The 144,179-nt window shown below is 38.1% G+C and overlaps 5 protein-coding genes across 7 annotated transcripts in view; 4 read left to right on the plus strand and 1 right to left on the minus strand.

Moving 5' to 3' along the window:
* Positions 1-32,602, plus strand: part of arhgap36 (Rho GTPase activating protein 36) — an 82,571-nt gene extending 49,969 nt beyond the window's left edge. Inside the window, exons 3-12 of the mRNA XM_062444953.1 lie at positions 5,507-5,575; positions 19,151-19,434; positions 24,699-24,918; positions 25,094-25,149; positions 25,987-26,137; positions 26,913-27,061; positions 28,782-28,952; positions 29,649-29,737; positions 29,848-30,074; positions 32,286-32,602. Of these exons, the coding sequence (XP_062300937.1) occupies positions 5,507-5,575; positions 19,151-19,434; positions 24,699-24,918; positions 25,094-25,149; positions 25,987-26,137; positions 26,913-27,061; positions 28,782-28,952; positions 29,649-29,737; positions 29,848-30,074; positions 32,286-32,602 (1,733 nt within the window). The remainder of the gene's footprint in view (positions 1-5,506; positions 5,576-19,150; positions 19,435-24,698; positions 24,919-25,093; positions 25,150-25,986; positions 26,138-26,912; positions 27,062-28,781; positions 28,953-29,648; positions 29,738-29,847; positions 30,075-32,285) is intronic.
* Positions 32,603-43,380: 10,778 nt separating this feature from the next.
* usp12b (ubiquitin specific peptidase 12b) lies at positions 43,381-70,138 on the minus strand. The gene is made up of 10 exons (XM_062444966.1): positions 70,013-70,138; positions 62,799-62,879; positions 62,049-62,132; positions 60,018-60,147; positions 59,174-59,451; positions 57,481-57,557; positions 57,224-57,307; positions 54,072-54,269; positions 52,254-52,332; positions 43,381-44,501 (listed from the first exon to the last, which is right to left on the minus strand). The coding sequence occupies exons 1-10, from the start codon at positions 70,058-70,060 to the stop codon at positions 44,400-44,402; spliced, it is 1,161 nt and encodes a 386-aa protein (XP_062300950.1). The 5' UTR covers positions 70,061-70,138; the 3' UTR covers positions 43,381-44,399.
* A 3,773-nt stretch (positions 70,139-73,911) lies between these two features.
* On the plus strand, positions 73,912-88,261 carry rasl11a (RAS-like, family 11, member A). The gene is made up of 8 exons (XM_062444971.1): positions 73,912-74,475; positions 79,094-79,150; positions 79,333-79,415; positions 83,089-83,129; positions 83,215-83,344; positions 83,601-83,676; positions 85,697-85,773; positions 87,531-88,261. Exons 1-8 carry the CDS (start codon positions 74,328-74,330, stop codon positions 87,675-87,677), a joined length of 759 nt encoding a protein of 252 aa, XP_062300955.1. The 5' UTR covers positions 73,912-74,327; the 3' UTR covers positions 87,678-88,261.
* An 18,634-nt stretch (positions 88,262-106,895) lies between these two features.
* Positions 106,896-121,111, plus strand: gc2 (guanylyl cyclase 2). The gene is given in 21 exon segments (XM_062444379.1): positions 106,896-106,970; positions 107,151-107,268; positions 107,465-107,766; positions 107,862-107,993; positions 108,410-108,513; positions 108,810-108,957; positions 109,591-109,788; positions 110,044-110,166; positions 110,403-110,483; positions 111,168-111,344; positions 111,902-112,058; positions 112,141-112,290; positions 113,915-114,063; positions 114,774-114,937; positions 115,751-115,943; positions 116,046-116,220; positions 117,667-117,765; positions 118,236-118,330; positions 118,421-118,506; positions 118,739-118,839; positions 121,013-121,111. Coding segments are annotated over 20 exon segments (2,826 nt in total). The 3' UTR covers position 118,839; positions 121,013-121,111.
* A 12,463-nt stretch (positions 121,112-133,574) lies between these two features.
* Positions 133,575-144,179, plus strand: part of LOC134005910 (insulin receptor substrate 2-A) — a 24,401-nt gene continuing 13,796 nt past the window's right edge. Inside the window, exons 1-2 of one of the 3 annotated variants that reach the window (XM_062444942.1) lie at positions 133,575-135,282; positions 135,426-139,704. In XM_062444942.1, the coding sequence (XP_062300926.1) occupies positions 135,441-139,704 (4,264 nt within the window). In that variant the 5' untranslated portion in view covers positions 133,575-135,282; positions 135,426-135,440. Of the gene's footprint in view, positions 139,705-144,179 lie in introns of all 3 variants that reach the window. The other 2 variants (XM_062444939.1, XM_062444940.1) reach the window with 2 other exon arrangements.

A 144,179-nucleotide genomic window follows, 5' to 3' on the forward strand; every position in this document is an offset into this window, starting at 1 on the left:
CATGAAATCAAACCTTTCTGCTTTCAATTTTTTCTTAAATGGGTACATAGGACAGATAATTTAGAGAGCAGATATACAGTATGCTGTACCAGACATCGGAGGAAAAAAAAGAAAAAAGCGAAGTTTAATTTCAGCTGGATTCCAGCCTGCTATGCCCTCAAGTATAAAGTCTAGCTCCGCTCAACAGAAGATCCTCTAAGAAAGATAAAAGTAAAGATGACAGAGCACGCAGTTAAATTAAGACATTAAACATGAATGCAGGAACCGTCTGGCTTACAGACAAAGCTCTCTGTGAGTAAGTGTGGGAATATTCCTCCTCAGTTTCTCCCCTGGGGTAAAATCTCTCCAGTCCGACACGGCCTCAGCATCCCCACCCGCTGCGTCCCCCTAACCCCCCCCCCCCACCCTACCCCTGTTTGTCTTTTTGGGTCCCTGTGGCCCTTTTTCCACTTGTTTTCATCTTATCTTGATTCCACTCTTCACTGCTTCTGTTTCGTCTCGCTTTTCCACATCATGAAAATATGTTTTTACGTCTTATTTTCGTCTTCTTTCATCACCTGCGTCCTTTTTTTATTCTCTCACTGCCACTTAAAGCTAACATCCATGCCATACTTGCTTACTTTTATTGGCATGGTTCAGTGAATACTTTTTGAAATGTGTCAGCACTTGTGAGTCCAGATTTGCTCTTATTTGGCGTGGTCTGGTCTGGAGTTCATTCTCATGCCCAAATCTCTGAATCTCACCGCTCTGCAGGGACTCAGATTTCCAACTAACTTTTCTCTATCCTAGCACTTAAGGTGCCTTATCTTCTTTTTTTCCTCATTTCTCTTCTCTTCAGCATGTTTTTTTCCCCCCATCTTGTTCCATCTCCCTCCCTTTCCTGCTTTCATTTATACCGTTTTCCACCTTTTTATCTTTTTTATTTCACCAGTATTTATCCAGGAAAGCTTCACTAAGAGAAGAACTTTTTAAGATATTTCCACCGTCCTGGCCAAGATATACAGCGACAATGACTCGGAAACAAACAGACATCACAAAATAACCCACGAAATCAGAGTTTAACTACATGCAATTGCAAACATATTTTAAACATTTTTTTATTTAGCCTTTATTTAACCAGGGAACTCCCAAGGGAGACCTGACCAAGATAGCAGCAAATAAAAACATACTTATATAAAACATTTGCATACAGAGAGCCTTGACTCGAAGTTCAGATTATAGATCATTCCAACCAATAGGTGCCGAAAAACCTTAAAACTATCTTTCCTAATTCTGTTCTTACTTTGGGAAGAACCAGCTGCAAAATGTCCATATAGCGGAGATTGTGAGCTCCATGTTTCTAAATTAAAAGTGAAGATGAGAGTAAGAAGGAATTTTTCCCCCGAATCGTTTTATAGATGAACATATATACCAGCGACTGAGGCGACGAGCACTGACAGTCAGAATTGGAACCATAAAATCATTGCGAACAAATTAAAAAGATAAATAAATAAAACCCAATTATAGTCAAACATACAATGAAAAAAACCCAATTATAACAACAAAACAAAGTACAGAAAAATAGAAAGAGAGAAAGAAAATAAACAGCTAGACTAAAATGGAGCGTAACATATGAGAGTGTGCTGTTGTACTTTAGTGTAGAGAAAATAGAAATAAATAAAATCACATTGTATTCCTCTCAGCTTTCACTAAGAAGCTACATTTACTTCAACTGCTTGAGGAACTTGAAGAAGCCAGCTTGAATATGTTGGATTCAGCTCAGCTTTGGGTCGTTAATCAGAATTATTCTTTATTTTTTTTTAAAAACCTGCTTCTAACAAATAATGATGAAAAACTGCAGGAAAAACATCACAGTCGATCATCGCTGGAAGCACGAGCTGTTTTCCATCTTTTTGCATTCGTCTCGCTCTTTCATCTCCAGCTCCAGTGTTGTGAGAGTGTGTTACGTAATCGTACACCGGACCGAGCGAACACATTGTCACACAGACATCCGAGGGGGCGTCGGGAGGAGATTAGCTTCGGCGGGCGGTTTGCATGTGTTCGATGGGAGGGGGGGGGGGGGGGGGCCGTGCGCTTTGGAAATAAACTTTAATTTCCTGCAGTCATGGGAATTTGACCCCTTTATCCTAAAACACACACACACACACGTTGACATGGACACACTTACTCTGTCTCATTTATCTCTTTCTCTATGCAACCCTAACGTTAACCCTAACCCTTTTTTTAACAATGTGATTCAAGCAGGAAAAGACGACCAGTATTTCCATCTTTTAAGGGTCACAATGTGTGATGTGTGGTAGTGAACAGTGATCGTGCCTTAATAGGAAAGATTCAGACATCCAACTTTTGAATTAGTGGTTTCCAAACAACAGCTTTACTAATCCAAACAGCGGCTTCTTCCACGTAAACCTCAGGCAGAGTGTGGAGGATGCAGAGCTCGTAAAACAGAGGATCCAACTCGAAAGGAAACACACACACTGTAAAAACACACACACACACACACACACACTGCTGCAGCAACAAACGCCTTCTCATATGAACAATGTCAGCCGCTCAGTGCGTAGGCATGGATTTATTCTCTGCTCTGCGGCTGCACTGAAAATATCTTTATGTGAGTGATGTTGGCTCTTTCTATATTTGGCGAGTAATCGACAGGAATTTAAAAAAAAATACTAGACAACAAATGGTATGTGTGTGTGTGCAGAAGCCAAGAACAGCTGCAGTTGCAATTTTCTTTCTTTTTATCTCGAGATCATTAAGTTAATTATTTTGTTATTATGAGAAAACAAAAAGATTGTTTCCTCCTGTTGGTTGTATTGTTATCAGAGGTTAGGAGGACCAGGCCAGCGTTAGATCTCTGAAGGATGAAAGGTATGAAGCAGTTTCACAGTTTAACCCTCCTGTTGTCCTCCAGGGTCAAATTGACCCCGTCTCTTTTGACTGTTCCTTCCTTCCTTCTGTCCTCCTTTCCTTCCTTCCTTCCTTCCTTCCTTCTGTCCTTCCTTTCCTTCCTCCCTTCCTTCTGTCCTTCTTTCCTCCCTCACTCCTTCCTTCCTTTTCTCCCTCCCCCCTTCTCTCTTTCTTTCCTCCTTCCTTCCATCTTTCCTCCCTCCCCCCTACCTCCCTTCCTTCCTCCATTCCTTCCTTCCTCCCACCTTTCCTTCCTTCCTTCTTCCTCCCTTCCTCCTTTCCTTCCTTCTTCCTCCCTTCCTTCCTCCTTTCCTTTGTTATTCCTCCCTTCCATCCTTCCTTCCTTCTTCCTCCCTCCCTCCTTTCCTTCGTTCTTCCTCCCTTCCCTCCTTTCCTTCCTTCTTCCTCTCTTCCATCCTTCCTTCTTCCTCCCTTCCTCCTTTCCTTCCTTCTTCCTCCCTTCCACCCTTCCTTCTTTCTTCCTCCCTTCCTCCTTTCCTTCCATCCTTCCTTCCTTCCTCCCTTCCTACCTTCCCTCCTTCCTTCCTTCCTTCCTTCCTTTCTCCCTTCCTCCCTTCCTTCCTTGACTCGAGGACAACAGGAGGGTTAAAAGCATTTCATAGAGTTAAAAATGGTGAAATCTACTTGGAAACTTTGACATAGATGTTTATATGTAAGGATTCAGGGCAAGACATCATGAAACAGGCAAAATATGTTTAAACTCACCTCGTAAACTGGCTGGGAGTCAGAGATGCTGAAACATGACGCAACACACTTAATTTGACATTGCGCTACTGTCCGATGTTTTTTTTTCACACACACACACACACACACACACACACACACACACACACACACACACACACACACACACACACACACACACACACACACACACACACACACACACACCCCTTTGTCTTTCATGTCGGAGAGGCAGTACAGCCATTAAGCAGAGGGCTATTCAAACAAACAACGCGGCCTCCTGCTCTCTATTGAAACGGTCCGCTCTATTCTTAGAACTGAGGAAGAGGTCCAAGCACTCAGGAGCAAGAAGATAATAAGTGAAAGAGAGAGGAAAAGGAAATGGGTCGTTGAATTGGCCCCTTTTGTGTGTCCTTCAGAGAAAGTCCGAACAATTGAGCTTATTAAGTTAATGTGAGGTTCATATAACGGGACGAGCAAGGTGTGTTTTTACTAGAGCCTGGAAATAAACATAAACACATGCTTACACAACAGAGTACATGAATAACAGATAATACAAAGTCTTCATTGTTCAGACTAAAGTACAAACATATTTGAAGACATACCAGGCAGGGTTTTCCCTACAGAACAATGTAAAGACTGTAAAGACAAACGTAATCCCTCTCAGTCATTACTTATGACTCTGATCTCCGCCTGTAGTTTCTTACTTTCTTATTATCTCGATGTGTTAAAGACATTTCTGGGTGGCAACTTTTGCTCACTGACTCTATAAGAATGCAGCAACCAGGTTATATCGCTGTGTTTTTTTAATGTGCTTCAGTGATTCTACTAAAATGCAGCGAAGGCATTGCTTTGATCGGTTGTAATCACACTAAAGTCAGTGACTTGGGCCCTTGTGGATGTAAGACAGCGACTTAAAGCACATTGTATTTCTTGGTTTCGGCATCTCTACTGCATTGTTTCATCACAAACTGAATAATATATGAATGTAAACGCCCTTGCAGGACTCTTCAGCTCCTCCAGTAAAGTATGTTTATGTGCCTTGCTGGAAATATCGTGCTTAAAGTACAAAGCAATGTCATATGTGTGTCGATACGTCACTAGTGGTATCCTGTTAAATCTACCTGCATTGGGAGCTGCAGTGTGTGGACTTTTTTCTTGCTTTCAATAATGAGAATATAACATTTAGGAGCGCCCTCGTAGTTGAATGGTTACAGTGCATCTCAGATAGCCGTAGGCCTGCATACCGGCCAAGGTGTTGTTGCCAGGTGAAATTCTTTATTTTATTATTAAACTGAGGAAACATAGACACACTCCCTACCTGCAGTTTTCCTCGTTTGAGTCTGGCAAGGGACCTTTTTTGCATGTCATACTCCTTTCTTTCTCTCTCTCTCTCTCTCTCTCTCTCTCTCTCTCTCTCTCTCTCTCTCTCTCTCTCTCTCTCCCCTTGTTTCCTGGAAGCCTCTCTGCAACCAAAATACCCAAAAAAAGCCCCAAAAATATATATTAAAAAAAGGAATATAACATTTAATTTCTCAGATTCACTGCTTTGTTTTGTTCTTGCCACTGTCTTTCGTTCTCTTCATTTAAAATTTAAAATTCAAATAAGCTTTATTTGCACGACAGATCAGATATCTATAATGCCAAAGCAGTACAGAAGGTCAATATTGACAGATTAGCAATAAATATATAATATGCAAATATGAACAATAATATCATAAAAGACAGAAACATGTAACACAGAGCTGGTTTTTCTTAGACTAAGACAATATTGAACATATATCATGCATGTATTACTTCATATATGCTTCTCTCCTCACAGATTTCTGCCAATTTCGGACTATTTTATGTATTCATTGTGATTTCCTTTTCTTTTGTTTCTCTCTCACAGAAACACGCAAACGGAGAAAATCTCTACGCAGGAAGTTTGACTCCTTTTCAAAGGAAAAGAAAGAGCGAGGTGAGTTCAACCCACCAAACATAATCATCTGTGTTTGTCTACATCTGTGTGTGTTTTTCACCGTGAAGCCCCCTCGTCCCCTCGTCTCTCTCTGACCGACACCCCCGCGGACGCAGAGTGTTTGCTCCAGTAAATATTATCCTCAAACACAATGTCCTCCTGTGTTCACTGAAGCCGCGTCACCAGCCGCTGACGTCCGCTGGCTTTTAGCAGCACTAACCACTTGAAATACTGTGTATATAAAGCACATGTGGCTCAGGGCTGCTGCAGACTGACTCATGGGACGATTCAGTGAGTCAAACTTGTGTTTCTTGTTTTTTTTACGTCTCTCAGGTGGTCATCAGCCTGTCAGATACAGTATATTTATGTGCCAACAGTTCTCATTACTGGAAATAACGTTGTGTGTGTGGTTACTCATAGGTTTTTATCTCCAGATTTCATTTTACTTGAAATATCAAACTCATGACTACACCTTTATTATTTAATTAATAAAATAAGGCGAGTTTCTTGAGGTTGCATCTTAAATAACCTGCTATAAGTAATCTGCAAGGCACTGACAGTGTGTTACTTGATACACCTGTCTCAGGAACGTGTTGAAGCACTTATACTCTCGAGGGCTTCTCATTGATCTCCTGTGGCTCGGATTGTAACTTTTTGGGGCATAAATCAAATTAATTAACATGAATATAAAGTGATTAAAGTAAATGTGTCGGTAACTTGTTCTCAGCTCTACTTTAGTCATCTTCTATCATCACAATAAAACAGGTAACTGGTGCATTTATGGCCCCAGATCTTCAGGAACTGTTTCATTTGGTTTGTGATAATCTGATTAATTCAAGACAGAAAAAACATAATTAACAGAAGTTGTCAGGATCGTGGTATCAGCACAATAATGGCCTTGCTTGTTTAATTCTGTGCAGTGTAGTAATGTACTCACAGTGGAGTCACAACATAATATAAAGTGTATAATGGGCTTTAATTCTTCTGCTTTTTCTCACCTAGTTTGAAAGCTCCAATCAATCAATCTTTATTTATAAAGCACCAAATCACAACAAAAGTCATCTCATGGCACTTTACACATAGAGCAGGTCTAGAATTCTAGAACTCTTTAATTTAATTTAAACATAAACACAAAAACTCAGGCAGAACCGGGCTCTAAGTGGGCGAACATCTGCCTCGACTGCTTGGAGGTAAAGTGGAAAGAGAGAGAGAGAAAGGAGAGGAGAGAGAAAGAAAGGAGAGGAGAGAGAAGCACAATGAAAATCAACACTGAAAATGATGTAGAAAATCTTCTACATCATTTTAATGACGTTTCACAACTGTAAAGACACAACGTAAAGCAGTGGAGCAGTGATGATATTGGTTTTGTCTGCTGGAGCAATAAAGTAGATCTCGAGCATCTCAAGACGACGAGCTACGATTGGTCCAACGTGTAGTATCTAACGTCTCTTTGCCAAGTCACAGCAAGACTTTATGACGGTATAATTGCCTAATGTGACACAGAAATGTTGTGTAGTCTGATCCGGACATGAAGTGGCTTCTTCATCTTCATCTTGAGGTCCTCTCTCTGCTGAAGGATCGTGTTTGAAAGTCGAGGTCATCGACCTTTTACTTTCAGTTTAGACATATCAGGCTTACATGGTGCAACTTCCTAAACAGATTTGTGTTTAATAAAACTAAAAAAACTAAGAGAAAACAAAGTAAATCTTGGGCTAGTTCTTATTCCAAGATACTATAAAGCTTTCTTTTGGGTTTTTTTAGTGAATAGTGAGAACTTAATCACACTATTTAAATAAATATTTATCCTCAGACCTTACAACTGGTCATTTACTAATAACTGTATTCAAGTTTAGTTTTAAATTACTGCTTTTTAAGACTTTAATACCTGCTTCTCTGAGGATATGTCTCATGCTTTTTACTCCATGATGTGATATCTGTTTGTGGATAAGTCCACATACTTAATCCAATAAAAGTAAATGCAGCTGATAATGGAGATGCACTAAGACTTGTGTTCTTTGGACAGATAGAAATTACCAAAATTACAAAAAAAATAGAGATGGATTTCATATTAAGCTTTTTTAACCTTTGCATTTTTGAGGTTGTGTCTCTTCTGGTGCAATAATACAAATTCCTCACCAGTTTATCAGGAATCTTTGTCTCATCTTCCTCTAATTTCCTTTTTATACCGTTGTCATCTTCTTCCCATAAAGGATTTTTTTGCTTTAACCACAATCTACCAACCCTGTCATTGTTCTGCAGAAATGGTTCAGGGAGTGTCATACTTTGGTCATCTGTGGTTTTTGGACATGCATAGATAGACTTGGTGTCGTTTTACACAAACAAACACAGCATAAACTTCAGCTGTCACAATCTCTTATAACCCTTACATACCGATCAGGGTCGAATCTGACCCATTTTTACATTTGAGAGCTGTAAAAACACCCTATACACATTTCTGTTAAGGTGGACTTTTCCTAATTTGACCCCAAATAAATATATATTTAAAAAGGGAAACATAATGCATCATTATTTTAATTCTTGTGCAGCTAATTTACATTGTTTATGCAAATGTCCAAATTTGAACTGCCTTTATTAAAAATGACAAAAATCACCATTCTTCCTGGACCATATATAGTCATGTCTTACAGCTTCATTAAGGATTAATGGATCATTTATTAAATAACTCTCTATGGGAATTTATGAATGTGAATTGGTGAAAAGACTAATTATGAGTCAGAATATGAACAGTATGTAAAAGGTTAATTAGCAGTGTTGTTTTTGTTCTGCACCGACAAACATCAAAATGAGAAATTATTACTACAGTAAATTAGGAAATAGTGTTGGCAATGATTTCTTTGCATGGTTTTGCTTCTGTTCTCCGTCCACTCTCGACATTTCATCTCCCTCCTCCTCCTCCTCTGCTTTCTTTACTTCTCTCTTCTTCCTTCTTCTACTCTCTCTCTCTCTTGCAATAAGCCGTGTGGCCGATCATCTGCCAATGTGAACCCAACCTCTCACAAAGAGATGTTCTCTATACTCGGGTGATTATCACAGCAGGGCAACATACGGGCCAAAACACACAAACACACACACACACGCACACATTCCCAGGCAGTCTGTGCAGGTCTTTTAAATCCCGCCTGCAGCCTCTTACACACAGGGACTTAGTTGAAGCTAACCCTGCTAATCAAAACACAGAACATTGGGACCTGGCAGCGCTCCTGCTGGCTCCGCTCCCCCCTACTACTGGAGGCATGACTATGTGGCTTTCAGGGGTCGGGAGGTAGGGGATTAAATGTAACGATATAACGGTGATAGATTCACAGAAATGGTAACGTAATCCGTTTTTGAAATCGCTGTGAGAAAAATAGTAATTTTAATTTTCTTGTTTTTTACTTTTATAGTTATAATAGTTTGCAGCTGTTGGGAATCATGAGAAAAACTGCAGGAATTTAGGATTTAGACATGCAAGCTTGTCTGCAGATAATGGAGGAGAAAGCAAATATGAAGCCCCGTCATCTCAGATCATTAAGAGTAATAAATGAAGGAGGGTTTGAGGTTATTGCCATTGTTTGTTTTTCACATTATTCTGATAAGCGTCGCTACTGTGCGAGTCCTGCTGGACCAATGTGGATTCCTATAAAACGTAATCGAAAGAGTGCAATTACGAGAATAAAAGAAGTAATATTCATCAGACCATAAAATATTTGCATTGCCTAAATCAAAACTTGGAATAGGTGTTGCCGTCATGATTTTTTATTGTTTCTGTTGTTTTCAAATGTAAGATTTCAGATGCCAAACTACTGATCTCTTCTCTGTCAGGATACTCATGTTTCGATTTTAATTATTACCAAGTTAGTTTTATTTATTTGGTGTCAAATCACCATATAAATATCAGGGCACCTTTCAAATAGAGCAGGTCTCTTTTAATATATAAAGATCCAACATTGTAGCTCTGATCAGTTAATGCAGATTGTCCTCAAATCCTCTGTCAGAGCCTGAAATACACAACGTTTAAAAACCATGAACACATGTTTAATGTAAAATACTATAATATGTATATACTGAGAACACCATTGGACCGAGCTGCAACAGAAAGCAACTTACTGCCATTATTTGCAGAAAGCATTTGATGCATATGTGGAAAATCATTTTTTAAAAACCCTGAAAAACATCAAAAATGTACACATAACTAAATGCTAATGGTGTGTTTAGATGTATAGCCTGGGGTTGGCTTTGGCCCATTTTAGCTGGGACCATGCAGAAAGCTCTCCCGACCCATTGTGTGTGCATGAATGTACAGTTTAGTTAGTTAGTTCAACCTCTGTGTCATGGCCAACATCTGGCCCAACCTACATGTGTATGTATAGTACAGTTTGTTTTATGTTGTAAAATATAGGCATTAATAGAGGCAGAGTGGGTTTTTGAAAATAAACAAGCAACAATGCCAGTTTGTGTGCAGCGAAGTCACTCTCATAGATCCTCCACCTCCAATAAATGTTTACGTATCTCTACTTTCTTCACTCTACTTTGGCGTCCATCTTGCTTTTTCTTTAGAAAAGGTAAATAAGAAGTTACTTAACCTCAATCGTATATATGTCGAGCTCTTGTGTTTTTCCAAACATGGGTTCACACAGAGGACATCCAGTGTTAAACTAAACAGAGATTCTTGAATGCACCAAGCGTGATACCCTTGAGGATGAATATTATTGTCCAGCTGACGATGTGGTGAAAGAAAAAACAGCGATGAGAACTCGACAGCATCTAAATATATCCTCCTTCAGTCATGCAGTAACAGATGATGACCTGCGGACCCCAATTACTAAGGAAGGAAAGCAGTGAAATTGCTGAACGACAAAGCGGTAACCAGTCAGACACACACACACATGGCTATCTTCCTGGCTGAGTTTTAGTGTTTAACTCGGGACATGTCCAGAGGCGTGTAATCACTCAAAATGAGTCAGACAAGTTGAGAAATTAACTAATGTTGGCTTGTACAACAGAATAAATCGGAATGTATGTGAAGTTTTGGAGAAAATCGATTAAATTATAGAATTTGGCTCCAAAACTGGTAATATAAGATGATAAAAAGGTAGTTAGATTAGTTTAAATACAGCTAATTACATTGTTATATAAAACAAATCACATATAATGCTTTCCTTGCAGATTTTTGACTAACACCCAAAAGAAGACTGTCATGTATATTCATTTATTTAACTGTGTTTGAATTGTATTTCCCCTACATGAAGGTCTAAATGAGGGTTTAAAGATTCATTCATATTGCCAGGAATGTAATTAGTGTAGAAAAATACTAATATAAATCCCTTTTTATGTAAATGTTTTGGCCTAAAGACAGTCAAGTCTAAAAAATATTGAATTTAATCAGCCTTGAAACAACTCCCAAGTGCAATTTGTGTTTTTTAAGCCAAAAGTTTAACACGGTATCCCAGGGGAAGCACAAGTGTAATTAATAAAAACAGTCATGGCTGCTTTCCATTTACGTGCACCTTTGTAATGTGCGTGCTTGGCACACCGGCTCGGCTTAGTGAGACACCTAAATGGAACGAAGCCATCGTTAATGTTATTAGTAACACCTGTGCTGTGCCTGCTTTGACCAGTCTCCTTGGGAAAATAACTCATGTAGGCCTAATATCAAGTTTATAACATCCACAAATTCCCAGAAACAACCCTGAAGACATGACTTCAGTGCTTCAATGATCTTGAATGTTTCCACCTGTTCTCCTTGTGTGATTTTTATTGGTCAAACTACAAAAAGGAACATTTTATTCACCTTTTTCCTAAGGTGTTTACTTTACACAAGCAAACACCTCAAGAGCAAACACTGTCGTAGTTGGCAAAGGATGCCAGCAAATGTGGCCAAATGTCAGGTGGCAACAGCATGGAGTGGGTCAGCTCGGGCGTGCCTGCCAACAGACGTCAGGACTGAGGAATAAGCACTGGCTTACTGGTCAAACAGGGCCATTAAAGAGTGGTGCGTAAGACACATTAACAGATGACATCTATTCAATGGATAGAGTTCGATCATGCTGGCAGAAGATGTTGTTTGTTTGAAAAGAATTGGACCAGATAAAAGGTGTCCTTAAGCAAGACACGGTGCATAAGGTTGCAAAAGGTGCTTTACTTTGTTCATTGTGCAGAAACAATTACACAAAACCAATTCTTAAGAGTTTAACATAGTCTAAATCGATGTTTATCATGTAAATACCAATCTGCAGATGCTAGAGGTGCCAACTCGGTCAAACTGTGCTTGTTTTCCAGGCTAAGCAATGGTCCATATCCACTGCATGAACTTTTCCATGGCCCTTGGAACCAATTTAGATATTCAGACACCAGGGTCCAACTTGTGTTCCTGTTGTCGTAGTTCCTTGGCCCCAAAAGTCGATGCTCTTGGGAGTATTATTTCCCAATCAACAAGAAGATCAAGATACGTAAACATGCTGCAGATTTCATTCTCCCCTTCCACCCCTGCAAGCATCAGTGTTGGTACATGGTGTGAAAATTGAGTATCAAACAAAACTGTTGTATTTTATTACGATATCTGACTAATTTGCCTGATCTTCACAGCTCATATGTAGTAAAATTCCTGATTTCAGTCCCTGAGGTTAGCGCCTATCTGAAACTCTTTGGCTGATAATGGTTGTTGGGTATTTGGAGCGTAAAAATTTAAACTAAACTAGCCAACAACAGAGTAAATCCCCCATTGTGTTCACTAGTAATCAGCTAGCAAAAGTTCCTAAAAAAGGAGCCATTTTGATGTCATTTTCTGCCAGAACTTCAGCATGTTTGGGTACTTAAGTCTGTTATGTCTGCAAAATGATGTAAGTGAATTCCTCCATGGATTCATTATAGAAAGACTCATAATTGACCAGTTTAAGGTGTCCTGTCAACAGTTTAACAGATGTCACTTTTACAGTTGTAGTCTATGGGGAAAATGCTTTTTTTCGCTGCAATAACACAAGTGGCCTCTGGGGGAAATTGTTTTCAAGGCTGAGCAGTGGAGCCCTATCTAGCTCTCATAATGCATCTATGCTTGTACCTTTGGCTACAAGCTAATGCTAGCTGGCGGTTAGCCAAAAGGCTCCTGCCAAAGAGCTTAACTGTGCACTTGAGCCTGGCATCTGATTGAAGCGCACGTGGGCTGCTCAGATCGAGCCATGAAAGAAACCCAATCAGGTGTTGGTCACTCCCAAATCTTACCTATGACCTCTGGGTCAAAGGTAAGATTTAAAGGACTAAAAAAAGATTTTGAACTGAGATTTTGTGCTAAAAATCACCAAGTTCTGCATTATTATTTTTGGATTATGATAGCATTTTAGAGATATAGGCATAAAGTGTCACTGCTAAAACGTGACAATATAACTTGCCAAAAGAGGACTTGTGTCATAAGTTTACATTTTCACCATAAGTTACAGTAATTAAGTTCATTAAAGTTAAAATAATAATTAAGTAATAATCGTAAACGATCTAATACCTTAAGGCTGAAATTGAATTGTATTGACGGCAACATTTTGATAAAGGTACAACTCAGTAGCACCTTGACTATCAATACAGATAAATATGCTTATCACTGCTCGACACAGCTCGCCTTTACAGTGAGAGAAAGATAACAAATATTCCTTTATTTCAGCTTTGCAAACGTCATTTCTGATCCAACTTTGATCTTCCATACAGAAGACATTTGAGGTATTCTAAATTTCACTTACAAAATCTTTTTTTCATTTTAAAAGAAATGAAGAGTTTGAACGATGCATCTATGATGCTCCAGTGTTATTTCAAGCTGAGTCAATCTTGTGTCTTTAAGTCTTTGCGGGGCACCCTGCCAGTCTGCCCTGCTGTCTGACCTGCTTGGGACTCTTATCAACAGGTGTGACTGTGCACGTGTGTGTGTTTTTTTCTCTTCTGTGAGTGTGCAAGGTATATAAGCGAAGTACTCTGCTCTGTGTTTCTTGTTTCATGCATGTAAATGACACATGCAGAGTGAGACTCTAGCCTCTAGCACTAGCCTTTTAGTTTATTTCTCTATATAGTTTAGGCACTGTATAGCAGTTTTTAGTGTAAGTGGAACAATCACTCCACACTCAATAGTTGGCAGGATGTATCAGTCGTTCCTATCAACTGGATAATTAGAGTTCAGTATTGTAGGGATGAGTATTTGCCGTTTCACAAAATACTTACACAGTGAGATTTTTTAAATAATCAAAAGTAATGTGGATACAAAGACTAAGTGTGGTAACAATAAAAAAATTTGACTTATAGTCCAGCAATCTGTTTCTTTTTCATTCCTAGGAAATTCTCAAAAAGTTGCTATAGTCAATGCATTGAGCCAGCGTATCAACAGGGCTGATGTCTTAAGGTGATAAAGAGATGTACAGCTGTGTATCGTCAGCATATCTATGAAGATTAATCTCCCATTCTCAGTAATTTCCCATTGGCAGCATAAAGTAACCCTAAATTGTATGCTAGTGTTAGATGAGGAGATAATCCTACAATCCCCAGCTCACTGTTAAAGATAATGAAGGCTATACCGTTGTTATGTACGTCAGTGTAGTCGTCTTTGTTATCATCCAGGCCACATTGATCCAATTTTAGATCAATTAAAGGTGATTTTGTTGACTGGGGGCGAGTTGAGTTCATGCTGTTTAACGTTAACCTGCATGGGGTTAAGAGGCTTATTGGTGAAACTCACAGGACAACAAAGGTTTTACTTTTTACTTCTTCAACAAAGAGGAAGCGAAGGCTGCAGAGAAGGTACCTGCTTATTAAGGGTGGGATAGAGAAAACAAAATCCAAGGTGATCTGGGTTATGCAATGGTCTGCTGTTGGCTTTAATTGAGTATGTGTTCATATTTGAGTCCAGGAGTTTCCCTTTCATCTGATAAATGAAAACATTATAGGAAGTTTGTGGGATGTTGGATTGGTGAATTGGCAATATAGCACATCTGTCATGCAGGAGACTGGATTAACCCCATTAACGACCAATAATTAATGTTAACTTTTATATTTATGATCTTTCTGTCACCATAACCAAGCTGCAACAGCTTTTAAATGTCCAAATTCTCTGATTCCAGCTTCTAAAATGTGATTTTTTTGTTCTGGTTTCTTTAGTCTTTTATGACAGTAAACTGAATATATTTGGGTTTGTGGACTGTTGTGGACAAAACGACAAATTTGAAGATATATCTTTGGGCTCTTAACAACTTGATTATTATCTCAGTTAATCAATTAGTTGTCAGACAGTGGTGAAAAATGCCGGTCACTGTTTCCCAAAGCCAAAGGTAACATCTTAAAATGTCCTGTTTTGTCCACAACACCCTAAAGATATGCAGTTTATTAACATAGAAGACTAAAGGTACCAGTCAATATTTATTTTAACATTATTTTCTTTCAAAAAATTACTCAAAATGAACCAAAATACTTAATTTACTTAATTTATTAAGCCTTCGTCACTCTTTCATCCAAGTCATTGTTGTTCTTAGTGCCCTTAATTCACCTCTCTAACTAGATTTTGACTAAGCGCTGTGATAGAGCAGAACGCACTCTCAACTGTTGTGGTCATGTGACGCAGCTGAGCAGTTTTAGCCGAGCTGCTGACCAGGTACACCTGCGATGACGCCGACCACGTTACATTTACCTGCAGCCTGCATGGCTTGTGCTGCAGTAAGCGCGCATCAGTCTGAGTGTGATGTCTGGTTTGTGGCTGTGGCTGCTCTAACAGGATTAGCCGGTTTATCCCTCTCTTACCTGCGCTCTCCGTCCATTCTGTCTATTCTTACACTGCTCGTCCACTTGAACCTCTAATCTCTTGTGTGAGGGGCGTACATGAGTTAACGAGGTTGCACATTCATTTCGTCATTAATTAACAGACATCAGCCTCATCAGCCTCATCAGCTTTCACTGTCGTTATCTGTCCACTACTTTAAGCTCTGTTGTCCTTCTTTCTCTCAGTCTCGCCATGCTCACAGTAGATCCACCAATCTAATCTCTGCTACTCATTTTACCCTGATGATGGCATCTTTATCTCTCTCACCGATGCTTCTCTTTGATAGCTGAACATACATTTTCTCAAGGCAGTTTTTTTCCCCTACAAACTGCATATACACTGCATTTCATACAATGTATCACTGCCTCCTAAAAATTACATCAAACTTTATTTGAAAAGAACAAAAAACAACACACAAAACAAAAACAAACAAAACCAAAAAAAAAGAAATAAGAATGAAACACTATCATGAATTTAATAAAACTAATCAAATGTAAAAATTAATAATACTCAAATTAAATCAAATGTAATAATTTGGTTTTAAATTAAATGAAAGAGTTTGGTCTAGACCAGTTCTATGTTAAAATCAATCAATCTTTATTTGTATAGCGCCAAATCACAAAAAAGTCATCGCAAGGCATTTTACACATAGAGCAGGTCTAGACCGAACTCTTCAGGTTTCATTTTAAAGAGACCCAACATTCCCACATGAGCAAGCACTTGGCGACAGTGGCAATGAAAAACTCCACTTTAACGTGAAGAAACCTCAGACAGAACCAGGCTCAAAGCGGGCGGCCATCTGCCTCGACCGGTTGGGGTAGAGTGCCTTGAGATAACTTTTGTTCTGATTTGGCGCTATATAAATAAAGCTTGACTGACTGATTGAAGCAACATAATGCTGCCCAAATGATATAGTCTCATATTCTACATGCTCATTATATCTACAAAATGTATTTTATTAACCTATCTAACATATGCATGTAGCAACAGAAGCATGCAGATTATTTTAGTAGTTGTATTTATGAAACTCGAAGAGTTTGGAAAAAATCATAGTGTTGGTTAAACACTGAAAAGTCTAAAAAGGTCAAAGCTCCAGCGACATTTGTAGTAGACAGAACACATTTATTGTTAGACCAACGTGTTCTGGCTTGTATCAGCCAATGACCAAGATGAGTTGGGTATATGGTCATGTGGCTTTAGGCCAATCCTTATCCCAGACAGGCAGGCAGGGAGGTCTGTTACTAAACAATGAAAAGTGAAACAAGAAACAGGAGCTTTTTAAAGATCCTCTCCAGACATGTTTTAGCATTTATATACAAATTTGCCACAATATGAGCAACAACAAAGCTGCTTTTAACCTCCATAACACTGCAACATGTTAAAGTTTGGTCATGACATATTCTTTGCACCAAGAAATATTTAAAATGTTTCAGTCCATATCAGATCGCATCAAATAAAAAGAAGAAGACAAACACTGTTTTCATTGAGATCAAATCGTTACTGAATTTTCTACATTATCCATTATTTGTGTTTTATAAACAGTGTTACTGTAGACAATGAAAATCTAATAATAATAATCATCATCATCGTGTTTTGGGTTCAGATGGAATCAACGGAGAGGAATGTGTTCGTAAATAAATCGAGACTTGCTCGGGGCTCCGCTTCGAGTCCAACCGATGATTTACAACATCAGCGTGTCAAGACGGACCTATTTTAACTGCCAAAAATTGATTTATAGGGCAGAAGTGCTCATTCTAATAAGCGATATTTTTATACTTTCCAGACACTTGAGAATTACAAGATCAGCTCTGTCGAAATAAAGATTTATTTCGAGTGAGTAAAAGTAGTTTTCTCCTTGACAGACGTGATAATTTTTCCCACAAAACTGACATCGGTGACATTTAAGCAATATTTAACACTTTAAAAAAAAGGTTACAGATGACTAATGCCGACACTTTTTCCATCTATTTCTTCCATATTCTTGCCCCACAACTTGAACACTCACCCACCTTTTTAAGGGTTTCAAGATGTAACCTCGAATGTGAACTTAAATATTATGATTCTCTCTTATTGTCTTTGTGGTCATAAAAATACGATTGAGACGAACAGATAGTGGGTTTGAAAGCAGTTTTTTTGTTATTCCAAGAAATGTGATGTTTCCTTCCCAACGAGTTAGTTCTCAAAGGTCCTTTGAGTCTCTCCACCACATGAGGCAAGACCTTGCAATCATGTCTCCCTGGACTGTCACATTTAGCCAAACTGATACAAACTCGCCTCTTTTTTTCCCAGAAATCCAGGCCAGATTTCTGCGTAGTTTAATAGCACAAAAGAGCCATTTAAATGACTTTGTACTGGTACATGTTGTCATACAGTAACACACTCTTGTTCTTGTTCTTGAATATGACTCTTCTCTCTACAGTCACCATTTTAACTTGATGTTTAAATGTAACACAAAGAGGTTTTGACACCTCCGTTGTCAGGAAATAGGTTCTGTGTTTAGAGTTTGCATCTCTCACTTCTGACCAGAAGCGCTTCCTGTTTGTCAGTTGTTGTTTTTCCATCATGCTCTTCTTTGAGGTTGAACTATAACATGATGTTGTATGTATTAATTGATGATTCTTAACTCTCAAATTATTAAATTATGAGAGCTGATGAAGTTCAAAAAGCTGGTTAAGATGCATGTTTAGATATAGAGAGGATGCGGGTTCAAAATCCTTGGGGATCTATAAATATATGATGATGTAGCTGCACTTTATAGCCACTTGGGGGCAGCAAAACAAGCTATTATGACGGCGTTGGCATATATATAAACCATCTTTTTTACATTGGCATTCATTTTGAGTCATATTTCTGGCCACCTAATGAATCTGACTCATATTGACTCAGTTTCTAGCTCTGTTTTGGTCTCCACCATCTATTAAGAGAAACTAACACTTTGGTTAACATCACGTTCACCAACACGTCATTAACTTTATCTGTCTGCCGTTTGGTTGTGGTGAGCAGGGAGCAGAGTGTCTGGTTTTTATTGGTGCTTTTTATTTTGCAGAACCGAAACCAAAACGATGAGTTAATTGATGCAAAAAAAACGTGGGAAACCGCAAAGTCTAGCGATAATTCTCTGTGGGTTTGTCACATCGAGCATTATCTTTCATACAGTACACTGTATCTGTTGTCGACATAAAAATACTGATTAGAGCTGCTTTAAATACATAAGTTTTTAATACACAGTCAATACAAATTCAGACCTAACAACTCACCGGTTAACAGTTAGTTCAGTCCAAAATGCTAATCATTATTTTCTGAGAGGGTTAAATATTGGAAGAGACTATTCAGTGTGTCGCTAACGTCCATATCTAAATAAATGCAGCTGTTGAGCCTTTTGGTATGTGGTCCCCAAAAGAAGCCAGAAGCCATGTGTTTGTGTTTTAAGCGTTTTTATTCCTCCGAGTTTATGGTAAATGTTAGGTTAGGTTGGTCACAGGTTATTTAAGTTCATGTTTTAACTCTAAACTTATTGGAAGTGACAGATAATACATATGTAGTAATAACAGGTAGTATGAACACTGGTGAGAAAATAAATGCATTATGATATAAAGTATTGGAAAAAAGACTGAATATTGGTTTTCTGAGCACACGTCTAAACACAGAAGCCTATTAGCAACCAGTGTCAGACTTAATTACTACAGTTTGTATGAAGATTCAACGATAAACCATTGATGAATGTGCGCTTGACTCAAAATCCCTCCAGAACAGAGGATTAATTAATAAAATGCATCGCCTTCTCTGTCCCTCAGAATCGGACCCGAAGGCGTTCGGCATCCCGCTCTCCTTGGCTATCGCAAACGACCAGGCCTACAAACGGCGGCAGGATGCCCTGAAGGAGAGCAGGCGCGACTGCTTGGACCTGGAGGCCAGCATCATGCGCTTCAGGGCCGAGAAGCGGCAGTTCTTCAACGGGAATAATGGAGTTCCTGGCTCGCCGTCCGCAAACTCTGTGGCACCGGCGCCGATTTTTGAGAACCAGAATAAACCGCTGTCACCAACGTTTTTGGATAATACCGGACGAGGACAGAGAAGGGTGAGACATATACTTTATGAAACATCTTTAAAATGTGGGACGAACAGATAAAAACAGCTGTGTTTGTAGCTTAATTTATCCAAAAGGCTTTCAAAAAGGTGATTTAACTCTCCAACTAATAATGTAAATATAATGAAAATATTAGAAAACATCTTTATTTGGGACGAACAGAAAAAGAAGTGTGTATTTCTTTCTTAATTTATCCAAAAGGATTTCAAAAAAGTGGGAAAAAAGTCCAATTGAAACCTTGAAATTAATTTAAAAATACATATTTGTTCATGCACAATTGTATTTCTTGACCATTTCATCATTTATTTTATCATTTTTAAACTTATTTTTTCACACATTTTGTCCTCATCATACAGTATAATTCAAATTCAGAAAAAACAGGAAATTAATTAGTGGTGGAAAAAGGACTAAAATCTGTAACATTGTAAAATTGAACCTAAAAATAATGTAAAATTATTAAAATTATAAACAGCATGTAAATATGATAAGAATATTAGGAAAAAAGTCAAATTGAAACCTTGAAATTAATTTAAAAATACATATTTGTTCATGCACAATTTTATTTCTTGACCATTTCATCATTTATTCACACATTGTGTCCTCATCATACCTTCATATACAGTATAATTCAAATTCAGAGAAAACAGGAAATTAATTAGTAGTGGAAAAAGGACTATAATCTGCAACTTGAAATAAAAAAAACTCAAAATTGAACCTAAAAATAATGTAAAATTCTAAAAGTACTATAGTACAACTATTTTTTTTTTTTTTAAAGAAAAAAAAGCATGTAAATATGATAAGAATATTAGGAAAATAGTCACATTGAAAACCTTGAATTTTATTTCTGGACCATTTTATCATTTATTTATTTATGTAACATTGTTTTACAAATATTGTCCTAATCGTACCTCCATATCCAGTATAATTCAAATTCAAGCTAAACACGAAATTGATTAGTGGTGTAAAAAGGACTAAAATCTGCAACTTTAAAATAAAAAAGACTCTTCAAAATTAAACCTTTAAGTTGTTAAAGTACTTCTAAAGTAAAATCTACACTACTTATAGTTCAGTTACTGATTAATTAAAGCATTAGAGGAACTTTGAGACCTGCGTGGACTATGAAGTGTTAATCTGATAATCTTATCATATGTTTTGTATATAAGAACATAACATAGATAGTGAGTGTTAATTACAGCTGTCAGGTAAATGAATGTTGGGTTAAAAAAGTAAGACGTAACCTTTGAAATAACTCTTTTACTTTACTACTTAGAAGATTTACTATCATATCAGCTTTTTAGCGTCTTCATCAACATGTTTAATATTAAACAGCTGTCTGATGGACTGAAGTGAACTTTGACCTTTTCATTTCTTGCTCCGAGTGCAACAGCAGCTTTGAATTTCACTTCTACTGTTTGCCAGAATTCCTCATTTAATCCAGTTTATTTGTGTGTGTGTGTGTGTGTGTGTGTGTGTGTGTGTGTGTGTGTGTGTGTGTGTGTGTGTGTGTGTGTGTGTGTGTGTGTGTGTTTCTTTCCACGTGTTTGTTGAAAATGTGCGTGTATATTTTTCAATATCTGACTGCGTCTCCCAGCTTGTAAACATTTTCACAACCAACCCTCCTGTTTGTTTCTACAATCGTGTTTCCGTAAAAAAAAAAAATGCTGTGTTGCTTCTCTTTTGTGTGTTTGTTTGCTTTTCTCGGCTGTAATCTAAAACGCTCCCCTTCTTGCCCGAGGCCCTCACACCCTGTAATCCTCAGCACATTGACCTGGACACAGTTGTTATATTAAGCCCGTAATCAGTATCATTACAGCCGCGGAGCACAGTAATCAAACCTGAACCGGTTATCAAGTGCAACCGCTGAGGTAAACACGTCTTCTTCACACGTTTGGGAGAAGACGGACAGAAATAATCATGTGATAAAGCATCGGAAAGCTCCAAATAATAAAGAGTATATTCATTTTTCTTTAATTAATTGAACTATCCATCATTGACTAGTCCTAAAGTTGTCAATTTATGAGCATATAAAGCAGATAAAAGAAAGAAAAAGTCATATTTGAGATGCTTGAACAAGAAAATGTGGCGTTTAATGCTTGAAGAATAACAATAATCACTTAAATGTATAAACTAATGTGTTATATTAAGTATCGATCAATGCACTGAAAGGATTTTGCAAGCAGCCACATGTGTAGTAACTGATTTCATGCAATAAGATGTAATCAGTTCTGGTTCAGCAGCATAAAAAAAATGGTCAATTTATTATAATTGCGAATTGGAAAGTTATTTAACAGGGTTATTAACTTGGTTTGTTTTTGTTTAAAATTCAGATGGTGGTTTTTGAGTTTGAAGCTGAAGATAATCGGATTATTTGCGTCAAATATTGTGCAAAGTTTCCTCAGTAAATACAAAGATGTTGCTCAAGATGTTGATAAATGGGTGTAACGGATCTCTTGAGATTATTGGTTATCTAACGAGTCAAAAATGTGATTAAACGTATTATATTATTATTGTTGTTGTTCCACTTTTGTTAAACATACCTGATTAAGGTTGGACGTAAAGCAATTTAAGGTTCTGTGTCATGCTCCAAAGCAGGAGTTAAAAGGGTAAAATAGTCTCATATTTATCGTCTTTTCTTTATAAACTCAACAAAATGAAACCAACAGATTAGAGCTGCAACGATTAGTTGATCAACAGAAGTTTAATCGCCGACAAATTTTGATAATTGATGATTTGAGTGGGGGGGTTTTTAAAGAAGAAATGTCAAAATTATCTGTTTCTAGCATCTTAAATGTCATAATTTCTGGTTTCTTTAGGGTTATATGACAGTAAATGAATATCTTTAGATTGTTGGAGGGAAAATGAGACATTTAAGGTTTCATCTTTGTCTTTAGGGAACAGAAATTTACATTTTAGAGACCAAACAACTAACTGATTAACCAAAAAATAATAATTTACACCTTAATTAATAATGAAATATATAAATAAAAGACCTGTTTGTAAGATAAGAGCATGACTATTAAGTTTATGTACATTTTTTAAATAGAAATCTAAATTAAATGCATCCACATAAGCACCAAACTGTATAAACTAATGAAACTGCTTTACATTAAGCAGATTACTAAACACGCTGTAACTGGCTGAATGATAGAAAAAGTGAGAAATGGAGGGAAAGAAATAGTTTTCCCATCCGTCTCGAACTAAATGGGACTCTGACTCATCCTCTTACAAGTGTCTGGACTGTAGCAGCTCACTGTTTACATATCTGATGTCACACACACACACACACACACACACACACACACACACACACACACACACACACACACACACACACACACACATACACACACGCCTATATACATGCAGTCGGCTGGAGAGCTTCATCTTGACGGATGAGTCGTTGTCGCTGCATCGTGTCCCGAGCGGTGACGGAAAGCGTACACAGTAGGAGTAAAGGTTGAAATTAATGGGTGGAAGAAGATGAATAGTGGAGGAGTGGGAGACGATGCTGTGAGGACATTCAAAAGTTATTAAAGTTTTTTTTCTTTCTCCATAAACTCAGATTAGGAGCGGAGGAGCAGGCCAGACCGAATAGAGAGAAGTAATGTCCTAAAATGAGAGAGAGAGAGAGAGAGAGAGAGAGAGAGAGAGAGAGAGAGAGAGAGAGAGAGAGAGAGAGAGAGAGAGAGAGAGAGAGAGAGAGAGAGAGAGAGAGAGAGAGAGAGAGAGAGAGAGAGAGAGATACTTACAACTGCAAAAGGATTTTAACAAGTAGCAGATGGAGCTGAAACATCTGCAGCCAAATCTCAGAAAACCAAAGAATATTTATTACGTTTGTTGAAACATTTAGTGGTTCTATGCCACGGCTTTCAGAAGAGATCAGGAGGAGAAATTTGGGGTAAATTTGCTGGATGCTGATTACTGGAGAAATGCAGAGTAACGTGCAGATCATCTTGCATATCATCATACATCAATTATATCCTAATGTTTACGCATGAAACACGATGATGCAGATGTATAAAGATAGATATGCATCAAAAAAAGTAGCTTAATATCAGTATTTTATAGATAATTCATGTTTTTAGGGGAGCTGATGTCTTATTAAGAGGAGCCAAATTCCCCCTGGCTCACCTGTAGTTTGCACCATGGTTCAAAAACCCAAACACGTTAATTTTTAGTGTATTAAAGTTTCATAATAGTATGAAAATAACTTTACTTCATACTATTATGTAGTTTAGATTTAGATTAGATTGCTTAGATTATGGTTTTGGACAGTTATGGGTGAAAAAGAGGTTTTTATCTTTATTATTTGAGCCTTTAAATAGCAGTTTGTGCTAAATTATGTAAAGTTTTTAGTTAAGTTAAATAAAAACAATGTATTATACCCTTATAGTTTCATTTCATTGTACTATATACACAATATCTTTCTATATTTGAGGAGTTTTTTTCGACTTTCAACCTTTTCAAGATTCTCAGTTTATGAGGATTAAAAAAAAGGTAAAACTGCACATTTATAAGAGCAAATACCAAACAATATTTCACCCTTTTTATACAGTTTAAACCTCATATTGGCTCGTGCATCTTATTTGTTTCTAACTGAATAAATACCCTCTAATATCTGAACCGCAGTACTGGTTTGTTGGACCGGTTCGTTGCTGTAAATTCCTTTTTAAGATGCTTGACGTCCCTCCAGAAACCATTTGCAGTCCATCGACAAGTGATTTATATAGTTCTGCAGCTTCCAGCTATCTAAACTATTTATTGGATGGCAACGTCAGGATTAGTGACAAAAATTGACCCCTCGTTCTTTGCTCAGCCTCCTGTCCGGCCATCCATCTTCTGACATTCTTTCCATTTTCTGCTGTCAGAGCTTCTCGGGCTGTTATTTTCTTCCTCCGTCCTCTTGTTGTGTCGTCTTTTCGAAACTGCTTCTCTTCGTTTCTCTGCCTTCACTGAACCTGTCTTTAAACCGTAATTACCATCAAATTGCAGATACAGTTGGCGTCAATGGTGAGAATTTGGGAAGTTTGAGAAGTTGGCATTGCTATATCTAAGTATAAAAATGTGTGTGTATCATCTAAAAGCTGGTATTTTAAGTCTGATAACTGTATTTCCTCTCATATCGTCAGCTTATTGTGTTAAAGATTCATTAATATTCCCCATTTTTTCAGTTTTTGTCACTAAAAATAACAAATATAAAGCAAATATACCAACATTTTTCTTACATCACTCCTTTTAAATCTCTTAACCTGCAGGGCGGACTGTCCGTCGACTCCATTTCCGACCTGGTGGAGAGTCAGTCCCGCCTGTTGGAGGCTCTGCAGCTCTCCCACCCGGCCGAGCTGGAGTTGAAGAAATCACCAGGCGGAAGCTCAGGGGGAGAAGGGAGGACTCAGACCAAGCTCAGCCTCAACCCCATCTACAGACAGGTGCCCCAAGTGCTGGAAAGATGCTGCACTCACATCGAGAACCATGGTGAGGCCACAGAGGCTTGAAGTCACTTAATTCTTCCATTTTGAGTCCTCCAAATAAGCCAAATACTTAAATCTAGAAGCAGCAAATTTCAGAAGTTTGTGTTGACATACATAAACAGAAATTCAAGCTATCCGAAGCTGTTGAGGCTAAACAGTTCTCCATGTTGTGTCCCCAGGTCTTCAGACTGTCGGCATTTTCAGAGTCGGGAGCTCCAAGAAGAGAGTGAGACAGGTGAGGACAACTTCCTGTTACACCTACATCCACTTCTAATCAAGTTTTTATTGTCATTTAAACGATGAAATAGCGAAAATACAGCTGAATGAAACGGACCAGGGTATAAAACCATACTGCAAAATATGACAATATCTAACTATGTATACATTGTCGGACAGTGGATGAAATAAAATCTATACAGTATATCTTCCCAAGTTGTATCTTGACCATGATAATTTAATTTTAAGCTTTCGTTACTCCTATGAAAGCAGAATCTATTTAGAAAAACAACACCTCGGAAAGGAAAGATCACTATTTAAAATCTTTTTTTTTTTTTATATGTGAGGCATTGGTGTGTGTGTACTTTCTTTAGTTGTAAAGCGCTTTTAGCTGCTTTTTTGTATGACAGGTGTTATACAAGCAAAGTTATCATAGAGGAAATGAAAAAGACAAAATCAATAAGACAAAAAAATTAAAACACAAACTCTGTCAACACTGAAAGGACTGCATGTGGAACCAAAAGGCAACACATTGTCCATCTCATATACAGTATACAATATAGATTTATACATACTGTCACTCTCTGATAGTCTTAACAAGACTCAAGCCTTGATATCTTATCTTCAAGAGCAAAAAAAGGATAATTGAAAAGACTTATAGAAACACAAAATAGCCCCCGAGAGAGTATTTTAAACATAAATGGAAAAAATTGGTCTCCAACTAAGCTGAGATATCTGATTCCTGAAGGTTTAATGTTAAGGTAAGCTTAAAGTTATGGTTAAGATTAAGATAAGCTTCCAGGAAATGAATGTAAGTCAATGTAATGTCATGACTGAGTGTGTTTGTGCTCTGTAGCTGCGGGAGGACTTCGACATCGGGGTGGACGTCCAGCTGGATGAGGAGCACAGCGTCCATGACGTGGCGGCGTTGCTCAAAGAGTTTCTCAGAGACATGCCGGATCCTCTGCTGCCCAGAGAGCTTTACCCCGCCTTCCTGCACGCCAACCGTACGCACACACACAACTACAATACAAAACCTTTATAAAAAAATAGTGTGTTTCAGGAAGACTCTGAGCTGGAAGTGTTGGGTGGATAAATGATATTCCTCTTGAGGATGTTTACAGGACATGGAGATGCCATCACTATAAAAAATGGTGTTATATAGAGATCATTGGTATGAGTTTGCTGTCCAATACCAGCGTGTTAGGTGACAAATCATTCCTCGCTCCACTTTTATGGTCCTCATGATCTAACCAGATGGACAGCAAGAGGGTTTTTGGTTTTGCTATTAACACTTTCTGGATTACAGTCACTTTCCACTTTCTCTTCATCAAAGTCATGTAATGCAGTTTGTGTCCAATAGGGGGCAGAGTGACCGAAGATGACTGAAATCTCATTTGTGCTGCTGTGATAGTAACATTTGAAATTAGGAGATCAGAAGTTCCTGATAATCTTTCCAAACTTACCCAGGGTACTTTGCATTTCCAGATGAATCCACTTACGATTGTGCCGTTCATTTCTAAAAAACTACTGTTTGAGAGAGAGGACTTCTAGCTACTTAAACCACCTCTAGAAGTGGTCTGACTGATCCGATCACATTCCTATCACAATCACATTTACACCTCACATTAACATGAGTTTTTCTGTATCTAGATATAGATGTTAATACCATGTGTAAATTGTCTGCAGTGTATTTAGCAGATGCTCCATAAAAACAAACACTTATCTAATTGAACATTTGTGCAAATCAACTGAAACTCTTCCTCTCTGTGTGTCCTGCAGTGTTGAGAGGAACAGACCAGTTGCAGTACCTGCAGCACCTCATCTACCTGCTGCCTCCCTGCAACTGCGACACCCTGCTGCGACTCCTCACCTTGTTACACACCGTGCAGAGCTTCGCCCAGGACAGCATAGGAACCAACAACGAGGAGGTAAGGTCACTGGAGAGTCGTAGCTATATTTACAGTCCAGATCAAACAGCATCTTAAGACTATCTTCTAACTTCTGTATCATGAAGTATTTCCAAGTGAAACAGGATAGACGTAACGTTGGGAGATTTGAACGCTGTAAAGTTGGTGTGTCATAATGATTCTTAGCTCTGCGCCACTTGGTTGAAATTGGTTGGTTTCGTAGGCTCATATTTTACATATAGTTTGTTCTACAGGAATAAAAAAATATTGGATTTTGATGTAAGAATACAAAGAAATTGATTTTTTTGTGAATTTGTTTGTGCATATATTGTTAAATAGGTGCACAGTATGACCAGATATGGGATCTTAAAAGATTTCATTTCATCTTGACTTAAAAAAGCAAATTTTGATAGTTCTGCATGTTTTAAAAAGTCGTACACACTATATGATTTTGGGCTATTTCATATGAAACATGGGGCAATCTTTGGGGGTCGATCCAAAATGGTCATCCTAAATGACACTGAGAGACACATCCACCAACATAGCACAGCTTTGTCAAGTAAAGACATTGCATTGACATGTCTAAAAATTATTGCACATTATTACGCAAATTGCTAAGATTTCAAAGGTTCGGTTTATTTGTTCAACATGCTAAGCAACTTATTCTGATTACTAAAGTGAAGTAAGTAAATACCAACATGCAAATAATACAGAAAAACAAGATAAAAACAATAAATATTTAAATAAAAACTGTTAAAACTAAAACAAAACAAAAATCAATGTAACAGAGTAAAATCTTCCTTACATAATTCTGGTTATACTGATGATAAGGGGTTGTAAGATTACTGTTTCACACAATGTTTCACACAGTTATTATGAGACCACAACCAAGATATGAGTCTTGTTGCAAAAACCACTGCAGGCAAGTTGTGGGAAAATCTAAAACAAGACAAATGCTAAGAAACCATGGACGTTGTGTCATGGACTATTTTGATTTCTTGCATTTCTCACAATGACAGACTGTGTAAAAATAATGCACGTAGCCACAGTGACGTCACCTATCGGTTTGTGGACTCCTGTTTTGAAGCAAAGAGTTTGACATATTTTGAATGTCACAATCTTTTGAGCCAGAAGTGATGTAGAAGTGAACATAATTACATGATAGTGTGGAGCTGAAGAGGAGCTCCCAAGGGTTCAACTAAAGCTCCTCACAAACCACTATGGTGGCACTTAAGCAATGCCCTAAAGCATGCCCTGCTTTATCGTCTATTTACTCAAAATAGGACCATAATTGAAGCTAGACTTGAAATTAGTGTTTGAAACCATAAACTCATCAGGAAACTGTTTACTGAGGTAATAAATCAAGTGAGAAGTAGGGTCATTTTCTCATAGACTCCTATAGAAATAGACTTCTAGAGTCGCCACCTGCTGGCCATTAGAGAGAAAGCAGGTTTAAGGCATTTCTTCTTCCTTTTTAGACCTGGAACTACCTGTCAGATGTTAGTTTCCAGCAAGTCGTTCAATTTCAACAATCTCAAAAAGTCTATCTTAAGGAGTAATACCAGTAATTTGTTTATTTAACCTTTTAAGTGCATCAAAGTTAATGAGGATTGTACTTTAATGATGAGCGACTCCTTTAAATGGCTTTTCCTGTAGAAAACTTGATTTAAAATAACGTAAATCGCTGATACGAAGATTTTGGTCAACATCAGACTCTCCCCTCTCTCTTCCCTCCATCCAGATCAATGGTAACAAGATGACGGCTGCTAACCTGGCGGTGATCTTTGGGCCCAACCTGCTGCAGAAGGAAAGCGGAGGAGACTCAAGTCCTAATGCGATGGGGATCGAGGACAGCACGTCGATCATCAGCGTCACTCTAGTCCTCATACAGAACTACAGGAGGCTCTTCACGGTACGACACAGCTAGAGATAGTTAGATATTCACACACTCAGAGTCTATAAACAGCAGGAAAATCAAGTAGTGTCAAAGGTGTTTTACTGTTTTTGTAGAGGACAACTTTTCTTTTATAGACCAGATAAAGCAAAAAGATCATAACTAAAAGGGTAAGAAGGTGAAAAGGTATTTTTTTGTGTAATTTGAACCACAAAATACAGATTTTAAGACAGAAAATAAAGCACTTTTTACACACTGCACACACAATTTTAAAAACAGTTGTCCTTCACTCAATTTTAGGTATCATTACCCAGGATTGTAGTTAAGATTTCAGAAATGATGGGATCAGAAAATTCAGACCAGATACTAAGAAATAAATCTATGAAGTATTTTAATTGCTGTTATAAATTTAATGATCTTTTCTGTAAGTATAAGGTCTAAATGCAGTTTAAAAGCAGTCACTGCCAGAAGACATGTGCCTGCTGGGGAAATTTCTTGGTCTAAAAGTACCAAAGTCAGCTTATAAAATACCCACCATGTGTTTGAGTTTTTAAATTATAAAATGTAATCTCTCTCCCTCAGGTCTCTAAAACCCACAAATACCCAATAAAGTACAGAGATTATGACGTCAGTGTCCTCTGATAGATAATACGCTGAAATATCAGATATCATTAAAACACGCTTCTGCATTCATGTGTGTGTGTGTTCCTCCAGGTGTCTGCAGAGCTGCAGCAGGAAGTCCTGATGAGTCTAATCCAGACCGACCCGGACATAATCGACTATCTGTTGCGCAGGAAACTCAGGTAACCATGACAACCACTCTGTCAATCGAAATCTACTATGGTCAATGTAATATCAGGGCTTGATGGGGCACTGAGGGCACTGCTGATGATGCAATCGTCTCTCTCTGCAGCGGTTGTCATCTGACGGTGGACAGCAGCAGCGAGACGGGTGGTCGCCGGGATACAGGGGCGTCTCTGGACTCTGTTGGGGCCTCCAGTGGGAGTCTGTCCCCGCTGGAGCCCCCCTCTCCTCTCTTCCCCCCCGACGGGAGCGGAGGCGAGGGCAGCCTGACCAGCGAGATCTTCCTCAACGTGCTCAAACTGAACCAGAACAGGAAGCGGCAGGATACAAGATACGGTATAATACACTTACTGATGTCATGTCAGGTGTCTGTAGCTTTTTTTCAGGGGATTTGGGGACATAAAGTTTATATTTCTTAGATTTTTTACCTTCAAATGTGACTATTTTCAGGCCAAGAGAAATATAGACATGCATAAATATATTAATGAATACAACTATTAAACTCTAATTCCTAATGAAGGATGTAAAGCTCTAATAAAACAGCTTTTAGACCACCATATAGGGAAACTTTGGGACATACAGCTGGTTTTTAAATAAATATAAACAGATAATAAAGAAGTTAAAATAAAACAGCTGAATTAACTTTTAAAATGATATAAAAATGACTATAAAAAGTTAATGTACAAGGGTTTAAAGAGGTTGCTTGAACATTTCTAAACCACTACTATATTGATCACAGGTGCTAATTGTTATTTAATACTTGTTTTGAGACACCGAGCATCAGATTTCATGGATAATCTTATTGGATAGAAGAAAGGAGCTAAATCTTTCAAAGTTTTTGGAGATGTCAGACAAGAGAATTTAAAAACAGTTTCTCCATTTCAGAGAAATAAAATCAAAGACAAACTGTGCAGAAAGCTGTGAAACGTCCTATTTTTTGGAAAACATTGATTCCAACTAAATCTTTATCTACCATTACGATTCAAACACATCATTTTTAAAAACTTATCTCAGCGTTTTTTTAGTACCAGGATTTAGTGAAAACTCTAAAATTCACCATTTCCAGAAATATAATTTTGGCAGCATTCAGATGTTTTTTGAAACCACTTCGACCATAATGTTAGGAAATAAAAACCTGTATTTTTATGAGTCTGTTCCCAATAATCTCCAAGTATCTTTCCTGGAAACAAATGCACAATCTGGTATTAATAAAAGAGAAAAGGGAGACAAAGCTCTCCGACTGATATTTTTACGGCTGTAATTACTTATTTTTTGTATCGATTTAATCTGCAAATTACTCTCTCACTTTTACAGTTAATCATTCAGTCTATAAAATGTTGGCAATTCTTTTTAGCTCTAGATGTTTTTTAGTTACTTTAACTGTGTCGAGTTCATAAACAGTTTATGATTATCAGAGGAATTTCCTTTAAAGAACCATTTAATGTATATAAAACAGTTTATAAAACAATTAAATGGTTTTCAAGACTTAATTTTTTTCACGACTCAAACAGTAAGATGACATATGTAGACGTTCCTGCAGATTCAACACTGCTACAGTGATGTGTGGTTTCACTACAGATCATTAAACATCTTTATGCTACTTTCATATGTTAAATGTGTTATATTAAAACTGAAGTCTCTAAAAAAGCTTTACATGGTTTTTCATTGAGTGTTGAAATGATTGATGCAGCAACAGCACCATCTAGTGGCAAAAATAGGAAGTTTAAGAAGTTTAAACAGTAAAAAATTAAATTCAGTTCTGTTTTTTTGTTTTTTTTAAAATATTTATTTATATTATTTATAAATGGGTCCTGGCTAAAATAATAAGAGTTAATGGAATAATAAAGTATCACATGAATTTTAGCCAATTTTGTCAATTTTTGTGCAAAATTGATCATGCATATACTGAGCATGTTATATGATGTTTTTATATATTTGTTGTTTTTTAGGGGTTTTTCTCCCATTTTTAGAAAAGTCAAAACATTTTGTGGATGTGTAGATTTTCTCCTATTTTAAATTTAATGTAAACACAAATGTCCATTGCTTCCCACTGTCTCAACTCTTTATAAATAATTGTTTATTAAAGGATATAATGAAAGTTCAAATCAGTTTATCCAAACATCATTTCATTCACAATGACAATAATAATATTAGGCTAATGGTAACTGTCAGGGTAACATTTTCATAATTTCACTGTTTAGGTCATACATATACCTTTAAATTAGCAGTAGGTAACAACAATACAACATTTAGATACCCACATTCAATCGTATATTAGAAGGAAAGGAAGATAGGAAAATACATTGAATGTCACAATTGAAATAAAGATAATGTGCAAAGATCATCCAAATGTGCATGTTTGAAGCTTTGCAGAAGTTTTTTCTTCTCTTTCTTGCAGTGTTTGAAATGATAAGTGGTGGTATGAGATCTTTATTTTAGCTCTTGACCTGGTAGCCATTAAGTAGTCTGCTCAAAGGCACTTAAGCAAAGAAAAGTGCAGGTTTGAACTTTCTCTTGATCTCGATCCTCCAGGTGAAGCCCCTTCAGGTAAATCCATCCGACACATGCGTCAGTTCCACTCCCACCACAACCTGCTCAGCCTGTCCCAGTCCTCCTCCTCATCCTCCAACTCCAGACTCAACATTCAAGACTCCGACACCCAGGACCGCAGGGGCCCGTTGGGGTCTGCGCTGAACTATGCGCTGAGCGGCGGGGGAAGCGGTAGCTGCTCCAGTCTGAGCGGCTCCACTGAGAGCAGCATCTGGGTGAGGCAGGTGCCGCAGGAGGAGAGCAAGCCGTCACCCGCCGCCAACTTCTGGGACTTCTTCACCGGGAAAGGGTCGAGCTCGGAGACGATGGTATGATGAAGGGCGAGGATGAACAGGATCAATATAAAGGCGAGAGAGAGATAGTGTGTGTTTGTGTGAGTGTGTGTTGCTGTCAGAGGAAAAAATGTTCCCCTTGTTTTTTGTTGTTTTGGGGTTTTTCTTGAAGATGTTAAAGGTGCAGTATGTAGAATTTAATGGCATCTATTATATTCAGTATGTTGCCATTTTCAACATCACCACTAGATGGCACTAAACTTAACTACACACTGCACCTTTAAAGATTTAATAATGCTAACAATCAACTGTTAAATTTGTATTTCTGGGATTATAAATACAGTAGAATCAACCACATGCAGGACCAGCATGTTTTACAATGACATCAGATTTAAAATCTTTAAGAACCTCTTGTTTGAAACTTTAAATTTCTCACTTTTCTTTGGCACCTCTGGATTACAGCGTGTGTGTGTGTTTGTGTGTGTGTGTGTGTATGTGTGGGTGTGTGTGTTTGTGTTTTGAGAAGTTGGGACACAGAGAGCAAGAACAAAACCGAGAGTTGAAGAAGAAAATGTTTTTTTAAAGACCGTTCGTCGGACCGATGTTGGAAAACAAAAGCACAACTTGCTCAAACAGAGACACGTATATACGTACATGAAGGAAAAGTGATATTATAAATCTATGAGATTATCTGGAAGAAGATGCAGTAATATTTGTAATGTACATAATGTGTAAATAATGTATTGAGAATTTTACACACTCTACTACCTAGAACTAACCGTAGCTGCATGAGCTCGACTAACACATTTTATTCTTATATCATCCATTTCCTCCATGCAATAAGCTTCATCCACTGTAAATGTTATCTATACAATTCAATTTTCAACTATACAGCAATTATGACACCATAATGATCAAGTTTTCAATATTAAATAAATAAAGACGACATGATGAAATAACTAAATGAATGACTACAGACAAAATATGCACCATAGCTATGAAATTTTGATTAAAAATACATTAAACAAGCTAAATATCCTTTAATTTATTCAGTTATTTCAAAATATCGGTTTTATAGCCAATTATACCGTCTCCACATGACTGTTTTATGTCTTTTTATGTATATTTTAATGCTGCTTGCACACTCAGACAGAAGCAACACAGAGACTTTGTGATGATGAATGGCGTTATGGGTAATTTCACAGTTTCATGGTTGTTATGTTTTGTCTGTAATTATTCAGAAGAGAAAGAAAAACGCAACAATTAGAACAAAAGACATTACTTAAATTACTTAATTGGTCCGAAAACAAAACACCAGATTTTTAAACCTTACATCATCTCATTTTTTAGCCTAAAGTGACGCATGAAATAAACTGATTAATTAGAAATAAATATAGAAATGAATTCATGTGTAAATAATTAATAATAATGATTTGCACATTTATTTATGTGATTACAGCACTCTTTTTTTTTTATTAATCAGGTTTATTTAGGCTTTTTATTTCCTGTGTGTAACTTTTGGACCCCCTTATTGACGCTAACCAGTAATACCCAATTATTTAAAAAAGGCCAATTTAGTAAAATATCTGTAATTTTTTGCAGCAGGGCTTTTTTTTATTTCCTTAACCCTTTACATACTGTTCATATTCTGACTTATAATTAGTCTCTACACCAATTCACATTCAAAAATACACTCATATTATTGTCATTGCACAGCAGTACAACGAAATTGTTTAATCTCGGTGGCTAATACACATAAAAACAGCATCAGACAATTAACATAAACATAAACCAGCAACGATGTGACACATAAAATACACTATGGGTTAAACTTTTTTTTTAAAGAATATAAAAATGCGTAATAAATAATATAAATTCGTAATAAATACAGCTCTTAAATGTAAAAATGAACAGTATGTAAGGGTTAAAGAAAACTAAAAAATTGGAATATTGCAACTCCAAAACATCTAATATTTGTCAACTATTGTTTCCAAGTAAAAAATTAATTAATTTCTTTATATTTCCTATCAGACTAATCATCTCATAATCCCCCTACAGATCCTGTTTTCATGTAGTTATATATATATAATACTGAAATAATAAATAAAAAAACAGGAGTGTCATACTTCCCTTTAACCACTAGATGGCAACATTCACCACATCAGCTTCTTTCCATCATGTCAAGTGTGTAGATCAGTGTATTATGTTTGGGAATAGTGCCAAGCAACTAGAAGCACTACTGTACAAATGTTTGTTTCTGGCCTCTTTTTTTTGTAGTAGAAGTCCAAATGTTTTTATTGTTGTACAGAGATTTTCCTACTTCTTCTTTAACGTTGAATTTTCTTCACCACCACACAAATAACACACAGAAGTTGTACAGAATCCGTCCTTCACCTCGGCAGGTGAACGTTCAGTATCATCTTTTCTTTTGGATTCCTTGTAGTAAAACATTTAAAAAAGAAGAAAAAGAAGAAGCTATATTTTGTCTTTTTTTGTTGTTGTTGTCAGTGATGTTTTTTTTCTATTTTGCTGTAAAAACCTGCAGTGGAATCCGTCAAGATGTGTTAAATGTACCTGCAGAAATATTAAAAAAATCAAACTGCCTCTGTGTCTTTGCTTATTGCTGAATCTGCTGGGAGAGAGAGAAGGGGTATAAAAAGGAGGAGGAGGGGGGAGAAGATTCTCTTAAGGGTTTCAGGGAATCTTGGTTGTACTTTTGGCAGCGCAGCAAGCATCTGAAAAGCAATAATGTGAGTCAGAAGACAAAAACGCCCTCTGGGAGAAGATGATCTCACACCAAATACGCAGGCAGAAAACTTCAGTGTCTCCCATTTGTCTAGTTTTTTTTTATACTTACATAAAGCTGAACTTGCCTACAGCCATTTGGCTTCCCTAGTGGACTTGTTAGCCATAAAATATACAATCATACTTACAGTCTACAACATTGGCGCTTTTCCACTTCACAGTTCCAGCACGACTCGCTTCGGTTCTTTTTGCGTTTCCATTAGGGAAAGTACCTGGTACCTGGTACTTTTTTAGTACCTGCTGTGGTGAGGTTCCAAGCGAGCCAAGCTGGTACTAAAATGTGACGTCGACACATTTGCTGCTGGGTAGTTGTCGCTGGAAGAGTTATGAGCCGTCCCACACAAGAATCAAGGTTTGGTGTGGATACAAAACACAAAGCAGGTAAATGTAGATTTTAGCAGTAAGAGTAGCTTTCTTTATTTTTGTTGCATTGTGGGAACATAGTGTCCATTACAACTGAATAAAAAGCAACTTCTGAGAATTTTTAGTTGTTGTATTTATAGTTTTAAAACTCAAAACACCAAAAAGGACGGTTGCTAGTCTGATGTAGATCACATTTATCGAAAAAGCTACAAAATGCTTAAATGAGAACGCCTTTTTCCAATCTGCTAAAACAATGTTAAAGAATGTAAATATGCAATATAACATTAAACAAGCGAGTTTCATGTCAGTCAATCATTATCAGCGCAAACCACAAGTTCCTCTTTTGTTTGTGTCGACTTGACATTTAACGGATGATTTTTCCACAGTAACTCATCAGTGTTTCAAAAGAGCGCGGACCACTGTTATGTGTTACAGCATGAGTTTGCATTCTGTATATACTGAACGTTATTTTGCATCTTTAACAATTTGTTCTTAAATTTAGCTCAAACCACTAAACCACTGACTGACTATTGAAGCTCATCTGCTTTAGATGGTGGAAACTGCTGATTCATACTGGAAGGGAAAAGTATGATTTGAAGTGACTTTAAAATACATTTTAAACATTTCCTCAAAAATCGTATTAAAGCTGCAACAGTTAGTAAAGTACTTGATTAGTTGATTGGCAGAGCATTAATCTGCAGCTAATTTGATAAATGATTAATTGTTTAAGCCAGTTTTCAAGCAAAAATGGCAAAAAGAATTATGGTTCTAGCTTCTCAAATGTAAAAATAACCCTGTAGTTTTTCCTAGTCCTACAGTATATTATAGTATAATGGACTGTCTTTGGGTTTTGGGCTGTTAGTTGGACAAAACATGACATTTGACGACATCACTGCAGGGTCTAGTAAATTGTGATTTTCTGATGTTTTATAGACCCAGTGATTAATCTAGAAAATAATGTAATATAATAATGTTTACACACAATAAAAACCTGATAATGTCCTCACAAATATACATAGAAAATGTGAAATATGCAACAAATAGTCAAGTCATCAATTAGTTGATCTGACAGAACATTAACCTGCAGCTAATTTGATAATTGATTAATTGTTTAAGTTGGTTTTCAAGCAAAAATGGCAAAAAAAAAATGTACTGTTAGCTTCTCAAAAATGTAAAAATAACCCTCAATCTTTCTTAGTATTACAGTATAATGGACTGTCTTTGCGTTTTGGGCTGTTAATGGGATAAAACATGACATTTGATGACATCTCTATGGGCTCCAGAAAACTGTGAAGCACATTTTTCATCATTTTGTGATGTTTTATAGACTCAGTGATCAATCTAGAAAATAATCTAATATATATACACAATAGAAACCAAATGATCTGCTCACCCTGATTCTCCTGGAAATGTAAATTATGAACATCTGCATGCACGAAAAAAAAGAAAACAACACGACGACAGTGCACGTCATTCCATCATCGAAACCAGTTTGTGTTTTTATTTCAAATAGTTTGGACACTATCAGAACCAGCCGTCATTCCCAAACTTCACTGCATCTACATGTATTCAGAATGAACTTCGGACAGCAGAAATGTGCAGCAGCAGCCCAACAAACACAAAAAAGAAAACACAAGAGATGGATTCAATTTTTTAGCAGTTTTGATTAGTTAATCTCTTTGTTGGCTGTCAAACTTTGTAATTTATGGCCTAGAAAATCAAAAAACAACAATTGTGTTTGAGGCAGATGCCAACAAAATAGTAGGACTTTCAGAAAAAGACTGAAGCACCTTGAGTTTTTTTCACCACAGTCTGCAACAAACAAGATTTTCTTACAGTATGAATTCTGAGTCACAAAACTTTCGAAATATGAATAAAATCAAGGTGCTCAAGTATTTTTCTGAATGACCAGGTTAGAGGTGTTTTTTTAGTGTCTGTGAGGCTGCTGCCACTTTACACACAAGTACAATATCGGAGTGTTAATGACACATTCAGTCACTCTTCTTCGCCCGTCACATAACGGGTTCAAAAACATTTACATTCTTGGTGAGTCTGTAAAGGGGGGAGTGATGTGGACAACCGGAGCTCTGAAGGGACATTTTCCGAGATCAGAAGATTAAATTGTTAAAGGAAAAATCCACCTACAGTTATACTTTCAATAGTAACGATTGCCTACATTTCGGTATAATGCCTTTCTACAAACGCTAGGATAAGGGGCTTGAATTTTAATGCTTTGGATCAAGTTCTGAACATATGAGCGCTTAGAGGTATCTTGGTATTGAACATTTAGTTGTTACTATTGTTTAAAGGGTATTTCTGCCTTTTCAGCTGCTGTTAAATCTGAGATTCATGAGCTTGGACCAATCAATCATGCGTGGGCATCCTCCAACGCATGGTAGTAATCGGTTGTGATTGGTCCGTCATGGGGCAGGACAGGTGGAAAATATTGTCTGAATGGGAGGAAGGGGGTAGACACATATGCCAGAGCAAATAAAACATGAGCTCGGCACATTCGTCCAGTTCCCAGGCTACAATTTTAGCTTTCTGTGAAGCCAATAAAGTAATCTTTTAGTGCTCGGCATCATTGTAATTACCAGCATGTCACTGTTAATGTCTCGAGGTGCAGCCATCTATATTTGACCAAGTTATTCAAACTAAAGTCATACACTGAACCATAAAACAGGCTGAGAATCAAAAAAGAAAAACACAATATGTTGATTTATTTAATCCTTCATGTACTTTTTAAAGTGGATTTTTCCTTTAACACAGTAATACACAGGATAGTTTCTTTTTTTGGTCAGTTACTTTCTGCACAGCAGTTTCTGGCAAGGACAACTTGTAGTTTTTCTTCAAGGTATCTTAATGAAATCAGACAAAGATAATTTACTTTGGGCTGTTTGGTTTAAACTGCCTGGGACATAAGTTGGGTGGGGCTTGTTACTTTTAGCACCAGGCATGAATCACTAGTATAATTAAAAGGAGACATAACGTCCACTAACAGTTTTTGATCTAGGTCTTCTGATTATTTCAAGCAAGCAATTATTTATATTCCAATAATAATATCTGTATTTATGTACACATCAACATCTCTCATCACATACTCCCAAAATTTCAACCAAAATAAATCCTCAAATATCCAGAGCTGCCTACTCAACAATGGTAGACTATTGAAATTAGTAAAATATATATCAAAAAAACAAGTGTAACGTCTAAGAAAAATGAGTTAACATAAACATTCATAATAATATTAATAGTATTTAAATTAAAAAAAGGAAAAAAAAGAAAAGAGCCTTGTTTCAACACGGGTTTCCAAAGCTTTGTCTAGCCAATAATTTCACTTAACGTGTTCCCGTTTTGGGGAGTGATGTCACTTCCATGAAAACTGCATTTAATCATAACCAGCTCCAAACTCAATCTGTGGATTTTTATCCCCCCAAATGAGGCGTTTTTTGTGCTTGTTTTAGTTCATTTACACTCCGAATGAGCGTAAATTGTCCTAAAAAAGCTTTAAAAAGGACCAATGTGTAAGATTTAGGGGGTTGTATTGGTGGAAATGGAGTATAATATGCACCAGTATGTTTTAATTAGAGTCACCAGAAACTAACTTCCACAGAGCCTGCCATGTTTTTTTGAGAGTTTCGTAGCCATTGCAGGTTCTCCTACACGCTCGCAAGGGGTATGCAGTTGGTTGCAATCTGTAATCTCACCACTAGATGTCACTAAATCCTACAAATTGGTCCTTTTAACATATAAACTCAACATTTGGTAACTTTTAATGACAACAAGTCCACAGATATACCGTTGATCCCTTCAGAGAACCTGCGTTTCTCTGACGGTCAAAAAAATTGCAGAACTGAAGGAAACAAAGTGGATCGACCCCCCCCCCCCCCCCCCCCCCCCCCCAAAATAAACAAATTAACATTGCGCTAAAACGTCTTCCTTTCGTGTTGATTAGGTCAGTTTAAGAGCAGCACGGACAGGAATAGCAAATAGTGTTGACTTTGAAGCCTTAAAAAAAACAAAAAAACCCCCAGTGAATGAAGTGAAACATTTGGGGGAAGCATCATCATCATCCGAGAAGTCGCTCTCTCTCCTTCTGTCATTTACAGTCACTCGGTTAAGCGACTCATGAAACTTGACCACAAATGTCTGCGATTGCAATAAACATCTAAACCCTCAACTGCTAAATGAAAACTGTTTGTGTTTGGGTTTACTGACAGTGTTTAATCATTTCCTAACCCCGATCCAGGACTTTCATACTTGCTGTTATTACCACAAAGAAAAAAAGGTCTCCATTACAGTCGAAACCATCAAAACCACGTTAAATCAAACCATGGTATGAATCAGTGATACCACTGGTGGCCAGAGACCTTTCTTGGTTAGTGTAAATCATGTTTTTTGTTACCTTTTATACCTACTTAACATCATTTTTCTTTCACTTCATCAGTTGCCAGAGAATTTGTACTTTTAACTTCCTCATAACGGAAAGCTTTACGAGCTATTTGTTGACTGAAATGTCCGATTTGTTTTAATAAAACCGTGATATCTTTCGAAGACTGTATAAAACTTCCTGTTTCCCGGTATTATAATCTGTTGCCGGATGTTATGGAATCTGATAAGGCTTTAAATTCAAACTGGGCTTCCTGGATTTTATATTATTGTCTCACTGTTTGTTAAAGAAAAGCTGTTTTTAGGTGTGACCACCCACCTACAACCACCGTTACCCAAACTGGATCAGGGCTACACATCAACCCTAAACCTCTATTGTTCTAAATAAAAGACGAAGCATGTCATGAGTTTTGTAATTCGTGATGAATGACTGAATGAATGGTTATTAAAAAGTGCTTTTCTTTGTCTGAGCAGGAGAGAGAGCTACTTCAGAGTATTGAGACACCCCCCACCCCCCAAATCTGAATGGTGTTAACAGGTCAAGCAGCAGCAGGAGCAGCAGCCTTATTTGTATTTTTACTGTACATTTTAACATTCAGATAATACTTGACCCACTGCCAGGGGCCACTCATCTACTGTAGGATATAAACACCGTTAAAAGGCTGCAGAGAGCATGTTTCCATTCACTTTCCATCTGCTGCGGCTCCGTTACGAGTCGTGACAGGGACAGAGCTCGTTAATTTGAGACAGAATTTTAAGCCCCCTCACATGTCGTGCACGTTATTTCTCAAATCTCCACATTATCCACGAGTGACGTTACACCAGCAGTGTAAAACATTAAAAAAAAACTAGAAAACAATACTAAACTAAGAATCCTATATTTGGTTTCTTTGTGCGTTTTAACAAAAAACAAACGGAGGTGAAAGAGAAGGCTGTTGCCGATCAGCAGGCTTGAGTTACGGAGACTTGAGTTAAAGGCTTTTGAAATGGCTCTTGTTCCTCCTCAACTCAGTACAGTTAAAACCTGTTTGTGAACATTAATTACACTTTTACTCTGATTATCAATACGTTAGCTGTTGCCATATTGGAGACATTTAATTTCTTGCCTTGTCTAAATCTGGACATTTAAGATCAAGAGTTGTTACCATGAAGTCACGTCACAATCTAGTAAAATGTTATCTTCATATTTATTTGAATTTCTGCTACACTTGCTACTAATTTGTTTTATTAACTGTTAATTTCAACTTCAAGATGTCAAAGTGTTAGGACAAACACCAAAGGCATGTATCTCAATGTTGTTTATGTTGTTTGAACATTAGTTTAAGATGAAACCTACAAATATATAGCATTTTTATTCATAATTATGTAGAATTTGATCTTTTTCCTTGAATTTTATGTCAATCAACCAACCAATTGACTTTCTTGTGTTACCCCAAATTTTTGATCCAGCCACCATGATATGAACACCAAATAATGTGTTACATATTTTAAGAAATTTAGCAGATTGTTTAGAAAACACGATGCTTTTCTAAACAACCTGCCTGATGTTTGAGTCACATAATCCTTTAATATCACCACTAACAGGATAAGGAGTCAAATTCAAATTAGTTAGTAGCTGCTGCCTTAGATTTACGGTGGTAACAAACGATGATCAACTAATTATTCAGTTGTTTTATTAATTAAATTGATTAATTTTTATGTCTATAAAACATCAGAAAACAGTAAATATGTTAATCACAGTATCCTGGAGCTCAAAGAGAGGCGTTTAAATGTCTGATCAACAGTCTACAACCTAAAAAATATCTAACTTATTATCTTGTAAGACCAAGAAAAGCAACAAATTCTCACATTTGAGAACCTGGAGCCGTCAAATATTTGGTGTTTTTGCTTGAAAAAGTGACGATTTTCTTCTGATCAACTTATCGACTAATTCTTGTGTGCTAAATTTATAGATTTTTTTAAAGTACTGAGGAGAGGAGACCATTTATAAACTGCTGAGACAAACTTGGGTGACAGTCTTACTGCATTAAATATACCACACAGACTCATTTCACATCCGTTAGCATCACTCAGCGTTACCGCAGGCGGGCAGCATTTTAAGATTCTGGAGTGAAAAAAACATGTTATGTAAAAATGTGACGGGCTGCCAGAGCTGCAGCTGCACTCGAAAAAAACACTTGAGCCAAAAGTCAAAATTTGTCAGCGTGTGATTGGTGGCTGATATTATGGGTGTACTGAAATAGCTGCAGCAAGGTGTGTGTGTGTGTGTGTGTTTGGAGGTGTTCAAGTGTGCTGCCCTGAAATAATAATAATAATAATAATAATAATAATAATAATAATAATAAGGAACGAAAATGACAAGACACTATATAAACATTCAGGTGGGCTGCATGTAGTGTGACAGTTTGGACGTCAGAACTGAAAATCTCTCTCTCTCTGTGTGTGTTTATGTCACTTTAAAAATTATACAAATGTGCATAAATCTGGCATTTCTTTAACAAAATAAAAAGTCAAAAAATGTTAAAACAACACAAACCTTTGAAAGTAATCTGCAAAGGCAACTGTGCTCACTGTCAAAACCACGAAAAGCCCGCTTTAAAAAAAAAAAAAAAAACTTAGCTTATGTTGTTTAACGTTGAAATACCTGACAACTCTTCGTTATGTCTTCCCTTATTGAGGTCTTTTTTGTTTTTTACCCCACTGTGGCACCAAGTACGACCCGTCATGGCACAACATTTGAAAACCGACTCTCACTGCGTAAACCAGCTGCCTTTCTAAAAGCGAGAACAGGGTTGTTGGTGACTTATAAGGCTTATTATTTTCAATTTTTTACCACTTTTTGACTTAAAGAACCTCCTGATATTTGGGTTAATAAACTGATTTTACCAGTATTTTCTGTTTCTGATTATTAAAAACTTGTTTTCTGCTTCAGGATGCAAACTACTGCAATGACAGAATACTCCAAAAATGGCGGGAAATACTGCAAATAATACATAAAACACAAAATTGGCTAAATTACAGATACTGCAAACTGTATTTGGGGTAAAATTTGACTTTTTAACCCCCAATTGTTCACTTATTTTTCAGATTTTTGACATTACAACAATAAAATACTCCTAAAATAGAAAGTAAACTGAAAAATTGGGGGGAAACCGCGAATGAGCAGCTGAAAAAAAACCCAAAATTGGTTAAATTACAAATACTGCAAACTGTATCTGAGATAAAAATCAGACCTTTACCCAGTTTTTTTTTTTAATTTTCGAATTTAAAACAATAAATTCCCCCAATAGTTTGTGTAAAAACTGAAAATAATGAGCCTTACTCATCTGTCGAAGCCAAATTTAAACAGCTTCTCTAAGTAGCTGGTTTTAATTTTCCCGCCTTGCCAATAAACACTTAATAATGTCGTTAGCACCACTTCATGGCAACTCACCGTATCAATACAAACACTGCAAACTAGCAATGGCGTCGCCGTGCTGCGCTGCGCTCCGAATTCATTCAAACGTCTCATTCATTAAAGGTAGTGTCAGTACTTCGTTGTGTTGACAGGTGGGACATCTGTCATAGCTGTCAGGTATTAGTTTCTCTGTGGAGAATATTTCAAGAGGGGAAGTTTTGTATTTCTTTTTAAAGGTGATCGCATGGTACCCGTGTGTTAGCATGAAGCTAAGGAAACCCTTACGGTCACTGTGGAAAAGCTAATTTAGCACGTTATAATATACACACACACACAAATAAAGGCTAAAGAAGTAGGATGACACCGATGGTTACTCATGAGGAGGAGTAAATACGATCCTCCGTCGCAGCGGACCTTCATCCAAAACAGTTGATTGGTTAAATCTGCATCATCATCATCATCATCATCTCCACAGTCTCAAACTGCTTTGCCCCCTTCCGAAAAAATGGACCGCTGTGCACACGATGATGTCAGCCTCATGGATCGGCGTTACTCGGGTTCTTCCCAGCTGATGCCACAGTGCAAAGCGAGCCGAGTTATGACAGAGTCGGCCATTTAAAAAAAAAAAAAAAGGTGCTTGTTGCAGTGTGGGCTCAGGAGGACGGTAACGGTCGCGATCCAGGAGGCTGGCATTCGAAAAACCTGCACACGACGTCTCAACCGATCCGCTGTGACGCTCCAGTGCAAAGCTCCGCCTACAGGGAATAAAGCCTGGATACTTATGTGAGCGTACTGGGCGGAGTCGGTGGCTGCCGTAAGCCCCTCCTCTTCCTCCTCCCCCCTCTGTTGAGTGACAGTTCTTTGGGGATTTACCACTGGCCCGGCTCAGTCTCTGGACTGGTAGAACAGGATGTATCCCGACTCGGAGTTCTTGGAAATGTCCGACGTCAGACCGTAGAACTCCTCGATCGCCTGGGCGTCAATTTTCTGCAAGAAAAGAAAAAAAGATGGAGTTTAAACTTGAGACGTGTGCAGGATTCCTACTGAAATCACTTTTTTATTTGATAATTTGATGGCAGCTGTGCAGTTTTTTGGGGGGATTATGTTTATTTGCCATCTTGGCATATAAACTCAGACATTACTGGCATCAATTTACTTATTCTCAGAAAGAAAGCAAGAAAAAAAACACATTTTCCGAACCATTTAAACCACTTTAAAGCAGAATTTAGTACATCTTTCTGTCCAGGAACATTAAATTGTTTCTCTCTTTTATTCTTTATGCAGATACACGTCTCAATATCACACATTCAGCAGATCAGATTCAAGTGTTTTTGTGTCTATTCAAGTTAAATCATTCTCAATTCCTGAATTTTACATTTTATTACAAGATAATATAAAAGATAGCCTTCGAAAAGCTGCACAAAAGTAGAGATTTTCCACTTTGTTTGAGGTGCTAATTGTTTAAAATTTGCAGCCTGTTTTCACCATGTGATTAAAGTGAGTGGGTGAGTCAGCATTAGAGCAAATTGACAAGACTTCACATTGATTCATCAAATGTAAAGGAGCCAAGAAAGAATCAACCACATCTCAACATCACTCAGTATGTTTTTTGTGAAGTGACTCGTTTGAGAAACATCTGTTATTTCTGAATTTTGCACATCTTTCTCTTCCAGGAACATTAAATTGTTTCTCTCTCTCTCTTTATTCTTCATGCACGTAAACGTATCAATATCACACAGTCAGCAGATTTCTATAAAGCATGTTCTGTCTACTCAAGTTCAATCATCCTCCACTCCTGATTTTCACATTTTATTATGAGAAAATGTACAAAATAACCTTCGAAAGAGGCACAAAAGTAGAGATTTCACTTAGTTTGATGTGCTAATTGTTTTAAAACTGCAACCTGTGTGATTAAAGTGAATGAGGGAAAATAAAGATGCTGTTACGTTCTTCCTACTCTAGAGTAAATTGACAGACATCACATGGATTTATCATATGTTAAGATTCAACCACGTCTCAACATCACTCAGTATTATTTTTGAAGTTTAAGAGACAACTTTCTTTAACATTCTCGAACCACATCTGTTATTCCTGCAACTTCAGAAATGTTATTCTTAAATCATATCGTGCAAAACATTATTTCCAACTTCCTCTCCTGGCTTCAAAACAAAAAAAACACATTTCAGACTCCAATACATTTTTCTTTTACGTAACCTCGATAAACCTGCGTGTAAAAAAAAAAAAAAGGTGACCTGAAGACATGACGGCGCTTTGAGGAGGTGTTTAGTTGAGACTTCTTTTAGTTGTGTAACTGTTTCATTTCGCTACCAAATCTCCATTTAAAATCGAGTATGTCGACAAGGAGATGGTGAATATCTTGAGACAACTGTTTCTTATTTGGCGTACGAGTTTTTATCCAAAGAGGGAGTGAGAGAGAGAGAGAGAGAAAGAGAGAGAGAAAGAGAGAGGGGTTGAACACAAATTGCAAAAACAATACTTTAGAAGCGGTGGTGGTGAAAGAAAACTGGCTACAACTTTTTTGAAAACTCAGGCAGTTTCGGTGCCAGATGTGAAAGATCCAAACAGAAAGAGATATACAAGACAAAGAAGAAGGAAGATATAAGTTATAAGAAGGAGAGAGAGAGAGAGAGAGAGAGAGAGAGAGAGGGAGAGAGAGAGAGAGAGAGAGAGAGAGAGACAGACAGAGAGAGAGAGACAGAGAAAGAGAGAGAGAGAGAGACAGAGAGAGAGAGAGAGAGAGAGAGGGAGAGAGAGAGAGACAGACAGAGAGAGAGAGACAGAGAGAGAGAGAGAGAGAGACAGAGAGAGAGAGAGAGAGAGAGAGGGAGAGAGAGAGAGACAGACAGAGAGAGAGAGACAGAGAGACAGACAGAGAGAGAGAGACAGAGAGAGAGAGAGAGAGAGAGAGGGGGGAGAGAGGGAGAGAGAGAGAGAGAGAGAGAGAGAGACAAAGCAGCTTGTAAATCTCAGAACAAAACAAATGATAAGTTAAAGAGTTTCTGCTTTTTTTGCAAACTCAGCGGAATCTTCCCCAAAAACACTCGGCCAGTTTCTGTTCGGCCGGACCAGATGTTTTAACGCGGACCTCCTTCCCGTCATAATAGGGAAAAAAACAACAAAAAAAGCAGAGTGTGTGTGTGTGTGTGTGTGTGTGTGTGTGTGTGTGTGTGTGTGTGTTTGTGTGTGTGTGTGTGTGGTGGGATTGGTTTGAAACATCGGGCATTGATGAGTGTGACTGAGCAGTTTCCTCTGTATTCAAAAACAGCAGGATGACTCTTCTGACTGACGGACAGATTTAAAGTTAAATATAAATTGGATTAAACTCGAATCATCACTGAGCTGGAACCATGTTTGGATCAGAAAGGAAGACTGACGTATTTTACTGCACAAAATATTAAGTATATTATATGAAGAATATAAACTATAGCAGCAGTTTTTGATGTTTTACCCCCATTTAGCACAATTCACTGTTATGTAACGAGTGTTTTAGACTTTTAAATGTACTTTTTCAACTGTTCCAAACAATCATTGGTTTTGATTAACTACTATTTGGAGACTCGTGTGGAAGAATCAACATTAAGTTTCTCAACGTTAACCATTGATGATGAGTATTGCAGCGTAGACTTTTCAAATCAATAAGCATTTAAATTACACTTTGACACAACTTTATAATAAATATAACATCTGCAGACTTGATGTACTCTGTAAAGGATTACATCATTGTAGTCTAGCCATAAAAACACATAAGCATGTTTTAAATAACTGTATTAAAAAGTATAAGAACAGGATTTAAAGAGGCAACAACTTGTGAACTCACTGTTTTGGTCCTTTAAGAGGCAACAGTTGAATAGCAGGAGAGTAAAGCAACTTAAAAAGTCTGAAATCCCGAAATCTCTTCGGTCATGTCAACAATATAAATGGATTTAATGGTTCAAAATTGGCCTGCAACTATTAATAATTTTGAATTATTGACTAATCAGTTGAATACTTTCTCAATTATTGGTTTGGTCGATGACATGTTGAAAATATTGTGTCATATACAACAAAATAAAACAGCAAGTTGTTTAATTTAAGAAGCTGGAGTCAATAAATGTTTAAAAACGATTCATGAATCATCACAATTGTCGCCTATTCATTTTGTTCCAATCGATTAATCGACTAATTGTTGCTTCTGTAGTTCAAAACTAAACTGATGCACATTGTTATATGAGAATCTCAGACTGGCTATTATTTCTAATTAAAGCTATCTGTTACCTTAGACGTTAAAAACTGATGTAATTCACTCTGTTAGACGCTGTTAAATCACTCCATGATGTTTGGGGAAAGTTTTACTTTACAGGATTATCATTTTATAGAATTAACTACAGTAATTAAATACAAATTATTAAGTAAAACAGAGACAGTGCTCAATTGGCGGACTTCCAATTAATTAAGTCTGATTAATTGTTAGAAGACAGACGCTTTTAGTCAGTCGAACTTATTTAAAAGCAAGTATAATTCAACGTATTACGACTTAAGTTTGGGTTTATATGGAGCTGTTTACTTTAGAAATAAATTCATAATTTTCTGGTAATTAGTATCAAATTAAATAGTTCTGCTTTCTTGGAAACCCTTAAAGCATTTCCAGTACTTGTTTAATACATTTATGGCATCAAACTAAGACGGATAATTGAGTTTGTCTGGTGACTCTTACGTAATTTATTTAACCATTGCTTCTCCTTCTTTATTACTTTTGAACATAAAGTGTCGAGACGTTTCTACACGAGGCACGAAAAGCCTTAAAAAAAGCGCTGACGTGAAACCGAAAACATTTACACAGCTATGAAAACCTTGTTAGTACATTTGCGACTCTAATACAGACCGAACCTCGACAAGCCCCTGGAAGGTTTTAACCATTATGACTGCACAGTCCGTTAACTGCTGATAGCTTGATTGCTGTGGCATGCCGTACTTTTTGGCTCGGAGAGAGAAAAATAACAAACTGAAAGGTTACTTGGCTGCGGCTCAGACACACAGCAGCATGCCGAGGCTTTTGGTGTTCTACGGTGGTGGACTGCCAACGACTAAAGAGCTTCATCATGTTTTTTGGCTCGGATTTTATACCGGTGATGATATAGTTGTTGGTTTGCAAAGAGAGAGTAAGGTGGGTGGGAGACGCTGGTTAATTTCCCTGTGCGGATTGATAAATCATCATTATGCAAACGGTTGCATCTTTGACTGCTGACATGTTCGGCTGCAGCGTGGATGGCAGCGTGCTGAGAGGGGGGAGCTGGGAAACCGTTCAATAAGAGGGAGGGGTGAAGGGAGGGGTGGGCTGAGCGCTATCACACATGCTAGAAAGATGTCAGACTGCCATGTTTTCTCCTGTGGCAACATCACAGAGGAAAGCAGATGGTTTTATATCGAATCAGACGCTGCAGAAAGGAGGAAGAACAGCAGGCCAGTCAATTTAATTTAATTTATAAAAAAAAGCTAGATTTTGATTCTATTTGAGCACAATATGTTGGGTGTAAAATTTCAAACTCCACGTCGTCACCGTCACCCGCTCACAGACTGTAAATAAAAAGGAGAGGAATGAAGTGAAGGCTGGCGCAGACAGAGCAGACGTCTGTCATATTTCTTGTTTTTGTCACACAATGTGCCGTCTGGGTCTTCCAGCTTCTTCCTCGTCGAAGAAATTTAGAAGCATCTAGCAGAACGGACTCAGAATATAATGTTCATAAGTATATTTTAACCCTTTACATGCTGCTCAGGGTCTAATCTGACCCAGTTTTACGGACAAAAAACACCTTGAAAACTTTCCTTTGAGCCTTAAATTTGATGATTTTTACTGATGCGACCAAGAATATACAAAAATGGAAAGATTTAAACTTTTTAAAAACTTTTTTGTGCAGCTGATACACATCTTTTTTCCAAAAATACTGTTTAATATAATTAAGGGAAATCGTTATGTTCTCCTGTGGTATTATAAATGTTTTTTTTCTCCATCAACAAAAAGCGTAAAAACTAAAGAATAAAGTCTCTCTGCTCTCTGAAAGCTTCATTAAGGATTAATCACCAATGTTTTAAATGTTTGATGAGGTTATTCATGAATGATTTGTGGTTCAGAGATTATGTATAGAGACTAATTATGAGAGGATATTGTGAATATGAACAGCATGTAAAGGGTTAATCACCTGAAAATAACGATTGTTGGGTTTTCATTACCTTCTGAGATCTGAGCTTTTGGTTGGTATGCATTTTTAATTTCTCCTAAATATCTGGGATAAGTAGGATCTGTCTTTGAACAGGAAGTAGTTTTTGAAATAAGGAAATGTGTTTATATTACTGTATAACACATTTAACTCACCAGTGTATAAAACTATTTTCTTATATTTACACGAACGATAATAAAATCCTAACGCCCTCAGACGAGTACTTCCTGATTAGCAGTGTCGTAGCTTGTTGCTGTTGCTAAAATTAGTCAAATTTTTATAGTATATCAAACTACAAACATTATTAAGCATAAAAAAACAAGTTTCAACCATAAAACTTGATAAGGTTTTGTACCTGGTCCACTTTTATCAGGGGATCAGCTGTTTATTGACCTGCCATCTCATTTTTACACTGATTTTTACAATGTAATGTGCTTTTTCTACCACTAGGTGGCACAAAAACGCCTCTACGAACAAGGACAACCAGTCAAAATTAAGCAGAAACAAAAATGTAATGTCCCTATATGAGGACGCCAGGTCTCAGGAGGGTAAAATGAGCTTTTTATATCTACATACGGCGCTGGTCCACTTTTATCTGGGAATCGGCCATTTGGTTTTTACACTGATTTTTACACTGCAATGTGCTTTTTCTACCACTAGATGGCACAAAAACAGTGCATACGGACAAGGAAAACAGGTCAAAGTTAAGCAGAATGAAGTATAAGCTCCAGCAAACCCAAAATTTAATGTCCCAATATGAGGATGCGGGGTCACGGGAGGTTAAAATTACCCCTTTTATATCTACATAAGAAGCTGGTCCCTTTTCATGAAGCTCACCATATTACTCTGCCATGTTTCTACAGTAGCCCAGAAAGGACAAACCAAACACTTGCTCTAAAAGAGGAGCTTTCATCCTTTTCCCCAGACATTATTATTGCTGGTTTAGAAAGACAAGGGGTAATTAATTAGGTGCAATCTGCAACTTCACCACTAGATGTCACTAAATCCTGCTTACGGCACCTTTAAAAAAAAAAAAAAGCATAACTGGGATAAAAAAAATGCTTAAAATAAAAATAAAAATGCCAAATTAGGGAGAACATGAGAAGAATAAGGTAATCCTTCTCCTCTTATGGCTATTTCCATCCACCCTTCTCTTTCTCTAATAGCACTAAACCTTATTTTAACTCCTCATTACTTCGGAGGAGGTTGAGGTATGTAGGTCGGCCTGTCATACGAACTCCAGGCACAACATTTGGAGCGCCAGGATCTTCTACTGGGAGTCTGGAAAGGACGGCTACTTGAAATTCCTCCTGTCTGGTTAGGACGACGAGATGGGAAAAAAACTTCTCCTTCTTAAAAAAGTGAGACCGTGAGGAGACTAAAGAGAGGGGGGGGATTATAATCTCAGTCGGTGTTTGGTCTGATGTGTGTGATCAAAGGCAGATATTCAGAAGATATTTCACAGTACAGCTGTTTTAGGACTCGTTGCACTGAGGCGCCTGCTTGTTTCAGAGGTGGTTTTAAAATGTTATTGCCAAAATTTGCTTCATCTGGCACCTGAAATCTTTTCTATCAGTATCTATTTTCTTGTTATATGCAACATTTCTAACATACTGTATAATTCATCTTGAGTTAAGCTCATTTTTTGCTTGTTTTTGTCTGTTTTAAGTGTTTTTTAAAGCTGATTTTAATGTGTTTCTAACAATATTGTTGCCTGTTTTTCTCTTTTTAAGCACTATTGTAAAGGATTGAATCTTTTATCGTTTTATTGTTTATTATAGGAATTTAATTAGCAGGTGCAAAATGTGTAAAAATAAGGTTTTAATGAAGATATTTCACAGTACAGCTGTTTTAGCCTCTTTGTATTGGGGTGCCTGTTTGTTTCAGAGATGTTATCGCTAAAATTTGCCTTTTCTATCAGTATGTACTTTCTAGTTTTTATAAAACATGTATAACTTACCCTAATTCAAGCTCATTATTAGTTTACTTTGATCAGTTTAAAGTGTTTTTTAAAGCTGATTTTAATGTGTTTCTAACAATATTGTTGCCTGTTACATATGTTTTTCCCTTTTTAAGCACTTTTTCAATTTTATTATAATAGGAATTTAATTAGCAGGTGTAAATGTGTAAAAATAAAAAGTGAGGTTTCTATGTCTCTATGTGTCATTATTATGTCATTTCTTTTCAGACTTTACAACCATTTGACATCATAAAATCAATAAAACAGCTTTTTTCTGCTTGTAAATCTTAATTTTGTGGCAGTGGTTGTTCTTTTGCAACAGTGAGGATGAGTTGCAGCAGAAAAGGGGAAATTTACTCTTTTCTATATAAGTACAAGATGATGATCAGTGAGCTGAAAGCATTTTAGAAGCAGAGACTATATCATTTATACCCTAATGACTCTATTATAGGCAGTTTTAAATAGTTGTATTCAACATCTGAGGCATCTATTTCACCACCAAATGAAACAAATGTCTATATTCTTTTATCAAATACTAAAAGAAGATAATAAAACCTCTCTCACCTCTACGATGTCGTCGTCAAACAGCAGCCAGAAGCCGTGGCTCTTGACGATGGTGATGTAGTGGCCACGGTTTGGACCACTGAGGCGTAGAGAGACAGAGAGAGGAAGAAGAGGAGGGAAAAACACATGAGTGAAAAATAACACCTGAGAGGCTTTTCATACATTTCTAATAGTGTTAAATTGGTTTCTATTATTCCCAAACAAGAGGGTAACAAAGTCAGTGAAGTAGATATTAACCCTCCTGTTGTCCTCAGGTCAAGGAAGGACAGGAGGAAGGAAGGAGGAAGGAAGGAAGGAAGGAAGGAAGGAAGGAAGGAAGGAAGGAAGGAAGGAAGGAAGGAAGGAAAGGAGTAAGGGGGGACGGTGGAAGGAAAGGAGGAAGGAAGGAGAGAAGGAGATAAGGAAGGAAGGAAGGAAGGAAGGAAGGAAAGGAGTAGGGAGGGAGGGAGGAATGAAAGGAGGAAGGAAAGAAGGAAGGAAGGAAGGAAGGAAGGAAAGGAGTAAGGAGGGAGGGAGGAAAAGAGGAAGGAAGTAAGGAGAAATGGAAGGAAGGAAGGTAGGTAGGTAGGAAGGAAGGAAGTAAAGAAGGAAGGAAGGAAGGAAGTGAGGAAAGAAGGACAGTTAAAAGAGATGGGGTCAACAGGAGGGATAAAATTAAATGCTCCAAAACTGAGAATAAAACAGTCCAACACCAGAAAAAGTGATAAACTGAGTGAACTTCGTAACATGTGGGAATAAAACTCTCATCAACACACCACAGCCTCTCTAAGTCTTTATATTTATAATGTTTATCCATGTGAGGAAAACACCGCAGGGCGATTACGTCTAACTCTTGTGCGAGATGAAAACGATCCAGAGGACTAATGAGTCTCATACGCTCGCTCACACATCAGCTGACGTCAGAGAAGCGGCCTCGGAGGACGTTTCACATGCCTGAATCACCTGAATCTCATTGAGCGTGTGGGCGACTGTGACGGAGCTTTATTTATATCTGCAACGAGGCTCATTTAAAGGGCATCTGCACCTGTTATCTCTGTTATCTGTCTGTATATATTATCTTTAATGAGCATTTCTGTGTAGGTTTGTTTTGATAAATTAAGCAATACGTTGAATTTTCAGGTAATTTACACTACTTTACTTTTTAAATTTCTACCAAAATCTTACGAAACATTCATATATTAGTCTTACTCCAAAGATTATAGACTCTATTTTTATGAAACGTCTGGATTTGCAACAAATTTTTGAAATTTTTATTATTACTTAATCAGCTGATTATTTTCCCGAATTAATAAATTGGCCAGTGAAATATTAAAAAATAACAATTTACTTTTAAAATTTATATAAAATACTTTGAATAATAATTTGTGTCTAATGTAGTTTTCTATTAAAAAGAAAAACGCCACACTATAAATTCTGCTCACTACTTAGAGGTTCATACTCTACCATAATAATAATAGCAACGATAATAGTAATTATAAGAATAAGAATGATAAAATTGATAAAAAAAATTAAAAAATCAATAATTAAATAAATAAAATAAGAATAATAAAATTGATTTAAAAATAATAATATCAATAATAAAATTAATTTAAAAATAATAATAATAATAAAATTGATTTAAAAATAATAATATCAATAATTAAATTAATAAAATAAAAATAATAATAATAATATTTATTTATAAAGCACTTCAAAATAAATGTTACAAAGTGCTTCATAGGGTAATAAAAATGAACAGCTTACATTAGAGTCATACTACTACTACTATGAAGACTAAGTAGAACAACAATATTAATAATAATAATAAAAGGAACTCACCTGCCACAGTGTACAACAACAGCCACCAGGTCGTACATGCGGTCCGGGTTGGTGGCGTCTCCGGACGTGTTGAAGAGGCGGAGCTCCAGCGGGAAGACGACGCGATAGGACAGTTTGGTGTAGCGGTGCAGCTGGTCCATGTATTTAAAGCGCTTCAGGTGGAGGGCGAGAATCATCGGCAGCTTCTTTACCCTCATCCTGGCAGAGGGACAAGGGAGAGGTTTTTAAAAAAGGCACAATACAACCTCCGAACTGAACCATACATGTGTGTGTTCGGTCTTGAGGTACATTTGAAAAGTATGAACATTAAAAGAAAGATAAAAAAGATAGAAACTTCAATTTTTCTTGCTGCTTCAGAGGGTTTTTTTCTACCCTGACCAGAATAAAATCCTCTTAAAACACAATGAATTCTTATTATAATCATATTTAAACCTTCATATATTAAACATTGTAGCAGTTTCTGTGCGAAAATAATCTGTAAAAAACTGAGACATAATATTGTTTAAATCATTTTTCTTAAGACATCTCAGGCTGTTCATCTGTTATAAATAGATGGTTTATTATAGGAAAGTTAAAATATATATATTATTAATTATTTGTAGGTTATTATGCTATAAAGATTTTAATGGTTTTGGCCCACTTGAGAACAACTTTATTTTGAATTACATTTTTACTTCTTCTAATACCTGAAAAACTACATAAAAACTAAAACTAATGAACATTTAAGAACTATAATAACCCTGCTCCGAACTGAACTACGTGTCAGTGTTTCCTATTAATTATATAGACTGTGGCGGCCGACCATAGTCTAATTTATGCCACCACAGTTTCATAGTGAGCCGAACAAGTCTACAAGCATCTCTGCCCCTAATGAACTAGTTGAACTTAGATTAGTACTTCTGATTTCTTTTGTTTCAGAGCTGAAATATGAACATTAGACTTTTTTTTATGGTTTGTTTGGAACATTTATGAACTGGTAACATTTATTTCCTCATGCTTTGTGTCTGTGGCATCACCATTCATACCTTTATTAGAACCAGGAGTTAAATTACTAAAGCACAAGATTGTTTAAAGCACTTTTTTATAGATATAACCTTTTAATTTTGCTCTCAGAGTGCACCAGATTAATGCATTTGACTTAAAAATGTGCCCTCAGACCCCCCAATAGTCTGTGAAAAATGTTGCATGTGAGTGTTTAAGTCTTAAAGTAGAGAAGAAAAGCTCTCTAGAAGAACTTTTTTGTGGTAAATGAGTTCTTAAATTACAAAGAAATGTTTAAAAATCAAAGACAAAGAAAATAAAAAGCAAGGCAGCGAGGGCGATTTATCACTCGGAGAACTCGGAGGGTTAAAAGCTTTCCATCCACGTCAACGCCGTTACCCTGACGACCCCCTACGAGGAAAAAGAACTGTGTTTTTTAGATGTTTTTTTTGCTCCTTCTAATCTGACTAAACCTTTGGCTTCACCCTCTGCTCAGTGTTGATGTGAGGCAGAGTCAGTGCGGCTCCGTTTCACACTAATGGATGTTACTCGGTGCACTTAGCAGGCGCCGAAAAATGGCGGCTGGTATGTTTAAAAAACACACGTAGTTGTACTCGTGAGCGGACCAGTTCGTACTCTACCGGTTGGCTTTTATTTGATGAGTCATTCATGTCAAAAAGTGCAGATTAAAGCGACATCCATTCAGTTATTACTCTGTTCAGAGGTTGTTAGATAGAGCATCGCCTCGCTCTGGTCGCCTCGGCCCACCCGTCACTCATAAAACAGCCGTGATGAGCTTCTCAGAAAGTGACAGGAAGGCTCTGACTGGTTGCTATGATAACATCAGATGTGGTTTCGGTGGTACTTTCTAATGGAACAAACTGTGACTGTGTGTTTGTGCGCTTTAGTAGAACATACGATTAGTCATGTGACGCGTTCAGCTACGAGAGCGGCTCATGTTCGAACCACACAGGAGCATCAAACTGTTTTTTTTTTTTTTTAAATGACCAAAAGATGCTTTGTGGTTGAAGCAACACGAAGGTTTAAACAACCCTGTAAAGCTTTATGTCAGAAGGTGAAACAGTACTTTCAATAAACTCTGATTTGTGTCTAAAACCTAAATTTAGCCAAAGCAACCAAAACATTTGATGCCTTAAATACATTTAAACAACTACAACAACTATTCTATCAATGCTTTGTGATAAATAAGTCCCAAAAACACAGAGAAATACTTTGCAAAAATGAAAAAGCCTTGCAGAACCTGATAATGTAATAAAAAAAAAACCTTATAACTCAATAACAAATGTAATAACTTCCTCATAATGTAATAAAGTTTTATTTATTTACTTACTTATATTTGTGATTTTAACAGGATCTTTCTGCATGTGTCATTGTGATGTTGCTGCTGTGGATGATTGTATGTAAAGCATCATTGGGTTTGTGAAAGGCACTATATAGATTTAACTTATTATTATTAGTTGTTGGTGTTTTTTTAATGTGTCTCTGTGTTGTAAGTCAACGATACGTCCTTAGATCTAAAGAGCAGATGTTTTTTGACACCTGGATTCGTGAAGTAGCTGATAAGTCTGAGCAGAACCGAGACATTCAGATGCTCAATACAAACTTTAAAGGGGATACTTTATGCTTTTTTAGATGTTTTGTTATTTGCATACTGTTATGAAGTCAGATATCGACGTTAAACATCGTTAAAGTTCTAAAACTTGAGGTAAACTTATGTAAAATGCGTCCTGAAAGTCAAAACCCAGGGCTTTAATCTGCTCTGAACACTCTGTTTGCATCTGGGTTAGAGTTAAAAGATCCGGCCGCCGACTGAAAACTGTGAGTCTCGTGATCTGTTGCACCCCTAAAACACAACCTTTGTCATGTGACGTAGAGCCACCGCATCTTACCCTGAAACTTAATTTTATACATTATATTTTATTTGTAATATTTACTCCTGATGTTAGTGAAGGCCGTTCTTCATTTCAAGCAAAGCACCGTCTCTCTAAAACGCTGCAACTGTTGGAAGTGTGAACCGAAATATCTAAATACAACAACACTGTAACGATGTGGTTACATATGCAAAGAAAGAAAGAAAGAAAGAAAGGAAGGAAAGATGAAAGAAAAGAACGAAAGACGACGAGATACTAATGAGCTGAAGTAACACCCACCTTTTCTGAGCTTCCTGTTTGCTGCGACACTGCTCACAGTAGTACTTATATTCACTACATAACGTCTCTGTGTTGCTGAAGCCCCTGTTAAAACACACACACACACACACACACACACACACACACACACACACACACACACACACACACACACACACACACACAATCAGGAACCATTCAAGACTTAACAATAGTTTTTATTATGTTAACTGATCATAACAGTTGATGAAGTGTTGTTTAATTGGAGCGGTGCGTACCTGAGACAGTGTGTGATGGAAGTGTTCTGCTCCACGTCCACCGACAGATCCAGGAAGTCCTCGTCTTTACTGCTCACCTGAAACACAAGCAGTCAAAAATGATTCTCTTATTGGAGGCAACGAAAGAAAGAAAGAAGAATTCATATTTATCTGGTGTTTCATGATAAATATACGAATGGAGAAACAGAAGAAGTAGACATTTTAGTAGATGTATGATAACGATGTGTCTAAGTCTCTTTGATTTGTACACAATAAGGATGATAGAAGAAGAGAGAGAGAGTTTGACAAATATCACATATGCTGACGCTGCCATTATTCTAGCAGGAGATGAGCAGAAACTCCAAGAAATGTTAGAAGCTGTAAATCAAGCTTGCAAGAGATAAAGAACGGCACCGAGCAGCAAAATGACCAAGTCGATGATTACAGGGGAGAAAAAAAGGGAAATTGATAAGACCAAAATTAAACTGGAGGATTCAGAATTAGAGCTAACACATAAATATAAATATAGGAAGTTGTAGCCACGAAGATGACAGGAAATAAAATGCAGAACTGGACGAGCAAAAATAAACTTCACAGAAAAGAAAAAGTGCATGAAGGTGAGAAGTGTCTCAACTTATTGACTGTTTTGAGTGAAACCATAAAAGTTCTCATTGAGCTGCATGTGTCCAAACTTCTCAATGTGAACCGCCAAACTTATGCACTCAATATATGAAGAAGTGTAAGTAAAGAAGTACGAGTTCTGAGACGCTGTATTGGTTTGAACGTCTTCTTTCATGCTGACTACAATCCTGTCTGTAATGTAATAATCCCTTTGTATTTTTTTGGTTTTTAACACTCCTGTTGTCCTCGAGTCAAGGAAGGAAGGATGGAAGGGAGCAAGAAGGAAGGAATGGAGGAAGGAAGGGATGAAGAAGGAAGGAAAGGAGGGAGAGAGGAAGGAAGGAAAGGAGGGAGGAAGGGAGGAACAAGGAAGGAAAGGAGGGAGGGAGGGAGGAAGAAGGAAGGAAAGGAGGGAGGGAGGAAGGAAGGAAAGGAGGGAGGAAGGAGGGAAGAAGGAAGGAAAGGAGGGAGGGAGGGAGGGTGGGAGGAAGGAAGGAAAGGAGGGAAGAAGGGAGGAAGAAGGAAAGAAGGAAGGAAGGAAAGAGGGAAGAAGGAAGGAAGGAAAGGAGGGAGGAAGGGAGGAAAGGAAAGAAGGAAGGGAAGAAGGAAAGGAGGGAAGGACAGAGGAAAGAAGGAAGGGAGGAAGGTAGGGGGGAGGAAAGAAAGAGAGAAGGAGGGAGGGAGGAAGGAAATAAAGGAGGGAGGGAGGGAGGAAGAAGGAAGGAAGGAAGGAAGAAAGGAAGGAAGGAGGGAAGAAGGGAGGGAAGAAGGAAGGAGGGAGGAAGGGAGGAAAGGGAAGAAGGAAGGGAGGAAGGAAAGGAAGGAAGGACAGAGGAAAGAAGGAATGGAGGAAGGTAGGGGGGAGGAAAGAAAGAGAGAAGGAGGGAGGGAGGAAGGAAGGAAAGGAAGAAAGAAAGGAAGGGAGGAAAGAAGGAACAATCAAAACAGACAGGGGCAAATTGACCCGGGAGGACGACACAAGGGTTAAAGTCCAGAGCAAATGAATCTCTCTTTAATTACAGTATTTACTTTAATCTTTATAAAATAAACCAGAGTCTTATTTTCAGGCACCTCAGTGAATAAAACCACTCACAGCTTCACAGTTGAGGCAGCGTGTCTCGTTCGTCAGTGTGCCTTGGAAGATCTCGTGGACCCAAGTCTGTTGCGTCTCCTTTCCGCTTTCCCCGTCTCCTCCTCCTCCTCCGTCTCCTCCTCCTCCACCACCACCTCCTCCTCCTCCTCCATTCTGCACCAGCTTTCCGTTCTGCTGCCGCTCCTGGCTCTTCTCCTCCTGGAGCAGGTCAGCGATGGTGTTGAGGAGGTAGTTGAGGAATTCGTGGGCGTCCTGTTGCATGTAGTTGTCAAACAGCTCTGAAAGAGACAGATGTAGAAAAGATGTAAATACAGTAATAGAAGAAATAATTAAAAAAAAGATATAGGGAAGTGGAAAGAGGAATAGACAGAGACAGATGAGGAAGGAAAAAGGGTTGAAGAAAAAGAGAACAGAAAATAAACATCAGCATGTGTCGGCGAGGAAAAATGGAGCCAATTAAAACTCTCTTCTTCTTTTTCATCTGCTCCTCTTCTCACAGATTTGGCTGACAAATTTATTTCCTCAGCTGTGAGATTGTCTTCTCAGCTGGGATGGCACCCTCCCTCCCTCGCCTCCTTTCTTCCTCTTCTTCACCCCCTTTTTCTACGCTCTCCATGTCATCCTCTCCTCCCTCATCCAATCAGTTAACTCAGCTGTGAAAGGAAGTCAATCTGAACGAGCCGCTGATGAAAGATCATTTTAGATTTTTTAGATTTCTTAACAGCTGGTGTTTCTCCCAGAGAGAGTAAAAAAAAAAAGAAACACCCTGCGGGGGGAAACAGGAAGCTGCAGCTGCACAAAACTTGTCAAGTTTTTAAGTAGCTTTTTCTTTGTGATAAAGTACCATTTTCTTTTCTCAGCCGTGAGATGAATTTCTTGGGAGGGATAACGCCGACTTTCTTCTTCTGCGTGGCGATGCTGTTGAACAGGTCGGACAGACAGGTGAGGAGGGACTCCTTACGACGCGGCTGCACCTGGAGAGAAGAAGAAGAAGAAGAAGAAGAAGAAGAAGAAGAAGAAGAAAGACTTAAAACAAACAAACAACAACACAGCATCACGTCAGGTTGAACCTTGACATGTTACCTCATCTGTGGAAGTTAGATAAGATAAACTTTAATGTCCTAAAGGGTTAGGGTTCGTCTTGGGCAACAGTGATACAATCAAGCAAAACCTGACAATACAAAACATAGTTTATATAATACATGATACACAAGGCAATGCAGAGGTGCACTAGTATAAAAACTTAATATTGAAACATAAGATACTTAATAAAGAGGTTGAGCATCTCGGTGAAGATACTTTGACAATGACTGCAATTACAGGAGGTGCAATATTTGTCAATTATAATAAAAATAATTATAATAACTTGACTTGTATAGCACCTTTCATACAATAAATGCAGCTCAAAGTGCTTTACAGTAAAAAGGCCATAAAAGGAGCATAAAACAATGTTAAAAAAAGAATGGAAAGAAAAAGAAATAGCATTAATGTAGTATAAATGGCAATAATTTTAAAATAGTAAAAAAAAGTACATATTAAAAGTAGCTAAAAGATAGAATACATATAATACAGTAAGAATTTAACATTTGTGTGTAAGAAGACTGTCAAAATATCATTATTGCTAAATTTGATGAATACTGTGGTTTTGGCCTTCAAATTATATTCTACAGACTTAAGAAAACATCGTTGTTTGGTGCAGATCTTTGCAAAATTCCCACCATAATCATTTTAATGTGTTTTTTTTTCAATGAAAATGAGAATAATGATCATACAGTTTAATATCGTAATTACAATATCAGTCAAATAACAATAAGTAGATATGTCTTTAAAATCGTTCAGCACTACAACAGATGAATGAATTCTTTCTCCTCTTAAACGATTAAACTCTTTAAAACAATCCTGATTATAAAGATGAAAATACTCTTTGTTCTAAGTCAAGTTTGTCCAGTTGTGAAAGTTTCTCTGAGATGAAATGAGTCCGAGGTTAAGATAAGATCCCTAAATCCCTGACGCTTTGACTTTTCTTTGGTTAAAAAAAAAGGTGAAACACGAAATACTTTCATCATCAAAGCATTAAAATCCGGTCAAAGTATATCTTCCAATCACGTTTCAAGTCACGTATTTATAAAAACTCTCCAGTGTGATCAGGTCTTGTATCCGGTGTAACAGGCGTGTAGTGTTGACACACTTTAGAGCGTTTAGGTGGCATCTTGGCTGCTGAACTGCTAAGCGCGCTAACTCAAATTCACCACGACTTCACCACCACAGACGGGTCATAGCTGCTGTGGCAGTGGACCAATCACATGATGCATTAAAGAGAAGAACGCTTGTATTGATTGGCTGTGAGCAAGTATCAAGAACCGATACCCAGTCCTACTATTAAATGAATCTCTAATCAATTCATAGTTTTTAAATGTCCAAATTCTCTGATTCCAGCTTCTTAAATGTTAATATTCTGGTTTCTTTGGTGGTTTATGAATATTTTTGGGTTGTTAACAAACATTTTATGGACCAAAACAACTAATTTAAAAGTCAAGAAAATAATTAAACATTACTGATAATGAAAATAATCTTTAGAGGTATTGAGTACCGATACTCAGCCCTAGTCGTGACGTTTTCTACTTACATTCACGGTTCCCAGAGGATTAAACCTATTGATTTTGGTGACCCTCTGACTTTTCATCTAGAGCCATCAGCAGGTCAAAGTTTTCATGTATCCACAAAAATATCTCATATTGTCTCAAATGTCTCATATTTTAGACCAATATAGTATTTTTTTGGGATGTTTCAGTGCATTCTTTCAGCGTGAGAAACCAGCCCACCATGAAACCTTAAGACAACACAATACAGCCTTTGTGTTTCTTTCATCACTTACCTTATACGCCAACACCTTCTCCCTGAACGGTCGACAGAAGTACAGAGCCTGCAGCACTGAGTTACAGTAGCAGGTGTTGCCAAACTAGAACAAAAGACAAAAAAAATTATTAAGAAAAAAAGACCAAATGAGACACACAAAAAGAGAGAAAGACACATGACTTGAGTGGAGGCTTTTAAAAGGACCAGTGTGTTTGTTGGATGTAGTGACCTCTAGTGGTGAGACTGCAGATTGCAACTAACTGAATGAGTAACTACAACAAATTCAACACGCTGCACCTTTAAATTTTAATGTAAAAGCTTTAAATGTCTTATAGAATAGAACAGATCTTTATTGTCATTGCAAGTATACAACGAAACTCAGTTTAAGCAGTCCAATCCAGCATAAAAAAATAAAATAAGATGTAAGATATATACACATAACACTAATACACACATGTAAAACTTTAAAATATGGTCTAAAATATAAGTAAATAAATAAATAATTAAGGGGCAATGAGACACGACAGTATTCACAAGTCATTATTGCACAGTAAAAGCTTTAAATGTCTTATAATAATCGACTTTTAAAAGGACCAGTGTGTTGGAAGTAGTGACCTCTAGTGGTGAAGCTGCAGATTGCAACTAACTGAATAAGTAAGGAAAATACAACAACCTCAAGAGGCCGCTAAATTCTACACGCTGCACCTTTAAATCTTACAGTAAAAGCTTTAAATGTCTCATAATAATCGACTTCTTGAGCGACACTTACGTTAACCAATCCGAAGTAGTGTTCATTAACGGGAAACTGTTCCGGTCCAATCTCCTTTTCCAAGGCAGAGGCATTGGCGCCCTGGAAAAAAAAGAAGCAAAAACCGACACATTTAGTCACAATTTGGGAGTTTTTTTAAACATGTAAAATATCCTCTGTCGTTCCAAACACTGAAAATGATTGATGATGTCATGGTTTATTACATATTTGACGTTAACTTTCAGAAACAGCGGTTAAATGATCAATCAGGCGTCCTCCTTTGTCCTTTGTTTCCTCTTGATTGTTTTCTGTTTTTCCTGCTCTATTTTCCCCTCGGCCCAGCTGGACTGAAGCCATCTGTTTGTTGCCAGCTGTGTTTCCTGCTTCACATCCTCTCTTTCTTTCTCTCTTTCTGTCTTTCTGTGTGTTAGAGGACGATTCTTGGCGATATATATATTTAATTTCACTTGGCATCAATGATTAAAAAAAGGCGAAACCATCATTTTTCTAACCATGTTTCATCAGATGGAGTCAAAATAAATCTTCCATTAAGAGATTATTTGACTTTCTGTGTTTAGTTTGATGTCTAAAGCTTTTTTTTTTTTTTTTTTTTTTTTTACAATTTTGCAACAAAAATTACAAGAAAATTGACACCTAGAGTACATTTTCATCCATGAAATTACAATAAAACATGTTATTTTTTTTATATATATTATATTTTTCTTACATTAAACTTTATATATTGCACCAATTAATGGCAAATACAGATATAAACTGTTTTTCCTTCATGGTTTGGTGTTTAAAGCTTGCTGGATGTTTAGATTTACAGATTTACAGTAGAGATAAGTTATATTTGGGAGCCGACATCCTAAAGCTTACATCATTTTTTTATCCTTAGGGCAATAAACATTTTTTATTTCATCTTATTTCTCTTCCAGCTGCTCTTATTTTTAGCTGACTCATTTGCTGTACATTTGAATTGCTTTATTTATTCCCAAGGGTTTCATATGATAGAATTTTACTCTTCTTTTTTTTTGTAAATCTACATTAGTATCTTATCTGACGGATACAGGATTTTTCTAAAACTTACAATATCAATATATGGGCCTGTAATCTTACATAAACACATTTTTTTTGCAATGATGATTTGCAATAATTGTGGATATCAAACACTTGTGATAAAGATCTGTAATTGTGGCATTATATTTTACAGTTTAACAATAAACTTTAAGGCATAAAATGATATAAGTGCACAGAAACAGTAAACTACAGTGAATTGAATCATTGTAAATTGCTATAAATAAATAAAAACAACACTTAGAACAAAAGAAAAACATATAAAAATAAATATCTATTAAACTTGAATTCAGATAAAGTATGTATACATAAAATGGTACCAATATAACTTTAAAAATATACATGTATATCAGCACATATCAGACAACATATAATAACGTTTACATGTATTTTAGATTAAACGTGTTCATCTCTATTGGCTCAAATTAGACTCAATAAGATTTTGAGTTTGTTAAATGACATTAAGATAACTTTAAAGTTGATTCTTGTATCTTGAAATTGGAGAAAAAGAGGTTTGCTGTTGAATGTCTGAATAAGATATGTGTTAAAATAATTACCGTACAGATTTTAAATGTTTATTTTTGTGGCTGTGATTTGATCTGAGCCTTTTAGAAACGGACTGTTACACTAACAGGAGAAAGAAGAACTGAGAGAGAGACAAAGAGAAAGAGAGAGAGAGAGACAGCGGGGGGAAAATGATGATAACAATGATGCAGCTTTTTCCTTCAGGGGAGAATAACTACACTGTTGTTACTCATCACTCTGCGGAGCGTGTGAAGTCAACAAGAGGCGAGCAGACGAGGTTATTTATCTAACAACACGGCCTCCAAACACGGCAGGGATGTAAACAAACCACACAAACACAACCCTTTTCTATTTTTTAATTACATTTTTTTTAATTATAACGTTGAAAGGCGGACAGAGAGGAAGGCAGATATCTGTGTGATGATGTGTTGTTCTCCTTTCTTCAATCGTCCTCAGCTGTTTTTGTAATTTTTGGGCGTGGAGCCTTTTTAGAAAAATCAATTTCCTGAATTAATGGAAATGAAAATGAACTGAAAGTGACGTCTGCAGCAGCTTGAAAAACAAGCTTCAATTCCAGGCAGCGAGCCTTAAATGACTCATATATTGATAGGTTATTAATCATGAGTATCAGTCTAAACAAGCCTGTCGCAATAATTATCGACTTATCGTACAATAACGTAATTATCGACATCATCAGGTCTATATATCGACTTATAGAGACAGAGATACATGGACATGCCTTTAAAAGGTATCGATGTGTAATGTGTTGTTATTTTCTTGGCTTATCAATTAGCTACTTTATATAAAATGTCTGAAAATGTTGAGAAATGTCAATTAGTGTTTTAGATATTCAGTTAATTGACAAATATTCACATTTAAGACGCTGGAATCAGGGAATTTGGACATTTTCTTCTCATTAAAAGTAACTAAAAACTATGAATGGACTGTAAGATATTCATGCAATAGTATGGCTGGTTGTAGTGTCGATATATAATTGGTATCAAATGAAGTACTCAGTTGGTATCGGTATTATATCAGTGGTGTAAAATGATCTTCAAATGACAATAATATCGTTTATCCTGATAATTTGTCGGACTATATATCGTCCGACAAAAGTAGTGACAGGTGTACAGGTAGATGCTTTCTTACGTAAGCATCTTGACAACCTTATTTTTAACTGGTTCGGTATTAAAAGATGCAGCTAACGATAATTCTCTCAATTAAATCGATATTTATTTGATCAGAAAATAGTGAAAAATGTTGATCAAACTCAAAACAACGTCCTCAAATGTCTCGTTATGTTCAGCTCAGTTTACTATCATAGAAGAAAGAAACCATAAAATATTCACATTTTAAGAAGCTGGAACCAGATCATTTTGGGGCATTTTTGTTTTTTAAAAAAAGACTAAAAACAATGAATTAATTCTCAAAATACTTGTCTAATTTTCTGTTGATTGATGAATCGTCGCAGCTCAACGTCAAATGGTTAAATATTTGTGATACAACTTTTTTTTAATCATGAAATCTTCTTCTTCTCTTAACTTATGATGGTGTGATACAATTGAATGGAGCATATGTAGCATAGAGCTGAGACGATTAGACGAAAGATCGATTAGTTGACAACTATTAAATTCATTTCCATGTTTATAATCTCAGGAACTTCTGCATATTTCACATTTTTATATTACACAGAGATTGTTTACTGTACATAGTATTTTGTTTTATCTTTTTTTACCCTAACCCTACTACTTTTTTCCCACTGTACTGCCGTGTCAATTTGAATTTGGCCCTATGGGGATCAATAAAGACACATCATATTTTATTTTGGTAACCAATTATTCATTTTAAGTGGTTTTAAAGAGAGAGAAAAATGTCCAAATTCTCCACTTTCAGCTTCTTCAATGTGAATATTTCTAGTTTATGACAATAAAGTGAACATCTTTGGTTCGCAGACTGTTCATGACGTTTGAAGAAACAGTATTCCACATTTTTCAACATTTTCAGACATTTTATTTACTACTCTGCCACAAAAAAGGAGGTGATGTAACTTTAATGACGCGAGTGATACATAAATATTGATCAGAGCGATCACTGGGTGTAAACTGTGTACTGGAGCAGAAATCATCAGAACTGTAGTGAGTCAAACGAACAATGAACACATCCAACAGTTCGGTCATAATGTTCAGATTACCAAGAGCTGCTTCCTTCATTTATTCCTCTGAGGACATTATTAATAAGAGAGCTATCATGTGACCTTAACGCTGCCCAGCTCTGGTATGTGCAGCTCTACTTAGTGGCTGTCACGTTTTAAAGCAGCCAATTTACTGACTTTTAAGACCTTTTTAAACCACAAAAGAACACAAATTCGATTATTCTGTGTAAAGCTTTTTGTCCTCTGTCATAACAAAAACATTTTGTTGTATTAAAATTGCTCGGCAAACAGTGGAAGAAGAAGTATTTAGATCCTTTACTCGTGTTAAAATATGAATTAATCGATTTATGAATGTAAATTGGTGTAGAGCCTATTTATGAGTCAGAATATGAACAGTATGGTAACATTTTATGGAACTGTGGTGACCCTGATATGCTGCTGCTGCTTTCACAATTAAAAATAGTTTGCACGCTCTGGTGTGTGTGGTCAACAACACACCGTGCGTGCACCAGCCGCTGTGGATAAGTGAGAGCTTACAGCATCAGCCAACAAACTAAACAGACTGCAGCACACTTCTCTCCGTCGGTGAGCATCTGCCTAACCGTCTGTCGGCTCTGAAAAAAGGTGCAGCGGCTTGAGACGGGATACGGTCAGAAGTTAATCTTCAAGCTTTAAGCTCCCCTGCCTGCCTGCCTGCCTGCCTGCCTGCCTGCCTGCTTGGCTGCAACGTCGCTACGCTGCGAAACAAACAAAGATAGAGCCGTCACCTTATATGAGACGACAGCAAAATAAAAAAGCAGAGTAACAATGTCTGACCTTTTTATGCTTGACCTTTTTTTGTTTAACAACCTGCCGCATAGGTGTTTTAGAGCAAGGCGCTGACCCCGACTGTGCTGAATATCCACAGTATCATGTTATGAGGGCTGCAACTAACCATCATTTTAATTATCAGTGATGTGTTATTATTTTTTTGACTAATTCATTAGTTGTTTGGTTGATAAAAGTCAGAAAATGTTTGTCACAATCCAAAAATACTAATGTAATAATAATTAATAATAATAATGTCATAAACCACAAAAAAACCCTGATTATTTTCATTTTTGGTGATGTGTTATTATTTTCTTGACATATAAGAAGCTGGAATCAGAGAATTTGGAAATGTTCTTCTTTTAAAAAGTAACTAAAAACTATGAATCGATCAGAGATTAATTTAATAGTAGGGCTGGGTATTGGTACTCGATACCTTTTAAAGGCATGGACCGAAATAAATTGATACCAAATAGTATCAAAAAGTCGCCTATCAAACGATGGCGCTAGAGGCCAATCACCAACATCACTAGCATTCATTATGTGGGGAACATGAATGTCTAGACAAAATGTGGTGCCAATCAATCAAGTAGATGTTGAGATATTTTTGTGGATACATGAAAACTTTGACTTGCTGATGGCACCAGATGAAAAATCAGAGGGTCACCAAAATCAATAGGCTTCATCCTCTGAGGACCATGAATGTAAGTAGAAAAACGTCACGACTAGGGCTGAGTATCGGTACTCAATACCTTCGACTGAAATAAATCGATACCAAGTAGTATCGAAACCCGTCAATCGATACCTGCTTTCAATCATTTTTTCAACCAGAGCTAATAAATATGACTATTTGTATGGACTTGCTCACAGCCAATCAACACAAGCGTTCTTCTCTTTAACCCTACATGTGATTGGTCCACTGCCACAGCAGCTACAACCCGTCTGTGGTGGTGAAGTCGTGGTGAATTTGAGTTAGCACGCTTAGCAGTTCAGCAGCCAAGATGCCACCTAAACGCTCTAAAGTGAGTCTACACTACACGCCTGTTACCACGGATACAAGACAGAGACCTAAATGTGTTAATGGGTAACGAATGAAGTACTCAGTTGGTATCAGTATCACTTTAAGGGTACTTGGATTGGTAGTGGTATCGTTTATCGCGATTATTTCTGAGACAATATATCGTCTAGCAAAAGTAGTTATCGTGCCAGGTCTAAATGTTATCATTATTTTCAATGCATGAAGTAAATTTAGCTCATAATACTTCTGTTCTTTCACTTAAATAGGATTTTAAATGCATGAATTTACTTGTAATGTAGTATTTTACATTGCTGCATTAGTATTTTTACTTAATTAAGATCTGAATATTTCTTCCACTGCAGGCTTTACGGTTTGTTGCAAATTTTAAAGAACTCAAAACCCCAAAAACCATTAGCTAATCATCCGTCGAGAGGAAACAAACCAGGGTGTGTCCCATGACAGGAAATGCTATATTCGTCCATCACTTATAGTTCGAAAGACAACTGCAGTCAGCTGTTTGAGGTGTTAACATCTGCTGACTGTAGGAAATAAAACATGTTTGGCTTTTCACTCGAGTTAGAAGTGATAGATATGAAAGAAAAGAAAGTAAGTGAAATAATAGATGGAAATGTAGAAGAAGAGAGTTTAACATCTAATAGATTATTTGATTATTTATTTGCCTTTTTCTTTTTGTGCTTTGCTTTGAATTATATCAGGTTGCTTCTCCCGCTCCCTCTTTTAACTTAACCCTAACCCTAACCCACCTTACTACATTTCAGAGAGAAATACTGTAAAATATCTCACTATAAAATGTAATAAAAACTATCTATCTATACACATCTATCTATCCACCCATCCATCTATCTACCTATCCATCCATCCATCCATCTACCTATCTACCTATCTATCTATCTATCTATCTATCTATCTATCTATCTATCTATCTATCTATCGTACACATCTATCTATCTATCTATCTATCTATCTATCTATCTATCTATCTATCCCTCCTACCTATCTATCTATCCTACACATCTATCTATCTATCTATCTATCTATCTATCTATCTATCTATCTATCTATCTATCTATCTATCTATCTATCCTACCCATCTATCTATCCATCCATCCATCTACCTATCTATTTATCTATTTGTCCATCTGAATATCCACCCATTAAATTACCTACACATCTATCTATCTATCTATCTATCTATCTATCTATCTATCTATCTATCTATCTATCTATCCTAGCCATCTATCCATCTCTAACTTTATCTGTCCATTGCTGTGTATTAGCGGTCTAAGCTAGCTGCTTTTCGCCCTTCTTCTCATAAACAAACAACAAAAACCAGAGAATAAACTATCCCCCCACCCCACACCCCACCTAAAAAAACCTGCATTAACTCTTAATTTCCCCCTCTAATAAACCAAACTATAACATCTATAGAGCTTGAGTAGCTATGTACAACTTTCTGGAAGCACTCCTCTCTCTCTTTCTATGTGTGAGTGTGTTATTATCATGTTAGCAAAACAAGCTAACACAGCAGCTAGCAGCTAGCTCCGAGCTCCACCCCCCCTCCCTAACCCTCCACCTCTCCCCGGACACAGGACACACACACCCGGGCACACAGCAGCAGACTCCCCGCCGACTTACCATCGTACAAATCGAGGCGATCTTTCGGACTGTCATCAGTATTTCCATCCGTAAGCTGCCATGTTGGACCGATCCCCCGATGGTGAAATAGTGAGAGCCGTTGCGGCTGCAGAGTTCCGGGAGAGACCGTTTGCCCCTCTCCGCCAGAGCCGTCAAGTTACAGCGGGGACGGTGCGTCACATCCGGGGACGGGATTTCAAAATAAAATAAAAGGGTATGCTACAAATTAAAAGGCAGGGTTCAGAAGTAGATACAGTTGGTTGATGGTTGGTTGGTTGGTTGGTTGGTTGGTTGGTTGGTTGGATGGATGGATGGATGGATGGATGGATGGATGGATGGATGGATGGATGGATGGATGGATGGATGGATGGATGGATAGATAGATAGATAGATAGATAGATAGATAGATAGATAGATAGATAGATAGATAGATAGATAGATAGATAGATAGATAGATAGATAGATAGATGTGTACGATAGATAGATAGATAGATAGATAGATAGATAGATAGATAGATAGATAGATAGATAGATAGATAGATAGATAGATAGATAGATAGAAATAAATAGTTACATTACTTATTACATTTTATGTAGGGTAACTAGTAATCTGTAACTTATTACATTTCCAAAGTAACCTTCACAACCCTGCCTGTCTAGCTGTGGTGGAAGTATAGTACAAAAAAGAGGCACTAAAAAGACTGTAATGTTGAAACATATGTACTTAATTTAACTCGTTTAGGCTGAAGCTTCATGTTAGCCTCAGATCTCCAAACTTAATAATACCAAAATAATTTGAATAGCGTCTAATGTAGAAACAACTAGTTTAGTCCAGTGGTTCCCAACCTTAGGGGTGTGGCCCCTCCAAAGGGTCAGTAGATAAAAGTGAGGGGTCGTGAGATGATTAATGGGAGAGAAAAGAAGAAAAAACAAAGGTCTGATTCACAAATCTGTTGTCAGGTTTTGAATACTTTTAATTGTATTTTACTTTGAAGGTTGGCTCGTGTAGCTTCCGGTTTTACTCTGTATTTTTCACGCTGACTTTACGCAGCTTCCTGTCGTCCAGCTATTGAGAGGTTGTGATGAACTGTCGCCGACGTACAAACTCGGATGCGCTTGTTTTGGTTCACTGTGGATGCAGGGCTGGAATGGGCGGGCGGTGCTTAGGGCTTTATTATCATCTGTGTGTAATTTCCAGTGTTACACAATAAACTAAAATGACTCAACCTTTACAAAACATGAGTCTGTCTGTGCTGGGTTCAACACAGGGTGGCTCAGCTGTCCTTGGTGGCTCAGAAATGACAATCAAACACCGCCCGGCTGAGTCCCAAAGAGCCAGAGAAGTACATTAACCATCCTTACAACAAGGAGTGTCAGGGATACTTGACAGTCTTTCATTAATTAGGAAGCTAGCCTTAATTAATCACTAATTAATCTCAGGAATACTGAAAAAATACTGTAAAAACAACAAAAACGATCTTATTCCTTCTGAAAAATACAGTAAATGGTGACTTTTAATACAGATATTTAATGATTTTTTTCTATATTTGCTATTAATAATTGATAACTATTATCTATCCCTCCCTTTTCCCCCTTTCTCTCTCAACTATAAATGTATTATAAGAGTTGTATAGAGCTCCTCCACTCTGTTTTACAGCCAATGTTCCCCCAGTGGTCACTCTCAGTATTGCAGCTTAAAGAATCCCTCTTTGGCACCAAAAAGCATTGTTCCCTTAGACCACCTGTTGGAGCTATTAGTTGTTCTTGTTAAATGTAATTATTCAATGTTAATTTATGCATTTTTTGTAGCTTAATTGGTTTAAATATAATATTAGTATCATTTTAGTTAATTTGAGTACTAGTTAATACTAAGGTACAGGGCAGCTTTTGGGGCACAGAGGTGAATTTATATCTATAGGTAGGCAGGTTTGTAAAAATGGTAAAATAGATCAAAAGAAACGTCATACTTGCCTGGAAAATGCACTTTTTAAACAATGTATAAGATTAATTCCTGAAGTGCCTCAAAGGACGTTTGATTTTTAGTTTATTTTTTCTTCATATTTCTTCAAGTTAAGGACACATACACCTCAAGAGACGTCTGTAAAACTGCTGACATAACACCTCGAATGGCAAACAAGGTTTATATTATGAGTTTTTGATCCACTGGAGGTTTTAAATTTGTAAAATGTTCCTCGAGTTGAGAAAAGCAGCTTAAAAATCTCCAACGTCATCACAATGTAAAGTCTGTGGGCTGAGCTCTCATGACGTGGAAGCAAACTTTAAAGTTAGAGATGTTTTTAAGGTTACGCGCCAGCCGAGAAATTCTTAAAGGACTGCATAGGTGTCATTTCTGGTCCGATATCCGGCTCTTATACCCAACCAGTCAAGGCAGATGGTTGCCCCTCTATACCCCTTTTCCACCAAAGCAGCTTCACACACGTCAGATACAACGTATTTGTGCTGCTCGACAGGATTGAGATGGTTATGTTAGCCTTTGTTGTAAGCTAACGTTAGCTGGCAGAGCACAGCAAACTCACAACGCAAATGTGCATGAATTTCACCATCAGTCAAATGTTCAAAGGACTATTCACTCCTTATCTATTCACCACTATGCAGTGGTTGGTCTCAATAACCCCGCCTTCTGCCACCTAACGTAAGCGGTTCGTTCTTCTAGTCCAGCAAAGACTTGGTGCCACTCTGGAACAGGTTTTTCTGGCCGAGAGCCGGTTTTTTTTTCTGTCGAAACTGGAAAACCGGTTCCAGTTTAAGCACTGGCCCAGAACCAGCACTGGAACTGTTTTGGTGGAAAAGGGGTACTAGAGTCCAGTTCTGCTAGAGGTTTCGTCCTTGCCGCTGTCACCAAGTGCTTCCTCATGGAGTAATGTTGGATATCTGTAAAATAAAGAGTACAGTCTATGTAAGAAGTGCCCTGATGTAACTTATTGTGTATATATAAAGGGTAAAAAGATCCTCTTTTCTTTTCTTTTCATTTTTTGGTCCCACTTCTTTAAAAAAATACTTGGGCATGCATGATGGTCATTATTTGTGTATAATTATAATATTTAACATTATTGTGCTGTGGTTACCGTTCCTTACTTTTTTCCACTCTTATTTCCCCTTCAGTCAATCATTCATTTATATTTTCCTCTTTTTTAACTTCTTATTTGGTTCTTTCTTTTTTCTTTTCTTTGTTTTGACAGATTTATGAGCCATAAACTCTGAGGAACATATGACTGTATATCTTTTTTCTTCTTTATCCAAGATAATTGTTTCCCAGCATGTGCTGTATCTGAGTATGATGAAAGCCTGTTAGCGCCAGAAGGGGAAAAGTAATTCTAATTTTAGGAAGTCAAAATGACTTTGTGGAAAACTGATTATCTCGTAATTGTGACAAAAATATCGCCCTAATATCTAAATGAGTCTCAGTATAACCTAGATTTTTTTTACTTTTTAACATTTTAACATTTAACTTTTTATGCATCTTTATTATTTTTGGCAGGAATGGACTTCCATATAAATTGCTTATGCACTAATCTTTTCTGTGCTGTGTCACATTTACCTGTAAATGAGATTACACTGACAGTATAGCGGGCTAAATCAATTTAAATAAGACAGTTTGGGGACTTTTTTTTGGCACACACATCTTTATATAAGTCTAATACGAGTAATTAGTTTTGTGGTTTTATTGGGTATAAACATTCATTTGTTCATTTCCTTGTGTATTAGACGTGGCGAGCTTAATGATGTGTGTCTGAGCCCAATTTTAGCCTGGTCTCATGGGAATAGTAGAGGGGATGGTTCAAAGTCTGCCTCTCCCTCCTCTTCCTCTCTCTCTTTCTCTTTCTCTCTCTCTCTCTCTTTCTCTCTTTCCTCTGCTGCTCACAGTCAAGAAACATCTGGTCTTTCTTTTGTCATTTATAACTTTAAAACAAAGCTGAAAGATCCACTAAAGGAGGGTTTAAAAATCTCCTCTTCTTTTTTTTTTTGGCACTCACTACTCAAACTGGAACTGGGGATACTTGGAAAATATTTGGACGCCCTTATCTCAAAGGACAACTTCTTTTTTTGTGTGTTTCTTTCTATGCAGTGATATTTGTATTAATTTAAAGAGTTTTTTTTGCTCTTGCATAGGACACCTCCCTGCAGGAGTATTATGATAACATTGCATTGATAGTGATTTCTACCTCGGGGTGGAGGAAGAGGGGTGAAAGCTGCTGGTCACAGTGTTATTTTCCCCCCAGACTTGAGCAGAGCTGATCTAAGAGAGAAGAGAGAGGAAAGGTGGGGAGGGGGGGGTTAAAGAGAGGAGAGCTAAATGCGGCAGACTGGCGATCCTGCACCGGGAACCATGAACAGCAGCGGGTCTGGTAACTTTCTGCTGGTCCCCATACCGGAGTATCCCCTGCTGGACAACAAGACGGTGAAGATTGTGGTGCTGGGAGCGAGCAACGTCGGGAAAACCGGTACGGAGAGACGCATGAGTAGATATGCAAAAGGGGGATGAGCAAAGTTTGTCTAATAAGCTGAAAATGTATGGAACATAAAGTAGGAGAAAAGTTAAATTAGCCTCATTATGCAGGAAGGTAATGCTTGAAATATATATGTGATTTAATTGTGTAATAGAGGTAGAAATATAGTCGTGAATCCTGAAGTGTAGTGGCAGGAATTTTGGAAATGGAGTAACTAATCCAGGCCAGCAGGGGGCGACACTTCGCATTTTTCTATATTATTTCATTTGAGTATATTAGTCTATATATCTAATTTTTTAATGATTTTATTCAGTTGGAAGTGGAAGAAGAAGTACTTAAACTCAAATTAAATCAAAATATTACTTGAGTAAATGTTAAGAAATAAGAAAAAGCAGCAAATTAAATTCGAAGTATCTTAAAAAATGTGTTTCAATTCAACTCAAAGTGACTTTTTGGCATCAAAGCAAAGCATCAGCGTACAATTTATCCAGATATATGAACATTAACAATAATATGAGCATTAAAACAACATTATGATGATTTATATTAATTAATTATGGGTGCATTAATGTCTTAGCACTGTTTTAATGTTGTGTAATGTCCAAGTGGAGCTTATTTTAACTGCTTTATATACTTTTGGGGTAGTTTAATGCGTAATTAATCATCTTGTATTTGCATGTTAAATCTTCATATGTTAGAACAGCTCTTTGTTAACAAGCTCTCAGATAAATGTAGTTGAGTGGAGTAGAACTACAGTATAAAGTAGCATAAATGATGATTAATGATAGTTCTGTTGTATAATTCCTGCATGAAATGAAACACAATAAAACAGTAAAAAATGATACTCATGTAACATATATATGTGTGCAAAATCAGAAGTGTATTGAGTAAATGTACAGTTACTTTTCACCACTTAATATTAACCGACAGAAAGGTTAAGATCTTGTTGTGGCATGTCTAAGTGGAGCTAATTTTAACTGTTTTATATACTTTTAGGGTAGTTTAATGTGTGACAAATCATCTTATTGCATGTGAAATCTTAATTTTTAAAGACAGTAACAAGCTGTCGGATCCCTCCTTTCCCTTCCAACATGTAGTGGAGTTGAACTACAGTATAAAGTAGCATTAAAGGGAGATTATAATGATGATTAATGATATTTCTGTCGTATAACTTCTGCATGAAATGAAACACAAAGTGTATTTAACAATAAAACAGTAAAAAGGATATTCGAATAACTTATATATATGCAAAATCTGAGATAATAGCACAAAACTGGTGAAAACTCATGTTAACAGAATACAGAAAGTGACAAAAAATTATTCAATTAAAGGATAAAATATTCAATAATAGCGAGAAAAGATCTGGAAGATTTTGTGAGGTCTTCTGTTTCCAATATATTATAATGCTCAATCTTCAGTGTCTGTGTTTGAAAGAAAAGAAAGCATAGAGATGTCTTAGGGGGGCAGAAAAGCATCGTGGTAGTTACTCTTCTGGAAGATAGACTAAACACATCGGTGAGTGAGTAACGCTGCGAACACGCTCACTACAAAGTGGTTAATTTGTCAGACCTGGTGGCAAAGTGAGGAGATTTATAATTTGTAATAAACCTTTAAAAGAATTATTAATGTGTGTTTAACAGGCGAGGACGTAGATGTATGTTTTTAAAACATCACGACAGTCCAACACACGCTAAGAAAAAAAGAGTTCCCACATGAAGTAGCAGACAATTATAAACAGTTATATCCTCTGTTGCCCCAATGTTGTCATAGTGATGTCATTGGGGAAATCGCAAATTGGGCTCAGGGACTTTTAAATTTATAGATTAAAATAACAAAACCTGCAGGAAGTATGGAGTTAAAACTGCGGAGATACATACAAAATTGGCAAATTTGCTTATTTCTGTCGTCATTTTCAGCCGTAATTGTAATATTTAAAGATATGTGGCTGGAAGGGTCTAATAAATAAAATATGGTATCAAGTTGCATCATGGGAAATGTAGGAGCCAGGTTTTCTTTTTAGAGCAACAACCAGTCACATCCGGATAGACATCTGGCAGTCTGAGTCAGTCACATATCAAGTAGATATCTGACACATTTACAGTGTTTTTAGCATCAGATTCCCTCTTTGTGTTTCCCTGTTGAGCTGTGGTGGAAGTATAGTAACAAAAATAAGGGATTTTTGCTCTAAAAACACTATAACGTTGAAAGATATCTACTTGGATTTGACTCATTTGGATGGCCGAAGCTTCATATTAGCTTCAGATCAACTTTAATAGACATCTGGCAGTTTGATATGGGAAATCGGCACTTTTGGTTATTTCTGTCGTCATTTTCAGCCGTAATTGTAACGTTTAGAGATATCTGATGTTTCTGCTTTGCTTATTTTATATACTGTGTCTTTGCTAGCATCTTTAGATAAACCAAATCTACCCAACAGGGAAATCTCGCCACCAATCGGACTAACAATAGGCTGCCTTTGTCATAGTAGGAAGCCACCTTACCATTGCTTTAATTCATTTATACTTACTTTAACTACTTACTGCTTGTACTTACTTATAAATACACTTTAATACTGGCTTAAACCGACATTTATTTTAAGTTAAATTGTATGTGACGTAGGGTTTCCTATCCAGAAGTAATTGTAAACCAACGCTGTGATTGCTTCTACACTAAGGACTCAAATTGAAGGAATTCCAACCACAAATTGCCTCTTGGAGGAGTTAAAAGTTGGCTAAATCTTTGCTGTTTTTGTATTTGGACCATCCTTTTTAGGGCTGCAAGTAATAATTTTTTCAATTATTGATTGATTTCTACATAACTCATGAATTATTAGTCTATTAAGGTGTCAAAAATGGTTAAAAAATGCCTGTGGAAACTTCCCAGAGACTTAAGTTGACATCTACAAATGTCTTGTTTTGTCCGACCAACAGTCCAAAAAACAGATATTCAGATATCTTGATGATATATGACAAAAGAAAAGCAGCAAATCTTCACATTTGAGGGGTTTGAACTAGAAAATATTTTAAATTCCTTCACTGTTTTTGCTTAAAAAATGATTTAAATGATTCCTAAAATAGTTCCCAGAGTGTAAAATGGGTGTTCTCCTTAAATACTTTGCTATACTTTGATTTTCAGGATGTAAAACTTTCTGCTTTGAACCTAATAGAGGATCCAAATACATAAAAGAAATAAAACTAGGCGCTAAGAGTTAAAACAAAACAGCAGACAGGAATGAGACAATCATTTACTGGTTTTAATGTGACACATGACTGATTGCAACATCAGATTCTCTGTATTGGTGAATCATTGTCTCAGTTCAGACTTTGGGCCTGTTTGTTTGTTTCTCTCTGTGTGTGTGTGTGTTAGAAAAGTCTGTTTAAATGTTTAATGTTCATTTGTCAGAGAGAAAAGTAGAATTCAAGCAACACTCACTGATAGTAAATAAATGTTAAAGGTCAGTATGTTGGTTTTTATTTCAAGTTGAAGATGAAACAGATTTTATATCATTTTCATTTTCTCTTTTGTTTCTTTCTTAGTCATCAGCAGTGTTGAGGAGTAACTAGATACAGTCAGGAGGTTTTTTTCCTCATTTTTTAAATATTTAACATGTAACTGAATACATATATTGCTGTTTTTAATTCTTTAAAATCAATATTTTTTCATATATTTAGTAAATAAATCATGATTTGGGCTTATTAGGAGCACACATGGGCTTAAATGGAGTCACAGTACCAATTAAACTCACTTTATTCATCAAATATCTTTATTTTATATTCCAAAATCTACATGAACTAATGAATACATTTTCAAATGAGAGATAAATGTTGCTTTATAAGAAATGATCTCCCTTATAAATCATGTCAGTATTCATGAAAAACAGCTGAGCTTAGATTTTGGTGCTTAATGGGAACATTTACCCTAACAGCTGGAATTAGGTCTTAGGAAGGAAGGAAGGACAGAAGGAAGGTAGGAAGGTAGGATGAAAGGAAGGAAGATAGGAAGGAAGGACAGAAAGAAGGACGGAAGGAAGGTAGGAAAGAAGGATGGAAGGAAAGAAGGAAGGTAGGATGAAAGGAAGGTAGGAAGGAAGGACAGAAAGAAGGACAGAAGGACGGTAGGACGGAAGGAAGGAAGGAAAGAAGGAAGATAGGAAGGTAGGATGAAAGGAAGGAAGGACAGAATAAAGGACACAAGGAAGGAAGGAAGACAGGGAGGAAGGAAGGAAGGAAGGAAGGAAGGACATATGGAGGGAACATTTACCCTAACAGCTGGACTTAGATCTAAGGAAGGAAGGAAGGGAGGAAGGACAGAAAGAAGGACAGAAGGAAGGTAGGAAGGAAGGACAGACAGAAGGACAGAAGGAAGGTAGGAAAGAAGGATGGAAGGAAGGAAGGAAAGAAGGAAGGACACAAGGAAGGAAGGAAGGAAGGAATGAAGGAAGGAAGGAAGGACAGATGGAGGGAACATTTACCCTAACAGCTGAAAACATTAGAAAAGTCATCAAATGTAATAAGTTACATTACTTTGATGAAGTAATTGAAATAGTTACATTACTTATTACATTTTGTCATCACACTTCACTTCACTTCAGACTTTTCTTGTTTCTTTTCAGCTCTTATCGTCAGGTTCCTGACTAAGAGGTTCATCGGAGACTATGAAGCAAACACTGGTGAGTTCTTATCAAGTCTGCTATAAAGATAAGATACATCCACAAACATAAACAACAAAAGTAAACACACGCCGACTTCCTTTTTCATCCTCTCTCTGCTCTGCTCGGCAAACCCACACTTGCATTATTGATCCTTGTCGTCCATTCATTGGCCCCGCCCGTCTCTGTCTCTCTCTCCACAGGAGCGCTCTACTCCAGAAAGGTCACACTGGATGGGGAGGAAGTGTCGCTTCAGATCCAGGATACACCCTGCGTCTCTCTCCAGGTAGAACTCACCCAGAGACAGTTTCCATCCGAGAGTTTTTGTGTGAATCATGAATAGAAAAAAGCTGGATGTAAACAGGAAAATGTGGTTTAAACACTCTTCTCTATACGTGTTGTTTTGCTTCAGTTTATAAAAAGGTACAAAAACACACTTGTTGCATGACATACGACACATAAAACACCTAATTTACCGATTAAATGAGCAGAATATTCTTATAATGTAGTGCACACATGATCTTTTAATGTTTTTCTCTTTGACGAAGACTGTGAAGAAGTTCAATGAGCTCAGAAAAACTGAGACAGAAGGATAAAAAACAGCTTTTACTGTCATCATCCACTTAAACTTTCACATGATTCTTTGGGGTTTTTTTGGGTTTGTTTGGTGACATCTTCAATGCTGAGTGCACATTGTTAACCTGCACTACCCAAAGATTGAGAAAGGTCTATTTGCAGTGTTGTAGACCTACATGACCTCCAACCCTTTAACCATCTCACAGCTCAGGCCTAAACCCAACTGAGTGAGTGTTTCCTGTAGATCCTGTCAGTCCGCAGATTGACCTACTCTGCAACAGTCACTTTGCAGTTAAATTCTTGTATTCAGAGCCAGGAGAGGCCAAAAAGGAAAGAAAGAACTAATCCGTAGTCTTGATTTAAAGTAATTCAACCTCACTGTAGATAACTTGGTTTTGATCTTGGACATCTGGATATACTTTAAGTTTCGGCTTGTAAGCACAACACTGTGTTATCTCTGAGATCCTTACAGGTTCTCTACAGGCTAACAGACTCTTCCTCTGCACAACTTCCATGCTCCTTGTGATAGATCTTTCTGTATTACTTGTTTATATGTTGTTTGCTTTAAAGTTTAAGTTGCTGCCTTGTCTTGGCCACTTGGTGGACAGTGAGGTTTTACTGGTAAAATAAAGGTAAAATAGTTATTTTAAAAAATGCTCTTGTGGATTTAGCTCATAAAAACTCAGTTTCAGGTTTCAGGGTTGCTTGAAAAGTCAATCCAACAGGTTTTACCCGCTTTTCAGGACCACATCAAGAAGTCATTGATGTTGAAGGAAAGTAGGTCTATCTGCAGATCTCTGTCTACACGGCACACCCATTTGGTTTAGGGACCAGTAGTGAGATGGTTAGGGGTTAGAGGGGTCAGTGGGTGGCATGTAGGTCTGCAAGACTGCAAACAGACCCTTCTTGTTATAGGTGCAATGTCTTCTTCATCACTTATGTCAAACTTCCAGCTGAGTAAACCTGCTTGGTGCCCTCTGCAGGCAGCGAAACAGGCTAAATAGATAAAGTAAAAGCGCTATTTAAGTCATTGCACACAAATGATCAAATTGAGAGCATGCATTTGATTTTTTCCCCCTCTGTAGCCCCCTCCCAGGCTCCGTACTCATGCCAAAATGTGCATTTCCTTTATAAATATCAGTTTTCCTGTTGCTGCACACCCACTTTATTCTGTCTCCCTGCACACAGATATAATCACAGGTGGGAAAAAAAGCTTCACAGGTGATATAATTTGATAATGATAGTCGGTATTCTTGTGGAGTCAGCAGACTGCATCAGGTGTTTAGCTTAGCTTAAGTGATTTAATTTAAACCTACAACGTGTGTGTCATTTGTGTGCATCTTCAGACTGCACAAGATGCATTATAGAAGGTTTGTGCTAGAATCTAGACTAGATGCTATCTTTGAGAACACAGCGAGGCTCAGAACGAGAGGACAGAGTTTAGATTGTAATGAGATCAGTAGAGAATGGTGTCATTAAGGCACGGATATAGTCCAAAACTGCACGTTCGGTTTTATTTATACTACATTGGGAGTCATAAGTGGACATCTTCATACGTGTTTGTCTATGCTGACCCTCGCCAAAGTGTGCAGACGACAAGATTTTTACCACACAGACACTAATACTAACCCAGGTTTTAGTTATTCCAGTTATGTGGTGCTATTGCAACAAACAACACCTTTAATATGTTCTTTTTCCACTGAGATATACTCTATTTCTACTGCTATTGGTTAACTTTTAAGTCAAATCTAAGCTTAATTTGTACATTTATTGAGACTTGCATTTGTATTTTGGGCTGGAAGTTGGTGTAAAGTGCTCAAAAAGTCAAGTTCTCCGTCCAATGTTGCTTAATTTTTTATCAAAAAAATGAGAAGATAAAAGAAACCCCTTGGTCTTTATCTCAAAATAACTTCAGGAATGTATTTGAAGTAAGAGGAAGTGATCTTCTCCTCGCTCATGATGAGTTTAATGAGTGCAACGTGACACACGGCTCACCCCGCTCGACACCGGCAGTCTTTAGTTTACAAAACTGGGCTTCAGAGCCGCTCATTTCCTACACTTGGGGAAGATAACGGAGGGGCTGAGGAAGTCCCTCCTGGCAGGATGGAGGATGATGTCGACCGGCGGCTCCCAGAGATTAGACAGAAATAATTGGTGTGTGTTGGAGGCGGCAGCGGGGGTCGTGTGTGCAGAGCGGAGAAGGTCGAGGAAGTTCCTGAGCTTCTGGAGGATCGTAAAAAAAAAAAGCTCCCGTCTGTAATAATACATTCTTTTACGCCAAAAACCCTAAAATCCAGTATATTAAAAAGCATTTAAAATACTGTTACAGGAAAAAAAGTGTTATGTTTGGTAATGATGTGGATGAAATGAGAATAGCGTGAAGTCTGTACTCCTGAACTGACATCTGGGTGGTCGGCTGGGTCCAAAGGAGTCAAAAGTTCAAAGTCTGAGACAGTCAGACGAAGTGTGTCCATAAACAGACATTTGTCTTGGTAATGTTCCTTCTGGGGAAAATCACCACCTGTGTGCTCGTTTTGTGAGCTTTACCCAGCGTGATGCATTAAATCAAGTGTGGATATCCCTCCTGTTGCCTTCCTGTCGACCGTGCAACTTCGAACCAGTCAGGTTTGACAGTTTAATAAAGCATAAAGTATAAATTATCACCCAGTTTTGTGTTGGACCCTTTTAGCCAACTTTATTCCAACTTATTTCTACAGGTTTTGCACATATTTTTGGAAAAGTGGCCTCATTTAAATGAAAGTATACCTCATTCTTGAGTTAACACCTGTTGTCCTTGGGTCAATTTTGACAATAGGAGGGATATTCAGTACAGTACTTTGGGGAAAATGGCTTCAGAACTACAAATATCTGTATTATCAGGCTAAACAATAAGAACTCATGCTGTAACTAGACAAAAAAGAGTTGTAAGTTCCTTTAAAAATGACATATATATATATAAGTGTTTTGCTGATCTGGGACTCAATGGTCAGAAAAAGACACAACAGAAGTTTAGGCAACTAAAACATATGTTTATTTAAAGGTTTTATCTGAAGGGGAAATGAGTCTTCAGCTGCCTGGGAGGACATCCTCCACATTTACAACATTTTTTAGTGTGAGAAACAGAAAGTTCAAAAGAAAAGGTCAAACTTTTGGCAGCTTCTAGCTTCTGAAATGTGAGGATTACCTTCTTTTTCTCTGTTTGATATCACTTTAAATGGGATATTTTTGGATTGTGGGTTGTTTATTGGACTGAACAAGTCATTTAAAGATATCACATAGAGCTCTGGGCTCATGTGATGGACACTTTTCACTCTTTAGTTGCAATTTGAACCTTAAATTCTGTATTTTATGCTCTAACATGTCTTCTCTGTTCATTTTTGCAGGATGATCCTGAGGGTCTGTACTGCCAGGAGCAGATCAACAGGTCAGATTCACAAACTTACTCACTTTAACATGACTTCAACTTAATATACTGTGACTAAAATCCTTTTTAATGACTAAACCTGCAGGTCCATCTACTGGGCAGACGGTTACGTGTTGGTTTTCTCCATCACGGACCACAACAGCTATCGCACCATCCAGCCGCTGTACCAGCACGTCAGACGCATCCACCCGTCTGGAAATATACCTGTTATACTGGTCAGTGTGTGTGTGTGTGTGTGTGTGTGTGTGTGTGTGTGTGTGTGTGTGTGTGTGTGTGTGTGTGTGTGTGTGTGTGTGTGTGTGTTCATCTAGTCATGTTACCACCTTAAACATCTTCTTCACTCCTTCTTTCAGTCAGAATGATGTAACCTAGACAAAGTCTCTCACTCATATCCAGAACAGATAATAACAGTTACCTACTAGCCTTAATCCCTATAATCTAATCTATTGTGTAATCTGTAATCTGCTGCAGGTTGGCAACAAGAGCGACCTGCTCCGAGCTCGACAGGTGCCTGCGGACGAAGGCGAGACGCTAGCAGCTTCACTAGGTGTGGTCCTCTAGTGGTTTTTCTGTCTTTCTTTGTCCCCATCTTGCTCCGTTTCATGTCATTCTCTCATCTGTTTTTACTTCCTTTACCTGCTTTCAAGTAACTGTGCACGAGTGTTAATATAATAATACTCAATTTTTTTAAATGTGAAAATATATTAGCTTTCCTAATTGTTTTGACGTTTTGACACTGTTGCAGTAATGAGATTTTTAAGGTCTTGTTTTGGAAAATATATTCAAAAAGATGATGTTTTTAAATTAACAATCACAATTACTTCAGACCTTGTTATTCATCCCTGCAAAAAAGGAAATTCTCAGATGAAAGTCTATTTAAAAGTTTCATGTTTGAAATCTTTGAAAGCAAGATTTCATGAGAATCACCCCATTTGTAACAGATTACCATACACGCAAACACATTTAACAGAGTTGAAATTCACTTTTTTGTGGAGTTTTTATGTCAGAGTTCATGCAAAAAATGTTAATAGGTAGGATTGACTACATGTCTTATGAGTAGCAGGGAAAGTCCAGTATGTTGTTAAAAAAGAGCCGACATCAGCAGTTCTGTTTTAGTTGTTCAGACTGAGCACAAAGCCACGTTTAGAGGCGGCTTGATTGCAGAGACAGTCAGCGGGAACACGTAGTAGCAAGATTTGAATCTGAGCGGTGTCCGTGCAGTTTCAAAAATGTTTCAAATCGAGCCAAAACCACTTACTACTCAAACTTAATCAGGACAGCCGATGGGAACACCAGAGCCCTATTTTTTTTAAGCTATTAACAATATTCTGAAACCATCTGATGCTCTACAGCCTCGCTTAGTTTCACAGTGTGATACCTTCATGATCTTCTTCAAATAGTCACTGTAATATCTGATCTCATCCATAAATCTAAATTAACCACCTGCTAGTCAGTTAGTGTCTTGTAAGGTGTCCTTGAGTGTTTTTTTAAAGGCGCCTATAAATAAAATGCATTATTATTATTATTGTTATTTTTTAAAATGTGTGCATATTGCAGAGGAGATTTATGAACCTGCTTTAAAAATATACAAAAAAGGGGAAGAAAAAGAGGAGAAACTGGAAGAAAATAACAGGAATCAACTCACACAAATGACACAAGACAAAAAAAATAAGCTTTCTATTTGAATACAACTTTGTTATTGATGTCTTAGCGTATTTTTTTTGGTTTGTTTCAGCTGTAAAAAATAACATTTTTAAAGTTCCCCTTTTCCTCTCATGAATGAGTTTTGCTTATTGATTCTTCACACGAATGTTTGAGCTTCACTGTGCAGAGTTTGTTTTCACATTCATCTGCTGAAAAGTGGAAAGTTTCTCTGTTTACCTACGAGCAGGATTTGTGACCTCACAGCTCATTTGCAGCCGATATGCACAAACACACTGAGAGGAAAACATCTTGTATACAGCAGCTAAACTTGTGAAATGAAGTTGCATATTCAGAAATGTTGGATTTTTCAATGAGAGAGAAGGAACAGATGCAACTTTAAGAATTTTGACAGAATATTTTAACTTTTTTTTTAGTGTAAAAACATATTCGACACAAATTATCGAGTCATTTTGTCTGGGAAATCTTTAAACGTCTTGCAACATGACTAACATTTTCCTCACTACTCCGCCAATGACCTGCTCACCCTTTTGAACTAAATGATATCTTCCTCACTCCCTTTTTATATCTTTATAACTCCACCCTCAAAGTGTCTCCATTTCCTGTGCTCATCCTGAAAATCGCTCTATGGATTGCCGTTGTGCAGACATTCCCGGTCCCCAGAGAATGAATCCCACTGACTTATTTCGACATAATTTATAATGCATTTGGCAGATGTCGATTCAATCTTTGAACATACCGACTAATTAGAGCAGCAGTTGAAAGTAATTTTCCACCTTGCACACGTTTATCCGCCTTCTCCTGTGTACGAACTATATCCTGCATGCTGCCTAATGAACGAGGAATGCTGAGTTATCTAGTAAGATAAGAGCAGTCCTGATCTGAACGCTGCTCTCTGCTCACAGGAGGAGTTTACTTTGAGGCCTCGGCCAGAGAGAACCACGAGGGAGTCCACGCCGCTTTCCTTCATCTGTGTCAGGAGGTGGGACTTTTTTTTTTTATCCGTTCTTTGCCGTTTATTTGTTTATTGGTTTGCCAGTTAAGCAACGACGGTTTTAGCTCTTTTTTGGCTTGCAGAACTCATGCCAACATAAGATTTTTCCTTACAAAGTTAAGTGAGCACATAGAGAAAAATAACCGATTGTCATGCTTCTGCAAAACAAAATGCTTACATAAGACTTTATGCCAATTACAGTAGCTGTGGTAGTGGATATAAAAATGTTTTCTCAGTGAAAGTCTGTGCTTCAGTTTTCAAAAACATCCAAAGAACTTCTGCTTCTCTGAAATGAATTTCACTGCGTGTATGTGGGAACTATGATTGCAGAGTATTTCCCACCAATGCCCCAAACACAAAAATACCACATTTGGCTTCTTTTTTTGCCAGAGAGAGTTACAACAGCCCTTTTGGAGTATTAAAACTCTTCGCCGGAGGCTCATTGCATTTGTTTAGACTGTTTTCTGATGTGAAAAAGAGAAGATTCCCAACCCTTAGGTCTATTTAAGGTTTATTCAAGTTGATGAAATGCAGTATTTATAGAATAAAGATCATAACCTATATCTATTTGTATTGTAAACGGTGTAGCACAGTGCAAACATGCAGCATTAAAAGAATTATAATATAGTATCGAATAATATATTAGTTTATAGAATAGTAACTTTTATCCTGTTAGAAATCAGATTTTAATAAAAAAGGATAATATGTTGAGGTTGAATACAGGAAATGAGACTTCCTGTTAATGTTTGCCAAAAAATACCTGTGGGAATTGTGTGTCTTTGTGTCACCTCACATGTAGCGAATCAGACACCTTCTCCAAACCTCATTAAAAGCTTCCATGTATCACAGCTATAGCCCAGCATTAACTTACTCTAACTATAGTAATATATCAGTGGCAATTTTGCAGCTGCAGCAGTTTCTCCCAATTTACTTTTTTGTGCTAACTCAGCAGTTTACAGTTTTGGCTGTGTGGCGACATGTTTCCAAGATTAGGTGAACCACAAGGAGTGCAAAATATGTAAACATAAACTCTGCAGACAATTCAGCAAGTGGTTTAATCAGATACTCAAGAACCTCCATCCTCCTGGATCCTGGAAACAGGCTGGGCAAAACAGGCAACTGATTAATCTCCAAGTTGTCATGGAAATCTGGGAAAACTAGGAAATGTTTGCATGAGAGAAGCTGATACAAGTGGATTTTTGGAGCATTTTTGCTTTAAAATGTCTTGCTGTAGGCAGAGCAGCATTAAACAGGTGAAGCACTGAGCGGAGAAGAAAGTCCTAATTTCCAAGAACAATGCTTCACTTCAGCAAAGCACTAACAATTAGGATGAATGAAAGTTTTTATTTAAAATTAAGCTTAATTTATGTCATTAAAGACATGAAATTAGTGAAATATTCCCAGAAAAATCACAGAAAAGTCTTCAACTGGAGTACAGGACTCTTTTTTTCCCCTGAATTGACTCGGTTTAGGATCTTGACTCTTTCACATTTCATCCAAATTTCATCAAGCACTCAATTGGGCATTTAGAAGTCCAAATAACTGGGTACTTCTGTGAATGACTGGGATAACACAACCCAATATCAGCCCCAGAATGACCCAACCCAACCGATGTGGGGTGTAGAAACGAACACGAGCATCTGTCTTCATCCGTGTCAATTTTGAAGAATATCTGGTCCTTGCTTGCCTTTTTCATGACTTGTTTCTGACTTTCGGCTCACGTCTTTGTTCTTTCTACCATCCAGGTGATCCGGGCATTGGGAGGAGGGAACGGTGAGAAGAGGAGAGGAGGCCTCCACCTCGCCCGACCCAAATCTCCCAACATGCAGGAGTTGAAGAGGAGGTTCAGGCAGGTCCTGTCCTCCAAAGTCAAATCATCCACCACTATCTGATCGCAGGATGGTTTACCAAAGACAAAATGCCGCCAGACACCTGGCATGAATAAATAAGAGCTTCCATCTAAAGAAAAAGGTTCTTTTCCGGGATTATCTTTGATGGAACGCTTTAGAAACACGACAAGAGGCCTTGGTATCAAAGACCTGTGACTTTTAAGTTTGGGAATTGAAGCCGTTAATGGCATGAAAACGCTCAACTGCAGTGATCAAAGCATTTTAAGGAGCACCATCCATCTGATGACCGGTCGCCATCAGATGGAGAGATAAAGACAAAAAGACTTGGAACGGGGGGCTTTCTGGAAGCCGAGCTCTTCTCTGTGTTTGGATGAAGCTGCCGCCGGTCAACACGGTCAACACTTTCAACGTGACCTTTTTCCCAGACTTGAGTACGACAAGGATGCTGCTCAAAACCAATATGTCAAAAGACTGCTAAACAAACAGCTTGTGTTGTGTCTTGGCTTGGCCCGTTTACCACGAAGGGCAGTGAATGTGTCGCTACAACTTGACTGACAAGCTCACTGTAACCCTTCCGACAACTAGTGAATTTAATACATCAAATCAATAAAGAATTATTGATTTCACCAAGTTGGTCAGTTTCATGGAAAACAGAAATGTTGCTAATCTCTTGTAACTGTATGATTTAAGTTGGTTTTAATAGAGTTTTTTGCTCCTTTGGGGACCTGAACGATGCTCACAAGACTTTTTCTGATACCAAATAAATCAAATGTGAGTCTACATCCACTCTGTTGCAGACTTGAAGCCTTAATAAGAAAGCAGTCTGAACCATAACAGGAAATGACCCCCGAGCAGAAAACGTTGGAGGCTAAACTGAGACACATGTTGACATTTGACAGACAGAAAGAAAGAAAGTCTAACATAACACAACAAAGAAAGCAAGTCCTTGAAATGATTTATGTAATATATTTGGAAAGCTTTAGGAGGTCGCCAATACGTTTTTAGGGGGGAGAGACTCAGGTCTAGTTTCTTAATCCTAGACTAAAAATGAGATTCTGTCAAAATACCCATTGAGAAACAAGTCTAGTCTTGGATTAGACTCAATCCCTGCTCAGGAATTTGACCCTCAGTCTCCAAAAATGTCCACAATGGAAGAGGCAAGTACAAAGTTAGCATGACCAATAGTAAGAACGCACACAATGAAGAACAAAAAGAGCCAGCCTGACAACAAACAAACATAATTTCTTCTTTTAAATGGCTAGATTTTGGTCTGTTTTAAAAGCATAAAGAGAAATATGGTGAAATCGTTGGTCGCCAATCAAAAACAGTGGGCTTAGTCGTACTGTGAGTCCACCAGAAGCTGATTTAGACTGTTGAGAATCAAAGACAGAAAGCCTAAAATCATCCAAACTTAAGGCATTGCAATGTGACTGCTGCTAGAACCCAGTTTTAGAAAAAGCAACCAGTCAGAATACAACATTAAATGGCGCCAAATTCACTGGCAAGCTAATACTAATAAACATATTTGCCTCACACTCACTGTTCCCTCTCTTATAGCAACATCTATAGCCAAAATCTTGTGTATGGTACGGTGCAGATGGATGACATGTTTCTTCTGCAAATTTCCATTATATAGTTCGTCGCACAATCGGACATACCTCAAAATTGATATTGTACAGTTTGACACAGATTGAGACCAAGACTTAATAGGTTCCTTTAAGGGAGCTGCAAAGTCGTAAAGTTGTCCTAAAACTCCCGATTTCATCACCTAAATCTCTATAATCCGTCAGAGTGACAGGTTGCCAAAACCGTGCAATAATTGACGAGGCTGTAAATCCACTCTTGTTTACGAGCCCTAGTTTGCTTGTAAGTGTGACAAAGTAAACTTTTCCGCTATATCTCAAGCGCAACGAGTCCAAACTCAAGGTGTGATTGCACCTAAAATAGCTCCCAGTCTGGAAAATATTTCATTTCTATTGTTTTAAGAAGAAGGTTTTAGTGTTTTGTGGAGTAAATGTTGCTCTAGAGGCCTTGTTTTACCCCAACAAAGAGGGAGTTTGTTAGCTTCTAGGTACCAAGAGACTACAATGGTTACAAATCGTGTTTACTACTAATGGGTTTAAATCTGTAGCTGAATTTATGGAGCTGGAAAATACAGCCTGTGCTCTCTGTAAGAAGCAGGGAATTGGTTCAAGTATGTTAAAGGAAGTTCATGTGTGTGTTTTCTTCTTCTTCTGCAGAGCTGCTGTTCTCATGACCTCTTCTCACATTGACACACACACACACACACACAAAATTCCCATTAAAAGACAAATTCCTCGGCATCTGGAATTTCTTTCCTGGTCACTGAACTGCCACTCTACCCACACAGAGTTAAAAAATTGTGTACTGACCCCGACTCGTGACATTTTGCCCTTTGACCTTTAAGAGCAGTGGGGCTCCAGCAGAGTCTGGAAAAAGAATATTGATGAAGTCATTCGTCTCGCTCGCTGTGTGTCAAGAGAAAAAGAGACAGAAAAGAAGATTTTTCTCATAGTTTTCAGAAACTTTAAGCTCAATTTGCTCTCATGTTTTTTGCCTCTAGCTTTGCTTCCCACACACTCCATGTCACTCCTAAAGACCTCCTTCCTGTTTGCCACTGGAAAACGTATTCCTACATTCTCAAATGACTACTAAGGAATTCCTCCCTTTTGTTTTTTTTCTTCAGAGGCAGAAATCTTTTCTAACGTGGACGTTTAAATGAGAGTTTCGTAGATAGATGAAGAGTTAATGTGACATTTATGAGGCCGGATTTAGAAAAATTGAGGCTTCCACTAAATGTTCCCTTTTTCGGTAAAAAGACGTAGAGAAGCCGAAGTGAACAACAAACGAAGCTGACATATGTAATAACACAAATGACTCAGAAATCCATTCCTAACTTTTATGTCATTAGGTTCAATCTGTTTGTCTAAATACCCCATGACACAATACTGAGGTGCAAGAAGGCCAAAAACATCAAGTCTTTAAAGGGTGGGAGTTGCATGTTTCCCCATGTGTTTGCTTGCTTAAAAAAACACACACATTTGATGTAATTATAACCTCTCTGATTCCTTAGAAATAGGCCTTAGTGTGTGTGTGTGTGTGTGTGTGTGTGTGTGTGTGTGTGTGTGTGTGTGTGTGTGTGTGTGTGTGTGTGTTTGTGTGTTATGAGCTGGCTCGCATGGCAACAACAAAAAAGAAGTCACACACCATGACACCAAATTAGGCCAAATTAAATGAAGTTAAAGAAAACAACTGCACATTTACAGTGTTGGGTGTGGATGAGTGTAAAATAGGTCGCTCCAATCCATCACCCTCCAGGTAGAGAGGAGACAACGGTTAGTAACAGATCGAAACCTCAGATGACCCCAGAAGATATCGCATTAAACGCAGCCTTTCTTTATCTCAACATGTATGGAAAAGACTGAAAATGATGGAGTAGCAGGCTGTGACCAATGGACTTTGCTATTACTCTTGTCCAGACGTGAATGTCGAAACAGCACACCTTCTTAGCTTTTTTTTCTCCAAATCGCCCAAAGAGGTTACAGATAAAAACAGTATATATCTATCAATCTATCTACCCTGAAAGTGACACTAGTAACTCAAGTTTTGCTTCTCAGCTTTGCTCAAACTGTACAATAATGTGTTTTCACTTGAGGGTTTTCAAGATTTGGGCAAAATGTTTTAACATGAACGTGTGATTCTAGCTCAAATCTGTTAAAAAGCCTGTTGTCATTTGCGTAGACAAGTGAGACAAGACAGTTGCTTTCTTTCATCAATCATCACAGAAGAAGAGAGATGACCTTTTAACCCTCTGAGGCAGCGTTTCTTCGTCATCATGTTCTAGCCCCTCAGGAACAGAGCTGTGAGACGATTTTTGGTGCTCAGGAATCGGAGCGACTCATACGCAATAACTGAGAGAGAAAGAGATAGCTGTGACATGATGAACATTGCTATTTAAACTTTATTAGTTTATTTGCACATTTATAAAATAAAGTCAGAGAAAAATAGTAAAATAAAATAAAACACGTGCGGGTGAGGTAGAAACCATCTCTGGGCTTAATTTAAAACCTCAACTATAAGAGATAATACACAACAATGCAAAGTAAAATAACAAAAATAAACATAAAGATGATACAAAAATAAGATTAACCCTTTCGGACCCTTTGTATTGTTAAAATCTAAGCCAGTAGCTCAGAGTGAAGCCAAATCAGCCCAATAAGAACTATAAATGTGTCTTTTTTCTTATTTTTTAAAGCTTTTTCAAAAGGAAAAGCACCTTTATACCCCCCCAGTCGCCCCTAATATGTGGGTTAGTGGCACTTAAACATGAAATTTTAATTTATAACACACTACAGTAATGTCCAACAAAACATAAAATAATAGTTTCAATGGAAATTAATAAAAAAGTAAATAAAAATGTGATATATAGTGTACATATTCACTCAAAGTATATATGTAGCATACATATTACATGTGTTTATGGATGTCTACATACAAATATGCATGTATGCGGCTATTAAGTATTTTGGGGTCAAAAGCATTGAAGCTGGAAAACCTTTTTAAGTGTTTATGCCCAGTGAGAATGAAAAGGGGGCCATCTTGAAACATGGTACCCACTCCTCTTAGTTAATCTATTATCATATTCCTCTAGCGTCTCTGTTTTAAAATAACTTAAAATAGACTGGCCACAGAAAAATAAAGATTCACAGCAATACTGAAACTGTCAAAGGCAGTTTGGTGGTTTAATAATATTATTGCATTTAAAGTTGAAGAACTAAATGTTCACAATTTTGTTGTTGCTTAGCTGAATGTTCTGCAGAGCTGACAAATGATCAGAAAAAAAAGAAAGTATGGGGCAGACAGACAAATGTTTCCACATTATTGAACACAAAGTCACAACTGACACACAAATCATTTTTTAAACCACTGGACGTCTTTCATCTTTCATTTTGATCCCCCAAAGTTAACTTTTTCCACTCCAGTCTTGGCGCTAATGCCGTTACCTCCCTTTTTTCTCACATTGCAGGTTAAAACTACCTTTAATGAGCCTTTAATGTTGAATATAAAGGCTTTTAATGCCAGTTGTTGGCACATGGACACACTGCTGGATAAAAAAGGAAATGCTTGGAATGAGGGACAATGTGTCAGTATCTGTTCTTGTTGGTGCAATGTTCTCATGAGCTTCCGTCAAGAATCTGTCAAAGCTAAAACTGGATAGCTTTTCCAAAATTGAAGAACGAAAACAAGCAGGAACTATTAAAAATGTCCCGTCAACTTCTTTGACTTGTTTAGTCTGTTTAATCTGTTGACTCTGGACTTAACAGGCTCTACTTTCCTTAATCTGGTGGGCATGATAAGGACAGGCTTGTTTTTGAATAAAATACAAAGTTATGTCATCTGCATAGTATATATATATATATATATATATATATATATATATATATATATATATATATATATATATATATTTATAGACTTTAAGACTGGTGCATTTATTGTTGATTCACTGTGTAATTTCTTGAAGTTGCATCTTGTTGCTTTTGTGGCGGACAATGCCAATGAAGTAGCTCTAAACAAGAACCATGACACAAGTAGTTACCCTGAATTTGCTCTTACATCACAATTGTACATGAGCCAGTGGTGTTTTAATGTGTAATTTCATCACTTTTGTACATATCAAAGATGTTACTTGGTCAGTCGAAGACATTTTTAATTCACCTAGACAGCGAGATTATGTCACAAACACAACGCTGGCGTCTTTGTCGTAATGCAATCATAGTTTAATTTCCCTCATGCCCTCTTGCAAAAGACTGACTCACCATACAAAGCCTTTTTGGACAAATACGCTTAGTACTTTCCTCAAAAAGGGTCAACTTTCTCCTTTGTTTAAAAATAGACACAGTTACAGTAATGGCTCTTACTAACATGTTAAAGATATAGCTGCAGGAAAACAGTGAAAGACAGCAATGGAGATAAAAATAAATGGATGGTCATAATAGTCACACACCCCCCAACAACATAAATACATGGCTGTTCTTGTTCTGGTGACCACTATGGGAAAGCACTTCATCAACAACAGCAGTGTCAAGGACATAAACCAGCTGTGTGTGCATGTTTGTGTGTGTGTTACTGGTCTGCTCTGTTATCTGAAGGAGGCGGCAGGAAGTTCAGGTCCCGTCTGAGATGAAGTCAAGACCCAAAACCCACAGAGAGAGAGAGAGAGAGGGGGAGAGAGAGAGAGAGAGAGAGAGAGAGAGAGAGAGAGAGAGAGAGAGAGAGAGAGAGAGAGAGAGAGAGAGACAGAGAGAGAGAGAGAGAGAGAGAGAGAGAGACAAAGAGAGAGAGAGAGAGAAGGCAAGAGCTAGGACGTGAGGAAGTAACACACAAAAATGATGAAATACATACAAATTAACAAGAAAAAACGACTGTGAAGGAAAACATAAACAAGACAAGACAGTTGACAGAACCAGGGAGGAGATAGCAAGTGTTTAAATCAGAGAGATAAAGATGAGTCAGAAACACGTAGAAACAGGAAGATTATCAGTTTGTTTTTCTAGACATAAAATAATGAATGTGTCAGCTTTCAGCAAAGCTTTCAGCACACGATACTAAAGGTTCGCCTCCCAAACACACTAATACTACTATGAGCGACAGCTAAATGTCGCAGTGAAAGGCCAACTCTGCTTTTTGTACGATACAAATCAAGACATCAATTCTTGTTGATTCTCATCTGCAAAGCAAACTTTTCTTTTTAATAGCTACCTCGAGACTGATAAATGACGACACTAACAGTCGCTGGAAACTTGAGGGAAGAAACTCGTGCTCACAAATCTGAGCAGGTGAGATTTAAATTTAGTGAGATGTGATTTGAGACCTGAAAGCTAAAACATTCAAGTCTCAAGTGTGTTCATACTAGCAGTTAACTGGTTAATTTTTAAGGATGAATTGTAATGTAGCTTTTTGTTTGTAAGAGCTGTCTAGCAGTTGATGTTCAGAGCTAGCTTGTCTGCTTTGGTTAGCTTGACTTTTAGCTCATCTGTCTTCACTTCAAAGTGTTTTAAATGCATTTCAACAGCTCGACAGCATAGCATACCTAGTCTCAGGGCACCAAATTATTTTTTCAGTCTGTCACCCTCTACCTCACGGATTGGCAGCATATCAAGCTCAATCATTCAGCACACCAACTGGGTGATGGCCTAAAAACACAGTAACACCTACATTGCTATTACAGATAAACCCTAGGATTAGCATGCTAGGCTAATAATCTTTCAGCTGTGTAGCTTTGTATCCATGTTGTGAAATCAGAGCATAAAAACACCATAAACACACCAGTAGCCCAGCATGGTGCTATTAAACCAGAGACAACACAGCTAGCTAGGCCTTATTGCTAATGCTATGCTAATAAACTAACTAACTAACCAGCTGCTAGCTACTGTGCAGGCTTGTAAAATGGATCCATCATGTCTCTTTGGCACTGATTGAAGTAACGTGAATGGTGAGAAGTTCAGTACCCAACCTTAATATTCAAATTAACAATCAGACCAACCAGTGTAACTAAATTCAGATTGAAAACTATCGAGTCCCAGTAAGATCCAATTGGTGTCCTACTACATACCACGGTTGGGGCCATGTGGTTTGAGGTAGCATTAAAACAATTTGAGTTTAAAGGCTTATCAGACACCAAATCACTGAACAGAGGTTAATAATGTTATGAGAAAGTATTTTACTGCTTTGGGAAGTTTTTCGACTACAATGATTTTATCTTTTGGCGCCACAATCATGAGGGAAATATTAGAAATACAACGTTCAACTTTCAAAGTAATCTATCAGAAATGTGATCTTGCATGTCTTTATTTCCCAGATGACATTCCTTTGTGTTGTGGCAAAAACATGAGCCAGGTTTTTGCCAGACGAAGTCATTGCCGTGGGCTCATTCAAATAAAGGGGAAGGCTGGGCATGGCCTTATGACTTGACTTGGACTCGCCTTCAAGGATCTGAGAGAGACTTAAAAAGCTTAAAAACAACAAGTCTTCCAAACTAAACAATAACATGTGTAATATGTTTCTCATTGCCTTTTAAAACAACCCATATTAGTGTTTTCTATCACAACCATTATTCGTATAAGTTGCCTTTTAGGGTTAATATGAGACGATTCAGCAGCTTAATACTGCCTTCAACTCCAACCTTTAATTGTTATTTGTGTCTTTTGGCCTCTTCCCCTCTTATTGCTAAAGTGCTGCAAGTATAGAGTTAATGCATGTACAATATCTGAAGTCTGTTGTCTCTATTTTTGGCTTCACATCTCCCAGTGGGCGACCCATTAACCCTCCCATTTCCCCTCTCTCTCTGCCTTCGTTCAGTCTCATTCTTCCCTTCTTCCTACACAGCATTTCACAAGACTTATAGTGACATGAAGTCATTCAAAGCTAGGATTTACATGACCAGTAAAGCTTTGTCCATGGGTATTTCTCCACAATAGCGGTTGGAACGTTTCTATATCGGTACATCTATACAGATTTTGACGTGTTTAAACTGGGATTTCTGGTCCTTCTCTAATCTTGCAGTCTCATATTCATACCTTTATCAGCAGTTTATATTTTCCACCATGTTTCTTCCCCCCTGTTTGCTCTCCTCATTCTCATCCGCTCCTTCATCTTGGCCCGCATCATGTTTTCAAGATAAGCTAATGATTTTTAAAGTGGCCTGATTTATCACAACGGACTCTTGTGTTGCTATGCACTGGAACACTTTCAAGACAAGCAACTCTGACTTTTCTTCCTTGAATGGGACTCGGAGGCTGATTTTGATGAAACGCAACATATAGCTGATGGATTTCTGCTTTTAGAGGCCAATTTAGATTCGGACCACTTATGTCAGAATAATTTTAGATCAACACAAAGGAAATTTGCGCTCTAAGGAAGCTTAACAATTGGCATAAAGGTTTTGGCTTTTCATGGCTTGAAAAGCAGAAAATGGTCTGTTATTATAATATTTAACATCTGGGGCAAAAATAGAACAAACAAATAGAAATGTGACACCACTCTCATGTCTAAACACTAACTATGTTGATTAGCTAAATGTCCAAATACTCTTTTGGGTGTTTTTTTTCTTTTCGCTAACCCTCACCGTTTCTTTTTCTACCTTAAAACATACATTTTAATTTTGTTTAACCCTTCAAATACTGTTCATATTCTTCTCTACACCAATTCACATTCATACATTCTCCATCTTATATTGTTTTATTGTCCAGGAGAACATTTTATAGAATTTTGTAAAATAAATGTTCACATTTGCATATATAAAAATATGTATCAGCTGCACAAAATATTAAAAAAAGTATGCATTTTATTTCCATTTTTGTAAACTGTGGGTCACATTAGCAAAAGTCTGGCTAAAATAAATACGTATAGAGTGTATTTTACAGCTTTCAAATGCAAAAATGGGTCAAATTTGACCCTGAGCAGTATGTAAGGGTTAAATGGTAAGAGCAAGATTCAGTGTTTATTCTATTGTTCAGTGCTTTCTTATCTGTATTTATAAAGACATAGTCAGATCGATCTCATCTCTTTGATTATATTACAGGATATCATGTTTCAGGCTTTAAATTATCTTTATTTCTCAAAGTAAGCCAAAAACATCTATCAGATAACCCCCCTACATTTATGATACCGCGTTGTGCTTTTTGTTCTTTCCATGTGGTAAAGCTTCTTTCAGTGAAGCTCTAAGCGAAGAGCGAGATTAGAGAGACGTTTTAGAGATCCTCCAGTTGCCATAACAAATAAACAGCAACCGCACAGTGACTTTGTGTGTTGCGGCTCACCAGCCACTTAGGCTAGCTGCCTGCTGAACACTATCTGATGGAGTGACATATCTTTAATAAGCAGAAAGAAAGCCAACCATCACAAAATGAAAGCAAAGAGACAGAAACATAACAGCTCTGTTTAATCCTTCAATGTGTTTTGATGCTTACTTGAGAGTTTACCACCAATGAATTCGCCTTTTTTTCTCTCCAGTGAAGACATTTGTCAGATGTAGATACGCCTCTCTGTCTTTCTGTCTCACCAAGATAAACAGGCTGAGATCGGAGGCAGAAAAAAAGAGGATGAGGCATGCTTACTTATCTACAAACTACACTACACTACAAACAGATCTTTCAGGAAGGAGGAAACTCTTTGAAATAGGTGTGCATGAATGTGTGTTTCAAGTGACTGACTGTGAGATGTCCGTCTCAAAACTTGCACTCAAGTTGGGGGGTTGTTTCTGGGTGGCGGGGGTCCCTCTTTATCCCATTCATTCTTATTTTTCAGTCATTTCGGACTTTTCATCATTCCTCCTTTGATGTGTGGTCAAATTACAGACCGCATCAGATAAGGAAAATTTGTAGACTGACTTGAAGTGGAGCCTGCGAATGAAAAAGAAAGGCACTGAATGGATATTTCAACACAAGTCAATGTTGAATTGACTGCAGTTAAATACAGTACTGTAAAGGCTGTGTGCTGTACAGGAATTAATGAAACTTTGCCTGTTAGGAAGTTCAAAGTTGGTCTAGTTTTAATGTTATCACCAAATTCCAGGTTTCACCATTCAAACTAGCTACTACAGAGATTAGTAAGTAATATTAACAACTAACTGCCAGGTGTTTTAAATATGAGGTAATATCGGAGACATGTCTGAATTGACACTTGATCAAAATGTTGTTTAATGATGATTTTAACTATTAACTTAAGTATTTCTTGACCAACAATTACCAAGTGAAGTGATTGCCGGAGTCTTTTTTTTAATGCTTTGCAGATTATCTGTTGTACATCAAGAAATAGACCTTATAAAAACACAAATTATCATATATATTAGAATAATAAGCAAGCTTAAGAGGTAATTTACAAACTTTATACATACTTATGTTAAGCTTGGCTAATCACCTCCCAACAGTAGCTTCATATTTAGTGTAAAGACATTAAAGTGGGATCCGTCTTCTTATCTAACTCTTGGCAGAAAATCAAATATTTTAAAACATTTCCAGCTATTCCCGTTAGAGTGAGAAGGTATGCTATCAGATTCCAGCTAATATATGATGCAACATGTGTTAGTCTGTACAACAGCTAACGATTATTTCTGTAACAAGATGGCTTAAGGAAATATAAGTTTAGCCATAAATAACTAATAATAGTCGTAGAAAACTTCCATCATGGTGCCAAAATCAACACTTTAGCAAGATTCCAAGTTTCTTACTGTCCTCCCTCAACCAACAGCAGCATCTGGCCTTCGTTCAGATCCCTAATTTGTCCTATTTTTACATTTAAAAGACACAAGAGATATGGTATTATTTTCCCGTCTTTAACCAACTGTCACTGTTGCGTTCTTTTAACCGTGATAGCTGTCATTCCCTAACATTATGTATACAAGTAAATAAGTAATACTGATGTTGAGTGATAATATAATTGATAATGTGCCTGAGTTGAGATTGTTATTGCACAGGTTTAAAGTGAGAATATATAAATATATAAATATATATGTTGCACAGTTGAACTGAAAGGACCAATGTGTAGGATTTAGTGGCGTCTAGCTGCGAGGTAACAGCTTGTAACCCCCTGACCTGACCGCTCCCTTTCAAGCATGTTTATGATGGCCACGAAACTCACAAAAAAAACACAGAAGTTCCTCTCTAGAGTCAGTGTTTGGTTTGTCTGTTCTGGGCTACTGTAGAAACACGATAGCTTCAATGAAAGCCGATCCGCTCCCTATGTAGCTCATTCTAAGATAAAGAAAACACCATTCTTACTTTCAGGTGATTAAACACTAATTAAAACATACTTTTACTGCCAAGTTCGTTCCTCTAGATGCCAATAAATGCTACACACTGCACCTTTAATCATAACAATAGCAGGAAACAAGTATTTGTATCAATGGTTTTGCAAATCAATCAGCAGTTAGATAAGAAAGCATTAGAATAGGTTGTTTTTAATGCTATTTTTTCATCTAGTTTGGAGAATTTGGAGCCACTAATACCCAATAGCTTTGTATTTCCAATATGGCCACCAGATGGACTGTCATGTCACCCAAACCCTGCACTTTACTATATGCAGCTGTCACCGCTGGAATGCGAAAACTTGTTCGGTCCCATTTAGGGCCTCGTCTTCGTGCCCCCCTCCAGTTCCTCCACCTCTGCGCACTGCGGTGCCGGTCAGTCTTGAGAATGAGGGGCCCTCCCTCGGTGACCGCCAACCGCCTGTTTCATAAAGATAAGTGCCATTCAGAAAAGAAAGAGCTCGTGATCAATTCAAAGAGTGCTTATGGCAGAGACTGTCATCACCTGGATATAAGGAGACTGTTCGGATGGTATAGTAACCTGTGGGTGAACCCTGCTGTCGACCTCCTCCAGTAGAGTCCAAATGAACTCTGTGAGAGGCAGAAGGAAATCATTCGAAGGTAGTAAACATTCAACATCATTAAAAATTGATTGACTGAAATTTGATTTCTACTTTGGTGATGTAAAGACTTTAAAAGTAAATATATGTCCATTTTGTGGTGTTGATTGTTCAGGGTGGTAGGTCCCAACCTTTTTGATGGGGTCATCTCTATTTTCCCTCAACCTTATGTTCCCTCAAGGATTTTCCACAAAAATTAGGCCTTACATTTCCTCAGGCCTGCATTCCCACAGCACAGGTATGGCTATTCCCTAATGCACATAATGTTTTGTTGACCCCCATTAACCTGTTTAACCTCATCTATTAAAATGCTTGAAAGACAGGTGAAATTCATAATAGCACTGAGGGACCATAGACATGCTCCCCTTTTTGACTTGTGACCTCTTAAAATTAAGCAAAATCTACTTGCGACCCATCGTCAAAGGGTCTATATGTCATGACCAAATCAACGAAAAATTAAACCTAACTGTTGATGCCAATAGTAAAGCTGATTGTAAATTAGAGAATATAAGTTTATACAGCATAAAAATGTTATAAACTGCGTGGTATCAAAAGAAAACAATCAATAAGCATGATAGCTACAACAAGATTTACATTTGCATTGAAAGGAGCCAGCTGAGGTGGTATGGACCTGGTCAGGAGGCCTCATGGACGCCTCCCGTTTAGAGGTGTTCAAGATACGTCCAACTGGGACGAGACCCGGGTGCAGACCCAGAACACACTGGAGGGAGTACGTATCTCTCCTGGCCTGGGAACGCTTTGGGATCCCCAAGGAGGAGCAGGCTGATGAACGTTGCTTTGGAGAAAGATGTCTGGGTTTCATCACTCAGCCTAATGCCACCATGACCCGGCCCCCAAATAAGCGGCAGAAAATGGATGGATGGATGGAAAATAGAAAATAGAATAATGTTTACAAAACAGAAATAGTATGAGCAAAAACAACAAAATCTGTTACAAAACGGCAAACATCACTATCTGATAGTATGCGGGGAAAAAAGCAAATATCAGAATAATGTCTAAAAAATAATAATAATAATAGTAATTTGGTGTGGCAAACTTATATACATATATTCAGCCTTCCCTTATTGAGGTATTTATTATATGACCCATTCTGGGGGGCTCAGACCTACAGTGGCCCCCAAGGACCAAAAATACAAGAACATCCATTAAGAAATATGAGCTTCAAATCCAAAAATGGTACAAATACAAATACACACGTGAAAAATGCAAAACAAACAATAACAACAAGAATTGACCTTTATATTAACTCAATATCCACTTCTCCCAGACCTTTCAGTCACACCTCATTGCCTTCATCAGCAATTTATTCCAATTTAGGTCAGGTAAGGACAACTCCATGACACTGAGTAAAATGAATGGATTGACCTTACTCACATACCCCATCCCATTTTGGCACTATTGATCATTTTGTCATTTTTTTTTTCTAACCATGAAATCATAAATCAGTTAAAAAAGTATGTTAGTGTTTCAAAATAAAGCAACATGTAGTATTTTAAACGTGTGCTGCAGAGTCAGAGGGTTCATCTGGCAGGTCAGGACTTAAACATCTGGACTGATTTGTCTTGGTTTTGACATCATGTTGGTAGAGTCGGTTAAGAGAGACGGACAGAGAGAGAGAGAGAGAGAGAAAGAGAGAGAGAGAGAGAGAGAGAGACAGAGAGAGAGAGAGAGAGAGAGAGAGAGAGAGAGAGAGAGAGAGAGAGAGAGAGAGAGAGAGTAGTGGTACTCAACTTCATTATCTAAACAGTCTGGAAAGTTGTCCTTGGCCTCATTTTTGGTAACATAAAACACACAGCAGCAATATATTTCATCAAACTACAAACCTGGAACTTAAAAAGAGAAAAGCAAAGGTTGCAAAGGGGAAGGAAATACAGTTAAATCAAGCATTTACCTTAATTTTGCTTTTGACATTTTGGGGGGAAAAGGTTGCACATGTTTATCAGAATCAGAGCAGCTGAGTAAATCTCAAAGGAAAGGGTGAGGCTCTTAAAAAAAAGGGCACAATGATGAATCAGATCAAATCAATTAAATCCATCAGTCTACTAAAAAAGCTTAAAACAATGACGTTTGCCCTGCAGAAATGTGCAGTTTGTTCTGCCACATTGTGCAACGCCTTGTAACTTTATTTTCATCACCACCCCCTTACAACTTAGAGTAGGTAGACCGGAGTGAGAATGGAATAAGCCAAAATCTGTTTCATGTCGGCCTCGTTTGAGTTCAAGAGGGAACTCTGTTTGGTTTATTTTTTCCAGAAGCCTCCACACACACAGACACACACACACACACACACACACACACACACACACACACACACACACACACACACACACACACACACACACACACACACCACAGTTTTCTGTAGACCACTAACTAGAAAGGCTGCGCTTGGTTTCTGTATCATGCTGCCATCTAGCTTTCAGAAGAGCACCATACCCATAGAGTAGTATTAAAGGAAATATGTACAGTGTGGAGTCAAGAGACATCCGAAATACCAACTGAGGGTCAGTTTACACATATACATTTTTTGATTAAAAAAAAAAAAAAAAGGTCTGTTTTTTTCACAGGAAAATAAGGAACATTTTAGGATTTCTCAATATAAAAAGCCAAAATTACAACACTACAATAAAGACTTATATGTAATTGTATGCATAATATAACTTTTATTGCTGTTTGGAATACAAAAGAAATAATCTAAATTTGCCACATTTATCCAAATAACAGTTTTTCATCCTGTCTTTTAAGAAAATATTGTTTATTATTTAGAGGTAAATAGTACATCAAAAATATAATAAAAAATTATTCAAGTGTTAAGTATTAAATTAAATCTTAACTTTTTAGATGTAAGTAGACTTCTTCTTTTAATCTAATATATGAACGATCTATCTAGCAAACATGGTCTTTATTTTCTCTGTTACAGATAAATTATTATTATTAAGTATAATTTTTCTAAAATATTGACATAAATATTTTTTTTTTTTTTTTTGGCACATAAACCTGCCCTCCACTAAGAGGTCAAAGGTCTAACTTGTCCGTTGCTTTGGTGTCCTGATGAAAGTAAAAACATCCTGCATCATAATGACTGACGCTACTGTCAAATGTACTTTTGAAAAATAAAATAAGATACAGAATAACTGTTGAACATAGCGTAACAAAAAGATAAATCAGGTGAAACTGCAGTTAAATCCACATGTGTGTGACACACGCTCATATATATAAATCAGTGGATTGAGTCCAGGATGTTGGAGTACATCCACCGCCGCTGCTGCTGCTGCATTCCTCACAGCCATCTGGTCTGAAGATGAAGTTGTAAAACATGAAGTAAATCAAACATCTCGTGTCTTACTGGACGGAGCTGGAACATAAAACCTGCATTGACGTGTTTATTAAGTTTTATTATACCACCTTGTCAGGTCTTAAAGGGGAATGCCATCCTCAGTTAGGATACCTACTATTTCACTCACTCACTCATTCATGGGCATAGCTTCATTTTTAAAACTGTGTCCTCTGTATTGTTTCTTAGTGTTTGAGGTTTTTAATAACCAGAGGCAGCATTTACAATAACATACAAGTACATGTTATGTTTTTAGGACAGATTCTGATCCTTTTTAAACTCAATGTCTTTAAATTTGACTGTTTTTAGGCTTAGAAAACATTTTTATTTGGATATTATAATTTTCATTTATACACAGATGATGCTCAGATTTATATTCCCATCCAACCAGAAGATTATTTAATTCTCATTTTACTTGTTTATTGCACTGTGTTTTCAAGTGTTACAAACCATGTTGCTATAATATGTACCTTCTTGTAAAGTATACTGAGATCTTGGCGATTTTACACTTTAAATAAACTTACTTAAATTTATCTGGTGGTGATACTGACTTCTTCCTCCCTTCACTTGTAATACACCATTAATGCTATAAGCACTATATAGTACTCTACTACTGCTGCTGCTACTATTAAGGGTCCTATACATACGGAACAACTACTAATACTAATCTAGGATTTAAAGCTGCTGCTAAACTATAATAAAAATCTAATGTTATGTAGATAATGACGATAATAATGATCGTCATCATTACCATCATTGTAACTTTCACTATACATCTCACCTGATGCAGCTTACAGCTACAAGAGTCCTGATTGGATTTGATATAATCTGACAGGACAGGTACGACACTTGTTCTAGGTCGTCTCACGCACACATACACACACGCACACACACACACACACACACACACACAAGGACGTGCACATCACATGCACATACACACTTGCTGCTTTGTCTTGTCCTGCAGACACGTCAACTCAGCTACATGTATGGGTCCTCATAATGCAGTGACACCGTGCTGGTTTTTAAAGAGGTAATCATTTCCAGGATTTATTTGAAGACTTTTACTGGATGTAAGGAAAAGAGAAGAAGAGATGAAAGTAGCCTTCAGTGTGGCACTTTGGTGCAGAAGATTCGCCATGGAGAGAAACAAGACTTGTCCATCTCATCAATGCATGGTAGGAAACCTTTAAAGATCCCCTCCAGACATGTTTACATGATACATAAAATTACACATACACGTTGAAAAACATGTCTAATGTGGTTTTCTCATTAAAAAAGGGACAATTACTTGATTAGAACTTCAATGATTTGCTCAAAACTAATTGTGATGCCTCAAATCACCCTCATAGAGTACATGAAATGCAAATGTCTGCACCGAACTTTAAGTAAACTTTAAGTAGCTGCACATGCATTATTCTGCAACAGTGAAGCTCAAATATATAGTGAAGTAACAAGAAGGAAAACACGATGAATAGGCATAAAAAGAAGAAGAGTTAGATGCACGATGACTTCAAAAATGAGAACATGAATATGCACATTAGCATTTAACAGACAATACTGACCCCTAAATTCTTCAGCTAGTTGAGGAACCTTGATAGCTGATTGATTTATCGTTCTCATTCAGCTCACATTACTGTAAAATGTTTTCACCCTGTTGTACTGACATGTAATATCAGACATTTTTTAGGCCCAACATACTTAAATGTGTCTTTTCTTGTGCATAGCATTCATTCAGATTGTTAAATGAGGATTATGATACCGTGCAGGTTAATGACTCAGTCACAGCAGATAATCCGGCCGTCGCTGACTGAGCCAGGAACAATCTTCAGTCTAAAGTCACTAAAACTTCGGCTTGTGTTTCACGCTTGTTTGTCAAGAGCTGTATACATCACAGCCTTGAAAAATACATGCAGACTCAACTAAGAGAAGAAGTTAGTTACCTGTAAAAGTTCCTTAAAAGCTTGGATTATGAAACTTCTACTACAAGGATTCGTGTGGACACCTGCAGGTGTACGCTGAAAAATAAACCCCTTAAATATCAGCAATGCTTTGTGCAGAGTTGAGCATCAAACAAGTAGAACGGAAAAACTCGTAAATAGTATAATAAATGTTTAAAAGTAAACACATGCATATGTCTCTAATCTGCACTCCGAGATTAATAACCACATGGACAGCACATGCACAACACAAGATTGAATAAAAACTCAAATGTCAATATATATACAAACTTAAACTACTAGGAAAAATCTACCTGAAAAAACACTGTGCTTCAATACTTCTTTAGGATATCATTTTATATTCACTACTAATTTTCTTTAAATTCGTCATTTCAGGTCAGCATCAGACCATCTTCCTCCAGGTTTTTGTGAGTGCTGGAGGCGGTGAGACTTGAGATGCAACAACAGCGCCGTGCCTTCCTCTCCGTACCTCAAACATGGAAGCAGACACAAGACAAAACTCCTGACACCCAACTATCCTCCTTTCCTCCTCCTTCTGTTGACCGTTACTCTCCATCCCAACTTCAGTTTCCATTTGCTTTCGTTTCTTCTACCAATGCTCCTCTTTCCCCCTCTTCTCTTTCTCCTGTTTTATCCCACCTGCCTCATCCTCCATCTTCATCTCTTTTATACCACTCCTTCCCATCTTTTCATGGCCTCCTGAGGTTCCTCTTGGTTCTCCTGGCCTCCCTGTGCTTACTGCCCTGCCCAGTCCATGGAGCTGCGTTTCGGGTTGGGGTGGTGGGCCCCTGGGTGTGTGACCCCCTCTTTGCCAAGGCTCTTCCCAATGTGGCGGCACACCTCGCCGTCAGCCGCATCAACAAGGATCCTTCACTGTCCTACGCTGCCACGTTTGACTATACTGTGCTGCAGGTACGCAGCTTGAAATATATTTATGTTCACTAAACCACTAAAAGTAGACGATTCGTCAGCATTACATGTGCTGATATACATCAATTATTTCATAGTCACAGATTAATATCTGTACACAGCTAGGAAAGTTCACAAAGTGAGCTAAGTTAGATTAGTTAGCTAAATAAATGTCATTAGCAGAAAAAACATTTGATGACTGATCGTTGATTGATTAATTTATTGGATTTCACTCTTCAGGAGCCATGTGAGACATCAAAGGCATTAGAAAAATATGTGGGTTTCCACACCGCGGCGTCAGCGTACATTGGACCAGCCAACCCCGGCTACTGTGATGCTGCTTCGATGCTCACCAAAGGCTGGAACAAAGTAAGTGATAAACATGCTGCATGTGTACGGTTGCAGGTTTGTTTGTATCAGTAGATATCTGGAATGCCATGATTTAATAAAACAGGTTGTGTTGTCTCGTATCTCCTCTTCCAGGCAATGTTTTCTTGGGGTTGCGTTGGCTACGAGTTGGACGATATTCGGAGCCACCCGACCTTTGCCCGCACCATGCCGAGGCCCACCTGGGTGCTGCTCAGTGTCATGAACTACTTCAGGTGGGCCCAGATTGCCATCATCTCTTCCTCAGACGACATCTGGGTGGAGACGGCCATCAAGGTTTGACTGAACTCTATTTCGATTAGTCACATAAAACTGTTGATGGCACAGGAACTCATACACAGATTTCTATTGTTGTTGTATTTCCTTGTTTTAAGTTGTGATCAGTGGTTTGGTCTATTTTCTGGTCTGATTTTCGGCTGGTTATTGAGTGTGTTGTCTCTGTCTCGTCTAATGTAGGTTGCTGACTCCTTGAGGAGCCACGGTCTATCGGTGAAACTGGTCAGTTTTATGGAGAACACACCTCACGGCATCAGAAGAAGTCTGAATAAAATTCGCAAGAGGAGTGAAATAAGAGGTATACTGACTTAATAGAGGTCAACATAACATTTATCTTTGTTATTGGTGGTATTTTTGTCACTTTGCTTGTTCAAAACTCACTCTCTACTCACTGTTGCTGTTAACCTTTAATATTTTGTATATAATATTTGGCTGTGACTACATAATTTAAGAAAAACTTGTAACCTGAACCTCTGTGTCTTGTCTTGTTCTAGTCGTGATCCTCTGCATGCACTCAGCGCTAATCGGCGGTGAAGTTCAGAAGCTCCTCTTGGAGACGGCCTACGACATGCAGATGATCGACGGCTCCCGGATCTTTGTGCCCTACGACACCCTCCTCTACAGCCTGCCCTACCGCAATGTGACCTACCCGATTCTGAAGAGCAACAGGAAACTGCTGCGGGCCTACGACGCCGTGCTGACCGTCACCATCGACTCGCCCCAGCTGTCGTTCTACGAGGCCTACAACGAGGCAATGGAGAGGGGAGAGGTGGCGAGGACTCTGAAGCCACAGCAGGTGGAGACTCTTCACCTGAGTGTCAAGAAAGAGATTCATTATCAACAACCTGAAGTACGGAGAGGAAGGATTTCTAATGTCTGTTTGTCCTGCAGGTGTCTCCTCTCTTCGGCACCATCTACAGCTCCATCCTGTTAATGGCTCATGCAGTGCAGCGTGTTCGACAGTCCAGGGCGTGGATGTCTGGAGGAAACCTGGCACAAAACACACGTAACCTGGACTTTCAGGTATTTGTATTAAAAACAGTAAATGTACCATCTCAAAAACTTAATTTGTGTTCACTTTGTACATAAAACTAGTAAAAAAAAATGGTGTTAATTGTCAGACCATTGTGACCCCCAAATTGAGTTAAAATGGGTCAAATTGGGTCAAATTTTGCTGAATATGAATATAGCCAATGGCGGTCCATTGATAATATCAACTATAGAAAGTACTTTCCATGTAATGCTATGTATAATTATAATTATAGGTTGTGTTGTGGATATCTTTGTAAGAGTTTGGTTGATTTTCTCAAATGTTCTCGAACCATAATGGACCATCATCTTTTTAGTATCAAACCAGATCAGTTTAAGTTTACTTTTGTGATGAAAAGCACCTAATTAAACGTCAATTCCAACTAAACTGTATCTTATTTACATTTCAGGGCTTCAGCCACCGAATCAAAACCAACGGCTCTGGAGCGGCTCTGCTGGACTATCTTATACTGGACACAGACGGACTCTCCTGGGAGTTGAAACCAACATACAGGTATCTGAACGACTGTTTACTTGTTTGTTATTCCAAAAAAAATGGAACAACAAGAGAAATAATGAGTTATAACATGTTCAATGACAGGAAAGTCCAGCTTAAATTATTCACATTGCAGTCATGGATTTTTCAGTGTAAAGATTTTAAGTTTGCATGTTGACGAGTTAAAGGACCATACCGATATTTTTGTGGTTTGAGGTGTTTTCTCTCTCCCCAATACTCACAGAAATATAAGCAATTTCAGGTTGTTATCACTATACTAATAACTAAATATTGATCATATTACTGGGTGACAGGATCGACATGGAGGCCGGCATGGTGCGCTTTTTGGGTCGAGAGATTCACTTTCCTCACGGCTACGGACCCAGGAGAGACTCGTCGTGCTGGTTTGCTCCTGGATTCCTCTGCTCGGGGGGTGAGGAACATTATATACAGAACATTCATGTACAGTACACTGGAGGTTTTTGGTTTACTGTGATGAAGGACACATACATAAATACACAAGGAGCAATCCCCAAAACTGTTTAGATTGGATTGTTTATGTCAGTGCTTATAAATGGCAAAATAAATGCATTTTATCCAAATATTGTCCTAACTGTTCAGTGCACAGCTGTACAACCATCCTCATTAGAAGTGGCACACCTGAGTTTCAAAACTCACTGTAGATCTCCATCTCAAGAAAACTGTATTTATTAAGTTATGTCTTCCTGTCCCTTTAATTTAATTTAATATAGATATGTATGTTGAACCTCCTTCTTTCTTTTAAATATGTATTTTTACTTAATCTCTCCCAAACTGTATAAAGTTCATAAATCTTGAATATATACAAATAAAGAAAGAAAAAAACTCACAATAGAAAATTACAACTTGTATTCTGTAATCTGGTTTGTCTTTTGTTTTTTAATACTTTAAATTGCATCTCATCTCGTTGCAGGTGTGGATCTGTTCTCGACCATTGGCTTTTTCATCGGGACGACCGGTGCCTGTATTATTGCTTTGGCGATGTCTTACTGTGTCAGGTAGGAGTCAGCAGAAAGGCGTACATCACTTTGATTTACCTGTACCCCAAAATTGAAGTTAGTTAGTTTAATATTTTTTAACAGCTACATTTAAGGATTATTTATGTGTCAATTCTTCCCCTCACTACAACTGTTTCCCATTTGTTTCTTGTTGTTTAGGCGACGCATCATCAAGATTCAGATGGTCAGGGGCAAAAACAAGATCTTGCTGACTCTGGCTGATGTCACCTTCATAAACCCGTCGCTTAGCAACAAGGTCAGCCTCTTTCTGGGTTGATGCTGACATGGTGTTAGTGGTGTTTCACCTTATTTCTCCTATTTGTTCTTCTCTTTTAATCATTATAAATGTCAAATAATGAAAGTGGGTGTTTGTTTTGATTGTGTCTTAAAGTTCTTTTTAAGATTCTTCAACTATTAGGATCAAACATAAGCTTCAAAAACACAACAGGCAAGCTAAAGTTAGTAGTAGTTGTCTCACTTTTTTTTTTTTTTTAAACTTCGCCCTCTGCAGAAGTTTAGTGTTGACGACGGCAGGGCCAGCGGCATGAGGAGCGTGTCCGAACGCAGCGTTGCATCGCCGGTCTCCACTATAACCCCGGCCACCTACGAGAACTCAAACATTGTCATCTACGAGGTGAAAATTTAAAGAACTAAGGAACGATTAAAGTAAATGCAAAGCAATGAAAACACCCTTAAGTGGCCTAGAATATACAAAAATGGAAACATTAAAAAAATGATGCATTTGTTTTTGTGCAGCTGGATCTGTGTTGATTGATTGTTTTAATGGAAACATTTTAATTTATAATGAAACCTACCATTCAAAACGTTCATTTTTTTTGCTGAGGTTTCTTTGGTGTTTTCGTCCTCCAGGGTGATTGGGCGTGGCTGAAGAGACTTCCCGATGGCTTGTTTAGACACATTAACCCCAAAACCAGTGATGTGTTTGAGCTGGTATGTAACATGAGTATGTTTCATGTCACTGTTAGTTAGCTGGTTTAGATTTAATTTGTATATATGTTGTTTTTTTAAAAAGTGAGTTAATCCTCCTGTTGTCCTCAAGTTACGACAGGAAGGGAGGAAGGGAGGCAGGAAGAAAGGAAAGGAGGGAGGAAGGAAGGGAGGGAGGAAGGAAGGAAAGGAGGGAGGAAGGAAGGAAGGAAGGAAGGAAGAAGGAAGGGAGGGAAGAAGGAAGGAAAGGAGGAAGAAGGAAGGAAAGGAGGGAGGGAGGGAAGAAGGAAGGAAGAAGGAAGGAAAGGAGGGAGGAAGGAAAGAGGGAAGGAAGGAAGGAAGAAAAGGAGGGAAAGAAGGAAGGAGGGTGGGAGGGAGGGAGGAAGGAAGGAAGAAAAGGAAGGAAGGAAGGAAAGAAGGAAGGGAGGGAGAAAGGAAAAGAGGTAAGGAGGAAAGAAGGACAGAGGAAAGAAGGGGGATGAGGAAGGAAAGAAGGAAGGGAGGAGGGAGAAAGGAAAAGAGGAAGGGAGGAAAGAAGGAACAGTCAAAACAGACGGGGTCAATTTGACGCGGAAGGACGACACGAAGGTTAAGAGTTAGTTCAGTACTTATTTGTATTCATGTAGCAAGTATGAATAAAAATTGGCCAGTAAAATGAAGCTCAATCTAAACTCTTCCTGTCTACAGATGAAGGACATGCGGCATGAGAACCTAAACCCTTTCCTCGGCTTCTTCCACGACTGCGGCGTGTTCGCCATCGTGACCGAGTTCTGCTCCAGAGGCAGTTTGGAGGACCTGCTGCTGAATGACGACGTCAAACTGGACTGGATGTTCAAGTCGTCTCTACTTCTAGATCTTATAAAGGTTAATATGAAAGAGACGGCAAACTGGCCCCATTTTTATTCATCGACTCAGTTCCAGTTTGAAAGTGACAAGATTTAATGAATACAAATAAAAATTAAAAATAATAATAATAATGTAAATTTTAAAAGACAAACTGGAGACCAATGCATCCAAAAAAAAAGCTTAAAAATGTAAATAAAATAAGTAAAAACTAATAATTAAATAGATAAAAAATAATTAAATAAATAAGTAAAATAAGAGAGAATAAAAGAAGTAAGTAAGTAAAAAATAGTTGGTTGAAATTCATAAAAAAGTCAAAAGAAAAGTAAAATAGAAGATGAAGTTTAATGATAACCCTAACAGTAAAGCTACATTAAGAGAGAGATTAAAAGATAAAAGAAATAGACAAATTAAATTGATAAGAAGATAAAACTATAGAAAGAATTAAAGCTGAAGGCAGTATAGACATAAAATATAGCCCTCCCTTCTTCTTCAGCTGCCCCTTAAATAAAGAAAGTATTCTTTATAAAGTTATTCTTGATTTAAAAACTGAAAACATTGTTTGTTTTCTGTCCCAGGGTATGAAGTACCTCCACCACCGTGGTGTGGTCCACACTCGTCTGAAGTCCCGTAACTGTGTGGTGGACGGGCGCTTCGTCCTGAAACTAACAGACTACGGATACAACGAGGTTCTTGAGTGTCAGAGGTTCCCCTACATAGAACCACCTGCAGAAGGTGAGAGGACTATCAACCAGAGTCACGTTTCTGCACAGAGTTCCCAGAAGCCAATTAATGCTTTTCTTTGTGTGTGTGTCAGAGATGTTGTGGACGGCTCCAGAGATCCTGAGGACCGGGCATCCGGGGCTCCACGGGACGCAGCAGAGTGATGTTTACAGCTTCGCCATCATCATGCAGGAAGTGGTGGTCAGAGGGCCTCCGTTCTGCATGATGGACATGCCCGCTATGGGTAAAATAACAACTCCACAAACACACAAACAGACTACCACACACCTGACAACACAGGATGACACACCTGCACTGTTTTTTATTACCTTTGAGAGCGAATGTGAAGGTTTTATAAGATAAAATAATCCTTTATTAATCCCACAATGGGCGAAATTTGCAATATTCCAGCAGCAGCAATAAGAAAAAGAACAAGAACAATAGAAATAAAAGATATATAATAAAATAATCCTGACATTATTTACATTATTTACAAGAGTAGTATTGGAGATGATATTGTTATTGTATAGATTAAAGTGAAAGAAAATATATATGTGTGTATAAAATATATATTATATGGTTTGTACTGTAGTTAAGTCTCCTAAACAGCTGTATGTGAGCTCACTAACAATAGCGTTTTTGTTTCTCTCTTACTTTATTTAATTTAATATAAATCCTAAAATACGGAGCTATTGAGTGTTAAGCTAACGGTAATGTTGGCTTGTATTTAATTGGTTCACTACTTTGGTTCAGGATAAGATTTTTTAGCAAATATTAGATGGATTTGCGTAAAATTTTGTACAGACGTTCATGGACCTCAGAGGAGGAATTCTTTCTTTATTGATCTTCTGACTTTTCCTTTTAGCAAAACCAGGAGGTTGAATTTTTTTGGGGTCAGATTGAAATGTTTCGACAGCTAATGGTTGGATTAAAGTTTAATAGTAGATATATTTATTTCCTTTAGGATGAATTATAAAAGCTTTGCCAATCTCTTAATAGTCCATCTTTAGTAGTGACCTGCAAAACTAATGACTTTCTCATTAGCCTCAGCTGTACTTTGAGTTTAGTGCTACTTGACAAATGTTAGCATGATAATACGCTAAACTAACACGGTGAACACAGGCGGGGAGTTCCGGTCCTCTGAAATGAGGCCAACGCGAAAGTAACTTAAAACTGCATTCTATCAAAAGGCCACCAGGGGGCGATCGTTTCGGTGTCAAAAGGACTTCCGTCTCTATACAAGTCAATGGAGAATTCACCAACTTCTCACTTGATTTCTAACCTCAGTAAACGTTTTCAAAATGTGTTTATGGTCTCAATCGCTAGTTTAAAGCCTTCTTCAATGCAGTATGATGTTCATTTGTGAAATTTTGGCCTCCCTGATTTTATATTTGACGATAAAGCAGGGTATGCATTAGGGCGTGGCTACGTCGTGATTGACAGGTTGATTGGTTCACAGGTTCAGGAGGGAGCCTCTTGCTCCTCCTGATGCCCATATAAGTAGAATTTATTATTATAGTATAATTTATTTATAATTTATTTTCGCGGTATGCACCTGAAATTTTCAAGATGGCACTGCTCAGATCCGATACTATTGGCCTACAGCAGTCTACAAACCAATGGGTGACGTCACAGATGTTACGTCCATTTCTTATATACAGTCTATGGGTGAACATTATACCTGCGGCAAATCAGCCTATCGTCACTATTAGCGTGTTAGCATTTAGCTACAGCCTCACAGAGCTAACTAGCCTGGCTGTAGTCATGTTGAAGTACGTTCAGGCACTCAAGTGTTAAACATTTAGCTCAAGAACAATGTGTTGGACTGACCACACATGTACAAACTGATGCTTCCTCTGTGTTTGCAGATATAATAGAGAAGCTCTGTAACCCTCCTCCTCTGTTTCGGCCGGTGGTCAGTCCGGACTGCGCTCCGTTAGAGTGCATCCAGCTGATGAAACAGTGCTGGAACGAACAGCAAGAGAAGAGACCTGACTTTGAAGATATCTTTGACCAGGTAAGTCGTGTTGAGATAATCGTAACTTTTAAAGGGATTAGTATGTTAGGGGTATTTAAAGTATACCGACTGAATACGTCTAACCCGCCCCCTTGCAAGCATGTAGGAGAACTTACAGTGTGAACTTGCAAAAACCCCAAAAGTCCCTTCTGGGCTTCTGTAGAAACATGGTGGCCTCCCTGAAAAAGGACCCGCTCCCTTTGTAGATATACAGAAATCATTCTTAGCTGACAAAAAAAACAACGATTCTTATTTTCAGATGATTTTACACTAATTAAAACATACTTATGAATATTATATTCCATTTCTGCCAAGTCTGTTCCTCTAGATGCCACTAATTTCAACGCACTGCACCTTTAATTTCAATAAAATGCCTTTTTATCTGGTGAAACTGATATATTGTATGATATGATAAAATATATATTCCTTTGTTAGTCCTATGTTGGAAGAAATGTACAGTATAAAGGAACCAATAAAGGAATATCTTAATTAGTGTAGTAGTGTATCTACGGTTTTTAACTATTATTTCTTTCAATTAAGTTTTTCAAATCCTATAAAAGTACAATTTTGAACAAAATACTGAATAATTGTCACATTTTGTATTGATATAATCACTTTATTCTGTATATTTTAAGGTGAGGAGATACTTTTTAAAAGGCTTTACTCCTTAAACTTGATTCATCATGTTAAACGTCTCCCTGTTACGTCAGTTTAAGAACATCAACAAGGGTAGGAAGACCAACATCATAGACTCCATGCTGAGGATGCTGGAGCAGTACTCCTCCAACCTGGAGGAGCTGATCAGGGAGAGAACCGAGGAGCTGGAGATCGAGAAGCAGAAGACGGAGAAGCTACTGACGCAGATGCTGCCTCCGTGAGTTAACATGAACACACACACAAACACACAGGTTAAAACATGCAGAGACGGTGGTGCATACATCAAAAATTAATTCCACATAATTGTACAAACACACAACAGGTTCAGCCATACTCATATTTCTGTCAGTAGTGTCCTGTTGTGGTGTTTTTTTGTGTATAAGGGTCAATGACGTTTTTTGTGTTCATGTGGTTTAGTCAAATTTAAAGGGGTTAAAATGTGAAAATAAACGTATGAATAACTTGCTTATATTCTTTTTTTGTGGACCCAGCATCAAATTCCTGCTTTTAATCCAAAATGTCTAAGTGGTGTAACCATAAAAACTTTGTACCAAATAATTCAACTTGCTTAAAAACACTTAATTCTCAATAAAACACCATATCAACTAGTTTGGCATGATCTTACATTATAACTTTTATATTAAATAAAGCTAATGGAATACAATTGTTCTAAATATTACATTTAATCTGGTGAATCATGTATGTTTGTATAAGTCCACTTAAATACACTGTAGGTGGATAAAATATTTAATATGTATCATTCTTTTGTGGTTACACCATTTGACATTTTCAGGAGCATTCAGTCTTATTGACATAAAACCAACACAAATACAAAATGTACATTTTAACAAACCTGATGCTGCTTTTAAAACTATTTTAAAGATATTTTGGAAATTGCTCATCTTGCAAAATCTAATTCAATGAATGACATGAAAGGCAAATTGAGAAGTTTGAGCCTCATTGTAAAAGAACCGACCACGAACATTTCACACCTATCAAACTCAAGTTAATCTTGCCTACTTCCTTCTAGTTCTGTGGCAGAAGCGTTGAAGGTTGGCGGTACAGTCGTGCCGGAGCATTTCGACAGCGTAACTCTCTACTTCAGCGACATCGTCGGCTTTACGACCATCTCGGCCAACAGCGAACCCATCGAGGTGGTCGACCTGCTCAACAGCCTCTACACGCTTTTCGACGCCATCATAGGAAACCACGATGTCTACAAGGTGCTGCTATTTTATTCTATTTGATTTATTACGATGATGTAAATATATTGGCATCAGGCGTTAAATCTCATGTGATTATTATTCGATTATGTTCTGCTGTAGGTGGAGACGATTGGCGATGCTTACATGGTGGCGTCGGGCCTTCCCGTCCCCAACGACAACCGTCACGCTGCAGAAATAGCCAACATGTCCCTTGACATCCTGAGCGCTGTGGGAACCTTCAAAATGAGACACATGCCTGACGTTCCTGTTAGGATACGCATCGGACTGCACACAGGTGAGGGATGAAGAGAGGGAAACGTCTTACAGTCCTGAAGAAAGAAGCTTGGATAGTATAGTTTAGTGATTCCCAACATAGATTGTGGAGCAGCTCAATTCATTTGAAAAAATAGGAATTATGCGTTATTATTAGTATTTAGAGAGGAAATAAACACACGTAGGATACCAACTTAGTTTGAGGACGTTTTCTAGGTGATCTGTTGTTTATTTATTCCCGAAAAGATTGCTAAAAAGTTGAAATAGACGAGAAAAAGTAACAAATAAATCGTTTAAACGTCAAACTTCTTTCTCTAAAACGATAATCAGAGTCGACCGAACCTGATTATAGACAATTCCAGGATTTCTGTGAATTGTGTGTGTCTCATATGGAAAAATATAAAGACACAGTTCTTTGGTATGATATAGCAAAATATAGTTATGTGCCTTAACTAGTTTTGCACAGCCAGATCTGTCTCAACACTTCATGATAACAGTGTGCCAGCGATGTCCCAATTTGATCTCATTTGGGCCGGACCAGTAAAACCATAACCTATAAATACATGTAATTATAATTATTATAACTTTACTAGAATATAAACCATTTATTCGCAAAACCGATGAACAGCCTAAAATGTCTTAAGTGCACTTTCAACACTATTATGTGTCAATGTTGGATGCAGTTTTGTTTTATTGATCATCATCACAGAAAAAGCTTGTTCACAAATATAAATCATCTCAAACATGCACAAACCTGGTAAGAGATACCGATGAAATGTGTCCAAGCTCAGCGAGGAAAATGTGTCCTTCAAATCTGAAACACTTTGCAGGTCAGTTATTTCAAATTGAACGTCCACGGGCAAAGATCAGAGGCCTTGATTGCGAACGGTGAGCGTAAATAAGCAAGAATAGCGATGTGTTTTATTAGACAAATTAGAAATACTATTTCATACTCTGTAAAGTTATCCAGTGGGCCGGGTTGGACCCCTTGGTGTACTGGTTTCTGGCCCACAGGCTGTATGTTTGACACCAATCACAGTCGTCTTGGGTGGCGCTACGTCCAGGATGTGATTGTGACAGGGGAAACTTGATTTGGCTACATCCTAGCAAAAGAAAACACCACATAAACCAGTAAAAAGCTCTGGAGGTGCCCCAATGGACTTGTTAAAACCACTGATGATTTAATAGCTATATGTCCGTCGCTCTTGCAGAACGTTATTAAACCAATACCCGAGAAACTGGCATGAAACAGCTACTAGTTTATTATAGGTTGCATGCTGATTTAGAGCAGTGGTTCAAAATGTTGACACTGTCTTTTTAGACATCTGTCAGCCAATTAGAAACAAGACCATGGTATAAAATAAACTACATATATTCCTTAAACTCCAAAATGTACCTTAAATCCAAATTATATCCATTAATTAGCCGACTGAAGAAGTAATGTGTGTGTGTGTGTGTCCATGTGTAGGTCCATGTGTAGCAGGAGTTGTGGGTCTCACGATGCCCCGCTACTGCTTATTTGGAGATACAGTGACCACCGCCTCTCGTATGGAGTCCAGCGGGTTGCGTAAGTTAAACAACTACAAAAACAAAAATAGACAATAAAAAAATCCTCTATCAGAGTTATCACCTTTATACATTGTGATATAAGGACGTTATTGTGTCTGAAATGTCTATTTGGATTAAGGATAAAACAATAAGGTAGGAATGTGTGTTTTTGGCTAATCCAGTGAATTAAAATGACAAAAAAAAGGAACATATTTACATGGAAAAATGTTTAAAAATTGAGTATTGCCATACACTACATATATAAAAATGTATATTAAATCATCATATCACCCAACCTTCTGAAACACTATAAAAGACCTGTTTTAATGTATATATTACCTAAATTATGTCATTTTCATGGGTCTAATTTAAGCCACTTATGCTGATTATCACTTATTACTTAACTCGTCACTCTTACCCTTTTGATATTCTGTTTATTCCAACCAACTCAGAGATTATAGCATCTTTATTTTATTGTGTTTGCTTCAGCCTACAGGATCCACGTCCACGAGAGTACCGTAAAAGTCCTGCTTGAGCTGAATGTGGGCTACAAGGTTGAGCTGAGAGGCCGGACAGAAGTCAAGGTACACAACTCTTAACACAAGGACGCAATTTCAGCAACTTTCAACACCTCTATCTCTCTGTTCACGTCGCATCTTTGGTTGTTTTTTCAGGGGAAAGGAAGCGAGGAGACATTCTGGCTTGTAGGGAGAGATGGATTCGACAAACCTCTTCCTGTTCCTCCAGAAGTCAAGTCTGGGTAGGAATGATTTTCCTTTTTCCCTTTTCTTCTTCTCCTCCTTTTACCCCATTTCCCTCTGAATCCTGCACCATGTCGGCCCATCATTAGCATTTCTTCTTCTCTGTGGACCCCTACCATCTAACAAATCTGTCCTTTGGTTGAGAAACAAGTAGTACAGTTTATATATGTGTGTGTGTGTGTGTGTGTGTGTGTGTCTGCTATATTCATGCTGTTCACTTCGTCCCAACAGGCAAATGGCTCACGGGCTGCAGATGGCCGAGATAGCCCAGTACAAGAAACGGAAAGCCGACCAACAACAGCAGGAACTACTTGCAAAGAAGAAAAACTGAGGTAATGTTATGCATTATAAAAACAATGTATAACATTACTGGCAACATGACTCGTCATTTGGCAAACACAAGTTTTTGGGGAGTGAACTGTCTCAAGGTGTCACTGCGGTTTGTTTGCATTTGCTTGCATCTTGAACGTGACCTAATGCTCAAAGTTTAGGGAGAAAAATGTCAACCTCAACAGGAAGGAGCTGGTCAAATGAAGAGTTCTGGTGCAAAAACTTTAACTTTTTAGTATGAAATGTGTCATTTTTTTAACACATTTTGAGATTTGTTATGAAAATAGACACACAGAAGCTCAATTTTGGTGTTTAAATCTCCTTCGAAGGTGTAAAAAAAGTCAAAAATTTCAACTCTCTAAAAGTAAAGACCTATTTATAGCTAGCTTTATTCATTTCTGATGCACCCTAACTCAATTTTGACCAGTTCCTACTAAAGATTTCTCCTGAGATTTTTGAGTTGGTCACGTTTCTGTTCAAATTAATGCAAATAAAAGACAGCAAGATAACCCTGTTCAGGCAAAGGATGCTGGGATTTTGTCCATCAAACAAAAAAATTAAAGAACATTTTAAAATAAATTTGACATCAGAGGGGGAAATCAACATTTTGAATTGTTGGTCAAATCACAAAACTCAGTTCTTCTACTTTACAAGTTAAAAAAAACTCTTGTCGCTGCTTACGCCTTAAAAACCTCTAAAATTGACTCATGATTTACTAAAAAACGAGCTTTTCATTTGAGAGCAGCGACATGCCGACATGGACTACCCTTGGCTGAAATGACGTCTAAAATCTCATGTTGCTTTTTTTTTTTTTTTTTTACAACCTGTCTTTTTTGTTTCTGAGGTCTTTAATCGCTTGAGCTTAGAAGTCAAGATGTTAAATTCCCCAGACTTTGTACAAACTCTGATTATTCTACTTGAATAGTTTTTGGATAATATGCTTATTAGCTTTCTTAGTGATAATTAAGATGATATAGCACTCTTACAGCCAGGAGACGATTTGCTTAGCTTAGCATACAGACAGCTAGCCTGGCTCTGTCTGATGATTGAAAATAGACCTACCAACACCTCTAAGTCTCATATTAATATCTAATATCTAATATTTGGGAGAGCATTTGGTTTTGCCCCTCCCACCAAAAAAAAAAACACCATCGCAACTCAACTATTGCCTCATCGAAACCTGCAATAATCACTCATTACTGCAGTTTATTTCATTAGTGTGTTGCAGCACCAACGTCTATACAATACATAAAAATGCTCACATATGCACATTTACACATGAGATAAGATAATCCTTTATTAGTCCCATGGAGCAGATAGCAAAAAATAGAAGAGCATCAATAGAAAAACACACACAAGCTCTTTGCCTAACAAGTTTAAGTGCCATAAAGTCTAAATGGCCACAACACTAGAAACTGAAGCCTGCACGCTGTCCAATCCAAAGTGGTGAAAGCAGAATAATATTGTATGAATCAATCAATAACCGCAGGTATTAAAGTCTTACCTTTAAAACATCTTCACCCTGGTTTTAAATGTGCCAAAGTCTTTAATTAAGAGCTCTAACTACTGTCACTTTCCAGTTACATGTTTTGATCGTTACCCCCGTAATGCTAACTTCAGCTAGCCGCTTTCAAACTTCCTGCTCTTGCGTCAAATAGCGACAAACAGCTATTGGATGGGTTTGGTCCCCCCCTCGAGCCTTGTGGGCCCTTTCAATGTCTTCAGACCTGGATGTATGTGCTGGTTGTATCTTAATCAATACAAAGACAGAAATATATTTAAAAAAAAACAATGAGGAGTCAAGTTATAAGGCTTTGAAATTTCGTGGCGAGACATCAAAATTCACCAGGTTGTCACGGCAACACCTTTAGACAGAGAATCACCAACTTCATAACATACAATCTCCAAGGTCTTGAGGCTCTTCTGAGTAAATTTGAGGTGGATCTGCTCAACGTGCTACACACAGGGCGTCAAAGTGTAAAACATGTAACTTCCTAGCTTCATTTTTCAGACTCAATCAATTTTCTCATCTAATTCTCAGCAAAAAAGCACATAAGCATATTTCCCAAAATCTCCAACTACTCTTTTTTTATATTTTGGAGTAGCAACACTTTCTTCCCCATCTTGTGTTAATACTCTCTCTCTCTCTTTCTCTCTTTTCCCTTTTCACCTCAGCCTCTCAGCCGCCATCGAGCCCAAAGAAATGAAGCAGTCGTTTCACAAGGCGGTGAAGCTGATCTCTAACATCCGCGTCATGACTCAGCTCAGCACGCACGACGAGGACGACAACGTCATGCTGGCGCACCACTGACGTCACAAACACACAGAGCCAAATGTTTTAAAAATAAATAAAGCCTCGACTCGACTGGACCTTTAGGTTGGACTCATGAACCCTCACAGAAAGGGATCAATAAGAGCTCAGTTCAAAAGACACTTCAGTGGGATTCACAAGACTGTGCATGCAAGGAAAAGTTAAGAAGAAGAGGAGGAAGGAAGAAGGAGTGGTAGTGAAAGTGAAGATTAAGAGCAGTCACCAGTGTGTGTGTGTGTGTGTGTGTGTGTGTGTGTGTGTGTGTGTGTGTGTGTATTAACAGCTTGAGTTGAGGAGATGAAGTCCCCTGCGTAGATCTATGTATAGAGGAAGCTGAGAAGCCGTGACTCAGCAAAGCGGGGATCTACAAGAAAGCTGTCTGTCAGCAGCAGAGGAACGCAAGCTAATCTCTCTCTCTCTCTCTCTCTCCCTCGTTCAGCTTCCTCCTCCTTTCCTTCACTCCTCTCCTTATTCTGCTGTGTGAAGGAAGGGAAGGAGAGGAGAAGAGACGGAAAGGAGTATTATCCAACCTGTGTGTGAAGTAATTTGGCGTCTAAATCCAAAAATAAACTAAAATACTCCCTGAAATAGTTACTGGTATTGACTTAATTTGTCTTTTTTCGCCATTTTTTTGCCTTTATTTGGTGGAGAAGTGACAGAAAATGAAGCCAACTAAAGGTTATTTCCATTACTAATTGATCTGATCATTATTTTATCAATTAACCCTTACATACTGGTCAAATTTTACCCGTAAAAACACAACAAATGCCATTTTACTTTTTCTATTTAAGTAAAATACGATATGATATTGTGTGATAGTAGCTGTTTTTTCTCCAAAATGAGTGGTGTAAAAGCTAAAAACAGAAAATACTGCAAGGGTGTAAAATATGAACAGTATGTAAGGGTTAATGGACATTTGGTGGTCACATTTTCCCAGATCCAAAGGTGATATCTTCACATTTTTGTCTAGTTTTGTCTAAATAACAGTCTAAAAACTACAAATATTCAGTTTACTATCAGAGAAGACTAAGAAATCAGGCATATATTCACATTTAAAAGGTTTGAATCTGTGCATTTTTTGGAAAATCTCACAAATTATTGCGGATTAATTTACTGCCAATCGACTAATAGAGTAATCCACCAATGGGATTCAATGTTCCTGGACCACCATGATGGTTTTAAGGTGAATTATCCTTTAAAAAACTAAAGGATGACTTCCCAAACTTCTCCAACCACCAAAAAAGGGAGAAATTTCACTTCACATTTGACAGTTTTTCAGAGTTTCTCAGTTTCTCCTCGTGACTCCATCAGTTACAGTTTTGGACTAACGAGCTCTCAGGTGTGAAAGCGAGTAACGTGAATAAATAATAAAAGGTTTAAAATAGTGAAGATAGTCGGCAGATTGAACAGGATTTGCTCCCATGAGAGGGAAGCAAGAACTTCAGCTACATCCAAAGTTAGATTTAAGTTGTTTTTTTACATCCTTAAAGCAAGAAAGCATCATTTTATTTAAGTGTTTCTGACTATTTTCATGTTTTTTTGGTTAAATCAAGTCAAGAAAACATGATTTTAAGGTTTAAGCTTTAATCATTTCTTCTTTCTCTTTAACTAAACTCTTAAATTCCACTAATAGAAGAAATTGTTTCTTTAAAAGTGGATGAACGGGAGAGTTTTCTGCTATTTTCTTTCATTATTTGTCATGCAGCTGTACTCTTTTAAATATCGCTCTATGTTTGAGTTCATGTCATTGTTCTTCCACCATTTTCTCCATCTTGTACTTTTTAATGATTTTATTTTTGTTTACTGGACACAGAGTCGATGTAAATATCACTTTATATCTGTTAATCAAGCAGCAGCAGCAGCAGCAGCAGAGTTGTTTTAACCCTGCAGAGTTTACAGTGTAATTGTTGGCTCGTAGTTAGAAATCATATTAAATGTAAGTAAAGTAATTAGTTATCTTTATTTTTGTAACCTAAACCTGTCTGACAAACTCTGCAATGAAGCTACTGGTGCTTATAAATCCTTTGTTCTTGTCATTATTGATGGTCTGGGTATCACTTAATATTTAACATGTTACTGAATACATATATTGCTGTTTTTAATTCTTTCAAATGGGCTTATTTGGAGCACACATGGGCTTAAATGGAGTCACAGTACCAATTAAACCCACTTTATTCATCAAATATCTTTATTTTATATTCCAACATCTACATGAACTAATGAATACATTTTCAAATGAGAGATAAATGTTGCTTTATAAGAAATGATCTCCCTTATAAATCATGTCAGTATCCATGAAAAACAGCTGGACTTAGATTCTGGTGCTTAATGGGAACATTTACCCTAACAGCTGGAATTAGGAAGGACGGAAGGAAAGAAGGAAGGAATGAGGGAAGGAAAAAAGGGAGGAAGGAAAGAAGGAAGGAAGGTAAGAAGGAAGGAAGGAAGGAAGGAAGGACAGATGGAGGGAACATTTACCCTAACAGCTGATCTTAGGTCTTAGGAAGGAAGGAAGGAAGAGAGGAAGGAAGGAAGGAAAGAAGGAAGGAAGGGAGGAAGGAAGGACAGATGGAGGGAATACTTACACTAACAGCTGATCTTAGATCTTAGGAAGGAAGGAAGAGAGGAAGGAAGGAAGGAAGGAAGGAAGGAAGGAAGGAAGGAAGGAAGGAAAGAAGTAAGGAAGGAAGGAAAGAAGGAAGGAAGGTAAGAAGGAAGGAAGGAAGGAAGGAAGGAAGGACAGATGGAGGGAACATTTACCCCAACATTTAACAGCTGGAAACATTGGTTAGAAAATTAGAAAAGTAATGAAATGTAATAAGTTACATTACTTTGATGAAGTAAATGAAATAGTTACATTACTCATTACATTTAAATAGAGTAACTAGTAATCTGTAACCTGTTACATTTCCATAGTAACCATCCCAACCGTTATAACACAACAGATTTTAAAACAAGCCCACAGCGCCCTCTGGTGGTTGAACTGAGAATACACTGAGTTTGTTTAAACTGCAGATGGCATCTTAAAAGCTCTGGAGGGGGATTATCTCTGCTGATCCTCACTCACAGTGTGTGTGTGTGTGTGTGTGTGTGTGTGTGTGTGTGTGTGTGTGTGTGTGTGTGTGTGTGTGTGTGTGTGTGTGTGTGTGTGTGTGTGTGTGTGTGTGTGTGTGTGTGTGTGTGTGTAGTCTGTCATAGGCTACTTTTGGGGACAAATTTCAGACTTAAAGACCACTGAACTGACGCCAAGTGGGAAAACACTAATTTTTGGGTTAGTGATTAAGTTAATTGTTAGGGTTAGGTAAGAAGTGGTTAATCAATCAATAAATCGATTAATTTGTATTTATATAGCAGCTTTCATACAGGTTAATGTAGTTTAAAGTGCTTCACAGGCTGATATTAATACAGAACAAGTGAAAAAATAAAGAAAAGGCGAAGAGAGAAAAAAAAGAACAAATTACAAAGAAAAAATTGGGACCAATGCACGCAAGAGAAAATAAAAATGATAAAAATGTAAAAATAACTAAATAAAAGTGAGAGAAATAAGAGAGAATAAGATACGTACGAAAAGACAAAACAAAAGTGAAATGAAATAAAAGAGTTTAATAAGTTTAATAATCAAAAAAAGGAAAGGTTTGATCTAATCTCCAGGAAATTAATATAAGTCTATGTAATGTCCCCAAAAGTGATGTAGGACTGTGTGTGTGTGTGTGCGCGCGCGTGTGTTTAAAATCCATAAAGTGAGGCAGCTTACCACACTCCGACACTCCGACACTCTGACACTTCCAGTCAATGAGTCAGACACACAAACACATTACACATAATGCATTATAGTCTATATATATATTATATTATACATCATTAAATATATATATATATATGACTCACTTACAGGACGGTGTAGCAGCTGAGTCACAAGCTGAACAACTTTAATATTATTCTCTTATTTCCCAACAAGGCTGACAAATGCAGCTTCTTTTAGTTTTTATTATTATTTCCAAGAATTATATTATATTTAAAGTGTTTAAATGAGTAAATTGACCAAATAAACTTTTGACATGCAAACAAAAAGACAAGATAATATCAATTATTCATTCTTAAAAATAAATATATATATATTTCTTTTAAAGTAACTGTCATATTTTCAGTTTTCTTGTTTCCATAATTTTTTTTAAAATATAGTTTTAAAGCTTTTTTTCTACACTGCTACATATACTTTTATTTATTTTAGTTTATTTAAATAAATTGACCAAAGAAATGTTTGACAAGCCAACCCAAAGACCTCAATTATTAATTCTTAAAATCACATAAATCACATTTTATTTATTCATTAATGTTATATTGTATTGTGTTTTATTGTTTTTCTTGTTTCCATAAATTATTAAAAATATATTGTTTTAAAACTTTTATTTATTTTAGTTTCAGTTTTAGTCCAAAAACAGTCCAAACATGTTGATATTTATAACTAAAAAATAATCATTTATATAATATTTTATAATAAAAACCCACATTCGTAGCTGCTCTATGATTACACAATCCTCTTCATGTCATTAAGCTCCATAAATTCCCAGAAACATTTACCCACTAATTGACTGGTTTTACTGGAAAGCTTCCAGTTCTGAATCAATCTAATGACACACATCTGAGTAATGAGCACAATCATCGTGTGTGCTGCTTCGCCGAGTTTAGAAAAACACATATGAGGTTCTCAAGCCTGCGAAAAACTACATTATGTCATGTTTTTTAAAATATAAATTTATAACAGCATTTATTAGAAATCCGACTTCTTCCTGCAGATGTGTGGTTTTCATTTCATCCGCCACCACGTTTAAAGAGCTCCCACCAAGCTGTCGTGTGTCAAAGTGCAGAGTTGGAGGATTTACGGAGGATTTACAGGCGTTATCCAGGCGTTAATGGTGGTTTGTTTGGGGTGAGGGCAGACGGGTGGAGGAGGAGGGAGGGGGGGGGGGGGGGTGTATAGATTATGATATAATGATACAGAATAAGGAGTGTGGATTGGAAAGATTAGAGGATATCGAGGAGACGCAGATTACACCGAGATTATTCATGTACTGTAAATGTGATCTGCTGCCACGAGACAATCTGCGGCACCATCAGAGTGTTTTTCATCATAAATACATCACAAGTCAAGACCTAGAATATAAGTATAAGTATGGTGGCCTACAAGGGCAAACATGCAGCAACTTAACCCTTACTGTTCATATTCGACACCCTCGCAATATGTTCTTGGTTAAGTCTATGAATCTCCTCATAAAAAGTGTCTTTACCAAATGTTGAACCCCAGATGTGTTTAGAAAGCGTCAATAGTCGATCTGACTGATTAAACCTTGATTCATGTTTCAGAGAGCAGAGAGAGAGTATTTTTTAGCTTTTACACCACTAAACATCTCCTATCACACAATATCATGTCCTATTTTACCTAAGACATGAAAATATAACATAGCAATAATGATTGAAATGTCTCTTTTTGGTAGTTTTGAGTCTCTTTAGTCATTCCATCTCATAGTTGCTATGGTAACTAGATGGCAGCTGTCACTCAAACTAACTGTAGGTTGATTTTAGTCATTTTAATGTCTCTTTTTGGTAGTTTTTAGGTTTCTTTAGTCAATTTAAGTCTCTTTTTAGTCATTTTAGTCTCTTTTTGGTAGTTAAATGTTATTTTATGTAAAGTGTAAAATGAGCAGAACTTTATGGAGCTGTGGGGTTTATTGTATAACCATTAGAGCCATCAGTCTTCACTGCTACATCATAAAAAGAAATCCTCATAACTACTATCTTATTAAAACTATTAACTATTAATTTCACTAAAACACATGTCAATAGATACGGAGATAATTTGACCCAGAACAACCTCAATGGACACAAATTTGTAGCACCTATACAAGTATTTTTGTGCATTTTGGGCCACTTAAGGAAAAGCCATCAAATTTCAGAGTAAAAAAAACGACATTTAACGTGTTTTTAAAGCTGTCAAATGTCAAAACAGGTTAAAAAACATGCAAATAAGCAACAACACAAGCAAATTAAGGATACCTCTTCATCAATTTGACAACATTTTAACAAACTGCAAAAAAAATCATGCCACATTACTCCAATTTTAGCAGTAAATTGTCACGTCAACTATAAGATTTGACCTCTCATTCTTAAAGCTTTGAATGAGCTAGCTCCAACATATCTTAGTTAGTGACCTTTTACATCCCTGCAGTCCTCCTAAAACAGTGATATCATCAGATAAACTGCTGCTTTCTATCCCAGATATCCGTTTGAGACGTAAAGGTGATGGCAGAAGTTGTGGAACGGATTCCCTTTTACATGAATTCCCCCTTTAAATCTTGGCTAAAAACCTGCTTGATTTCTCCGGCTTTCAATCGATATGGACAGATATGCCAATATATGTTTGAATCTGTGTCATAGTGATGTGCAATATGACGATGTTAGACCGTGAACGATCATCTCCACGATCTTCCTTTACAGAGAAATCGTTAGTATCGTTCTACAGCTCAGATTGTATCGGTTCAGCTCTGTAACGAGGTTCAGTTTGCTAGCAGGAGGCTAACGGAATAACAGCGCAGATATGACGAGAGTCTCGTACCACATCTCCAGTTTGGTGGTGAAATCTACAGCAGCAGCTTTACTGTCCTGCTATAGGAAGCTCAGCGGCTGCACATCATGTTAATCTGACAGCTGTTAGCTCGCCTGCTAACCGGTAGCACTAACTTCTGTCATGGTGCTAGCTAGGTGTTGCTGCGTTGGACAAACTATCAACGCTTCTACACACCATCAACTGTGAAATTGTTTTTTTTACAGTTTTACTGTAAATATCCATTTTAAACAAGTCCAAATAGACTGTCACTACTTTTTAATGCAGCTTAGCACACCTGTGGTTAAATGTTCTTATGTTGTTTGTGAGACCCGAACATATAAGACACGTTTCTGTCATTATGTGTTTGACAATAACGTTTTTTTGAATCTTGAGCATTGATCAATAAACCAACATGGAAAAGAATCGTGATAAAATCGTTATATTTTTGCCATATCGCCCACTCCTGCTGTGTCATTTGTCTTTTTATGTCATTTGTCAATTTTTTTGTACTTTTTTTTATATCGTAAAAGCTCTTTGATCAAACATCAGTTGTTTTTAAACTGTGCTATATTTTAAAGATATACAAAAAGCTGCAAATACCACAATGCAACACATGCTACAACTCCAGCAACACTTGTAGCAGTAAGAACAGTGTTATTGTTGGACTAATTCAAATCTACAAACATATATATATATATATACATGCATACTTTGTAGTACAAGTGTTGCTGCAGTTTTGACCTGTTGTTTGAAGATTCAGACATAAATTGGACCTCTATAAACCTTCATATTAACAAGCTTCATTATCAGGACTCCCACATAGAAAACATCATCAGTCGTTCTTTGAAATTAGAATAATAAACACGACTCTCCACTTTATAACTCTACAAGATGTGCAGCATTTGTGTCATTTTTCTGCGTTTGCTTCATTATGTGTTACAGTCTCAAAACAGGCAGCTGGGCCTCTTCCAAAATAGTCATTAAGGTCAATTTTCTTTCATTGTTTTTGTGTTTGTGTGGCTCAGCGCTGAAAATAGTCTGCTGGGAATCACCTGCAAGAATGTGGAAATGTGGAAGAAACAAAGGAAGGCACTAAAATGTTCAGGCACACAACAATTGAAAGTTGGTCTGGTCATAAAAAACAACACGTTAACACACAAAACCAGCAAAATGCTCAAGAAAAAAGTGAAACAAACAGAAACAAGAAGGGCTCAAGAGGCTTTAAAAGCCAAAATATAAGATGTCAGAACCAAAAAATGAATAATTAAACCTTCCAATAAAAGGGTTAGGCACTGTGAGTCTGAATGTGTTTGTGTAAATGTGTGTTTTTTCTCCAGAATTACAATAATAGTACATAGCTGATACAAAACCACACATTTAATGTACTTATTTAGCTTGGATAGGGACACACATGGTACTGAATGAGCTAAAAACTTCAAAATTTAATATATTTATAAAGTTTACAGTATATTTAGTGCATTGTAGATACTGATACTGGCAGAACATATACTTCAATGTCCACTCGGTACAGTATAGAGGTCAAAGTTTATGAATGATTGCAGTAAAAGTAGAATTGGGTGTTTTTAACATGTGGATATTTTAACATTTTGCCCTCAGTTGAGTAAATAAAGTGTCTGTGTGTCTCTGTTTAAACTGCAATGTCAACAACAGCAGCAGTGTCGCAACTGTGCTTGTACAGAAATAACAGACTGAGTCTGTAACAAAGGGAAGCATGCTTTCCTTTGTGTTTCCTGTGTGTCTGTTTCAGCTTTGTTGGCTCTGCTCCTTTGTTGCAAGTACAATAGCAGAGCAGGATTTGCTGTAGTAACCGATCCTCGCCAGCAGAGGGCGCCGTGCTGCGGTGACTGTCAATCATCAGGGAAGAGGAGACTACTGAGCAGAGGACAAAGATGACTCAAGGAAAAGAAGTTGGTTGGAAATTTTCCCCCAAAAGAAAAACTGTGCAAACATTACATTTAAGTATATATGTGCTTTATAGTATTGTCTTTACAGATGCATATAGCAGCATGTAGAGATGGGATTATGTAATCAGATTACAGAAAAACCTAATCCGACATGTTTGTAGGAGAAATGAGTGATGGTAAACTTTAATTAAACTGTAGGATTTTTCTTTTTTTTCTTTTCCTTTTTGTTATTCAGACACATTTTAGCAAAGAATGAGACATAAAACACAATAAAATGACTGTATATCACTAATTTAGTGATATACAGTCATTGTGCCTCAAGAAAACTGAATTAGAAAATATGTACATGGAGTCTGTCTTTTTAAGCTTTATTCTTTAACTCTGAGAAGGTTTTTCTTCTCTTTAATCAAACTAATATTTACTTGATGTTTAAATACTATACAGGCTGCTTGTGAATTAATATCAATCTATATTACAGCATCTTAACTCACTCACTGTCTACAGACCCTGACGACTGACCTCAATCATCAACCAAAGCACCGGGGTGCATCAACCAAATAAAATGACCTTAAAAGTGAGAACAAAGGCAAGATTTGCATCATTAAGCCTGCACAATGGTTGCTGGTTTGACTCACACTGGGACTGACGGACACACACTTAAAAACATGCAAACACACACCAATACATACACCTGTCTCTTTGTTCTTTCCTCTCTCTCACACAACGCTGAACTTCTGCAGCTATACGTCAACAATCATGCCTTAATTCTCATGAAATCCTTAAAAAAACAGCTTGTTTTACTCAGAAGTGTTGTGCCTAGCTTGACCACACCTATTATCTGGAAGATGACTCAGCTCTGTTAAGATTAAACAAACAAGTGTCATATATTCTGCTAAATTGGAGTTTCAGACAAACTTCTACAGAATCTGATACGCTGCCAGTGTTGGACGTGAGACAGAAAACAAATAAAACATGTTGAAAGGTTGAAGGCTACAGAGGTTAAGTGTTTCACAGTGCAGCAGACTTATAGCAGATGAAAGGATGAAAGGTTGCGGGGCTTTGCAGGGCTTTGACTGGTCTCACCAGACGGAAGTTAGCAGAACCTGAATTTCCTTTTGGAAAGCAGCTGATATTTCCCCCGGGGAGTTGGGTTGCCCGTCGGCTCGACTGGTAGCCAGCCGACCATTGTAGAGAGAGATTGGCGGCTGGTATTCCGGCTGTCACGATGCCGTCCGGTTTAAAGAGGTGAAAGGGTGAGAGAAAGTAACAGACTAATAGACTCGGGTTGAAGGGAGAAGCTTTAGCAAGATTTTTATGACCTTATGTGTCAAGGATCGTTGAATTACAGGATGATTCTTACTTTAGGGGCTAATTTCAAACTAGGTTCAACAGAATACAAGAGGACTCCAATATTCTGGGGAACAGGATTGTTTTTTTTAAACTGAGCATTGTTTAATCTTGGTTTTACATAAGAGAGTTGAGCCAATTGGACGTTTTTTAGCCCAGCTCATCACAAAAAGCTGGAAGGAACTGGGAGATAGCTAGCCTTCGTCAAAAGAGACAAAATATACCTTCTGGGGTTTTGTTCAGTGATATGAAACAACAGCTTTTCGAAGTCTAATAATCAGCCTAATTTGCCATTTTGTTTAACCTACATTCATTTAACCTTATATTGTGTTTTATAGGCAACTGCTGATTGGGAAGGGACGGCACTGGGGAGCTTTGTTCATTGAGTAATGATCGTCATTTCTGTCCCGCCAATGTTATTTTCAGTCGACACGGATGCTATGGTGTCAGCAGTAGTTGCTAGGAAGTTATTTTAATATTTCCATTACCATGAATTGTTAAGAGTTGCCAGTTATTTCAGTAGATTTACAACAACCTGTACACCTGTCAATGCCGTCCACACTTGTCACTATTTTTTATGAATGAAGTTATGTCTGAAGATGGAATTAAATTACATCTAAATCCTGCCTATGAAGCTCTGGTTGGTCGACTGTTTCTCCTTACAGTAGATACAACACTCCCTTCGAATGTAGCTGACCGAACAACTCACCAATTCAGAGATCCACATCCAAACTAATGCTTTAACCAGCTTGTTAAACCATTCTTTTACTAAGATATACAGAATACAACATGATCGGTTTGGTAGACACCTTTAGCCGAGATAAGCTGTTTCCACCTTAGAAGCTTCAGCCGTCCAAATGAGTCAAATCAAGAAGATATCTTTCAACTTTACAGTCTTTTTAGTGTCAAAGTCCCTCTTTTTGTTACTATACTTCCACCACAGCTCAACAGGGAAACACAAAGAGGGAATTTGATGCTAAAAAGGCTGTAAATGTGTCAGACATCCACTTGATATGACCAACACAGACTGCTGAAGCTGAATATAAGCTTCACATCTACTTTTAAATGCGTTTTTGAACAAAATGTGGATTTTGTCCCCCATTACTTACGTTGAAAGCACATTTGAAGGAGATCTTTTAAAAGTCAGTATGAAAAAGAGGAATGATTAGAGGGAGGAAAACTTCTTTCAGTGGTCATATGACTTGGAAATATTGTGAATATTGGAAGTTTGTTCTTGACCTAAATAATCTCATAATGAGCTACATCCTTGTTGTAATCAAACTAAAAGACCATCAGAATAATCTACAAGTCTGTAGCAACTGAGCAACTCCATCAGCTGAGGAAGATTGAGGTCGATATTGACCTTTACCCAAAGACAGGAAAGTCCTTTTAGTGTGTATATTTGTTCCAAGTCCTCATTACATACAGCATGTATTACAAAAATAGTGCGGACTGACGTAAAAACTGGTGATATCCGTGAGTGACTGGTTTTCTCCTTTCCAGTGACACATTCAGAGGCAGACACAGACAGGTGGCTCTGCATACCTCCATGGGTAAAAAAGGCTGAAGGGTACAATTCCCACTGGGGCCAGCTGCACCGCACATGATCCCACTCATGATACTGAAAGGTGTTTGGGATGAAAGGGTCCAGCAAATTATTGCATGCAAAGTGTAGTAGAGGCTCGGAAAGCCGAGCGTGGCATTCTCCGCAGTGTGAAAGAACAAAGATACCTCCCAGAGGGGACGGAGGGGGGACGGAGGGTCCTCCTCGATTACTCTGTCTAGGTTCTCATTGGAAAACAAAGACAGCCAATGCATGCTCTCTTAATAAGCACTTAGTACCACATGTAGCTGCCCTTACTGTAGGTTTAAAAAAAAAAAAAAAACTTAACGTCACTTGGAAATTTGATTGGATGACCTGGCATAAACAAAACTAAATGAGTGAAATCCACCACCTGTGCCAAAGTAGAGTTAAATTTTAACTTGCGGACGCAGGCTGTGTGGGGTCACCCCAGCTAGTTTGACCCTCGCTGACACTGCGGTTGGCCAGGACCCAAAAACTCACCAGTGGGTGTTCACATGATTGGAGCAGCAATGTGTTTTTAGTAAACCTCGGGACCTGCAGGGAAGAGGTCCACTTGTTTGGAGGGGGGCTCTCAGCATCACTTTGTGTCCTCAGTGTTTTAATCTACAGGTGGAAAAGAAAGCAACAAGTATGAGAAAAACCTGTAAAACTGCAGGTTTAAAATAGGAAGGGAAACATTTTATCTGATAATTGTGGTTACTAGAATTGCAGAATGATGTTTTGTGGTCATGCACAAAATAGATAAGATCATGAAATATGACTCATTTCCCGCCACAAATGACTAAATGCGGCCAATGTGACAGATAAAACATTACGATACTTCCTGTAGGTTAGCACACATTTTTGAAATTTGAATTTATCTAGTAGAAGGAAGAAGAAAACCTGTTTCTCACTTCTCCTTCATTAACTCTTATGTCATTATTATTATCATTTCATTGCTAATGAATCTACATTTTAACCAGTGCAGATATACTCCATTACAAGCAAAAACTCCTGTATGTGTATTTGATGTCCCTGTTTTTGCAGCTTTATTTTAATGTGTGTGTGTAGAGTGTTTTCAGTAATTTTGGGAGGCATCTATTTGTTGGAAATAATCTATAAAAATAAAGTTATAATAAGTACTTTAAGTAAAAGTAGTCAGTATACTAGGAAGATTGTCACTGTTATATTTGCATACATTATTATAGTGTTATTTTCTTTTATAAATCATATTAATGTTTCAGCAGCATTTAAATATTGTGGTTGGTTGAAGTGGAACTAACTTGAACTATTATATAAACTGCAGTGAAATAAAAGTGTAATAAATTAATCAGTGTATGTTTTATATGTACTTAAGTAAAGCAGTTATGTAAATATAATTTTATTATTTTCCTTTCCACCACTGGTGAAAACATAAATGATTCTGAACTTTACTGTTTATACATCCATATATTTATTTATCTATACAGACATATTTTTATTTTTAAAAAATGATTTCAAAGAATTAAAAACAGCAATATATGTATTCAGTAACATGTTAAATATTTTTTTTAAATGAGAAAAACCCTCCTGAGTAAAATCTTAAAGGTCTGATTTCAGATGTAACCCCCTTTGTAATCATTAACATGATTAAAGTAACTGTAATTTCATCATTACGAAACATTACATGTACCTAGTTGTGTTATCTATAATAACAAAGTCTAAAACAGGGGTGACTCTAGGATCAAACCTTTAGGGGGACTCAGCTCCTAATGAGAATTTGACATAAAATACCCTGCAAATGTTTAAAAAAAATAAGATAAGCTAAGATATTCCTTAGCAAAAATAGAATATAATAGCAGCAATAACAAACGAATAAAGAACAATAAATAATAAGTACAAAAACAATAAGAACAATAATAGTAAAAAATATGTAATACAAATAATCGTGACATTATTTACAAGAGTAATATTGGTATTGATTGGTATTTTAAAGGTTGCTGAGATCAAATTTAGGGGTAATTGAGCAGCTAAAATCACCTCTAGTCTAAAATAAATAAAACAAAATATAAAAACTTGACCCAAGACTTGAGTCTTGCATAGAGCCACAAGGGGAAGACTCCTTGTGGTGCTGGTTTTGCCTCGTCTGCAGCTCTGGGATCAGCTTTTCTCTTCACCTCTCTCCTTATGAAAGGCTGCTTCTATCTGACTCTAGATCAGCCGCTCTGAAAAGTCCACGCCTATTTATACACTTGGATAAAACCCCCTGCGCGACGTGATTGGTTAGAGGCATTGACGCAAGAGCATTCGATCTGGAAGGCGATTGGCTGCGGCGGCTGTCATTAAACGTCACCGAACGTGATGGACCAATGAGAGAGCGCGTTTGGCTCTTTGTTCCTCCCGCTCGGCCGGTGACGCAGAGGGTCATGTGTTGTTTGTGCTTCTGGCCCGTAGAGATGTGTGTGCAGGAGGAGAAGGGAAAGGGTTTTGCTAACCGAGCTAGCCGGATCCTCCCGATTATAGAGAAAACACGGGCTTGAATTGAACGTGGTCATGTCGCACACGGTGGGATTCATTTCGTGAAACACCCCTACAACAACTAAAAACACCGTTTATTATCGGAATTGATGCTTTTAAAAGGAAAACGGGGGGAAAAGGAAACAGGGGGACTCGTTTCTTTCTTTTTTTTTGGCGGAGTAACAAAGCCGGGTGTCTGTGAGTATTGCAAATCTGAGCTGGCCTAGCCTGGACTCAAAAACAAGACAAGAATGGGGTCTAGGTCCAGTCGGATTAGCTTGCAAGTAAAGTGACCTTTGATTTGTTTTTTCTCTCTAATGGCTAATTTCACTAATTACCAGGAAGGCAAAGCAGCGATGTTGATGCTGGAGACGCAGCAGCAGCAGCAGCAGAGGGACGTAGGGACGAAATCTACAGCTACCACCACTGCAAATGGAGATGGCTTGGTTGGGGAACCCCCTTCCTCTTCCCCGTTAATTAATATAGGAGGAGGAGCAGGAGGAGGTGGTGGTGGCTCTCGTTTCTATCAACATTTACCTCCCTCAAATCACCTCCATCATCATCACCACCACCACCTCCTTCTTAGCCACCATCACCCGCCAAAGGATCAACAACAACAACAACAGCAGCACCATCACTACCAGCATCTTTCCGGGGAAAACATAGCAGAGTCTCCCGGTAGGAAAGCCTCCTCCTCCTCCACCGCCTCCTCCTCCTCTTCGTCTCTCGGCCAGGTACACACAGCCGAGGACCCTGCTGCTGCTGCTGTAGCTGCTGCTTCCTCCAGCAGCGGCAGCAGCCATGTATACACGTCTGTGAGTGTCCCAAATACCTCTGATGTTGTGGATGATATTCGCAAATGTGGCTATTTAAGAAAGCAGAAACATGGACATAAAAGGTTTTTTGTGCTGCGGGCTGCCAGCCACCTCGGGCCGAGCCGTCTGGAGTACTACGACAGCGAGAAGAAATTCAGGAACAGCCTCCGATCTGCTGCCACGGCCGCAGCCAGTGGTGGAGCGGTCGCCCCTTCTCCCCCTAAAAGGGTTATTTACCTCTACCAGTGCTTTACGGTAAACAAAAGGGCGGATTCCAAAAACAAACACCTCATTGCCCTTTACACTAAGGACGAGTACTTTGCCATTGTGGCTGAAAACGAGCAGGAGCAAGAGGACTGGTACGTTGCTGTCAGTGAGCTGATGAGTGAAGGGAAAAAAGGGCATTTGGATTCAGATGATTTAGATGATGGATACGGTACAGTCACCCCCGGTACTGTGTTTAAGGAGGTGTGGCAGGTGAATGTCAAACCTAAAGGACTGGGTCAAACTAAAAACCTCACAGGTGTGTACCGGCTATGCCTCTCAACTAAAACCATACACCTCGTTAAGTTGAACTCTGAAACCCCCTGTGTTAACCTGCAGCTGATGAATATCAGGCGCTGCGGACACTCTGAAAGCTTCTTTTTCATCGAGGTGGGTCGCTCCTCCTCGATCGGGCCCGGGGAGATATGGATGCAGGTGGATGACTCCGTCGTGGCCCAAAACATGCACGAGACTATCTTGGAGACGATGAAAGCTCTGAAAGCTTTTGCAGAGTTTAGACCGAGGAGTAAAAGCCAGTCTTCAGGCTCCAACCCGATGCCCTTTATCACGACGCGGCGTCACCTGGGCAACCTGCCACCGAGCCAGACGGGGCTGCAGCGGCGGTCGAGGACAGAGTCAGTTGTTGGAACGCCGCCGTCGAGTAAGAGCTCGGGGGCCAGTGGTTACCGCTTCCGCACATCCAGCGAGGGCGAGGGGACGATGAACCGGCCTTTCCGCTCCGCCACAGGAAGTTTAGTTCACCTAAACTCAGCCCGTGCCCATCACGGTCGTCAGGAAGGCGGCAGCGGTGGCGTAGGGGTGAGCGGCGTCGCCACAGGAAACGCTGGCACGAGCACGGGCGGCGGCGGACGCTACGTCAGAGCCATCCCGGGGGCGTCAGCATCTACATACCACGCCCGCTCCGCCTCTCTCCCCGTCTCCCACTTCCCCTCCACCACCAGCCCCGTCAGCGTCTCCTCCAGCAGCGGGCACGGCTCCGTTTCGGATACACTCACCCGCCCGTCGAGCGCCTCGATATGCGGCTCGCCGTCCGACGGCGGTTTCAACTCCTCGGACGAGTACGGCTCCAGCCCCGGCGACTTCAGGTACTTCCGGGTGCGGAGTAACACCCCGGACTCTTTGGGAAACACCCCACCAATCAGAGAGGAGAATTGCCTAAATGATTACATGGCGATGGGGTGGAATCGGGAAGTTTTTGGCGCAGGCGCCGGCTCTGGAAACAACAGCGGAGGCGACACGCCGCGTGACGAAAGCACGTCGACGACAGAGGACGACCGCTTTTCTTCATCGTCGCTAAGAAGGAGGACGCACTCTTTCTCTAGACCTGCTGGAGGAGCGACAGGCGGCTCCGGAGTGGCTGTTTACCAAAAAATGACCCAAACCAACTTCTCTTTAGAGGAGGGGTCCGATGTGGTGTTACCATTCGGCAGCGGGTTACTCCGTGGCGGTCCCTCCTCCTCCTCTTCCTCGCTCCGCTCCGACTACAGCTCCTGCTCCGAGCACAGCCAGCAGAGCCGCCCCTCCACGCTCCCCCGGACGGACGCCGGCAGCGAGCGCCCCCCTCTCTCCTCCTCCGCCAAGGAAGACAGCGGCTACATGCCCATGATGTGCGGCGTGGCTGCGTCGCCGCGGGATACGCCTCCTGACTACATGCCTATGCAACCCAGCTCTTACTCGCACCACGTCTCCCAATCCCCCCAGTTTCACCACAGCCCAGCTTTAAGCCACCGCTCGGCCCATCACCCCCCCCAGCTCCAATCCCAATCCTCCGCGGACTCCCACGGCTACATGATGATGCTCCCGGGGGGCGGCGGCAGCTCCCCCTCCCCGGTTCAAGCCTCCCCGAGCCCTCATAGCAGCTCCAGCATGGCGGGGGCAAGTGGGAGCGACAGCATAGCAGAAAGACCTGAAAACGGGGAGTATATGGACATGTCGTACAGCAACAGCGGGGGGCGCAAGCTCCTAAATGAAGGGAGTAGCGGGTACTACACACCTGGCACACCTGAGGGCACCTCCAAATCCTACAGCCCTTACTTCTCCCTCCCTCGCTCCTACAAAGCCCCCACCAGAGAGAAGGATGAGAAGGAGTACGGGGAGTACGTTCCTATGAGTTCTCCCGCCAAGCCGGTGTACTCATCAGTTGCCACGGGGTCAATTACGACACCTGAGAAGAGGGCCGGAGGAGGAGGAAGTAGCACCTCCACTCCATCTCACCCACCGCCGCCTTACGGAGCTCACCACACGACCGCCGCGCTAGCCGACCGCCGTGTTGTGAGGCCCAACCGTCTCCCTTTAGGCAGGAGGAGTTTTCACGGCCCGCTGCGGGTTAGTGAGCCCTCCTCGGTGTCTGCAGGCAGCTCCACCTCAGTCCCCGCCACTGGCAGCGCCCCCGAAGGACCCTCGAGTCCCGGAGAGTATATTAACATCGAGTTTGGAGATCACTACCCCCACCAACAGCAGCCCCCCGCCTACCCTCTCTCTGCCCAAGACGAAGCGCCTTCCCTGGGCTCCGGTGATAGCTGTCACTCCCCTCCCCACCAGCCCCAAACTCACCAGGACTACATGAGCGTGGAGGTGGGTGTCGACCAGCAGGACAGCGCTGGATGTCTGGGTAAAAACCAGTCACCCAGACCCAGCCTCGTCGCCCCCTGGAACCCGCCCAGCTACATCCGACCCCTGGCTACCAATCCTGGGGCGCTGGCCTCCCCCGGAGTCCCCGCCGGAGGTCACTGGAGGTCGATGGGGGACGACTACACGGACATGACTTTTAACCTCAGCAGCAGAGGTGAGAGGACGCAAACGAGCCCCACGGCCATGCTGCAGCACCTCTGTGTGATAGAGGGGCGTTACGGCCACGCTCCCTCCGCCTCCTCCTCATCCATCTCCCCCACCCTCCCTCCGTCGAGCCCCAGCAGGGCACCGGCCCAGCAGCCGGAGCCCAAGGTGGTTCGAGCGGACCCGCAAGGTAGACGGAGACACAGCTCGGAGACGTTCTCCTCCACTTCCTCCTCTAATTCGACTCCCTCTGGAGGAGCGGGAGGAGGACTCGCCCCCTCATCCTCAGCCACACACCCCGCTCCCGCCCCTAACGGATCTTACCTAACGGAGGGTCAGGCTTCCAGGTGGGCCAGCTCGGCGTCTTTCGACAGCGTGTGGATGTCCGTGGAGGGTCTAGGAGGGGACTCGCCGGCTCACCAGGCTCAGACCAGAGCTTTGGAAGCGGGCGCCACCTCCGGGGCCTCGGCAGCATCCACCGCCTCCTCCTCCTCGGGAGCCGGTCGAATGTGCAGGAACATGTCCGTGGGGTACCAGAACGGCCTCAACTACATTGCCTTGGAGCTGAGGGAGGACGGGAGTAACGCAGGAGGAGCCACGACGACGTCAGGAGGCGGTAGCAGCAGCAACGGGAGCTCTTCGGCGGCGGCGGCGGCAGGGACGGGGACTGTACCTCTACCGGAAAACGGAGCCTACGCCAGTATAGACTTCACCAAATCTGATGGAGTCACTACAACAACTAAGGGTGAGTTTTTACTTATTTAAAACCTCTTTTTATAACATCTATAATCATAATTTAGGAGGAAAAACTTCAAAAAGTCTTTAAACCCTCTCTTTTTCTTAACTTTTATAATCATATTTAGGAGGAAAATCATCACAAACTGTTTAAACTCTGTTTCTTTAAACATTTATAATCATAGTTTAGGAGGAAAAACTTCAAAAAGTGTCTAAACCCTCTTTTCTTTTAACATTTATAATCATAATTTAGGAGGAAAATCATCACAAACTGTTTAAACTCTCCTTTATTTAACATTTATAATCATATTTAAGAGGAAAAATCTTCAAAAACAGTTTAAACTCTCCTTTTTTTAACATTTAAAATCATAATTTAGGAGAAAAAACTTCACAAAGTGCATGAGAGTGACTTTAAAAGTGTGACTAAGCGAGTAAGTGTTTGGGATATTTATTCCTACCCCCTAAAAACATAAAAAACAAAAACCCAAAATAACCCAAAGTGGTGTAAGCTATTATTAGGCGCCATTACAACATCAATTTGCAAGCTCTCCTCCTCTAGTGAGTGAATCTATTTAGGATCAAGTCGCTTCCCGAGCCAGCCGTTGTCTCTTATTTTGAAGGCATTTGGATCCACTGAAGTTGAGGCTCTATACAGGAAGTGTGGCACCAATATGTGGTTCATCTTGAGGTCTGTGTGTGTGTGTGTGTGTGTGTGTGTGTGTGTGTGTGTGTGTGTGTGTGTGTGTGTGTGTGTGTGCCAGCAGGCTAGTAGACGATTAGCTCGCCGAATGAATCGAGGGTTATCTGAGGTCAAGTGTCGGGACTGAATCACCCAAAATAAAACAAAGAAGAAGAAATAAAGGAGGAGAAAAAAGGAGCTCTAACTCTTAACTTCCTGTGTTTGTAGCTGCTGCTGCTGCTGCTGCTGTTGTCTCTTCTTCTGTGCCTGTCTGTGCACGTGCCGCTGTTTTTCTTTGTGTCAGCATGTGTGTGCCGAGTGTACGTTTACAGATGGGTCGGAGACAAATAAGGGTCGGCAAGATGAGCAAATCAAAAATATTTAAAATCAGCATCAGGTTTGTTAAAATGTACTTAAACTTAAATATCATATCCACCTACAGTGTATTTAAGTGGACTATAATCTAAGATCATGCCAAACTAGTTGATTTGGTGTTTTATTGAGAATTTTGCATTTTTAAGCAAAGTTTTTATGGTTACACCACTTAGACATTTTTGCCATAATCCTCTAATATATTCTCTCAAAATGGATTAAAAGCAGAAATGTTATGCTGGGTCAACAAAAAAAAACATCAAATGAAAAGAAACTGAATTTACAAAGGCAAATAATCATTTTGTCTATAAAATGTTAGAAAACAGTCAAAATGATTGAAGTTTTAACCCTTAAAGTTCAGTTCAGGGTCTAATTTGACCCATTTTTTTTAAAGATTTGAAAGAAAAGAAAACCTCGCCTTTTTAAAATGTTTACTTTTAAGCCAGAAATGTGATGACTCATTCATAATGTGACCCATAATATACAAAAATGGAAATATTCTAACATTTTAAAACATTTTTGTGCATCTTAAACTCATTTTTGTTGAGTGTTTGACTCATTTTTATAAAAAAAAAATCAAAAAACACCATTAAAAAATAACTGTTTATTCACATTTAATATAACAAAAGGAATAAAAACTAAAGAATGAAACTCTGTCTGCTCTCTGAGGATTAATCACCAGTTTATTAATGACTGACGAGGCGTTCATGAACTATTTATATCAAACATCTTGTGTTTCTTACAGCGAGTGACACATCAGAAAAAGCATTTAAAAAAAGCTGAATCATACTGCTTACTCATTTTCTAATCAATATGTTTTATCAGTTGTCATTTTGAGTTGCCTGATCTGTTGATACAAAAATCTTAATATTTCTAATATATAATCGACTCTTGAAGCATTTATCAGTTGTTTACATAAAGTTACTCATTCACTTCACTTAATCATCTACAACCCAAATATTGCCAGTTCAAAAGTTGTTTATTAATCTTAACGACATTAATTTGAATATTTTATGACATTGGCAATAAAGATGTTATCATCTGTCATGCAAATAAAGAATTTGAATTTATATAAATACCACAACATGTTAAAGGCCTGCAAGCTAGTAAAATAATATGTAAAATATTATTGATAATAATAAAAATGAGTAATAAGTACAATAATAAGTAATAAGAATAAACAATAAGTAATAATAAGTCAAATATGTAGAATAATAGAAATAATAAGAATAAGTAATAATAATAAAATAATAATAATAATAAAATAATAGTTATAATAATACGAATAAGTAACAAGTAGAACAATAGTAATAATAAGTAAAATAATTGAAATAATAATAATAAGAATAAGTAATAATAGTTAAAATGATAAGTAATAATAAGTAAAATAATTGTAAAAATAAGTACAATTATAGTAAGAATAATAAGCATTAGTAATAATTAAACTAATAAGTAATAATAATTAAATATTAGTAATAATAATACGAATAAAAAACAAGTAGAACAATAATAATAATAAGTAAAATAATTGAAAGAATAATAAGAATATGTAATAATAGCTAAAATGATAAGTAATAATAAGTAAAATCATAGTAAAAAATAAGTAAAATAATAGTAGGAATAATAAGCATAAGTAATAATTAAACAAATAAGTAATAATAAGTAAAATAATCAAATTAATGCTTAAAGCTTCATCGAGCACAAAACTCTTCATGTGTGTAAAACGACAAAAAATTAAGTAATCAATAAGTTGGACATCCGAACTTTGTACAACTGCAGCTTATTAATATCAGATCATTATTTGGTGATTATTAAGAAAAAGTTAAGTTATAATAATATTGATTTAATGGCCTCGAACTGTCTGTATGTTTTAAACCATATTTTCTGTCACCTTTTAAACGTTTATTGAATGTACGGTGACGTGAGACAAGAGTTTGCATGTGTAGTCCTGTGTGTGTGTTTGTGTGTGTGTGTGTGTGTGTGTGTGTGTGTGTGTGTGTGTGTGTGTGTGTGTGTGTGTGATTAGTGCTGATGTCAGGTCTGCAGTCGGGTTCACGAGGCCTCAAGATGATGAAAAGAGGATGTTTTGATTCGGTTTTCAGTCTTCCACTTCCTCTTTTTTCTTGATTGCCTCCTCCTCCTCCTCCTCCTCTTTCACACACTCTTCCTCTTTTTCTTGTTCCTTTTTTAATTCCTTCCTCCCTGCCGTTTTTCCCCCTTCACACTTCCTCCTCCGAATATGTGTCGCGTGTGTGTGCATGAGTCAGGATTCTCTCAGCGAGCGCCGACTGACTCATTTGTTTATCGCGGCGCTCTGAACGGAGATGAAAGAGCTTGTGTGTGTGTGTGTGTGTGTGTGTGTGTGTGTGTGTGTGTGTGTGTGTGTGTGGCTCGCTAGCACAGGAGATCAACTGACACTCAAAGCGCTGAAGCTCATCCTATTGTGTGTGTGTGTGTTTGTCCGTCTGTGTGTGTGTGTATGTGTGTGTGTGTGTGTTCAAGGTTTAGTAATGTTAATCGGTGCCACACACACACACACACACAGACGGACGGACAAACACACACACACATATATACAAATATATACACAAACAGCCTCAGTGTGTGTGTGTTCAGGGTAATGTTTAGTAATATTAATCGTTGCCACACACACACACACACACACACACACACACACACACACACACACACACACACACACACAGAGTAACACACATGCACGATCAGCTTCAGTGTGTGTGTCTCTCTGTGTGTGTATTAGTGTGTTTACAGCCTTTGCTCTGCATCTAGGTAGGTGCACACACACTCTGAGGCTGATCTAGTGTGTGTGTGTAGGACCGATTAACATTACTAAACATTACCCTGAACACACACACACACACACACATGATCAGCCTCAGTGTGTGTGTGTATTTACAGTCTTTGCTCAGCATCTAGGTAGGTTTGTGTGTGTGTGTGTGTGTGCTGAGTCATGGCAGCCCCCCCCCTCTTTTTGATGTGGTGCTATAATTGCGGCGGCGGCGTGTCAAGGCATTGCAGCGAGGCCCGAGAGGAAACGCATCATCATCACTCAGGAATGCACTTCCTCTCAGCTGCGGCGTTTCGAGCCGATAGAGGCACACCTGGATCCTTGACCCAGAGCGGAGACGGAGGAGGGGAGGATGGGAGTAGGGCGGGGGGGGGCTTCGGCTTCTCTGTCCAGCTGTCAAGGAACATTTTTGTAGCACACATCTCTCTCTCTCTAAATATTACATAAAACATGAGCCGAGTTAAAGACTGAGACTTTAATTATAGAGGAGCGGGGAGAGAGAAAAAGTCATTTCGACACTTGTTGATAATAAACGTTTTGAAGAAGCTGAATCACCATGGAAACGGACGTGTTTGTGCACAGTTAGTGTAGAGAAGAGCTGCAGCTACGACCGACTCCTCTTGTG

Source organism: Scomber scombrus, chromosome 23 (genome assembly GCF_963691925.1).
Source record: "Scomber scombrus chromosome 23, fScoSco1.1, whole genome shotgun sequence".
Lineage (NCBI taxonomy): Eukaryota > Metazoa > Chordata > Actinopteri > Scombriformes > Scombridae > Scomber > Scomber scombrus.

Excerpts from the sequence above, each read along its gene's own strand:
- usp12b (XM_062444966.1), bottom strand. The coding sequence starts at position 70,060 with ATGGAAATACTGATGACAGTCCGAAAGATCGCCTCGATTTGTACGATG. Across the intron at positions 57,308-57,480 it reads TCCATCACACACTGTCTCAG|GGGCTTCAGCAACACAGAGA; the intron begins GTACGCACCGCT and ends GTGTTTTAACAG. Across the intron at positions 52,333-54,071 it reads GTTGTTGTACACTGTGGCAG|TGGTCCAAACCGTGGCCACT; the intron begins GTGAGTTCCTTT and ends TCTACGCCTCAG.
- rasl11a (XM_062444971.1), top strand. The coding sequence starts at position 74,328 with ATGCGGCAGACTGGCGATCCTGCACCGGGAACCATGAACAGCAGCGGG. Across the intron at positions 83,130-83,214 it reads TGCCAGGAGCAGATCAACAG|GTCCATCTACTGGGCAGACG; the intron begins GTCAGATTCACA and ends CTAAACCTGCAG. Across the intron at positions 83,345-83,600 it reads GAAATATACCTGTTATACTG|GTTGGCAACAAGAGCGACCT; the intron begins GTCAGTGTGTGT and ends AATCTGCTGCAG.